This window comes from Mauremys mutica, chromosome 15, assembly GCF_020497125.1.
Source record: "Mauremys mutica isolate MM-2020 ecotype Southern chromosome 15, ASM2049712v1, whole genome shotgun sequence".
Classification (NCBI taxonomy): domain Eukaryota; kingdom Metazoa; phylum Chordata; order Testudines; family Geoemydidae; genus Mauremys; species Mauremys mutica.
Window position 1 is genome coordinate 31,422,531 of NC_059086.1, and position 121,896 is coordinate 31,544,426.

General features: G+C 61.9%; 5 protein-coding genes across 5 annotated transcripts; 1 reads left to right on the forward strand and 4 right to left on the reverse strand.

Annotated features, from left to right (window-relative positions):
* Window positions 1–2,810: 2,810 nt before the first annotated feature.
* On the reverse strand, window positions 2,811–12,316 carry LOC123349741. The gene is made up of 3 exons (XM_044987907.1): window positions 11,999–12,316; window positions 4,534–4,611; window positions 2,811–3,273 (listed from the first exon to the last, which is right to left on the reverse strand). The coding sequence occupies exons 1-3, from the start codon at window positions 12,279–12,281 to the stop codon at window positions 2,951–2,953; spliced, it is 684 nt and encodes a 227-aa protein (XP_044843842.1). The 5' UTR covers window positions 12,282–12,316; the 3' UTR covers window positions 2,811–2,950.
* A 7,235-nt stretch (window positions 12,317–19,551) lies between these two features.
* Window positions 19,552–25,708, reverse strand: LOC123350374. Its single transcript, XM_044988926.1, has 4 exons — window positions 25,632–25,708; window positions 23,685–23,996; window positions 21,621–21,689; window positions 19,552–20,184 (listed from the first exon to the last, which is right to left on the reverse strand). The coding sequence occupies exons 2-4, from the start codon at window positions 23,941–23,943 to the stop codon at window positions 19,799–19,801; spliced, it is 714 nt and encodes a 237-aa protein (XP_044844861.1). The 5' UTR covers window positions 23,944–23,996; window positions 25,632–25,708; the 3' UTR covers window positions 19,552–19,798.
* A 26,489-nt stretch (window positions 25,709–52,197) lies between these two features.
* On the reverse strand, window positions 52,198–53,489 carry LOC123350458 (uncharacterized protein C19orf85-like). Its single transcript, XM_044989078.1, has 2 exons — window positions 53,293–53,489; window positions 52,198–52,996 (listed from the first exon to the last, which is right to left on the reverse strand). The coding sequence occupies exons 1-2, from the start codon at window positions 53,487–53,489 to the stop codon at window positions 52,552–52,554; spliced, it is 642 nt and encodes a 213-aa protein (XP_044845013.1). The 3' UTR covers window positions 52,198–52,551.
* A 4,754-nt stretch (window positions 53,490–58,243) lies between these two features.
* On the forward strand, window positions 58,244–59,311 carry LOC123350457 (urotensin-2 receptor-like). Its single transcript, XM_044989077.1, has one exon. It carries the CDS (start codon window positions 58,352–58,354, stop codon window positions 59,309–59,311), a length of 960 nt encoding a protein of 319 aa, XP_044845012.1. The 5' UTR covers window positions 58,244–58,351.
* Window positions 59,312–65,968: 6,657 nt separating this feature from the next.
* LOC123350267 (myosin-10-like) lies at window positions 65,969–116,903 on the reverse strand. The gene is made up of 42 exons (XM_044988755.1): window positions 116,637–116,903; window positions 109,870–110,235; window positions 106,520–106,676; window positions 105,228–105,255; window positions 104,082–104,184; window positions 103,043–103,063; window positions 102,324–102,416; window positions 102,013–102,076; window positions 101,288–101,386; window positions 100,064–100,207; window positions 99,479–99,574; window positions 99,045–99,163; window positions 98,423–98,575; window positions 98,160–98,333; window positions 96,777–96,950; window positions 95,865–95,979; window positions 93,878–94,071; window positions 92,016–92,137; window positions 90,165–90,234; window positions 89,286–89,446; window positions 87,833–87,941; window positions 87,328–87,459; window positions 86,445–86,651; window positions 85,402–85,539; window positions 83,873–83,996; window positions 83,551–83,722; window positions 81,726–81,938; window positions 81,077–81,221; window positions 79,929–80,135; window positions 79,320–79,424; window positions 78,322–78,474; window positions 76,689–76,937; window positions 76,001–76,213; window positions 75,145–75,357; window positions 74,880–75,041; window positions 74,086–74,214; window positions 72,741–72,829; window positions 72,207–72,330; window positions 70,368–70,576; window positions 69,935–70,043; window positions 69,408–69,580; window positions 65,969–66,504 (listed from the first exon to the last, which is right to left on the reverse strand). The coding sequence occupies exons 2-42, from the start codon at window positions 110,215–110,217 to the stop codon at window positions 66,354–66,356; spliced, it is 5,961 nt and encodes a 1,986-aa protein (XP_044844690.1). The 5' UTR covers window positions 110,218–110,235; window positions 116,637–116,903; the 3' UTR covers window positions 65,969–66,353.
* Between the last annotated feature and the right edge of the window lie 4,993 nt (window positions 116,904–121,896).

A 121,896-nucleotide genomic window follows, 5' to 3' on the forward strand; every position in this document is an offset into this window, starting at 1 on the left:
CCACGTTGTGTCCCAACCCCTCCTGCGTCCACACTGCTGGCTGAGTCACTCCAGATCACGGGAACGGGTGGCGGGGGGGGTGACCGGGCTCCCATTTGGGGTCCGATCCCGGCATGCCGGGAGGGGGGGTGCAGGCTCGGAGGGCCGGTCCCCAGAGGTGGTGTGAAGCCGAGGGGCTGACCCTAGGGAGTGTGACCCACAGGGGGCTGACGTACCACCGGGCTCCTCCCAGGCTCTGCTCCAGAGCCGGGCCAGAGCTGTGGATCCGTGACGGGGGGCTCGGGGAGAGCTTGTGGCAGCCGTGGCCAGCGGCTTCCCCTTGGAGCACGTGGGTGGCTCCGATCCGTGGCCCGGTCGCGGGGGGCGGCCCGGGTCTGCCGCGCTGGCTGGCGCGGCCTCAGCCCATCCGGCCCCGGGGTGTCCCCCAAGGCCACGGGGGGCTCAGCGAGAGGAAGATGCTGTCACCGTAGTCTAGGGCCCGGTCCACGGACGTCCTGGTGGGGCCTGGGGGTGCGTGGCGTGTGAGCGCCCACGTGTGGGGCAGATCCCAGCAGCCCACGGCGTACGCTGTCCCCCACCACACTCTGAGCCAGGGCAGGCAGGAGCGACGCCCTCAGACCCTGCGCCCAGCTCCCGCCGGGGCTGGAGATGGGGCAGAGGGGGCAGCGCGGAGGGGGTGGGGCGGACCGAGCCGTGCCCAGAGGGGGGGCAGAGCGGAGGGGGTGGGGCGGACCGAGCTGTGCCCAGAGGGGGGGCAGAGCGGAGGGGGGGGCAGACCAAGCCGTGCCCAGAGGGGAGGCAGAGCGGAGCGGGGGGGGCAGACCAAGCCGTGCCCAGAGGGGGCAGAGCGGAGGGGGTGGGGCGGACCGAGCTGTGCCCAGAGGGGGGGCAGAGCGGAGGGGGGGGGCAGACCGAGCCGTGCCCAGAGGGGAGGCAGAGCGGAGCGGGGGGGGCAGACCAAGCCGTGCCCAGCGGGGGGGGCAGAGCGGAGGGGGTGGGGCAGACCGAGCCGTGCCCAGATGGGGGGCAGAGCGGAGGGGGTGGGGCGGACCGAGCCGTGCCCAGCGGGGGGGCAGCACGGAGGGGGTGGGGCGGACCAAGCCGCGCCCAGCGGGGGGGCAGCGTGGAGGGGGTGGGGCGGACCGAGCCGTGCCCAGTGGGGGGGCAGAGCGGAGGGGGGGCACCGGAGAGGGGAGCGGAGTTGGGGGGGACCCGATGCCCGGCAGTCTCAGTGGACGTATCGAGCGGCCGAAGGCCCCCTGACCCTGTCCCTTTGCAGCCAGCAGGAGGCAGCGAGCTCACACCCACGCCCCTCGGCCTAACAAATTCTTCATTCCCCTGCATCTGTTTGGTGCTCAGAATAAATTCCTGGCCAGCCCCCAGAGGTGGGACCCGCCTGCGCCCAGCCTCGTAGCAGCTCACCCATTGGGTGTCTCTCCTGTGCTCAGTAGTTCCGCCCCTTTGGTTTTATCCACGTGTTGGTTTATTTACTGCCCCCTGCTGGGGAGAATCAGACCAGTTCTCCCCCCCGCCAACCTCACCCCTGGCTGGGTGCAATTAGAAGCGAGTCCAGAGCTGGAAAACAAGGCCAGGCGCTGCTGAACGGTAGCCGTGAGTTGATGCACCGCTGTGGATAATAACGCCCGTCTCCGTAGGGTGAGCGCTGTTAAAACCAGCCTGGCAGCAGTCAGGTTGCAAGCTGAAGTAGACACAAGGTGCATCGCAACAGACCAGCCTTCTGATGCTGAAAGGCAAACGTTATAAACGGGAGCAAGGACAAGGTACAGTGCCTGGCGCTTCTGGATACAAACGTGGCTTGTTACTGCTTTCAGTAGGTGACATGGACCAGAAGAATCTGTAGTCAGTGGAAGTGTTAAAGCATTCGGAACTCTTGTGACTTTATCACAAGTCTCTTGCTATTTGGTGTTTTGCTAAAAATCCCCACCTCCCGGAGTCATGTTATTTCGTGAGAGTCATAGAGATGTCAGGCAGGAAGGGGCCTTGTGAGTTCATAAGAATAGAAGAACGAACGGCCATACTGGACACCAATGGTCCATCTAGCCCAGTAGCCTGTCTTCCGACAGTGGCCAATGCCAGGTGCTTCAGAGAGAATGAACAGAACAGGGCAAACATCCAGTGACCCAACCCCTATTGTCCAGTCCCGGGTCCTGGCAGTCAGCGGTTTAGGGGCACCCAGAGCATGGGGTTGTGTCCCTGACCATCCTGGCTAATAGCCATTGATGGACCTGTCCTACAGGAACTTACCTAGTTCTCTTTTGAACCCCACTATAGTTTTGACTTTCACAACATCCTCTGGCAAGGAGTTCCACAGGTTGACTGTGTGTTGGGTGAAGAAGAACGTTCTTTTATTTGTTTTTAACCTGCTTCCTGTTAATTTCATTTGGTGACACTTCCTTATCTACTTTCTCCAAACCAGTCATGATTTTATAGACCTCCATCGTATCCCCCCTTAGCCGTCTCTTTTCCAAGCTGAAAAGTCCCAGTCTTATTAATCTCTCCTCACACGGAAGCCATTCCATACCCCTAATCTTTTTTTTCCCCTTTCTGTACCTTTCCCAGTTACAATATATCTTTTTTGAGCTGGGGTGACCATATCTGCGCCCAGTATTCAAGCTGTGGGGGTACCATGGATTTATATAGAGGTAACATATAGATGCAAGCACTGGAATGGGTTCCCTAGGGAGGTGGTGGAATCTCCTTCCTTAGAGGTTTTTAAGGCCTGGCTTGACAGAGCCCTGGCTGGGATGATTTAGTTGGGGATTGGTCCTGCTTTGAGCAGGGGGGTGGACTTGAGGTCTCTTCCAATCCTGATATTCTATGATTCTATGAACATGATATTTTCTGTCCCTTTCTTAATGAGACCCAACGTTCTGTTTGCTTTTTTGACTGCCGCTGCACATTGAGTGGATGTTGACAGATGGGGAGGGGTTCATCCCTCCCCACTCTCCAGTCCCCCAGCGTTTAGCGTTTCAGCACTGCCGAGAAGTTTCCCATTCATCATGGCCGACCGATCCCCACCGCTGGCGTCCTCCGGCTGCGTCAGCTCTGCCAGCTCCTGCATCTCCTGCATGGGGCCTGAGTCGCTAGCCTGCTGGAATGGGGCGGCTCTGGCAGGGAAGTCACGACGGCTGCAGAACAAGTGCATGTAGCGAGCAATATTCTTTATCTGCCATATCAGCAGCGCCACCACCATCATTGCCCCCACCACCGGCACCACCACCTCCGCAATACGGTTGGACCAAGATCCGGGCTCTGCAACCGACAACAGGAATTGCGGCATTAGCGGGAGAATTGGTCAAACCCAGCCTCTCCACCGCGCTCAGCGTTTCACCCCGGTGCCCGCAAAAGGGATTTTCTGATTCAAGACACTCCACAGTCCCCAGCTAATCATGGGTTTGCTGATTTCCCTGGGGCTCCGAGGTGCTACCGTAACATACCTAATCGATAATGTACAGCACCTAGCGCTGTGAGGTGCTGGGCCATGACTGGGGCTGTTCAGCACCATACACTTTAGATTAAGGTTCACTTGATAGCTGGTTTATAAGGCGTTCAAACATGGTGAATATACGGTCTCAGCTTGCTAAAGACACGGGTAACGAGTGTGCTTGTCTACATAGGGCCTCTCAGGAAATATAATCTGACTTTTAAAGTGAATTAGTTAAACAGCATTAAACCCCTGTGTGGACGCTCTCCTTCAAGATTAAAGCAGCCTGAATTCAATTTAGCTTAATTCACTTCCAAAGTGAATCAAATTCAGGCCACTTCAATTCTAAATAAGAGTGTCCACACAGGGGGATCAATGTAGTTTAGCAAATCCACTTTAAATTCAGGGCGAGTCTATACTACAAAATTAACTCGACCTAAGTTACGTCGACGTACAGCCAGGGCAGTAATTAAATCGCTTTTGCATGTCCACACTGCGCTCCTTGTGTCAGCGGCGCGCGTCCTCACCCTGCCAGCGTGGGGCACGGTGGGACAGCATCTGAAAGGCAGCAACAGGCGATGTCATTAGCGCCCTGGCATCGATCTGACTGCATCCACCCAAGCTCTAGGCCTCGCGCGGAGCTGGAGTTATTCTGTCGGTTCAGCGGGTGAGTTCCATGGCTGGGAGCTGCCTTTCAATGTAGACACTGACAGAGTGAGGGTGACGTAAGCTGCCTTATGTCCGCCTAACGCTGTAGCGCAGACCAGAGCCTGCACTTTGACATGATTCAGATTAATTTTCCTGAGCGGCCCTGTGTAGACAAACCCTGCAGCCACCATTCAACCCTTCCTAAATGACTTCTACGTGGACTCTCAATACAAAGTGTCACCCAAGAAATCAAGTCACAGATGGGCACGGACGTGGGGCTGGGAGCCAAGCGGTCAGTGCCCGGAGGCTCTGCCCCACGCACTCTGCTCCATCGGCCAGTTAGGAGCTGGGCAGGACAATCTGCCGGAGAGCCGGGCAGCAGCCAGAATTAGCTGGCGATCCCAGCAGTTCGGCAGCCCATTCCCAGCCCAGTTACTCACCCGCAGCTGCCGTCCCAACGCTGACCAGAGCCACCTGGGAAGCCGGAACTGAGGTTGGCACTGAGGTTGGCGCGGGCTCTGGAATGAGACAATGCAGAGGCGGTTGCAGCGAGCGGATGCAGAGTCCCAGCAGGTCAGAGCGGAGGGGTCCCATCCCCTCCAACCCCTTAAAATCTGCCCCCCAAATGCCACTGCGCAGAGTCAGCGCAGGGTCGGGCCCAGAGGGACCTCGAGGGAGCATCTGACCCAGCCCCCGGCGCTGAGCCCGGACCAGTTACCTTAGATCAGCCCTGGCAGGGGGTTTGTCCAACCTGTCCTTAAAAACCTCCAATAACGGGGATTCGCCAACCTCCCTTGGAAGTTGTTCCAGAGCTTCACCAGCTCTAGAGCGAAAAACCTTTTCCTCCTGCAGAACCGAAACCTCCCTTCCTGCAGATTATCATAGAACCATAGAATATCAGGGTTGGAAGGGACCTCAGAAGGTTCTAATCCAACCCCCTGCTCAAAGCAGGACCAAACCCAACTAAATCATCCCAGCCAGGGCTTTGTCAAGCCTGACCTTAAAAACCTCTAGGGAAGGAGATTCCACCACCTCCCTAGGTAACCCATTCCAGTGCTTCACCACCCTCCTAGTGAAAAAGTGTTTCCTAATATCCAACCTAAACCTCCCCCACTGCAACTTGGGACCATTTCTCCTTGTTCTGTCATCTGCTACCACTGAGAACAGTCTAGATCCATCCTCTCTGGAACCCCCCCTGCAGGTGGTTGAAAGCAGCTATCAAATCCCCCCTCACTCTTCTCTTCTGCAGACTAAATAACCCCAGTTCCCTCAGCCTCTCCTCATAAGTCATGTGCCCCAGCCCCCTAGTCGTTTTTGTTGTCCTCCGCTGGACTCTCTCCAATTTGTCCACAACCTTTCTGTAATGGGGGTCCCAAAACTGGACACAATACTCTAGATGTGGCCTCACCAGTGCCAAATAGAGGGGAACAATCTGCTGCCAATGCTCCTACTAATGCAGCCCAATATGCTATTGACCTTCTTGGCAACAAGGGCACACTGCTGACTCATATCCAGCTTCTCGTCCACTGTAACCCCCAGGTCCTTTTTTGCAGAACTGCTGCTTAGCCAGTCGGTCCCCAGCCTGTAGCGGTGCCTGGGATTCTTCCATTCTAAGTGCAGGACTCTGCACTTGTCCTTGTTGAACCTCATCAGGTTTCTTTTGGCTCAATCCTCTAATTTGTCTAGGTCCCTCTGTATCCTATCCCTACCCTCCAGCGTATCTACCACTCCTCCCAGTTTAGTGTCATCTGCCAACTTGCTGAAGGTGCATCCATCCCATCCTCCAGATCATTAATGAAGATGTTGAACAAAACTGGCCCCAGGGCCCCGCAACATATGCAGCTGCGTAGGGCACCTGAAAATTTGGCGCACCACTGAGTCTTAGTGTCCACCTGTCTGGCTTTCCTATCCCTGTTCCGACCCTTCCTGCAGGCTCCCACAGCTGGCTGCTGCAGCCTGGTGAGTCTTCCTCGGGAGGAGAACGAGTAGTTAAAAGTTAAAAAGCCTCCAGCCTGCCGGACCTATTAGTACAACACTGAACCTGTTAAAGAGCCATTTAACAGGCATTTGCCAACCCCCAGGTATCTACTGTCAGTTTCTGAACAAACACAGTTGTGCATGGCTGTAATATTTACTCAGAACAGAAACTACAGGGCCTTAGTTTAAAATCTGCTTTAAAAATATGTCATTAGTGAGTTGGTGAAGATTATAAAATCACCTCTCTAAAAAATCCTTGCATAGATTTTTAGATGCACAATCAGCTTTAGCCTTAAATGCTTGGATCTTCAGATATATGGTTTTTTTAAATAAATCCTTCAAAAGACCCCCCTTATCTAAAATACACATTTAAAAACCTGCTTCCAAAGTCTTCCTGTCCTTTCTGTTCATCCCTTTCTCCCTTCATCCCCCCTGTTGAAGAGAGCCCTTAAAAGGACAACACCCTTTTCCTTCCAGATAGCTGGACAAAGAGTTTCCCTTTCTTTACTTTGGATTATCTGATGAACTAGTTTTAAGAGAACCCTCCAGCAAAATCAGTACCTAGTAAGAGATAAAATCCTTTGTTATGCCTAAAATCTTTGGAAACATATTTTTTAAAGTTGGTGAAATTTCATAAATGTGTGTACTGTTATGGAGATCACACACGGTAAATTCGTGTTCCCTTTTTCTAAAAGCCAGGAACGTTGTTATGAACACACTAAACCACTGGGAGTGTTTAATTTAAAATAAAGGCTTTGTTCCAGTGAGTTAAATATGTAGTAATCTGGAAGGATGACTTTACGAAGGCTTAAGGGTACATTTAAAATATCAAATCAGCGTAGAAATACTGACGGAGAAAATGTAAAACAGAGAAGAGCTGCATCATGTGTTCCATAATATTTAATGTTGTATTCAGCAAGACAGCTGACTCACCCTTACTACAAAGTCTTTGCAAATAAATGTCCAGGGCCGCCCGGGGGGGAGGGGAGGCAAGTGGGACAATTTGCCCCAGGCCCCGGGCCCCGCAGGGGCCCCCACGAGAATATAGTCATTCTATAGTATTGCAACTTTTTTTTATGGATTCCCCAAAATTGCTTTGCCCCTGGCCCCCTGAATCCTCTGGGTGGCCCTGTAAATTTCTGACAAACTTCAGGGCGTATCAAAAGACCGGTGAGTGACATTTTGTATTGCCAAGTTTAGTGCTTTTAATTAGGTACTTTCTTCATGTCCATTCTGCGTGAGCGAGAGGGCCCGGGGGTCTCTGTGGGGACCTGTGACTCTCCGCCACCGTGAGGGGGGCCGGGCGTCTCGTTATCCTTTGCTGTCTCGTCTCTCCCCCGCTCCCGCCAGGCTGCGAGCTCAGGCTGCCATCAGGCATTGAGGCACCAGTTAATAATACTGCGTCAGGCCCCATAAATCCTAAGGACGGCCCTGCCAGGACCGACCCCTTGGGTCACCGCTTGGTATCGGCTGCCAACTAGACCTGGAGCCGTTGATCACTACCCGTTGAGCCCGACGATCTCGCCAGCTTTCTATCCACCTTACCGTCCATTCCTCCAGCCCAGACTTCTTTAACTTGCCGGCAAGGATACTGTGGGAGACTGTATCAAAAGCTTTGCTAACGTCAAGGTATATATCACATCCACCGCTTAAGCCCGTTACTGCTTGTCCTAGCTTCAGAGGGACTGAGAACAATTGATCCCCGTCCTCTTTATAACAGCCCTGAACATCTCGCAGCCTCTTCTCAGGTCGGCTTTTCTCAAGGCTAAACACGCCCAGTGTGTTTAACCTTCCCCGCTAGGCCAGGGTTTCTAAACCTGTCAGCATTTTTGTTGCTCTTCTCTGGACTCTCTCCAATTTGTCCACAACTTTCCTAAAGCGTCACACCCAGAACTGGCCTCAGTCCTCCAGCTCAGACCTGACCAGTTCCCAGGAGAGCAGGACAATGACCTCCCCTGTCTTACAGACAATGCGCCCGTTAATACAGCCCAGAGTCATATCAGCCCTTTTAGCAACTGCATCACACCGGGGGCTGCTATTCAATTTGTGACCTGCCCTAACCCCCAGCTCCTTTCCAGCCGTGCACCCCCCCGGCCGGTTATTCCCCAGTTTGGAGCTGGGCGTTGGATTTTCCCTTCCTAAGTAACGCACTTTGCACTTGTCTCTACTCAGGGCCAGTGCAACCATTTAGGCGACCTAGGCGGTAGCCTAGGGCACTGGGATTTTGGGGGTGACATTTTCTTCGGCAGCGACCGCGGCGGCCGGATCTTTGGCCGCCCCGGTCGCCACCAACATTTAGGCAGAGGGAGCTGGGGCAGGGGAGTGCGGGGAGGGCCGCCTGCAGCAAGTAACGGGGGGGGTGGCACACAGGGGAACTCCCCGCCCCAGCTCACCCCTGCCCTGCCTCCTCCCTGAGCACGCCGTGGCTGCTTCACTTCTCCCGCCTCCCAGGCTTGCAGCGCCTGAGCTGATTGGTGCCGCAAGCCTGGGAGGCGGGAGAAGTGAAGCAGTCACGGTGTGCTCCGGGAGGAGGCGGAGCAGGGGTGAGCTGCTTCACTTCTCCCACCTTCCAGGCCTGCGGCACCAATCAGCTCAGGGTGCTCGTGCGCAGAGCAGGGGTGAGCTGGGGCGGGGGTGGAGGTGCCTCAGGGTGAAGGGTGGGAGGTGGGGAACTGCTGCGGGGGGCGCCTCAGAGCGGAGGAGGGGAGCTGCTGTGGGGGGGCGCCTCAGAGCGGGAGCTCGGGGATGGTGGAGGGCGCAAGGTGGAAAGTTCGCCTAGGGCGCGAAACATCCTTGCACCCTCGACTACGTTTCATCTGCCTGAACTAGCCCAGTTCTCCAGTTTGTCCAGGTAGCTTGAATTCTCCCCCATCTTCCTCTGTCCCGCAGCTGGAACTCCCCACGCAGCCCCGGCCGGGACCCCGCGGTGACCTTATCTGATTAAAATATGACCATGTGGATCATTGTTGCACCCACTGTTATATATTTGCAACAAATCTTGCACAAAGGTTGCCAAGCGAGGTGTCTATGGAAAGGTGATGATTGGCTGAATACGATTATGCTATCTGTATGCAGGCATCATTTTTGTATTTTACATTATGAGCACTGGCTCTCTCCCTGGATTTCAAAGGTTTGCTCCTGGGGTAACGCCCACAAGGTAGTTAGCCAGCACATCTGTGAGGTGGCGATTCAAATTGTGTGGCCCATCGAAAGAACATTTAACTCATAATGGAAGACGCCCACCTAGCCTGGAGGGACTTTCCTGTGAACGTGCTGTCTGAGGTATAGCTAATGGCTTCTGCTGTGACCAAGCGGAATCATGCATGGACATGTGACTTGCCCATGTGACTCCAAACTCCATCTTGTCACCTGTGAGTTTCCACTACCTGTGCTGAGGGCTTTGTTTGAAACAACAGGTTTCCCGCCACATTGTAGAAGCTAAAAGGCCCTGGAAACATCTAATGGGAGTATTCTAACCAAGGGCCTAACTGGATACAGATTAACACGGCTACCTCCTGATACATTGATTTAATGAAATTGCTTTTAAAGAACCGCTCATCTCTAAGGCGAGTGGTTTTGATGGTGATACAAGAACTGGAATGCCCAAGGAAACTGCTGTTCTGACTTCCTGTTAGCCAGTGGAGTGAAACAGAAGTTTGCTTCTGTTGCTGGTTTGGTGTATCTCATGGGAGAAGAACCTCCAGTTTTGGGGTGTATCTGCCCAAAAGGATTAAAATTCAAAACAATCTGGACAAACTGGAGAAACGGTCTGAAGTCAATAGGATGAGATTCAATAAGAACAAATGCAAAGTGCTCCACTTAGGAAGGAGAAATCAGTTGCACACATGGGAAATGACGGCCTAGGAAGGAGTAGGGAGGAAAGGGATCTGGGGGTCATAGTGGATCACAAGGTAAATATGAGTCAACAGTGTAATGCTGTTGTAAAAAAAGCAAACATCCTTCTGGGATGTATTGGCAGGAGGGTTGTAAGCAAGACGCGAGAAGTAATTCTTCCGCTCTACTCCACGCTGATTAGGCCTCAGCTGGAGCGTTGTGTCCAGTTCTGGGCGCCACATTTCAGGAAAGATGTGGACAAATTGGAGACAGTCCAGAGAAGAGCAACAAAAATGATGAAAGGTCTAGAAAACAGGAGCTGTGAGGGAAGACTGAAAAAATTGGGTTTGTTTAGTCTGGAGAAGAGATGACTGAGAGGGGACGTGATAACAGTTTTCAAGTACATAAAACGTTACTAGGAGCAGGGAGAAAAAAAAATTTCTTAACCTCTGAGGACAGAACAAGAAGCAATGGGCTTAAATTGCAGCAAGGGCGGTTTAGGTTGGACATTAGGAAAAACTTCCTGGAAGGGGGGTTAAGCACTGGAATAAATCGCCCAGGGAGGTTGTGGAATCTCCATCACTGGGGATTTTTAAGAGCAGGTCGGACAAACCCCTGTCAGGGATGGTCTAGATGGTGCTGGGCCTGCCATGAGTGCAGGGGACAGGACTACAGGGCCTCCCAACGTCCCTTCCAGGTCTTTGATTCTATGATTCTATTTCTCAGCAGTTTGTCCTGAATTTGGTATTCTCAGCTGTGCCCCATGGAGACACGGTTACCGCCTCGTGTAAAACAGGGGTTACACGTGAGGGGCGTTTCTCGGGGCAGTGATACAGGCATGGGAGGGCAGGAACCCAAAGGCATCAGCCAAGGGCCACCACTGGTTGCAGACTGGGATCCCGCTGTGCAAAGCAGGCAGCTGACGCTCCATGTTACACCTCAAACGGGTGGAGGAAACTCAGCTCAGGTGGTTCATGTGTTCATGGAGAACAAACATGTCAATCTCTCTCTCAGCCAGAACGGCAGTGCAGCCTGTGAGAGGGAGCATGGGGCTAGGCCTCAGGGGGCCTGGGTTTGATTCCCTGACCCGCCACTGACCTGCTGTGTAACCTTTGGTAAGTCACTTCCGTGCCTCAGTTTCCTCCCTCAGATATTTTGTCTATTTAGATGGTAATTTCTTAGGGGCAGGGACTGATTCATTCTGTGTCTGGGCAGTGTCTGGCCCAATGGGGCCCTGATCTCGGTGACTCTGTGTCTGGGCAGCGCCCGGCCCGACGGGGCCCTGATCTCGGTGACTCTGGGTCTGGGCAGCGCCCGGCCCGACGGGGCCCCGATCTCGGTGACTCTGGGTCTGGGCAGCGCCTGGCCCGACGGGGCCCCGATCTCGGTGACTCTGCGTCTAGGCAGCGCCCGGCCCGACGGGGCCCCGATCTCAGGGACTCTGGGTCTGGGCAGCGCCCGGCCCGACGGGGCCCCGATCTCGGTGACTGTCTGGGACCTGCGAGGAACTTGTAACCGAGAGAACAAACCTGGTTGAGGGGTTTGAAAGTCTGACCCCTACCAGAACCTGAGGTGGGAGCTGGGTCTGATCTCTATTTAGCTCTCAGCAGGCATGTTGGGCAGTTTCTTATTTTCCATGTTTTCTCTGTGCTGCTAGGACTAAATGTGCTTTGCTTTGCGACGGCTGGTTGGTACCTGGTGTACATTGTCGCAGCCCCAGAGAAAAGCGAAGCACGGGGGCTTAGGGTGACCAGACAGCAAGTGTGCAAAATCGGGACAGGGAATGGGGGGTAATAGGCATCTATATAAGACAAAGGCAAAGCCCTGAATATCGGGACTGTCCCTATAAAATCACGACATCCGGTCACCCTACGGCTGCTGGACCACGCTCAGATGTGTTGGGAAACTCACAGCGACGTTCAGAGGCCGTGCAAACCCAAACCCAGACCCCCAGGCTGGTGGGAGACAGACGCAGGCCTCCACCTTAGAGAGGAGGCGGCTGGGAAGCTGGAAACCTGACATCCGTGTCCTCCAGGAGGCCCAGGGGAAATCCACAGTGCGGTTACCCCTGAAACTGTGACCCACGGCACTTACCTGTTACAATCAGACGGATGAAAACCAGACACTTGCTTTTCTTCATCTCAGATTCAATCTTATAAACCCCTGCAATGGCTTTGCCGGCGTTCACCACGGTGAACCATCTGTTGGACACAGAGATGTGCCCAGCGAAGGAGCTGTGCAGCGGGTTTGATTTCCCTGGACGGATGACAGCTATCGGCGCCCATGTCCCAGCCAAGGCATCATACCAGGACAGCTGGGCAAAGTGCTCTGAGAGGTTAAGGGGCTGTTGTGCCTCGCCGCTCTCGGGCACAGACATAGAGATTTCCTGTTGACATTGGCTGAGTCCTGGGAGGAGAAATCAACATTTTGGACCGGTTTTGGTGAAGCCTGGAAGTCGTCAGACCCAGATCCGGCAGGGGAGGGAGGGATGCGTTACGCGGGGGGGGGGGCGCTTCAGATATAAGGCGCTGACCCTGCAAATGCTCAAGCAAGCCTTACGCTGCGGGCGTAGCATCACCCTCAGCTCGCTGCTCGAGGAAGCGTTTACACAGCAGCAAGAGCCCTGCCGCGCCGAATCGCAAAGTGGGTCTACACAGCAGCCAGACAGCCACAGGTGCCCCGTGCCAGCCGACGCCGGCTTGCGGGGCTCGGGCTGCACGGCTGTAAAATTGCTGGGTAGATTTGCGCTCCCAGGTTCCTAGCAGGAAAGCCACGAAATGTCGTTCCTACGCAGGCTCCAACCTGAGCCCCAACAGTTACATGGCTGTCTTTAGCGCGCACGCACACACACACACCGCAAGCCCGAGTCAGCTGAGCCAGCCTCGGTGCTGCCGGGGGGAAGAGGGGCTCGGCAGTGTGGACACCCCCGAGTGTTTGCGGAATCAGAGCCAAAATCACTAACCCGCACCAAGATCTGTGCAGTGCCCGGCACAACAAGGGACTGGGTCTCTACACACACATCCCTCGATGCGCTGTGTTCCACATACCCCTCTTCCCTCTCCAAATGGCCTCCCAGCGCATCCCCCTCTCCGGTTTCTCTTCTGGCCTCTCCCTTTCGGAGCCTTTCGGGGACCCCAGCCCGGCACAGAGCTCCTCGGGTGGCACTTACGGGGGTCAGGTACTGCTTGCCCAGCGCGCCGGAGTAAGACGACAACTTTAAAGGTGATGCTCGCAAAGGCAAAGGGATGGGTGGCAGAGCTGTACCATATCATGGTGCACGGTCTGAGTCTGGCGTCCACATGGTCATCCGGGAACCCCCCAAGCAGGCCCGGCCCTTGATCCTGCCTCTTCCCGCGCAAAGCGTATCAATCCGCACGCTGGCCACCCTGCAAAACTCCGGCGGGGCCCCCTCTATGGAAAAAAAAAAGCCTTCCAAAAAATCCAGACGGCCGTATCCCACCACGAGTGGGATGGCGAGAAATCGATCCGTTACACGTGTCAGCATTTGTACGTCCTATGGCCAGGAACGCCCTCAATCATGGTTACAAGAGGGCAATCTTCGGCACCGTGTTATTTCGAAGAAATAGTATTTATCCGCCATTCCTCCAGTGCTCTGCTTCAGTCACTGTGCGCCTCTCTGCCTCATGCAGGCGCCGGGCCAGCAAAGCACGTTAGTGGGCGCTTTGTTTCAAGCACCTCAAATGTCCCCTGAAAGCAGGGAGCGCATGAAACGCAAGAGGGCTCATTTCTCTGTGATTCTGCAGGGGCGCTTGTGGGAGACTGTGAATACGGCCGCTGCATATTTTTAGACCCGCCTTGCGAGAGTTATGAGCACCTCGGCGTGTCTGACAGCGACTGTCCGAGAGATCCGTTGTTTTCTCCCAGGTTCCTAGCAGGAAAGCCACGAAATGTCGTTCCTACGCAGGCTGTGTATCGTTCTTCTGGGGCTCGGTGTCTTAAACCCGCCTGTGCCATTTGAGTGGTTTGTTCCTATTTCAGCCCAAATAAGGGTGACACCCCCCCCTTTGTCCTCCAGTGTCAAACAGCAAGCGTGGGCGTCTTACCTCCTGCAAAGTGAGTTTCCTCCACATCTTTCCTTCCTCAGGGCTGCCGGCGATTCCCCCCTCTGCGAGAGGCCAACTGATAGAGCAAAAACTGAGCAAGCAGGAAAAGCAGAGCGGAAGTGGCCACATCCTTGTGTCGATGTCAGAGCAAGAGCGAGGAGGCGCTGCCCCACACCACCAGGTTTCACTTCTCAATTTTACGGAAGCGACAGCTGCAGGGACACACAGACAGACAGACACAGGACACAAAGATAGACACAAGAATGCACAGACAGACACAGGAACACATAGAGTATGGCTACACTGGCGAGTTGCAGCGCTGGAAAGCCTCCACCAGCGCTGCAATTAGTAAGTGGCCACACCTGCAGGGCACTTCCAGCGCTGCAACTCCCTGGCTGCAGCGCTGGCCGTACACCTCACTCAGCATGGGGAATAAGGATTCCAGCGCTGGTGCTGCAGCGCTGGTCATCAAGTGTGGCCACACACCAGCGCTGTGATTGGCCTCCAGGGTATAAGGTGTATCCCAGAATGCTTTTATAAATTACTCTCTTTGTTTTGTTATGCAGCCTCTCTTTGTTTTGTTGTGAACGAGCTCCGATCCAAAAATCCCCTCTGTTTCACTCCCTCCCTGCTTGCCTCTCATTTGATTGTTTACAGCCAGGTACAGATGATCACAGCAAACAGGAGCTCTGTTTGTTTTTTAGATAAGCAACGGAGCTCCGGATCGGAGCTCGTTCATAACAAAACAAAGAGAGGCTGCATAAAAAAACAAACAGAGCTCCTGTTTGCTGTGATCATCTGTACCTGGCTGTAAACAATCAAATGGGAGGCAAGCAGGGAGGGAGTGAAACAGCGGGGAGTCGTGTTGGCTGCAGGCTGTTTGCAATTAAGAGTTAAGACTAAGGGGTCAGAAACATGTTCTGATTTTTCAATGCAGGAAGCTAAACACACAGTGTTGGCTCCAAAAATCCCCTCTCTCTTTCCCCCCGCTCCCTGTCACACTAGACCCCACTCCACCCCCCTCTTTTGAAAAGCACGTTGCGGCCACTTGAACGCTGGGATAGCTGCCCATAATGCATCACTCCCAACAGCGCTGCTAATGCTGCAAATGTGGCCACACACCAGCGCTGGTAGCTGTGAGTGTGGCCACACACCAGCGCTGGCCCTGCACAGCTGGATGACCAGCGCTGCAAACTACCAGCGCTGCAAACCGTAAGTGTAGCCATACCCATAGACAGACAGACACAGGGACACAGAGAGTCAAACACAGATGCACAGACAGGACACACAGACAGACATAGGCAGGCAGACAGACACAGGGGTGCACACACAAACACACACAAACAGCGTTTGTCACCTGTGCAAAAAAAAAAAAAGAAAAAAAGCCCTGCCCCGAGGATTCGCGTCTCAGGAGGTTCCTCTGCCAAAATCGCCAGGTTGGCTTAGAAATCAGGAGCTGAATGGGAAACGCCAGGGGCTCTGTCTTTGCCTTCGGGACTTTGAGCCGTGTGGCCTGTTCCCTGCCCCGAGGGCCAGGAGCTTCGATATTTTGTTTTCGATGGAACTTCCTTGAACCCGGGCGCCGTGGTCAAGAGGCGAGGAGCGGGGCAGACCTGGGGTGTGAGGCCATGAACGGGAGCTCGGGAGGGAGGCAGCGCGGCCCAGGGGCAGTGGGGGGGACAGGGGGAGCCTAGGGATTCAGCAGGGGCCAGGGGTGAGGGGGGATGAGGGATCAGGGCAGCAGCAGGGACCAGGGGCAATGTGGGGATGGGGGAGCCGGGGGGGCAGCAGAGTGGGGGATGGGGGGGGATGTGAAACGTAACAAGCAGCACACAGCTGTCGCCAAGCCGTGTCTGTGTCTCTCGCATGTGTGCACACATCCCCACCGGGCGGGGCAGCCAAAAACCAGAGTTATCGGCTCATTCCCCAGCCACGCGGCATCTGCAGCCACGGCCCGGCCTTGGGGGGAGAGCTGTTATTCCTAGAAAGCAGCTGGGGGGTGGGAACTGGAGCCGTCTCCTCTCTCCTCCCATTGGACTGATTCAGGCGAGTTGGAGCCAAAATGATCAGACAAAAGGGGATGATGGGCAGGGAATTGGCCCAGGCTAGCACTGCGGGCAGTGGCACCAGGCGGCTCCGCTCCATGCCAGACAGTGCAAGTTCTTCGACTGAGTGTGGGAGCCGTGAGCTCACTGCAGGCGGGTGGCGCTGGGTGCCCTAGTCTCGCTGTTTGTGACCACCCCTGTTCCAGGCCTGGGGCCAATAATAAAATAGCTTATGCTAGCAAACCAGCTGGAGGCCATGGCTCCCAGTGCTCCAGCAATGGGAAATTAATGTGCCAGGCCTCACATTGCTCCCACTTGGCTTGGGGGCGAACCCTCCCCCCCTAATTCCCCTTTGCTCAGCCCCAGGGAAAAGGCAGCCGAGCCCCACCCGACCCAGCCCCTTGCTAGCTAGTATGTGCCAGCACCTTACAGCACTCAGCTGCTCCAACAGGGACACACAGAGAGCAGGGGGCTGCAGGATTTACACACACACGGCAGGGCCCAGCCCCTCCAGCAGGGGGTGGCAGGGTCTCACTCACACACACACACACACACACACCGCTCCAGCAGGGGACACCAAGGACACACACACATACTGCAGCTCATATTCTTCACAGTGATATGATGATAGGATTATGGCATAATTATGATGCATTTTGTACAAGACCGGTCATGCAAGGTGTCACTGGAAAGGTTATGGTTTACTGAATATGATTATCCTATTTGTGTGCATGTATCATGTTTGTATCTGGAGTTAGGAATATTGACTATGTGTCTGTATTTCAAATGGGCTTACTCTGGGTCACACCCACAAGCAGCCTTTCAGGTACAACAATGAAGCCAGACAGTGCTGATGGGCCATCAGCAAAGACAATGGACCCTGGAAGAACTTAACCTTCCAGACCGTCGGTAAGTTATGGCTGCTATGACTCATGCAAGGTCATGTGACCAGGCCACATGTCTCTGGACTCCATCTTGGAATGTCAGTGTTCTTCCACAGACAGGTCTGGGAACCAAGTTTTCAAACAAAGGCTTCCCGCCTTATGCCAAAGCCGTATAAGGCAGGGAGTGACATCATCTGGGGGTCTTCACCAATGACTCCCCACACAAGTGGACTCCTGAAAACACCCCTGAACCGGGGGACCCCAGTGCTAAAGGGATTTCTAGCCTGCGTGTGAAAACCCTGGGGATGCCAAGCTGCAAAGCCAGCGTAGCTTGTGCCTTAAGAATCTGCAGCCTGCTTGTGCCATCCGTCAGGGTGAGAGATTGTGCATTCAAATCTTATCCTTCTAGTACAGGGGTAGGCAACCTATGGCACGGGTGCCGAACGCGGCGCAGCAGCTGATTTTCAGTGGCACTCACACTGCCTGGGTCCTGGCCACCGGTCCGGGGGGCTCTGCATTTTAATTTAATTTTAAATGAAGCTTCTTAAACATTTTAAAACCCTTATTTACTTTACATACAACAATAGTTTATTTTAGACTTATAGAAAGAGACCTTCTAAAAACGTTAAAATGTATTACTGGCACACGAAACCTTAAATTAGAGTGAATAAATGACGATTCGGCACAGCACTTCTGCAAGGTTGCTGACTCCTGTTCTAGTAGGTTAAGCTTAGTTTGTGTTTTTGTTTATTTGCTAGGTAATCCGCCTTGATGTTTGCTAGCACTTAAAATCTATCTTTTGTAGTTAATACATTTATTTAATGTTTTAATCTGAACCGGTAAGTTTGGTGTGAGGTGCGTGGGAATCTTAGCTCAGGGGGCTGTTGCATTTCCTCTCCACATTGAGTTGGGGGGGGACGAACTCTCTGAGCTTGTGCTACACAGTTCCGTGAGCAGTGCAAGAGGGTATCATTTTGGGTTTATACCCCAGGTTGGGGGATGCGTGCCTGGGGAGCTGGGGGTTATTTTGGCTGGAGCCTCTCTGTTGTTGGTTCCTGCATGTAACTGCAGCTGGGGGTGGCCCTGCCTGTGTGAATGCTGGTGAAAGTGTAGGACCGGGAGCGGGTCTGCAGCTTGTCACAGCAGCACAGTGAGAGAGGGAGCTCCAGCTGGTGGGTCAGAGGGCTCAGTGGTACCCCAGTTCCAGGTGGCACCGTAGGGGGAACCCATCACACAGGGCCCAGCCCCTCCAGCAGGGGGTGACACACACATGGCCTTGGTGCCTATATTACTTTGAAGGCAAGTGGGGGGATCAGGCCAGTGTCTGCGGGGGCGCAGGTGCAGAGGAGAAAAGGGGGCGGGAGGGGGGAGAATTGCTGTGGTACCAGATTCCCGCTGGCAAAGTCCCCCCCCCTCACCTTTTCTTCCCCCTCTGACTCTCACCTTGGCCACAACTCCACCCCAGGGCATCAGTCCCCGGGGGGCACCCACTGGGGCCCACCACCCCATGGCCAGAACAGGGTCATGCTGCACCCAGCCTGCGGCATCACCCTGCACCTCCCCACCTGGGCTCCTCCATCTCCCACCTGTGCCAGGGCCCTGCTCACCCGTGGCACATCCGGCAGGCCCCAGGGCATCTTCCCAGCAGCCAAGCAGGAATTACGGGGCCCCAGGCGCCCCTGCCAGGCAACCGGTGCCACATGTTCCGAGGATGCCTCCGGAGGGGTGGAGGGCGTCCTCCTGGGCAGAGATGTGTGCCCCCCCGGTGTTAGTGTCCCTAGGCCTGAGTGAACCAACTCCATGCTGTGAACTTTAACCAGCCTAAAATGCTAACAAACAGCAAGCAAAAATGTGTAACTGTCAGCTTTTTAGCTCACAGATGCAGTCTAGTTTGAAACAGCAAAAAGCGGTAGTGATACGGGCAGGGGCGGCTCTAGGAATCCCGCCGCCCCAAGCAGGGCGGCGCGCCGCGGGGCGCGCTCTGGCGGTCGCCGGTCCCTCCTGCAGACGTGCCTGCGGAGGTTCCGCTGGTCCCGCGGTTCCGGTGGAGCATCCGCAGGCACGACTGCGGAAGGTCCGCCGGAGCCGCCTGCCGCCCTGCCGGCAAAATGCCGCCCCAAGCGCGCGCTTGGCGCGCTGGGGTCTGGAGCCGGCCCTGGATACGGGGGAGAAAGGGGGGGGGGGAAGAGTCTGCATGCGTCTGTGTCGTGAAGGCCATAGATAAACATGCACATGGGAACTTGCTAATAAGCTACAATCTAATGCTTAGTGTAACTGCTACAAGGGGGAGGGAGAAAGGGAAGAAACAGGGAGAAAACAAAGGCTCGTACAGACAGCTTGAAATATAAAAAGGGAACTTGCAGTATCTCAAATCAAGCGCGCTGGTTACAAGCTTCTCCAAGTGCCTTTTTCAAGATCTTGAATAAACTTGGTTTGCTTCTCCACCCTGGTGTGTTAATTAGTGCGACGCACACCGGGCAACGAACCCCCACTGTTGCCCCCTCGGGCCCTCTGGGCCGGCAACACCGGGAGCTGTGCCCCCAGCCAGAAGGGACAGTTTGGGGCTGCGCGGATGGAAGCGGACGCTGATTAACCCCAGTGCAAATCACCAGGCAACATCTCCAGCCACCTGTCGTTTTCAGGGCCTGGAAAATGAAGTTCTGGTTGTTCATTTGATACAAAATAAAGACATATTAATAAAGGCTTCATAATAATAGTACTTCAATCGAAGTAAAAAGAAACAATTTCATTCTTCAGCTCTACAGCTGTACCTTTTCCAGTTACAAGGCATCTTTTTTGAGATGGGGCGACCGCATCTGCACCCAGTATTCATGACGTGGGGGTGCCAAGGCTTTATGTAGTGGCAACATGATATTTTCTGTCTTATTTTCTGTCCCTTTCTTAATGAGGCCCAACGCTCTGTTCGCTTTTTTGACTGCCGCTGCACATTGACCGGATGTTGAAGGATTGGAGGGGGGGCGGTTCATCACTCTCCAGTCCCCCAGCGTTTAGCATTTCAGCGCTGCCGAGAAGTTCCCCATTCGGCACAGCCGACCGGTCCCCACCGCTGGCGTCCTCCGTCTGCATCAGCTCCTGCATGGGGCCTGCGTCGCCAGCCTGTTGGGACGGGGTGGCTCTGGCAGGGAAGCCAAGATGGCTGCTGAACCAGCGTATGTGGTGAGCAATATTATTTCTCTGCCATAGCCCTAGTGCCAACACCAACACCAGTAAGGCCACCATTGTCCCCACCACCACCGCTACAATATAGCTGGACTGAGATCCCGGCTCTGCAAGCAACGACAGGAGAGCAGCATTAGCGGGAGAGCTGGTCAAAGCAAGCGAAAATTTCCAGCCTCTCTACCATGCTCAGCGTTCCACCCCGGCACGCAAAAGGGATTTTCCGGTTCGAGACGCTCCGCCGTCCCCGGGTAATCATGGGTTTGCCGATTTCCCTGGGACTCCGAAGTGTTACCATAACACACCTAATCGATAATGTACAGCGCCTAGCACTGTGGGGTGCTGGGCCATGACTGGGCCCGCTCGGCACCATACACTTTAGATTAAGGTTCACTCGATAGCTGGTTTATAAGTCATTCGTACGTGGTGGATATACGGCCTCGGCATGCTACAGACACAGGTAACGAGTGTGCTTGTCTACACAGGGCCGCTCAAGAAATCTAGTCTGAATTGACTTTTAAAATGTATTAGTCAAACCAAATTAAACCCGTGTGGACGCTCTCCTTCAAAATTAAGGCAGCCTGAATTGTATTTAGCTTAATTCACTTCCAAAGTGAATTGAATTTAGGCCACTTCAATTCTAAATAAGGAGTGTCCACACAGGGGAGAGGGTCAGTGCAGTTTAAAGAATCCACTTTAAATTCAGGGCAAGTCTATGCTACAAAATTAACTCGACCTAAGTAACGTCAACGTACAGCCAGGGCAGTAATGAAATCGCTTTTGCATGTCCACACTGCGCTCTTTGTGTCAGCGGCACGCGTCCTCACTCTGCCAGCGTGGGGCACGGTGGGACTGCGTCTGAAAGGCAGCAACAGGCGATGTCATTAGCTCCCCGGCATTGATCTAACTGCATCCACCCAAGCGCTAGGCCTCGCGCGGAGCTGGAGTTATTCCGTCGGTTCAGCGGGCGAGTTTCATGGCTGGGAGCTGCCTTTCAGTGTAGACATTGACAGAGTGAGGGTGACGTAAGCTGCCTTATGTCCACCTAACGCTGTAGCGCAGACTAGAGCCTGCACTTTGACTCGATTCAGATTAATTTTCCTGAGCGGCCCTGTGTAGACAAACCCTGCAGCCACCATTCAACCCTTCCTAAATGACTTCTACGTGGAACCTCAATACAAAGTGTCACCCAGGAAATCAAGTCCTAGATGGGCATGGACGTGGGGCTGGGAGCCAAGAGGTCAGTACCCGGCGGTTCTGCCCCACCCATCGGCCAGACGGGCAAGGAGAAGGGATGTAAAGCCATGGACGGCTCTCTCAGCGGGAGATGGAGATCTGACCCTGCTACTCCCAGCCCTGCTGGGACCAGGACGCAGAGACCCTCTCTCCTGACTGCTTCTTGGCCTCTAGCTAACACCGCGCGGTTCCTTGCTGTCTGGCCTGTCCATGCCTGACAGGAGCTGGGTGGGACAATCTGCCGGGGAGCCAGGCAGCAGCCAGAATTAGCTGGCTATCCCAGCAGCCCGTTCCCAGCTCCGTCACTCACCCCCCGCTGCCGTCCTGTTGAGGCGATCGTCCCTGGCCAGGGAGGCCGGAGCTGAGGTTGGCGCGGGCTCTGGAATGAGACAATGCAGAGGCGGTTGCAGCGAGCGTATGCAGAGTCCCAGCAGGTCAGAGCAGAGGGGTCCCATCCCCTCCAACCCCTTAAAATCTGCCCCCCAAATGTCACTGCACAGAGTGAGAGCAGGGTCAGGCCGAGAGGGACTGCGATAGGGAATCTGGGACAGCCCCCTGCGCTGAGCCCAGACCAGTTACCCTGGACTCCAGCCCTGGCAGAGGGTTTGTCCAACCAGTTATTAAAAACCTCCCATGACAGGGACTCCCCAACCACCCTTAGAAGCCTGTGTGGGAGCATGAGCTTTCGTGGGTGAATACCCACTTCGTCGGATGCATCCACAAAAGCTCATGCTCCAATATGTCTGTTAGTCTATAAGGTGCCACAGGACTCTTCGCTGCTTTTACAGATCCAGACTAACACGGCTGCCCCCCCCCTCTGATACTTGACATCAAAGGCTAATGACTATTGCAAAATCCATAAACTCGAATGGGAACTTACAAGTATAAAGCTGGGGTGTTCTGCCATGGGACTCAGGGTTCAGTCCCGCAAAGCCTCGGAGCGTCGGCTTCGCGACGGACAGAGCCCAGCTCCGCACTCGTGTTCAATCTAACTGGCCATTAGATTGACTCGAGCTACGACAGTCCGGTAACCGTTGTGGTACGTAAGGGTTGAGTAAAGACCTGGGTGACCACTACCGTGGTAATAGGGCGTAGGGCACGGGCGAGCACTACTTCTTTTGCTTGACAGAGTGGCCATCCCGTCCCTTCCTTTTTGCTGGTTACGGATAGATAAGCATCGCAGCCGCGTAAGAAATGTGGAATCCCCTCTGGGGGAAGCAGTGTTCTCGCTCCTCTCCCTCCTTTTTCCCAGCTACATCAAATGTGTTCAGGGTCGTGGCCCCCATATGCTGCTGATTAAGGAAATTTGGAACTATAAGGACTGTAACAGCGCCAGCGCGATATGGATAACGGTGTTAACAGTAAACAGGGGTGGGTAGAATTATATTCGGTATATATTGTGGCAAAGTTCCTCCTCTCCTCTAGTAGGTCCTGTGCTTATTGGCGGATTTCCTCCCCTCAGTGGTCTTCCCCTTGGATGAAACCCACAGTCTGGATCACCTCCTCCTATGTCTGATTAGGAGTAGAGAGGCTTGGGGGGGAACCCGGGCCTGCCCTCTACTCCAGGTTCCAGCCCAGGGCCCTGTGAATTGCAGCAGTCTCTATAGTGCTACTTGTAACCGCTGCTTGACCGCTACAGCTCCCTGGGCTACTTCCCCATGGCCTCCTTCAAGCACCTTCTTTATCCTCACCACAGGATCCTCCTGGTGTCTGATACTGCTTGATTGTATGGTGTTTCCTCAATCCTCCAGTAGTACCCCCTCTCAGTTCATAGTTCCTTGTGTCTCTGGCTCCCAGCTCCTCATACGCCCTTCCTTCCTCTGGCTCCTCCTCCTTGACTGGAGTGAGCTCCCCTTTTTATACCAGGTGCCCTGATTAGCCTGCCCTGATTGGCTGCAGGTGCTCCAATCAATGTAGCTCTCTCCGGTGCCTTCTAGAAAGTTCTTAATTGGCCCCAGGTGCCCTGATTAGCCTGCCCTGATTGGCTGCAGGTGCGTTTGAATGCATCTGCTAACTGTTGTATTTTCAATAAACGCGGCGTACTGCCTTTTCCCCTGAAAAAGATCCCGTGTGCTTCTTATAAGCATAACACTAGGACTAAATGTGCTTTGCTTTGTGGCGGCTGGTTGGTACCTGGTGTACATTGTCGCAGCCCCAGAAGGAAAGCAAAGCAATGAGGTTGTATCCTGGGCCCACGTGCAACGTTCAGAGGCCGTGCAAACCTAACCCCCCAGGCTGGAGGGAGACAGACGCAGGCCTCCACCTGTGACAGGGGAGGGCTGGGAAGTTGGAAACTTTATATCCGTGCCCTCCAGGAGGCCCAGGGGAAATCCACAGTGCGGTTACCCCTGAAATTGCAACCCGCGGCGCTTACCTGCTACATTCAGACGGATGGAAGCCAGACACTCCCTTTCATCGATCTCATGCACAATCTTCAAATTCCCTGCAATGGCTTTGCTGGCGTTCGTCACAATGAACCGTCCCTTGGACACGGAGATGTGCCTGGCGAAGGAGCTGTTGTAAGGGTTTGATTTCCCAGAATGGATGACGGCTATCTTCATCCATGTCCCAGCCAAAGCGGGGGACCAGTACAGCGTGGCAAAGCGCTCCGAGATGTTAAGGGGGTGTTGCATGTCACCGCCCTCAGGCACAGAGATAGAGATTTCCTGTTGACATTGGCTGGGGCCTGGGAGAAGAAATCAACATTTCAGGTTGGCTTTGGTGAAGCCTGGAAGACGTCAGCCCCAGATCCGGCGAGGGAGGGAGGGATACGTTATGGAGAGCGCTTCAGATATAAGGCACAGACCCCACAACGGCTCAAGCAAGGCTTGCACCACGGGCGTAGCATCACCCTCAGCTCGCGGGCGTGTCTACACAACAAAACAAGCCCTGCTGCGCCAAATCGCAGGATGGGTCTACACAGCAACCGGAAACCCGCGGGGGCCCCGTGCCAGCCAACTCCGGCTCGTGGAGCTCAGGCTGCAGGGCTGTAAAATAGCAGGTAGGTTTGCGCTCCTGTGAATGGGGAGGGTCTCAGAGCCCAGAGTCCAGGCTGAGCCCCAACGTTTACACGGCTGTCTTTACCACACACACCCCTGCAAACCCAAGTCAGCTGAGCCGGCCTCTGTGCTGTAGGGGAGTGGGGGGGAAGGTGTAGACACCCCTGAGTGTTTGCATAATGTTTGCAGAATCAGAGCCAAAATTACTAAACCGCACCAAGATCCCGGGCAGGGTCTGTGCAGTGCCTGGCACAATGAGAGACTGGGTCTCCACACACACACCCCGCCCCCAAATGGTCTCCCGGTGCATCCCCCCCCTTCCCCCCGTTTCCCATCTGGCCTCTCACTTTTGGAGCCTTTCTGGGAAACCCAGCCCAGCACAGAGCTCCCCAGGCGGCACTTACAGGGGTCCGGTACCATTTGCACAACATATAGAAGTAAGCAAATGACTTTAAGGTGGATTTGTTGTTTCCTCCACATGGCGCCTGAGCCAAAATTAGGCGGTATAACGCTTCTCGCTCCGTCCCGCGGCCGGCGGCCTTCCGGGTAGCAGCCAAGCCGACCCGCCCCTAGCCTTGCATCATCCCCTCGTCCTGCCTCTTCCTGTGCAAAGCGGGAAACGCCTGCAGGGCGTGTCCCTGAAGAAACACCGTCAAAAAAAAATCCAAACGGCCATACCGTGCAGCCAATGGGATCACGAGAAATCCAGGCGTTAAATGTGTCAGAATCTGTATCTCCGATGGAAATGAATGCACCTAAATACACTGTAACGGAGACAATCTTTGTCGATCTAGTATTTTGAAAAAATACTTTTATCCACCATTCCTGCAGCGTTCTGCTTCATTCACTGTGCATCTCTCTGCCTCCTCTAGGCCCCAGACCAGCAAAATACATTAGTACCTACTTCATTTTAAGCCCATTAATCGTCCCCTGGAAGCAGGGATCCCTGGGGACATGAGAGGTCTTGTTTTTCTGGGATTCTTTCTGGGGCGCTGCAGTGGTTTTTGCGGGAGACTGAATATGGCAGCTGTGTATTTTAGCCACGCCCTGCGAGAGTTATGGTGTCTGAGCATCTTGGAGTGTCTAACAGCGACTGTCTGAAAGTTCAGTTGTTTGCTCCGAGGGGCCTAGCAGGAAATGTCGTTCCTGTCTATCGTTCTTCTGGGGCTCGGTGCTTTAAACCCGCCTGGGTCTTTCAGCAGCTTGTTCTGCCTTTGGAAGCGATTTCAGCCCAAATGGGGGTGACATGCCCCCTCCTCTTCGTCCGCCGGTGTCAAACATGCAGTGCAGCAAGCACTGCATCATAGAAAACAGTGTCTTACCTCCTGCAAAGCGAGTTTCCTCCGCATCTTTCCTTCCCCAGGGCTGCCGGCGATTCCCCCTGCTAGAGAGGCCAACACAGCGCAGCAAAAATTGAGCTGGCAGGAAAAGCAGATGGGAAGTGGCCACATACTCGTGACTACGTCAGAGCAAAAGTTAGGAAGAGCTACTCCCCCGCCACCCCTCCTGCCCTCAATTTTACCAAAGCGACAGCAGCAGCCTTGGGCCCGGCGTTTTCGCCTATCAAAAAAAGCTCCCACCCTGAGGATTTGCAAGTCAGGAGGTTCCCCGCTGCCCCCTGCCAACAGAGCGAGGCTGGCTTAGAACTCAGGAGCTGGATGGGAAACGGGGGGGGGGGAGGGGAGGTCCGGCTTCGTCTTCGGGACGGGGAGCAGGTCTGCAGCTTGTCACAGGAGCACAGTGAGACAGGGAGCTGCAGCTGCTGGGTCAGAGGGATCAGGGGTGCCCCAGTTCCAGGTGCCACCCTGGTGACCCGGAGGCCCGGCTCAGGAGTCACAGCCCGTTCTGGCCAGTGGGAGGACAATGGGCTGCGGGGGGAGGACTCCGGTGACCTGACCAGCCGATTCCAGCCAGAGGGGCCAGAGGACAGAAGAGGGGAGAGGAGACCCGGGTGACCCTGTTTTCCCTGGAGAAAAGACAATGGACAGAGAGGGGGTCTTGGGGCCAGTGATATCAGATGCCCAGCTGGGAAGCAGGGGGGCTCTGGGCTGGAGAGGGGGAGCAGGCAGAGCCCACCTGGATGCAGGGAGACTGGGATGTGCTGGGCTGAGGGAGGCCAGGCCTGAGACCCTGAGAGTTTCCTGTGCTGGGGTCAACGCTCAGTAAACCCTCCTGTGTTACGCTGGCTGAGAGTCGCTCCGCGCTAGAGATCAGGGTTGCTTTATTCCCTCTGGGAGTGGAGGCCCCAGGATGGTCCAGAGCGAGTGGACTCCCTGAGGGGGCCCATGGTGAGAGACAGACGTGCTAAGGCTCAGAGAGGTGCGGCTCCAGGAGGTGGAGGGGCTTAAGCCCCCAGAGAGAGTGGACCCCCGAGAAGGGTTGTCACACTGAAGGGGGATCCCCCCGCAGACCGCACAGGGCCACAAGTGGGCACGATCTGTGTGTCCGTGACTACGCGGTAGCAGAGGATGGTTGGCGGATGCACCCTGTAGATGGCTGGCTGTGAGCGCAGGTGCTTGGCAGTGAGTGGCTGCCAGCGAAAAAACGAGGGATTTGAAAGGAACCAGCCTGGCAATGGCCTATAACCGGCTCCGTAAGAGCGACCTGGCACATCTGTGCAGGGGGAGAGGGCTGAATGTGGGGAGGCTCCCTAAGGAGCGGCTGATTGCTCAGGGTGTGGAGACTGACCAGTCTGAGGAAGAGGCTCCAGAACCCAGGAGGGCTGCCGGGGTACCCGGACAGCTGGGGAGCAGCCGTGGGGGCAGTCTGGGTAGCGACCGGGAGTGTATCAGACTTGATTCCCCAGTCAGCATGGGGGGAGCTCAGTCAGGTTCCTCCCTAGAGGAGCTGCGGAGGCTGGAGCTGGAGCTGAAAGCAAAGGAGCTGGAGCAGGAGGAGCGGAGGCTGGTGGATCGTGCAGAACAGCAGAAGCACAAGTTGGAGTTGGAGGAGAGGGGGGCCAAGAGGGCCTGCCAGGGGGTAAGTGGGGAAGGGCCCCAAGACACCAGTTTTGGGGGGAATCTGGACACCAAACTGCTGCCCCAGTTTGTGGAGGGGGGGGAATATTGATACCTACCTCACAGTCTTTGAGAAGGCCTGTGATCTGAACCAGATTGACCCCACAGACAGGCTGCCTGTCTGACCCTCACTGCCATAGAGGCGTTCAGCCAAATGGATGGTGTTGAGACGGGGAACTACGACCTGTTCAAACAGGCTTTGCTGCTGACGTTTGAACTGACCCCCGAGGCGAACAGGAAGTGATTCCGGGGTGTACACAAGACCTCAGGTATCACTTACAAGGAGGTCGCCAACCTGCTGGGGGAATATCTCCGCAAGTGGGGGAAGGGCACAGGGCCACCACCGCAGAGGACGTGTATAACCTGGCGGGGTTGGAGCAACTGTCTGACATCTGCCCCCCGGACCTTAAGATGTGGCTAGTGGACTGGAAGTCCAAAGGTCTGCGGAGTGCAGGGGCCCTGGCAGATGAGTTTGTGGACAGTAGATCGGGGGCAGGAGGGGCCCCGCATCAGGGGCTCAGAAGGGGGGTCACCCTGAGACTTCTCAAAGGTGGGACTCCAGGAAACCCAACTGAGGGATGCCTGGGAATGCCGGGGCGGCCGACCCCCCTCGTGGGACCTGAGGTACCTGAAATGTAATTACTGTGGCCAAAAGGGGCACAAGGTGGCCCAGTGCCTGAAGATGAAGGAAATGGCGGCCAAGCAGAACCCGCGGGGTGTTAACTGGGTGGAAGCCAATCAAGAGGAGGCACCGCCAGTCCCCGGGGCTGCAGTCGAGAGGGTTATGCCAGGGGGAGGCAGGGCCGGCTCCAGACCCCAGCGCGGCAAGCACGCGCGTGGGGCGGCCCTTTCCCGGGGGGGGGCGGCAGGCTGGGCTGGCGGACTTGCCGCAGTCATGCCTGCGGGAGGTCCACCGGAGCCCTGGGACGACCGGACCTGCCGCAGGCATGACTGCGGACGGTTCGCTGGTCCCGCGGCTTGGCTGGACCTCCCGAAGGCATGCCTGCGGCAGCTCAAGCAGAGCCGCCGGACCTGCGAACCGCCCGCAGCTGCGGGAGGTCCAGCCGAGCCGCGCGACCAGCGGACCCTCCGCAGTCATGCCCGCGGGAGGTCCGCTGCTCCCGCGGCTCCGGGGCGCCTCCTGCGCATGACTGCTTGGGGCGGCCAAAAAGGTAGAGCCGCCCCTGGGGGGAGGGGACCACCAGGCCAGGCCAGCAGGGGAAGGCGGGGCCCCAGGTCCAGAGTGGCCATACTCAATCCGTCAGGTGAGCATGGGACAGGCCCCAGGGGACAATCGCAACATCATCCCCATCAAGGTGGGGGGAAGGAGCATCCAGGGGTTCTGGGACACGGGCGCGGAGGTGACGCTGGTGCGGTCCGAGGTGGTGGACCCAGACCAGCTAGTGCCCAATGCCTACATGACCCTAAGGGGAGTGTTCAGGCCTCCCATCAAGGTGCCTGTAGCAAGGATACACCTGAAATGTGGTGCTAAGGAGGGACCCAAAGAGGTCGGAGTGCACGATCACCTGCCTACCGAGGTCCTAATGGGTAATGACTTGGAGAACTGGCCGGATGGCACTTGGAGCGCCCTGGTCCTCCCAAGGGGGGGAACCGAACCACCGAGGGTGGGCTCGACAGGGCTGGGCCAGAGCCTTCATCCCAAGGTGGCAAAACGGCGGCACCGCCAGCCAGGACTGTACCCTGAAACCCAGCAGCTGAATTCCAGATGGACCTGCAGGAGGATCCCTCCTTGGAGAAGCTGAGGGCTCTGGCTGGCCACAACAGTGATTCCTGTACTGGGATTGGGCGGGTTCGGGGCAAACTGAATCTTAGAAAGCCAGGAGGTAGTTGGTGGTTCCCCAGCAGTAACACCACAGACTGTTGTACTTGGCCCACGATATCCCCCTTGCAGGGCATCAGGCGCACCAGGCAGAGGCTGCTGCAGAACTTTTACTGGCCCGGGATCTTTGATGCTGTCCAACAGTATTGCAGATCCTGGGACTCCTGCCAGAGGGTGGGGAAGGCCAAGGATAAGTGTGAAGCAGCTCTGAGACCTTTGCCCATCATAGAGGAGCCTTTCCAGAAAGTGGTGGTGGACATAGTGGGGCCCCTCAGCAGGGCAACTCAGTAGGGAAAAAATACATTCTGGTGGTGGTAGATTTCGCTACACGCTACCCGGAGGCGGTGGCCTTGTCCTCTATTGAGGCAGACACTGTGGCAGATGCACTGCTGACCATTTTCAGCAGACTGGGGTTCCCCAAGGAGGTCCTTACAGACCAGGGGTCTAACTTCATGTCAACCCGTCCCTGCTTCAGTGCTTGTGAGAGAAGTGTGGAGTCCAACATATTTGGGCCTCGGCGCATCACCCTGAGTCCAATGGGCTGGTGGAGAGGTTCAATGGGACCATAAAGAGGATGCTGAAAACCTTTATGGATCAGCACCCACAGGACTGGGGCAAGTCACATACAGGGACGTGCCCCAGGAATCCATAGGGTTTTTCCCGTTCAGGTTGCTGTACGGGAGGAGAGTGAGGGGGGCCCTGGATTTGATACGGGCTGAGTGGGAGGGAAAGGCCTCCCCTGATGGGGAATCAGTGGTGGAGTATGTACTGACCTTTCCGGAAAAGCCCGTGGAGCTCATGGGCTTGGCCAGGGGAAACCGAGCCAGGGCCCAGAAGAAGTAGGTCTGGAACGACTGCTCAGCACGTGCCCGCTCCTATGCTACCGGGGACCAGGTGATGCTCCTCATCCCCGTGAGGAAGAACAAGCCACAAGCTGCTTGGGACGGCCCCTTCAAGGTCATCAGACAGGTAAACGAGGTGAACTATGTGGTGGAACTGTCCAACCAGGCACACAGCCACCGGGTGTATCATGTCAACATGATGAAACCGTACTGGGACAGGGAGACGTTGGTGCTGGATGTGTGTGGGCAGTGGGAGGAGAAGGGAGGGACTCATCCGTGAAGCTGGGGCTAACCCCTTGCTGGAATCAGTTCCCCTCTCTGACCAGCTAACCCCTGCCCAGCAGGCAGAGATCAGAGAGGTGCTGCATTCACACCGACAGCTGTTCTCCAACCGGCCTGGGCTCAATAACCTGGCTGTCCACCAGGTGGAGACAGGAACCAGCCCTCCCATCAGATGTTCCCCATTCAGGGTCACTGGGAAAACAGCCCAGGACCTGGAGAGAGGTCAGAGACATGCTGGCTTTAGGGGTGATCCAGCCACCCTCCAGCCCCTGGGCCTCCCCGGTGGTGCTGATCCCCAAGAAGGACGGATCGATCCGGTTCTGTGTGGACTATTGGAAGCTCAATGGCATCACCGTGTCCGATGCCTACCCCATGCCTAGGACCAATGAGATCCTAGACAAGTTGGAGGGGCACCCAGTACCTCCCTACAATGGATCTTACCAAAGGCTGCTGGCAGGTGCCTTTAGTCTCAGAGGACCGGAAGAATACGTAGTCAGTAGAAATGTTACAGGATTAGGAACTCTTGTGGCTTTATCACAAGTCTCTTGCTATTTGGTGCATTTACTAAAATCCCCACCTCCCAGAGTCATGTTATTTTGTGAGAGTCATAGAGATGTCAGGCAGGAAGGGGCCTTGTGAGTTCACAAAAGAAGAAAGAACGGCAATACTAAACACCAGTGGTCCATCTAGCCCAGTACCCTCTATTCTGACAGTGGCCAATGCCAGGTGCTCCAAAGGGAAAGAACAGAACAGGGCAAACATCCAGTGATCCAACCCCTATTGTCCAGTCCCGGGTCCTGGCAGTCAGAGGTTTAGGGGCACCCAGAGCATGGGGTTGTGTCCCTGACCATCCTGGCTAATAGGAACTTCCCTAATTCTCTTTTGAACCCTGTTATTTTAGCTTTCACAACATCCTCTGGCCAGGAGTTCCACAGGTTGGCTGTGCATTGTGTGAAAACTTCCTTTTGTTTTTAACCTGCTGCCTGTTAATTTCATTTGGTGACCCCTAGTTCTTGTGTTATGAGGAGTAAACAACACTTCCTTATCTACTTTCTCCACACCAGTCATGATTTTATAGGCCTCTATTATATCCCCCCTTAGTCATCTCTTTTACAAACTGAAAAGTCCCAGTCTTAATGTGACGGGTTGGGTCACAGAAACCGCCTTGGAACTGCCACCTGGTGCACTGAGACTAACTCTGAGCGCATTTTTCCTGGCAGCTTGGGACTTCAGATACGCTAGCCAGCTACAAACACAGACCCAGGTCTGAACCACATCCCCCAAAAGCTGCAGGCTTAACTGAAAACAACTTAAGTGCTCCTGTCTCCAGCACCCCCATACCCAGTTCCCAATGGGGTCCAAACCCCAAATAAATCCTTTTTACTCTGTATAAAGCTTAGAAAGGGTAAATCAAACTCTTCATCCTCTATAACACTGGTAGAGAGAGATATGCTCAGCTGTTTGCTCCCCCAGGTATTAATACTTGCTCTGGGTTAATTAATAAGTAAAAAGTGATTTTATTAAATATAAAAAGGTGGATTTAAGTGGTTTCAAGTAATAACGGACAGAACTAAGTAAGTTACCAAATAAAATAAAACACATGAATCTAAGCCTAATACAGTAGGAAACTAAATGTAGGTAAATCTCACCCTCAGAGAGGTTCCAATAACCTTCTTTCACAGACTAGACTCCTTCCTAGTCTGGGTCCAGCAATCACTCACACCCCTGTAGTTACTGTCCTTTGTTCCAGTTTCTTTCAGGCATCTTTTTGAGCCAGCTGAAGACCAAATGGAGGGGGGTTTTAGGGCCTTTTATATTCGCTCTCTCGTGGGAGGAAACCCCTTTGTTCTCCTCTGCAAGATCATAGCCACACGATGTAGCCACCTAGGCAAGTCGCCTGTCTATGAATGATTCAGCTTTTTGAAGGCCGACACCATTGTTTACATGTTAGTCTGAACCTTCCCAGGAAAGCTCAGATGTGGATTGGCATCTCCCAAAGTCCACTGTCAGCTAAGTGTTTCTTGACTGGGCACTTACTGAGAATAGTCCTTTCTCAAGAAGCTGACCAAATGCTTCACTGAAGCTACTTAGAATCAAACACATTGAGATACAAGTACATAGCCAATATTCATAACTTCAACTGCAAAAATGATACACACATACAGAAAGCATCATCATAACCAGCAAACTACAGCCTTCCCAGAGACACCCCATTTGGCCTCTTCTTTACAAGATCTGGTGCAACTATAGGACCCTGGTTGCAACAATGATCTATACCAGTGGTTCTCACACTGCGGTGCATGAACCCCTGGGGGTTCACGAAATGTTACAAGGGGTTCTCAGGAAAAAATTTCCCTAATGGCGGACAGAGCTGTCCCTAGGGACCCTGGGGCCAGCAGCTGGGAGCCCCTGGACTCCCAAGAGCTGAGCATATCAAAGCAAGCATATCTATCACGCTGAGGAGATTTAAACTTCCAGACACCTTATAAGAAATGGAAAGGGAGGTGGATATTTTTTGCTGTTTTTAAAATTAAATAGGCAGCTAGTATTGTTTTTAAAATTCTTACAAAGAACCAGTTTAAGCTTTGTTGTAACGTACATTGTTTGCCTGGACTGCTCAAGACCTGAATGCTTGTGTAGGAGGAACTCTTTGAGTTGGCTTCTTAAATCCCTTCATGCTGTTTCACATCGGCTAATCCTTGATGAAACATAGGAGCCTTGTCTTATAACGGGCTTATTCAAAGTGATACAAGCTACAAAAGTGAGATCTTGGACGAGTGTTGCTGTTTTCGTAATGTAATAAAAATACTGTCATGATAAATGATAATTGATAATAAATAGTGTGTAATACGCATGTCATAAAAACAAATTTTATATTTCCGAGATCACTGTTTTTATAATTCATACTCGGGTAAAGGAGAAAATCCCTGGCAATATTCATTTTTAGGAGGGGTTTGCGAGACTTGTCATTTTAGTCAAAGGGGTTCACAGGGTGTTAAAGTTTGGGAACCACTGCTCTATACGATCACAGTTCCTGTCAATAACAACACATTATTAATCTCTCCTCATACGGCAGCCGTTCCATTCCCCTCATCATTTTTTTGCCCCTTTCTGAACCTTTTCCAGTTACAATGTATCTTTTTTGAGATGGGGCAACCGCATCTGCACACAGTATTCAAGCTGTGGGTGTACCATAGATTTATATAGAGGCAATATATTTTCTATCTTATCTGTCCCTTTCTTAATGGATTCCCAACATTCTGCTGGCTTTTTTGACTGCCGCTGCACATTGAGTGAATGTTGAGGGACGGGGTTCATCACTCTCCAGCCCCGCAACATTTAGCATTTCAGCACTGCTGAGAAGTTTCCCATTCAGCACAGCTGACCGGTCCCCACCGCTGGTGTCCTCCGGCTGCGTGAGCTCTGCCAGCTCCTGGATCTCCTCCATGAGGCCTGCATCGCTGGCCTGCTGAGACAGGGTGGCACTGGCAGGGAAGCCAATATTCTTTTTCTGCAATTTCAGCAGTGCCACCACCAACACTACCAACAGCACCACCACCATCACCACCACGATTGCAATACAGCTGGACCAAGATCTGGGCTCTGCAACCAAAAACAGAAATTTCAGCATTAATGGGAGAGTTGGTCAAACCCAGCTGAAAACTTCCAGCCTTTCCACCATGCTCAGCATTCTACCCTGGCGCGCGCAAAAGGGAATTTCCAGTTCGAGACACTCTGCTGTCCCCGGCTAATCGTGGATTTGCCCATTTCCCCTGGGACTCTGAGGTGCTACCGTAACACATCTAATAGATAATGTACAGCGCCTAGCGCTGTGGAGTGCTGAGTCATGACTGGGGCTGCTAGGCAGCATACACTTCAGATTAAGGTTCACTTGATAGCTGGTTTATAAGGCGTTCGTACGGGGTGGATATACGGTCTCAGCATGCTAAGAACACAGGTAACGAGAGTGCTTGACTACACAGGGCCACTCAGGAAATCTAATCTAACTAATTCACTTTAAAAGTCAAACAGCATAAAACCCCAGTGTGGACACTCTTCTTCAAGATTAAAGCAGCCTGAATTCAATTTAGCTTAATTCACTTCCAAAGTGAATCAAATTCAGGCCACTTCAATTCTAAATAAGAGTGTCCACACGGGTTGGGGGGTGGCGGGGAAGGAGTCAATGTGGTTTAGTGAATCCACTTTAAATTCAGGACAAATCTATACTACAAAATTAAGTCGACCTAAATTACGTTGACATTCAGCCAGAGAAGTACTTAAAACCCCTTTGCATGTCCACACTGCACCCCTTGTGTCGGCGGCATGTGTCCCCACCGTGCCAGTGTGAGCATTGTGGGACAGTGTCTGAAAGGCAACAGGTGATGTCATTAACACCCCGGCATCGATCTAACTGCATCCACCCAAGCGCTAGGCCTCACGCAGAGCTGGAGTTTTTCCGTCGGCTCAGCGGGCGAGTTCCATGGCTGGGAGCTGCCTTTCAATGTAGACACTGACAGAGTGAGGGTGATGTAAGCTGCCTCATGTTGACCTAACGCTGTAGCGCAGACCAGATCCTGCACTTTGACTCGATTTGGATTAATTTTCATGAGTGGCCCTGTGTAGACAAATCCTGCAGCCACCATTCAACCCTTTCTAAATGACTTCTATGTGGAACCTCAATATGGAACCTCAATATAAAGTGTCACCCAAGAAATCAAATCATAGATGGGCATGGGCATGGGGCTGGGAGCCAAGCAGTCAGTACCCGGCGGTTCTGCCCCACCCATCTGCCAGTCGGGCGAGGAGAAGGGATGTAAAGCCATGGACGGCTCTCTCAGCGGGAGATGGAGAACTGACCCTGCTACTCTCAGCCCTGCTGGGACCAGGACGCAGAGACCCTCTCCCCTGGCTGCTTCTTGTCCTCTAGCCAGAGGTGAAAGTAAGCCGCTACGGTCCGGTACGGCATACCGGCAAGAGCCAGTACGCCGTGCCGGACCACATCGACTTCCACTGGGGGATTGAAAGGGCTCTGGACAGTCCGCAGCTGCGGGGAGCCCAGAGTCCTTTAAATCCTGGCTGCAGCTCTGGCGGCCTAGGGCCGGGATTTAAAGGGCTCAGAGCTCCCCGCGGCTGCGGGCAGCCCAGAGCTCTTTGAATCCCTGCCACGGCTCTGGCTGCCGGGCTGGGGCCAGGATTTAAAGGGCTCCAGGCTCCCCTCAGTGGCAGGAGCTCTGGGCCCTTTAAATACCTGCCCCCGCCGCGCAAAGCTCAGGGTTCCCCCTGGCGGCCAGGGCCCCGGACCCTTTAATTTGCCCCTTAGCCCCAGGGGGCTCCCAGCCACCTCTGCAGCTGGGAGCCCCTGGTTGATTTAAAGGCTCTGGGTCTCCCAGTCACAGCTGGTGCCTCAGGGCCTTTAAATCTTGAGACCAAGCCCCTTCCGAGTGAGGCCACGGCCCCCTCAGGACTCCGGCAGCACCAGTAAATCCTGTACGTTACTTCCACCCTGCCTCTAGCTGACACCGTGCTGTTCCTTGCTGTCTGGCCTGGACAATCTGATTGTATCTGGGCAGCGCACTGGACCCCGATCTCGGTGACTCTGTCTGGGCAGCCCCTGTGTAGTAGTAGGATTTATGTTTGTTTGATTTAGAATGAAGGATAAATAATGAGATAATAATGTAGCATGTATTGGTGTATGATTTGCTCATATCCTTTTTGAATAGCAGAAAGGAATGGCTTAATGGGCCATTTAGTAAAGATGCATCAGCCAGAATCTGTGTCTGGGCTGATTTCAAGGCAGTAACAGACGTTTTAAGGTCACTACTTTATTGTAGGCTTAGCATTTTAAAATAAGTAAAAGAATGCCAAGATTGTTTTCTTGTGCATTGCAACTTGATGTTCCTGTTCAAAATGTTCTGTGTAAATTCCGTTGTGTATGTGAATGAGGAACGTGTGTTAAGAGGGAAGCGTGAAGGCCATTGCTGAACCAGATGTCTCTCAGGTTCCTCCCTCGTACAAGGGCAAGAGGAGGCCACAACACGCCCCTCTGGAAATGTCAAAAGGAGGACAGATTGACAACTCTAAAGATGAGATAGGCACCTACCAATGGGGACGAGATAGCTGTGATAAAGAAGGAGAAGGACAATTTAAGATAACAAGCACTCGACAAACAACAATTGATTACAGCATGAGGGTCCAAAACTCTTTGGTCCCAATGAAGGAAAAATCACTATATAAACAGGGCGCCTTGCCATGAAACGTGGGGTTTGTCCTGCCAGGACTTCCCTGGAGCATCGTGTCACAATCAAAGGAACCTGGCTCCTCCCTACCCGTGATCAACCTAGCTGGCCACTAGATTGGTAACTAAAACATCGGACTGGTGGGACAGTGTGTGTGTGTGTGTGTTTGTGTGGGGGGGGGGGGGGGGGGGGGGGGGGGGAGATTGAATGCATATGCTAATTGTATCATCAATAAACGCGGCCTTCTCCCTTGAAAGAGATCCCGTGTGCTTCTTAAAAGCATAACATATTTCGTGGAGAATTGCGAAAGGGGGAAACACATGCACTTGTGATTGTTGAACATATTGCTAAAAGGTATCTGTGACGTTGCAGTCTATATGGTTTTATAAAAATATGCTAATGAGTGAATATAATGTAACTGGAACATGCTTTGTGCAAAAGGTCTCTTGTAAGGTATCATTACAAAGCTTATAATCTACTGAGTGTGATCATCCGATTTGTATAAATGTACCGCTCTTATATTTCATATTTCTGGTTTCAGATACAACTCTGAGGGCCTACTGTAATTATGCAAAGTGAGGGCCATTAATGATGGTTTGGAATCTTGATGGCTCCCATTAACCAGGACAATTGACTGCAGATGGCTCCATTTTACCTGTAAGTCTTCCTGTATACATGTGTGCTGGTAAGTGGGTAATGAAGTCTTGCAGTGACACATGATCATGTCACCTGAACTGGAATCCATCTTTAACCTGGTGTCTTTCCATGGAGGAGGAGGGGGTTGGAACCCATAGAGGGACAAAGGTCAATCTGTCCTCCTTTTGACATTTCCAGAGGGGTGTGTTGCGGCCTCCTCTGGCCCTTTATATATCTTTTCCGCCTTATGGAAAAGATATATAAAGAGGTGGAACAGAACAAAGTGAGGGGAGAGGCCATCATGAAGAATCCCCTAGCTACCACCTGAGCTGGAACAAGAGCTGTACCAGGGGAAAGAATTGTACCCAGGCCTGGAAGGTGTCCAGTCTGAGGGAAAAAAACTAACTGAAGCATATCTGAGGGTGAGCTTATCTGCATTTAGTTTGATTAGACATAGATTTGCACGTTTTATCTTATTTTGCTTGGTGATTGACTTTGTTCTGTCTGTTACTACTTGGAACCACTTAAATCCTACTTTCTGTATTTAATAAAATCACTTTTTACTTATTAATTAACTCAGAGTATGTATTAATACCTGGGGGCGCAAACAGCTGTGCATCTCTCTCTATCAGTATTATAGAGGGTGAACTATTTATGAGTTTACCCTGTATAAGCTTTATACAGGGCAAAGCGGATTTATTTGGGTTTAGACCCCACTGGGAGTTGGGTATCTGAGTTTTAAAGACAGGAACTCTTCTGTTAGCTGCTTTCAGGTAAACCTGCAGCTTTGGGGCAAGTAATTCAGACCCTGGGTCTTTGTTGGAGCAGATGGGAGTGGCTGGCTCAGCAAGACAGGGTGCTGAGGTCCCGAGGTGTGGCATCTCCCAAATGTGGTTCTGCGATTCAACCCGTCAGATCGATCATTCAGGTGTGCACACCCCAGGTCATAGACGTGCCGGGCCATAAGGGGGAGGGTTAGAGTCCTTGCTCCTACCCGTCTGTCGGGGAAAAACTGCATAGGTGAATATATCCTTGGTCATAGCAAGACTGAGCCCAAAAGGTAGGGGGCTTAGCGTTTCCCTCTCCAGCTCCGTCGGGCAGAGTTCTTTTTAGTGAGTATAGACTTCTGTATTTTGTAAATCCCAGCACAACCGTGGGCACAGAAGAGTTATAAAAGTAAAAGAGATTCATAAAGAAATATGTTCAGGCGGTATTTTCTAAGAAATGTTTAAAAGGAAGCAATCCAAAGATAATACTTTGTTCAAGAGATTCCTCCTTTTAAACAGATCTTGCTCTGTTAAGCCAAACTCTGAAGGATATAGGAGTTTGGACAGTGTCATATTTTTTGTGAGTGATATTGTGCTGATTTCACAATTTTGAAAGAAATGTTTAAGCAAAGAGACCAGGGGCTAGTTGATGAGCTCACCCTCCTTGCTAACTAGGTAGTGGAACAAAGCCTGTGTCCATGGGAAGGGGTGGTTCAGCAAGGAAAGCAAGATCGGGCCCAGACAAGCAGGCAGACAACAGATAAAAAAAAATTGGAAAACAGGTTAAAAGTCCTGAGGGCACAGTGTCAAAAAAATTTTAAAAAGTAAGTACAGGCATAAAAAATTCAGATCCCCAAAACAACACTTAAAATGGTAAAATCTAAGTTGATGAAGGTGTCATTTTAAAAAATAAGCAAGTAATTTAAGGAAAAGAGTGAGACATTAACTCTGCAGAGGCTTGGAGGGAATTAAGCAGTTACACGCTGTAAAAAAGTGTTATGGAAAGAGAATTCTTGGTTTTTGTGCAGCCGTTCTTAAAGGAAAACGGGCCCTTCTTCAAAGGAATCTCTGTAAATAAGCCAGGCAAAGAGCCAATCTAATTTAAATTATTTGACTATGACTAGTTTAGTCAAATTTGTTGAAAGAACATAAGGGGTTTCTGCTGGAACGTAACTGCCCCCAAATGTATAGAAACGTAATCTATGCACAGCTGTGTAAAAAGTAAAGCAGTGTAAAAAAACATTATTTACATTTCTTGTGTTTGTTGTAAAACTGAATCATCTATGTTAATTTGTTTTATACACACGTTTTTAACGATGTGTCCTTGCTGCATGGTTTTGTGGTGGTAGGTAGGGGCGAGCACACTTATTTTTGAGGGCCGCATTTTGTACACCCTTGGGTCAATTTTTATTTATTTATTTAGTTTTTTAATCTTACTGATTTATAACCCGGCATAGCCAAAAGGATCCCATGGTCAATTTTGGGAGCGGGCTCACTTTGTATAGTTTTGTTTTTACAGATTGTTGGTGAGCAATTTTAACAATAATTTTATTAAATAACAAATCAGGCTTAACCGTGCTGGAAACATATTGCATTTATTTCTATTCGTAGGTGTTAAACAAGGACCTTTTTTTAGAAGCTGCAAAGAATCCTGTGGCACCTTATAGACTAACAGACGTTTTGCAGCATGAGCTTTCGTGGGTGAATACCCACTTCTTGCATCCGAAGAAGTGGGTATTCACCCACGAAAGCTCATGCTGCAAAACGTCTGTTAGTCTATAAGGTGCCACAGGATTCTTTGCTGCTTCTACAGAACCAGACTAACACGGCTACCCCTCTGATACTTGACCTTTTTTTAGTATTTTAAAAGATTCATTAATACCCAAACATTTTTAAGTATTACCCAAAACATTTTGCGTTCAAGTGATGCTAAACTAAAAATGTTCTGATAGAGGCCATGCCTCTTCTGGTTGAGGTCCCTCCCGCTCCGCAGGACTCTGGAGTACCGGTAAGTCCTTTAAGTTACTTTCACCCCTGGCCATGGGGAATTTTTATATTGCCTTAAAACCTGATAAACTGCGTGGAGCTCGGCATGCTGGGCTGATCCATGGTATAAATGTCCATAAATGACTTCCTGTTCTAAGTTAATGGCAGCGTATTTTACACATCTTTTCCCTTTTACTACCATTGCACTTTTATTAGTAAACTAGATGTGCTTTTTTCGACCCACCGTATTTCATTTTTCCAGTGGCAATCTGCCAAGGCAATTCTTTGCCTCCAGAGTGACTTTTGGATATTCATGTCAGTTCTCTTTTTTTAAAATTTGTAATAGCGTGGTAGCCAAGGCTGTGTTATTAGCCGCCAAACGAATACCAAAAGGCTGTGATTCATCAGGGAAACACAGGGCTGAGGCTGAGAGAGCCTTCTGTTTTACCAGGGTTACAGTGGAGTCCTGCTCTTTTTTTCCAGTTCCGGCGGGGGAGAGGGGAGGTTGTAGCAGTTTTTACAATGGGTGAGTTATTTTAGCATATTTATAAACGTGTGGTCTAAGAAAATTGAATTACCCTAGCAGTACTCTGAAAGAGTGGGCGTGGGTAGGGGCCAGCATTTCTACTAGTCCTTTCTACCACCCTTTTTTGATGTACCTGTCTTTTTGTGCTGCCATTTATAGGCAGTTTTCATGGCCCTGCTGCAGCCATGACTTTGGTCTTTTAAAAAGATATTGAGCTTCTAAAGCATGAAGGTACCTTACGGGCCAAACGCTAAATACCAAAGCCAACCAACCCTAGTTACTTGTTTTGTGTGTGAATAAGAAATGGATGTTGTCATGAATAGTTAGTAAAGGGTTAAAGCATAGTACCTGGTGGGCATCTGACCTGAGGACCAATCAGGGAAGAGAATTTGAAACTCCTAGGAGGGAACTTTTCCCTCTGTTTGGGGGGGTCTTGGTCTTTGGCCGTTTGGAGTTCAAGAGACCAGACGAGTTAATCAAGTCCCTACAAGTTCCACCTTTCTGAACTAATTTCTTCTAGTCAAGATAGTGAGTATTAGAAAGATACTTTGTGTCCTTATCTAATAATCCTATGTTTGCAATTCTGTGTGTTTGTTATTGATTATTCTTAATTCTGCTTGTACTGGTTGTACTGAGAAAGAGAGAGGATTCTCTCCAGAATTTAGCAAGGTTATACCCTATGAGTGCCCAGCTTGGATTCATAGAGATTCTATATTTTCTTTTGTTCTCTTAATAAATTCTTTTCTTTTCTTTGGACTTGGTTAATTCCTTCCCTTGGGGAAATTCAGGGGAAGGGGAGGGGGAAGTGGGCTGCTTCCCTGTGTGTGTGAGATTCAAGGCGTTTGAATCCAGGCACCTCTGTCTCCAGAGCAGGCTGGAGAGAGGGAGGAGGGGGGAGGTTCCTCCTCTGTGAATTGATCTGTGTTCCCAAGGGGGGAAACAGGGGTGTCCCGGCCCACGGAATTGACCGGGTGGTGGCAGCCGAAGGGGAGACCTACCCTAGGATTTTGGGGTGGGGGAAGACATGCGGGTCCTCACTTTGAAACCGCCCAGTTTCAAGTGAGGGTAGACTCCTGACATGGTGGCAGCGGTGTTTCGGACCCAGAGAGAGAGGCTAGGCTTTTCTACCAGAGGCACTCTGAGGCAGTTTCAGGGTTAGAAGTATTTTCAGTTTTTTGCAGGGCTTTCTGTTACAAAGCCTCCTGTGGAGCGGTCCTTGCGTCCATTGTGATATGAGGTACCACTCAGGATTCCTGAGGTGGGGGGAAGTGCTCGCCAAAGTACATTCCCATCCAACAGGAAAAACAGGTTTGGGGGGGGGAAGAGACAAACCCTCCAGCCAGGTTTTTTTTTTTTTTTTTTTTCCTCCCTGTGTCTTTTGAAAGGATCAGAAGACAGGACAACACAAATCCCTGAGGAATAGACCAGATTTTTCTCAGGGGTATTGTTAGCAGCAGCCTTTCAGCTGGGCTGCTGGGTACAGCAACTCAGAGCAGAGGGAGACAGAGAAATTTTTTTTTAACTCTTTCCCTCTTTCTCAGTACAAACCAGTAACATTACACAAACCACAATTTGCTATACAAAGGATTGATTTCTCTTTCTTTACTCAAGTTATCATAGGCAGGGGTAGGGACTGTCAAGCAACACATACGGTTCACTGACTGCAGAGGGGTGTGACCAGCACCTGAAGGCACAGACATGACTGACTCAAAGACCGAACTGGAAATTGCTCAAGTAAATTTAAAAATCCTACAGGCACAAAAAGAGAAGGAGGAAGCTGCCCATCAGAGAGAGATGGAAAAACTAGAAGCTACCCAAAAAGCCAAAGAGGCAGAACACAGGAGGGCGATGGCAGCCAAAGAGGCTGACCGGGAAACCAAAGAGTTAGAGCTACGAATCCAGACACAGGCTTTGGAATTAGAAAAAGCTAAACAGCAAACTCCACCCAATCCAATCCCTCTTCAACCTACTGATCAACCTTCTCGGAGAAAATTTCCCGCCTACAGGGCCGGGGATGATGTTGAGGCCTTTTTAGAAAACTTTGAGAGGGCCTGTATTGGATACCATCTTCCTAAAGATCAATACATGCTGGAGCTGAGGTCACAGCTCAGCGGACAATTATCCCTGGTGGCAGCTGAAATGCCTAGAGACCTGATGGACGACTTTCCACTGTTCCTAACCAAGGCCAGACTCAGAATGGGCATCACCCCTGATCACGCCCGTCAGCGTTTCAGAGCCCAGAAATGGAAACCAGAGATGTCATTTCCAGAGCACGCTGCTTACCTGGAAAAACACTATTTCTCCTGGATATCAGGATCCAAGGTTAAGGAGCTAGACGACCTACACCTCCTGATATTGATGGAACAGTTCCTAGATGGTGTTCCTGAGAACATTAGACGCTACATCCAAGATGGTAAACCAAAAACTCTCACTGAGGCAGGAGAGATTGGAGCCAGATGGATGGCATCGGTAGACAACACGAAAGCTACTGCCAAGGGGAGCGAATCCAACAGGGTACACACCGACACTAAACCCTACCGTCGCGGACCAATCAAACCCACACCTACAACCCACGGACAGTCAGACTCTACCTTTCCTTCTACCTCACCAGTCTCCAGTAGACCAACACAAACCGGTGACCCATCAACTGGGCGATGTTTTCAATGCAATGAATTGGGGCATATCAAAGCCAAATGCCCAAAGAACCTAAACCGAGTGCAACTCCTTGCACCTTCACACCAAGGAAAGCCGGACATAGATGTATCTCAAATACCCTTAGAACATAGGGAAACTTTGAGAGTGGACGAAAAGGAGATCATCGCATGGAGAGACACTGCAGCACATGTGTCAGCTATCCACCGAACCTTCGTGGACCCCAAATTCATCAACCAGAAAACCAAAGTGACAATTCGACCCTTCATGTCAAAACCTGTAACATTACCTACAGTGCATTTACCTGTCCAGTACAAGGGCTGGTCAGGGAAGTGGACTTTTGCTGTCTATGACAACCATCCGATTCCCATGCTACTGGGGAACGACTTGGCCCGACACATTGAACAGAAAAAAACAGAGGGAGTGGTTACACGCAGCCAAGCCAGACGAGCTGCCGGACCCATCCCTGTTCCTGAGCCATCCACCGGGACCCCGTCTGTGTTACCAGGGACCCAGACCGAGGTGGTGGAACCGGATCCCAGGCCAACACCTACAGCAGCCATAGTACATCCAGTCCCAGAACCGGAACTGGAAGAGCAACCAGCGCCAGCACCGGCGCCAGCGCTTGCAACTCCACCGCCAGAGGGCGCCAGCGGGCCTGAACTGGCAGAAGCAGCAAACAACCCTACCCAAGAGGCTCAGCCGGAGCCTGAAATGACACTTTGTGCACCAGCGGGGAGCGGTCCACAGTCAACGGAAACAACCTCATCACCTACATCGCTTCCAGAGGAACTGGTGTCTCCCGCCTCAAGGGAACAGTTCCAGAGAGAGCAGGAAGCCGATGACAGCCTCAAGAAAACATGGGCGGCGGCACGCAGCAACCCACCGCCTCTCAGCTCTACTACCCGATCCCGGTTCGTTGTGGAGAAAGGACTGTTATACAAGGAATTTCTTTCTGGTGGACACCAGGAGGGCTGGCATCCTCAAAAACGGTTGCTCGTTCCGACCAAGTACCGGGAAAAGCTCTTAAGCTTAGCCCATGATCACCCTAGTGGCCATTCTGGGGTGAAACGAAGCAAAGACAGGTTGGGAAGGTCCTTTGACTGGGAGGGGATGGGCAAGGACGTTGTCAAGTATGTCCGGTCTTGTGAGGTATGCCAAAAGGTAGGAAAACCTCAAGACCAGGTCAAGGCCCCTCTCCAACCACTCCCCATAATGGAGGTCCCATTTCAGCGAGTAGCTGTGGATATTATGGGTCCTTTCCCAAAAAAGACCCCCAGAGGAAAACAGTACATACTGACTTTTGTGGACTTTGCTACCAGATGGCCGGAAGCAGTAGCTCTAGGCAACACCAGGGCTAACACTGTGTGCCAGGCCTTAACTGACATTTTTACCAGGGTGGGTTGGCCCTCTGAAATTCTTACAGATTCGGGAACAAATTTCCTATCAGGGACCATGAAAGACCTGTGGGAAACTCATGGGGTGCATCACTTGGTTGCCACCCCGTACCATCACCAAACTAATGGCCTAGTGGAAAGGTTCAATGGAACTTTGGGGGCCATGATCCGCAAATTCGTCAATGAACACTCCAATAATTGGGATCTAGTGTTACAACAGTTGCTGTTTGCCTACAGGGCTGTTCCACATCCGAGTTTAGGATTCTCACCATTCGAGCTGGTGTATGGCCATGAGGTTAAGGGGCCATTACAGCTGGTAAAGCAGCAATGGGAGGGGTTTACACCTCCTCCAGGGACTAACATTCTGGACTTTGTAAGCAACCTTCAAAACACCCTCCGAGACTCTTGGGCCCTTGCTCGAGAGAACTTAAGAGATGCTCAAGCGGAGCAAAAGGTCTGGTATGATCGACATGCCAAGGAGCGGTCCTTCAAGGTAGGAGACCAGGTCATGGTCTTGAAGGCGCACCAGGCCCATAAGATGGAGGCGTCCTGGGAAGGACCATACATGGTCCAGGAGCGCCTGGGAGCTGTTAACTACCTCATAACATTCCCTGATTCCTCTTTAAAGCCTAAAGTGTTTCATGTTAACTCTCTAAAGCCCTTTTATCCCAGAGAATTACAGGTCTGTCACTTTACAGTTCAGGAAGGAGATGACACTGAGTGGCCTGAAGGTGTCTACTACGAAGGTAAAAGAAATGGTGGTGTGGAAGAGGTGACCCTCTCCACAACCCTACAACGTCTACAGCGGCAACAGATCAAGGGACTGTGCACTGACTTCGACCCCTTGTTCTCAGCCATCCCAGGACGGACTGAGCAAACCTACCACTCCATTGACACAGGTAATGCTCACCCGATTAGAACACCACCCTACCGGGTGTCACCTCATGCCAAAGTTGCTATTAAACAGGAGATTGACAACATGTTGGAGATGGGTATCATCCGCCCTTCTACCAGTGCATGGGCATCTCCAGTGGTTCTGGTTCCCAAACCAGATGGGGAAATACGCTTTTGTGTGGACTACCGTAAGCTAAATGCTGTAACTCGTCCAGACAACTACCCAATGCCACGCACTGATGAGCTATTGGAAAAGTTGGGACGTGCCCAGTTCATCTCTACCATTGATTTAACCAAGGGATACTGGCAGGTACCACTAGATGAACCCGCCAGGGAAAAATCTGCCTTCATCACCCATGCAGGGGTGTATGAGTTTACTGTGCTTCCGTTCGGACTGCGGAATGCACCTGCCACCTTCCAAAGGCTGGTGGATGGTCTACTAGCAGGATTGGAAGACTGTGCAGTTGCATACCTCGATGATGTGGCCATTTTTTCTGATTCATGGCCCGAACACCTAGAACATTTGAAAATGGTTTTAGAGCGCATCAGGCAGGCAGGACTAACTGTTAAGGCCAAAAAGTGTCAAATAGGCCACAACAGAGTGACTTACCTAGGACACCAGGTGGGTCAAGGAACCATCAACCCCCTACAGGCCAAGGTGGAGGCTATCCAACAGTGGCCTGTCCCAAGGTCAAAGAAACAGGTCCAATCCTTCTTAGGTTTGGCCGGATATTACAGGCGATTTGTACCACACTACAGCCAAATCGCTGCCCCACTAACTGATCTGACCAGGAAAACCCAGCCAAATGCAGTTAAGTGGACTGATGAGTGTCAGAAAGCCTTTACCCAGCTTAAGGCAATGCTCATGTCGGACCCTGTATTAAGGGCCCCAGACTTTGACAAACCCTTCCTAGTTACCACCGATGCATCTGAACGTGGGGTAGGAGCGGTACTAATGCAGGAAGGACCGGATCACAACTTCCATCCTGTCGTGTTTCTCAGCAAGAAACTGTCTGAGAGGGAAAGCCACTGGTCCATCAGTGAAAAAGAATGTTACGCCATTGTGTATGCCTTGGAAAAGCTACGCCCATACGTTTGGGGCCGGCAGTTCCAGCTACAAACTGACCATGCTGCGCTAAAGTGGCTTCACACCAACAAGGGAAACAACAAGAAACTTCTCCGCTGGAGCTTAGCTCTCCAAGACTTTGACTTTGACATTCAACACATTTCAGGAGCTTCCAACAAAGTTGCTGATGCACTCTCTCGTGAAAGTTTCCCAGAATCAAGTGGCTAAAAACTGTTCTTAATATGTTTTCATGCTTAGTAGTCGATGTAATAGTGCATGTGTTTTCTTACTCTGGTTGTTTTACAGTTCTAGGAGGAAATCGCCGCCAGTGGATCCCACTGTGACGATTTGGGGGGCGTGTCATGAATAGTTAGTAAAGGGTTAAAGCATAGTACCTGGTGGGCATCTGACCTGAGGACCAATCAGGGAAGAGAATTTGAAACTCCTAGGAGGGAACTTTTCCCTCTGTTTGGGGGGGTCTTGGTCTTTGGCCGTTTGGAGTTCAAGAGACCAGACGAGTTAATCAAGTCCCTACAAGTTCCACCTTTCTGAACTAATTTCTTCTAGTCAAGATAGTGAGTATTAGAAAGATACTTTGTGTCCTTATCTAATAATCCTATGTTTGCAATTCTGTGTGTTTGTTATTGATTATTCTTAATTCTGCTTGTACTGGTTGTACTGAGAAAGAGAGAGGATTCTCTCCAGAACTTAGCAAGGTTATACCCTATGAGTGCCCAGCTTGGATTCATAGAGATTCTATATTTTCTTTTGTTCTCTTAATAAATTCTTCTCTTTTCTTTGGACTTGGTTAATTCCTTCCCTTGGGGAAATTCAGGGGAAGGGGAGGGGGAAGTGGGCTGCTTCCCTGTGTGTGTGAGATTCAAGGCGTTTGAATCCAGGCACCTCTGTCTCCAGAGCAGGCTGGAGAGAGGGAGGAGGGGGGAGGTTCCTCCTCTGTGAATTGATCTGTGTTCCCAAGGGGGGAAACAGGGGTGTCCCGGCCCACGGAATTGACCGGGTGGTGGCAGCCGAAGGGGAGACCTACCCTAGGATTTTGGGGTGGGGGAAGACATGCGGGTCCTCACTTTGAAACCGCCCAGTTTCAAGTGAGGGTAGACTCCTGACAGATGTGTAAAAAAATAAGTGTAAAGGCATCGTTGAGCCAAATGTATAAGAGAGAAAAAAAGGAGACAAACGCAAGGGCGCCAGAAGGCTGCAACACACCCGTTAAAATGTAAAAAAATGGCAAATTAACAACTCTAAAAATAAAACAAGCACCTACCAATGGGAATAAAATAGCTATAATAAAAAATAAAAAGTTAAGAAAACAAGCACTCGTCAAACAACAATTAACGACAGCGTGACGGTGCAAAACTCATTGGTCCCAATCAAGGAAAATCACTATAGAAACAGGGGGCCTTGCCATGAAACTTTGGGTTCATCCTGCCAACCTGTGATCAACCTAGCTGGCCACTAGATTGATCCAGACTCTGGACAAGGAACTATAACATCGACTGGTGGGACTGTGTGTGTGACAGCGAGTGTGAATGCATATGCTAATTGCTGTATCTTCAATAAACGCGGCATATTGCCCTTTCCCCTGAAAACGATCCCGTGCGCTTCTTATAAGCATAACACTAGGACTAAATGTGCTTTGCTTTGCGGCGGCTGGTTGGTCCCGGTGTACATTGTTGCAGCCCCAGAAGGAAAGCAAAGCAATGAGGTTGTATCCTGGGCCCACGTGCAACGTTCAGAGGCCGTGCAAATCCAACCCCCCAGGCTGGAGGGAGACAGACGCAGGCCTCCACCTGTGAGAGGGGAGGGCCGGGAAGCTGGAAAATTGACATCCGTGCCCTCCAGGAGGCCCAGGGGAAATCCACGGTGCAGTTACCCTTGAAATTGTGACCCGCGGCACTTACCTGTTACATTCACACGGATGGAAGCCAGACACTCCTTTTCATCAATCTCATGCACAATCTTCAAATTCCCTGCAATGGCTTTGCTGGCGTTCGTCACGATGAACCGTCCGTTGGACACGGAGATGGGCCTGGTGAAGGAGCTGTTGTAAGGGTTTGATTTCCCTGAATGGATGACAGCTATCTTCATTCATGTCCCAGCCAAAGGGGGGGACCAGTACAGCATGACAAAGCGCTCTGAGCAGTTAAGGAGGTGTTGAATGCTGTTGCCCTCGGGCACAGAGATAGAGATTTCCTGTTGACATTGGCTGGGGCCTGGGAGAAGAAATCAACATTTCAGGTTGGCTTTGGTGAAGCCTGGAAGAAGTCAGACCCAGATCCAATGAGGGGAAGAGGGAAGGATACGTTACAGGGAGCGCTTTAGATATAGGGCGCAGACCCCGCAAAGGCTCAAGCAAATGTTGCACCGCGGGCGCAGCCCATGCGAGTCGCCCTCAGCTCGCTGCTCGAGAGAACGTCTATGCAGGAAAACGAGCCCTGCCACGCCGAACCGCAGGGTGGGTCTACACACCAACCAGATACTTGCAGCAGGCCCATGCCGACTGCAGGGCTGACAAATTGCCAGGTAGATTTGCACTCCGTGAACGAGGAGAGTCTCGGAGCCCAAGCTCCTGTCTCAGCCCCAACATTTACACGGCTGTCTTTAGCGCCCTGCAAGCCCAAGTCAGCTGAGCCCGCCTCTGAGCCTGCTGGGAAAAGGGGGGAGAGAGCTTGGCAGTGTAGACGCACCCTGACTCGTGTTTGCGGAATCAGAGCCAAAATCACTAAACCGCACCAAGAGCTGCGCAGTGCCCAGCACAATGAGAGACCAGATCACCCCACACACCCCCCATGGTGTATCCCCACCCTCCCTCTCCAAATTGCCTCCCGGCACCTCCCCCCATTCTGGCCTCTGACTTCTGGAGCCTTTCCAGGGAAGCCTGCCCAGCACAGAGCTCCTTGGACGGCACTTACGGGGGTGCGGCACCGCTTGCCCTGCGCATAGAAATAAAAAAATCACAGGAAGATAGGCATGTTTTTTCCACTTCATAGTGCCTGAGCGAGAATTAGATGTGTTGGCACTACAGATGTCGGAGCTATGACATGAGCAGTAGAGACACTGCTTTTATCGCGCCTGTCACGCCGTCCCCCGTCCCACGGCCTTTCAGCCATCCGCCGCCCTTCCGGTGCGGAAACCCGCCTGCAGGGCGCCTGCGTGAAAAAACGCCTTCCAAACGCAGCCGAACAGCCAATGGGATTACGAGAAAAATCAGCCATTCCCTGCATCAGACCGTGTGTGCCCGATGGCAATAGGGCGACCAGTCAGCAAGCGTGAAAAATCGGGACGAGGGTGGGGAGTAACAGGAGCCTGTATAAGCAAAAGACCCAATAATCAGGACTGTCCCTATAAAATCAGGACATCTGGTCACCCTAAAAAGCAACAAAGAGTCCCGTGGTACCTTACAGACCAACAGATGTACTGGCGCATGAGCTTCCGTGGGTGAATAGCCACTTCGTCGGATGCACTGGTCACCCTAGATGGGAATGAAGGTGCCTAAATACACAGGAAAGGGGGCAATCTGTGTCACGGTGTTATATGGAAGAAATATGTTTTACCCGCCAGCCCTCCAGCGCCCTGCTCCCCTCACTGCGCCCCCCGGCCGCCGGCCCGCAAAGCCCGGTAGCGCCACCTCCGTTTTCAGCCCCCGACTCGCAGGGTGACCCGATGGCCCGATTTTGGGTTTTTGTCTTGTCCAGGCTCCTGTGGCCCCGCCCCCGCCCCGATGTTCCACACGTGCTGGCTGGTCGCCCTACGGCCTCGGCCCGGCGCGCGGCGCCCCGGGAAGGGGGGGGGTCCCCGGTGTGCGCGTGCTTAGCCCCGCCCCGCGCGGGAGTGACGGGGCGGGTCTAACGGGAACTGCCCGAAAGCTCCGCTGCTCGCGCCCAGGGGCCCAGCGGGAAAGGGCGGCCCCGGCCGGGGCCTCCCGGGCTCGGGGCGTTAAACCCGCCCGGGCGCCTTCCGCGGCTTGTTGGGAAGCCACGTCAGCCCCGGGAGGGTGACCCCGCCCCCGTGGCGCGCAGCGAGCGCGGGCGGCTTCACCTACCGCCCGAAACGCGAGTGTCCGCCACATCCTCCCGGCCCCGGCCTGCTCGCGCCCCGCCGCTTCCCGCCCCGCCCTCACGCCAACCGTTCCCCGAAGCCCCGCCCCGCCCCAGCTGCTCCCGAAGCCCCGCCCCTTCCCGCCCTCGCTCCAACTGCTCCCGAAGCCCCGCCCTCACGCCAACCGTTCCCCGAAGCCCCGCCCCGCCCCAGCTGCTCCCGAAGCCCCGCCCCTTCCCGCCCTCGCTCCAACTGCTCCCGAAGCCCCGCCCCCACGCCAACCGTTCCCCGAAGCCCCGCCCCGCCCCAGCTGCTGCCGAAGCCCCGCCCCTTCCCGCCCTCGCTCCAACTGCTCCCGAAGCCCCGCACCTTCCCGCCCCGCCCTCACTCCAACCGTTCCCCGAAGCCCCGCCCCAACTGCTCCCGAAGCCCCGCCCATTTAAGGCCCGCCCTCACGCTAACCGTTCCAGCAGCCCCGCCCCTTCCCACCTCCCCCCGCCTTCAGCTCTGCAGCGGGGGGGAGGGGCAGGTGCAGAGGCGCAGTGGGGGCGGGGAATTGCTGTGGTACCAGGTTCCCGTTGGCAGAACCCCCCCCCCCTCCCCCGCCCGGCTCTCCCCTCGGCCGCGGCTCCGCCCCAGGGCATCGGTCCCCGGGGGGCCCCCACTGGAGCCCTCGCCCCAAGGCCCCCCGGGCCAGGCCCTGCCCAGGGCACCTCCCCGGCCGCTGAGCGGGAATTCCGGGCCCCCCCAGGCCCCCCCGCCAGGCGCGGGGCCACGTGTTCCTGGGGGGCCCAGCCGGGCCGAGCTCAGCCCCCGGGGAGCGGGCGCCAGGCGCGTCCCCACCCGCCGGCCCTCGGGGCTGCTGGGGGCTTCGGCCGGGCAGGGCGACCAGCCCGCAAGTGGGGCGAATCGGGCCGGGGGTGGGGGCACGAGGAGCCCAGAGAAGAGAAAGCCCCAAATATCGGGACTGGCCCTATAAAATCAGGAGTCTGGTCACCGCCCGGCGGGCAGGGGACGTTCCCCAACTCCCGACAGGCCGCTGAGTGGCGCCGGGGGTGGGGGGAGGGGCTGTGATAACTAAACACCCCCCCCCCCAAGCCCCCACGTACCCCGCTCTGTCCGCCCTGCTCTGAACAGGGCTGGGGGCCTGAGAGCTCGGGGGGGGGGGTAGCTAGAGCCGTAACCCAAGGGCTGGGATGGGGGGTGGGGCAAGGGGGCTGGCGTCAGCTAGGCAGACTGCGGGGGGGGGGGCACTGACTCAAAGGGGGGGTCTTTGCCAGCCCCCCCGCACACACACCACCCCCTAGGGCAGGAGCTGGATGGAAATTCGAGCACAACAAACCCTGATTTGCAGGGAACGGCCTCTTGTTTATTAGACACAGACGGGACCGGGGGGGGGGTGGTTATTGGGGGGACTCCCCATCCTTCCTGCTGCTAACCAGGGTGGTGCAGCTTCTGGGGGCGGGTCAAAAAGAGCGGGCCCCTCCCTCACCTTGCAACTATTGGAGTGACATGGGGCACCCCTCAAATCTGTCACTTCAGAGATCCCCCAAACCTGCAGAGCTCTACAGCGCCCCCCCCCCACAGGCAGTGACACCCCAAAACCAGACTGCACCCTGAGATGTGCTCACCTCAGAAGGCGGCCCTTACCCCCGTGCATCGTGGGAATCCCAAATCCAGGAGATGCCCCACTGCTGACACCCAAAAATGTAAGGAGACACCCTCAAAATTCAAGGGGATACCCCAGGTCAGGGTGACACCCCCACATTTAAGGCAACGCACTGAAATTCAAGAGGCTTTCCCCCAGATCAATGTGGCACCCCCAAATTTTAGGAGTTACCCCCAAATTCAAGGGGACCTCCCCAGATCAGGGTATCCTGGCAGTCTCCAAATGCCCCCCCACACACCTGTCAGCTCAGCACCTGGCAGGCTCCTCACTGCATCCACTTGTGGGGTGCCCACCGGGGGGGTCCCTCACTTCCTGCAGAGGGGGAGGGGTGGGGATGGGGGAGGAGCTTGTGGCTGGGGGAACAGGGTTGCCATGGTTACCACCCCCCTGGTGCCACTCCGACAGGGTACTCCGGGGAGAGGGGGGACAGGTAGCCAGGGGGATCTGGGGCCCAGAGGGGGGCGCCGTCCATGCCCGGGGTGGGCAGGGAGTTCCAGGGCAGGGGACACTGGCTAGGACCCAGGGGGTTGTGGGTAATCGGGGCCCAGCTGGGGGGCAGCCCCAGATCTTCTGGGCCGGTGATGGGGTCAAAGAGGTCACTGGGGTCAGGGGTCAGAGAGGCCACACTCAGGCCCCAGCCAGGCCCCGATTCCGGGGCCACGAAGGCCTCGGCCACGCCCAGGAAGGAGCTGGCAGCTGGGGCGGGAGGCTCTGGGCCAGGACGCCGGGGTTCTGCGGGGGGCACGGGGTCCCTTGGGGCCTCCTGGGCCAGGATGGAGGAGGCCAGGCGGTGCGTCGAGGCTTCAATGTCAGCGAATTGCCTGGGGAGAGAAGAGAGGGGCTGTGAGCTTCCTGCAGCAGTGCCCTGAGGGGCTGCGAGCTTCCCCCAGCAGTGCCCTGAGGGGCTGTGAGCTTTCCCCAGCAGTGCCCAAGAGGCTACGATCTTCCCCCAGCCATGCCCTGAGGGGCTGCGAGCTTCCCCCAGCCGTGCCCAAGGGGCTGTGAGCTTCCCCCAGCAGTGCCCTGAGGGGCTGTGAGCTTCCCCCAGCCGTGCCCAAGGGGCTGCGAGCTTCCCCCAGCAGTGCCCAAGGGGCTACGAGCTCCCGAGGGCTCCCACCTGCTGATCTGGTTGTGCAGGAACCGCCGGTGGTTCACCCGCCGCTTGCCAGGGCGGCTATTGCGGGGTCTCTGCAGCGTCCGCATCATGTGGGACGAGGCCACGGTGACAAAGGTGAAGAGATCCCGGCCGCGCCCGTAGAGCGCCACCTGCTGGGGGGGCAGGAAACTCAGGGACAGGCGCCCGCCCCGCTGCATCCCAGCTCCTGGGGCGGGGGCTGCCAGACAGAGCCCCCAGGCTGGGCGAGGCCGGCCCCCAACAGAGCCCTGCAGGAATAAATGACAGTGCTCAGCCCAGCAAGCCTGAGATGCCACAGAACCCCGGGGGGGGGAGGGGGGCGCTGCAGGTCGGGAGTGAGGGGCACCAGCAGAGCTGGGGTGGGGGGGAGCCCAGGGCCGGGCTAGCAGGGGGCTGTGGGTTGGGAGTGAGGGGCACCGGCAGAGCTGGGGTGGGGGGGGAGCCCAGGGCCGGGCTAGCAGGGGCTGCAGGTCGGGAGTGAGGGGCACCGGCAGAGCTGGGGGGAGCCCAGGGCTGGGCTAGCAGGGGCTGCGGGTCGGGAGTGAGGGGCATCGGCAGAGCTGGGGTGGTGGGGAGCCCAGGGCTGGGCTGGGGGGTCTCTGTCTCCAGATAGGGGTCAGCCCCAGCCGCGAGGGGACAGCGCCTCCGGCTGGGCCCCCCAGGACACTTACTTGGTTCGGGGTCCAGGTGTGTGAAGAATCAGCCGCGGCCGCACCCCCAGTGCTGCGTGGGGGGAGGGGGCCGTTCAGTTCTCCCTGGGGGCCGCCCCCTTCTCACCTCCTGCCCCCCCCAGCCCCGACCCTCCCAGCCAGCCCCGGCGCCGGCTCCGGTCTCTGGCCGAGCGCCACTGAGAAGCAAGAAGATGCTCAGAGAGTCACTGGCCGCTCCCCCCACCCCTCTGAGCCCCTCCTTCCTGCTCACCCCCCTCTGCCCCCCAACGCCTGTGGGAATGGGGCACGGGGCCTTAGCCCCCAGGGGGCACCGTCTGCGAGCTGCCCCAGGGTGGGGGGGTGGCTGGCTTGGGGGAGGGGTATGGCTCGGGGCCTCCCCCCTCCGGCAAAATCCCTCGCTGTGCTAGTTGGGGGGCTGAGGGCGACCCCCTTTGACTCTAATAACAGGGGTGTCTTGACGGGGCCCCTCCCCTTATCCGTCTCTTTCCCTCCCTGGACCCCCATCAACCCCCCGAACCCTCCCCACCTCCCCCACCCTCCCCATCATCTCCTGCCCCCCCCCCTTCGGCTCCCCCCCATCTGCCCCCCCGCGCCAGCTGCCCAATTAGGACATTCTTTGCCCTGCGATGCGGCCCTGGCACTTAGCAGCAATTAGGGGCGTCCGGGGGCCGGGGGGAGCCACGTGCCAGCGGCTCCGTGGAGACAGGCTCAATGGGGCGCGCGGGGGCAGGAATCCGGCTGCACAAAGGGCCCCCCCTGACTCCCCCCTGCAGCCGGGCCCGGCCACGCGCAGCGGTTAGAGCAATTGCTGGCAATTGGAGACTTAAGTGTCCACCCCCCCGCCCCCCCCCAGCATCAGCGCCTGGGCCAATCGACCCCCCACTCCCCCCAGCATCAGTGCCTGGGCCCATCTACCCCCCCCCCCACCCCCCCGAGCATCAGCGCCTGGGCCCATCTACCCCAGCGTCCTGCCCCCTGCATCAGCCCTGGGACCAGCCCCTTCCCTGGCCCCCAGATCAGACCCATGGCCCATCTATCCCAGTGATCAGACCCATAGGCCCCTCTTGCCTCCAGCAGAGGGTAGCAGACACCCTTCCCCCCCATCACAGACACAGACACACATCTGCTTCCCCGCAGTTGGCTAAGCCAACCCCCCCGCCCCCCGCCTTGGCAAACACTGCCCCCCCTTCCTGGCTGGGGGAGATCAAAGCTCACCCGCCCCCTTCCCTGGCTCCCCTGCCCTTCGCAAGCAGGCAGCAAAATAAACTCAGGCTGGGAACAATGTCGCCTCTCATGTTAGCAGGGCCTTGCCGGGTGTGTGCACAGGAGGGGGGTCAGGGGGGGCAGCGAAAATCCTCTGAGCAAGGAGGCCAGGATGCCTGGGTTCTTTCCTGGCCCTGGGAGAGGAGTGGTGTCTAGTGGTTAGAGCAGGGGGGCTGGGACCCAGGACTCCTGGGTTCTCTCCTGGCCCTGGAAGGAGAGTGGGGTCTAGTGGTTAGAGCGGGGGGGCTGGGAGCCAGGACTCCTGGGTTCTCTCCTGGCCCAGGGAGGGGAGTGGGGGCTAGTGGTTAGAGCAGGGGGCTATGAGGAGGGGGGAGGGTGTTTGTCTGTCTGTCTGGCCCCTCGCTGGTCTTTGGTGGTTTATTTTTCCACCAGGCTGGAGCCAAGCCGCCGCTGGCAGGGGAGCGCTGGGGCTGGGGCTGGGGCTGGCACCGGGAGGGAACCCCGCTGGCCCCCTGGCCCAGGCCTTAGCCAAGGCGGACATGAGCGGTGCCCAGGAATCGCGCGGCCCGTGGCCGTCACGCCTCAGCAGCAGGGCAAACGGCGCCAGGGCGGGCGAGGGGGGGGAAGAGAGTGAACTGGGGGGGGGGGGGGCGGCCAGATGCAGGGACCAAAAAAGAGCTGAAGTGGAGAGAGCCCCAGAGAAAGGGGGAGGGAGAAGAAACGGGGGGGCCATGGGGCAGGGCAGGCGGCTGGAGCAGGCGACTCTGTGCCCAGGTGAGGCCCAGCCAGCCCCATGGTCGGGAGGAGCCGGAGGCAGCATCCCCAGCCAGGCTCAGACCCTGCTGGGTGCCGTGCCAGGGTCTGCGAGGCAACCGGCTCCACCTGCCGGCCCCCACCCCACTCCCAGAGCTGGGGAGAAAACCCAGGAGTCCTGCCTCCCAGCCCAGCCCCCCTGCTCTAACCACTAGTCCCCACCCCCCTCCCAGAGCCAGGGAGAGAACCCAGGAGTCCTGCCTCCCAGCCCAGCCCCCCTGCTCTAACCACTAGTCCCCACCCCCCTCCCAGAGCCGGGGAGAGAACCAAGGAGTCCTGCCTCCCAGCCCAGCCCCCCTGCTCTAACCACTAGTCCCCACCCCCCTCCCAGAGCCAGGGAGAGAACCCAGGAGTCCGGGTTGGGCTGATATTTCTGTTGTTCATCCCCCTCCCCGGGGGCAGGGAGCAGGTCAGGGGCTAGACAAACCCAGGAGGAACAGGCCTGTTTGCCGGGGGAGCGGGGTCCCCGCTGCCTGCTAAAGCTAAAATTCCAGCATGGGGCAAACTGCCTCAGGGGACGTTCGTGCCCTGTCCCCGGATACCCCCCACGGGAGTCCCTGTCCGTCTCCCCTCCCGCCCCGGCGCACCGCGAGCGCTTCCCAAAATTCCCTGCACCCGCCGGTGGCAACTCCCTGGCCGGGTAGCTCCCCACAGGGAGGGCAGGGTGGACGTGTCCCAGGGCACCAGAACTGGGGGCCATGGCCCCCCACTTTTTACCTGCCGCAAGGGCAAGCGACAGGGGGAGGGGAGGAGAGGAGTCTCGGAGGGGGCGGCGCGGCCCAGGCCCCCCCCCCCCCCAGTTTTAGCACCCGGCCCCTGCTCCTGATGTGCACAGCCGGTTCCGCCGTGCGCCGCCGTGAGCAGGCTCCACTTCATTTTGCAGTGTAGACGCGGCGTTAAACCGGAGCGGTTGCTCCATGCGGACGACTCTGCGGGGCGGCACGAGGGCTGCTCCTGGGGAGAGCCTAGCGTGTTTGCTGAAGGGAGGGATTTACTCACATACCCACAGGCGGCCCTCAGAGCTGGGTGCCCGGCCTGAGCCCCAGCACAAAGGAAGCACTGTGGGGAGGGGCGATGGGCCCGGGGGGGGGGCAGCAGGGGCCAGGGGCATTTTCCCTGAGACCAGCCGGGGGAGGATCTCTGGCTTGTTCCTCTCCCTGCGGTTCGGTTTGTCTCTGCGGGCGCGTCACCGACATTTCGGCAGGAAGTTTTTCCAAGGCAAACGCCCTGGATCCGGGCCTGGCCAGGTCCCTGTACCCAGACGGCTGCCTCAGGGCGGCACTAAGGGGTACGGTGCTGCAGGGAGTGGGGCGGGGTCTCAGCAGGGGTCGCTGGGCTGCGGGGAGCGGGGCGGGGGTCCAATAGGGGGCGCTGTGCGGGGGGGGCCAGCAGGGGGCGCTGGGCTGCAGAGAGCAGGGCGGGGGTCCAATGGGAGGTGCTGGGCTAGGGGTGGCCAGCAGGGGGCGCTCTCCCCCCCCCAGTCAGTGCCAGCCCCGAGGCCCCACGGTGGCAATTTTCCGAACCAACTGGAGATTTCCTGGTGCCAACGTTCCCTGGGTGCCAAGGGACGTTTTCCCTGGCCCAGCAATGGCCACTTTTCACTGGCCCCTCGTTTTCCTGCCTCGCTCTGCGTCTCTGGCCCTGTTTATTTCTCGCGCCCGCGGCTGGCGCTGACCCCAGCAGGGCCGCCTCACCCCGCGTTGCCATCTCGCCTTCCTCCTTGGGGGGTCTTTTCTGCGAGTTCGTTCATCCCTTCTCCCTCCCTCCCGCGTGTTTCAGGGGCTCCCCCGTCCTTCCTTCCCCGACCCCTCTGTCAAGCCGCCCGGCCCGCCCGCCCCGTGGCTGGAAGAACCCGCTCGCTCTCTGCAGCTCACACAGAAGCCAGGAGCACGCGCCCCCCCGCCAGGGGCCGGCCCGGCTCAGCCCCACATACCGACCTAGCAGGGTGCGTGGAATGCGGACAGAGCAGACGGCGCAGGCCAGACACACACACACGCCCGCCCGCCAGCCGCGCATGCACCCGCCCCAGCCAGGGCGCCGCCAGCCGCCGACCCCGCCGGACCCCGGGCGGCAGGGGGCACAAGGGCAGCGACAGGGCGATCGGACCCCCCCACACCAGCCCTTCCGGCACGGCTGGGGGCTTGGAGGGTCGCACGAGAGGCGCACCGGACAAAGCCATGGACTGAGAGAGCGACGGGATAGATCGATCGATAGATCTGGGGACAGACAGGCGGGGGATCTGGAGGCCAGACGACTAGCCAGACCAACTCTGCCGGCCGAGTGACATCTCCTCTCCTGCCGTCGGATCCAGCCCCGCATCCAGGCCCCCAGCCATGGACCCCCCCTCCAACCTGTCGTCCCCCTCCAACGGCTCGCTGCCGGGTGGGCTGCCGGAGGCGGCGGGGCTGAGCCTGCTGGGGGCGGCCGGGGCGGCCGGGAACCTGTACACGCTGGCGGTGGCGCGGGCCGGGGCCGTCCCCTCCCCGCTCCACGTCCACGTCGTCCACCTGGCGCTGGCCGACCTGCTGTACCTCGCCGGGGTGCCCTTAGTCGTGCACAACGGGCTGGCGCGGGACTGGTGCTTCGGCGAGGCCGGCTGCCGGGCCCTGCTCGGCCTGGACCTGCTCACCATGCACGCCAGCATCTTCCTGCTCACCCTGCTGAGCACCGAGCGGTGCCGGGCCGTGCGGCGCCCCTTCCGGGCCGCCCGCCGCTCCCCCGCCCGCCGCCGGGCCCTGGCCGCCGCCGCCTGGGCCGCCGCCTTCGCCCTGGCGCTGCCCATGATGCTGATGGTGCAGCAGGAGGAGCGGGCGGCGGGCGACGGGCGGGTGCGGCGGCTCTGCGTGCCCACCTGGCACGAGGCCCAGTACAAAACCTACCTGACCGTGCTCTTCGGCACCAGCATGGTGGGGCCCGGGCTGGCGCTCGGCTACCTCTACGGGCGGCTGGCGCGGGCCTACTGGCGCTCGCAGACCCGGGGGGTGCTGGGCCCCCGGCGGGAGCCGAAGCAGCGCGTCTTCCTCCTCGTTTTCCTCATCGTCGTGGCCTTCTGGGCCTGCTTCCTGCCCTTCTGGCTCTGGCAGCTGGTGCCCCTCTACAGCCCGGGCACGGCCGCCCGCCTGCCCGTGGCCACCGAGATCTACATCAACCACCTGGTCACCTGCCTGACCTACAGCAACAGCTGCATCAACCCCTTCCTCTACACGCTGCTGACCCGCAGCTACCGCGACTACCGGCGGGCGCGACGGGCCAGGCGCGGGGCGGCGCCGTGGGCACAGGGCGCGGGGCGCTGAGCAGCCAACAGACCTCCACAGGTAGGGGGCAGTGTGGGAGAGGGGCACTGCTGGGGGAAGATCGCAGCATTGGGGAGAGGTGCAGTGGGGCACTGCTGGGGGAAGAAAACAGCATTGGGGAGAAGTGCCGTGGGGCACTGCTGGGGGAAGATCGCAGCACCCGGGGAGAGGTGCCGCGGGACATTGCTGGGGGAAGATCGCAGCACCCGGGGAGAGGTGCTGCGGGGCACTGCTGGGGGAAGATCGCAGCACCAAGGAGAGGTGCCATGGGGCACTGCTGGGGGAAGATCGCAGCACTGTGGAGAGGTGCCACGAGGCACTGCTGGGGGAAGATCGCAGCATTTCTAGGAGGTGCTGCAGAACACTCCTGGGGGAAGATCGCAGCGCTGGGGAGAGGTGCCGTGGGGCACTGCTGGGGGAAGATTGCAGCGCTGGGGAGAGATGCTGTGGGGCACCCCTGGGGAAGATCGCAGCATTGGGGAGAGGTGCAGTGGGGCACTGCTGGGGGAAGATCGCAGCGCTGTGGAGAGGTGCCATGGGGCACTGCTGGGGGAAGATCACAGCACCGGGGAGAGGTGCAGTGGGGCACTGCTGGGGGAAGATCGCAGCGCTGGGGAGAGATGCTGTGGGGCACCCCTGGGGAAGATCGCAGCATTGGGGAGAGGTGCAGTGGGGCACTGCTGGGGGAAGATCGCAGCATTGGGGAGAGGTGCAGTGGGGCACTGCTGGGGGAAGATCGCAGAGCTGTGGAGAGGTGCCGTGGGGCACTGCTGGGGGAAGATCGCAGCACCGGGGAGAGGTGCCGCGGGGCACTGCTGGGGGAAGATCGCAGCACCGGGGAGAGGTGCCGCGGGGCACTGCTGGGGGAAGATCGCAGCACCGGGGAGAGGTGCCGCGGGGCACTGCTGGGGGAAGATCGCAGCACCGGGGAGAGGTGCAGTGGGGCACTGCTGGGGGAAGATCGCAGCACCCGGGGAGAGGTGCCGCGGGACACTGCTGGGGGAAGATCGCAGCACCCGGGGAGAAGTGCTGCGGGGCACTGCTGGGGGAAGATCGCAGCACCAAGGAGAGGTGCCATGGGGCACTGCTGGGGGAAGATCGCAGCACCAAGGAGAGGTGCCACGAGGCACTGCTGGGGGAAGATCGCAGCATTTCTGGGAGGTGCTGCAGGGCACTGCTGGGGGAAGATCGCAGCGCTGGGGAGAGGTGCAGTGGGGCACTGCTGGGGGAAGATCGCAGTGCTGTGGAGAGGTGCCATGGGGCACTGCTGGGGGAAGATCACAGCATTGGGGAGAAGTGCCGTGGGGCACTGCTGGGGGAAGATTGCAGCGCTGGGAAGAGGTGCCGTGGGGCACTGCTGGGGGAAGATCACAGCACCGGGGAGAGGTGCAGTGGGGCACTGCTGGGGGAAGATCGCAGCGCTGGGGAGAGATGCTGTGGGGCACCCCTGGGGAAGATCGCAGCATTGGGGAGAGGTGCAGTGGGGCACTGCTGGGGGAAGATCGCAGCATTGGGGAGAGGTGCCATGGGGCACTGCTGGGGGAAGATCGCAGCGCTGTGGAGAGGTGCCGTGGGGCACTGCTGGGGGAAGATCGTAGCACTGGGGAGAGGTGCAGTGGGGCATTGCTGGGGGAAGATCGCAGCACTGGAGAGAGGTGCCGTGGGGCACTGCTGGGGGAAGATCACAGCGCCGGGGAGACGTGCCGTGAGGCACTGCTAGGGAAGATCGCAGCACTGTGGAGAGGTGCCGCGGGGCACTGCTGGGGGAAGATCGCAGCACCGGGGAGAGGTGCCGCGGGGCACTGCTGGGGGAAGATCGCAGCACCGGGGAGAGGTGCCGCGGGGCACTGCTGGGGGAAGATCGCAGCACCCGGGGAGAGGTGCCGCGGGACACTGCTGGGGGAAGATCGCAGCACCGGGGAGAGGTGCCGCGGGGCACTGCTGGGGGAAGATCGCAGCACCAAGGAGAGGTGCCATGGGGCACTGCTGGGGGAAGATCGCAGCACTGTGGAGAGGTGCCACGAGGCACTGCTGGGGGAAGATCGCAGCGCTGGGGAGAGGTGCCGTGGGGCACTGCTGGGGGAAGATTGCAGCGCTGGGGAGAGATGCTGTGGGGCACCCCTGGGGAAGATCGCAGCATTGGGGAGAGGTGCAGTTGGGCACTGCTGGAGGAAGATCGCAGCGCTGTGGAGAGGTGCCATGGGGCACTGCTGGGGGAAGATCGTAGCACTGGGGAGAGGTGCAGTGGGGCACTGCTGGGGGAAGATCACAGCATTGGGGAGAAGTGCCGTGGGGCACTGCTGGGGGAAGATTGCAGCGCTGGGAAGAGGTGCCGTGGGGCACTGCTGGGGGAAGATCACAGCACCGGGGAGAGGTGCAGTGGGGCACTGCTGGGGGAAGATTGCAGCGCTGGGGAGAGATGCTGTGGGGCACCCCTGGGGAAGATCGCAGCATTGGGGAGAGGTGCAGTGGGGCACTGCTGGGGGAAGATCGCAGCACTGGGGAGAGGTGCAGTGGGGCACTGCTGGGGGAAGATCGCAGCACTGGAGAGAGGTGCCGTGGGGCACTGCTGGGGGAAGATCACAGCGCCGGGGAGACGTGCCGTGAGGCACTGCTAGGGAAGATCGCAGCACTGTGGAGAGGTGCCACGGGGCACTGCTGGGGGAAGATCGCAGCACCGGGGAGAGGTGCCGCGGGGCACTGCTGGGGGAAGATCACAGCACCGGGGAGAGGTGCAGTGGGGCACTGCTGGGGGAAGATCGCAGCACCCGGGGAGAGGTGCCGCGGGACACTGCTGGGGGAAGATCGCAGCACCCGGGGAGAGGTGCTGCGGGGCACTGCTGGGGGAAGATCGCAGCACCGGGGAGAGGTGCAGTGGGGCACTGCTGGGGGAAGATCGCAGCACCCGGGGAGAGGTGCCGCGGGACACTGCTGGGGGAAGATCGCAGCACCCGGGGAGAGGTGCTGCGGGGCACTGCTGGGGGAAGATCGCAGCACCAAGGAGAGGTGCCATGGGGCACTGCTGGGGGAAGATCGCAGCACTGGAGAGAGGTGCCGTGGGGCACTGCTGGGGGAAGATCACAGCACCGGGGAGAGGTGCAGTGGGGCACTGCTGGGGGAAGATCGCAGCGCTGGGGAGAGATGCTGTGGGGCACCCCTGGGGAAGATCGCAGCATTGGGGAGAGGTGCAGTGGGGCACCCCTGGGGAAGATCGCAGCATTGGGGAGAGGTGCAGTGGGGCACTGCTGGGGGAAGATCGCAGCGCTGGGGAGAGATGCTGTGGGGCACCCCTGGGGAAGATCGCAGCATTGGGAGAGGTGCAGTGGGGCACCCCTGGGGAAGATCGCAGCATTGGGGAGAGGTGCAGTGGGGCACTGCTGGGGGAAGATCGCAGCGCTGGGGAGAGGTGCCGTGGGGCACTGCTGGGGGAAGATCGAAGCACCGGAGAGAGTTGCAGTGGGGCACTGCTGGGGGAAGATCGCAGCACTGGAGAGAGGTGCCGTGGGGCACTGCTGGGGGAAGATCACAGCGCCGGGGAGACGTGCCGTGAGGCACTGCTAGGGAAGATCGCAGCACTGTGGAGAGGTGCCGCGGGGCACTGCTGGGGGAAGATCGCAGCACCGGGGAGAGGTGCCGCGGGGCACTGCTGGGGGAAGATCGCAGCACCGGGGAGAGGTGCCGCGGGGCACTGTTGGGGGAAGATCGCAGCACCGGGGAGAGGTGCAGTGGGGCACTGCTGGGGGAAGATCGCAGCACCCGGGGAGAGGTGCCGCGGGACACTGCTGGGGGAAGATCGCAGCACCCGGGGAGAGGTGCTGCGGGGCACTGCTGGGGGAAGATCGCAGCACCAAGGAGAGGTGCCGTGGGGCACTGCTGGGGGAAGATCACAGCGCCGGGGAGACGTGCCGTGAGGCACTGCTAGGGAAGATCGCAGCACTGTGGAGAGGTGCCACGGGGCACTGCTGGGGGAAGATCGCAGCACCGGGGAGAGGTGCCGCGGGGCACTGCTGGGGGAAGATCGCAGCACCGGGGAGAGGTGCAGTGGGGCACTGCTGGGGGAAGATCGCAGCACCCGGGGAGAGGTGCCGCGGGACACTGCTGGGGGAAGATCGCAGCACCCGGGGAGAGGTACTGCGGGGCACTGCTGGGGGAAGATCGCAGCACCAAGGAGAGGTGCCATGGGGCACTGCTGGGGGAAGATTGCAGCGCTGTGGAGAGGTGCTGCGGGGCACTGCTGGGGGAAGATGGCAGCATTTCTGGGAGGTGCTGTAGGGCACTGCTGGGGGAAGCTCGCAGCTGTGGAATCCCCAGCTCTTGTCCAGCCCTAAGCCAGGGGGGCGGGAATGGAATGGGGCACGAGGTTTCCCCTCTAGGGGGCGCCAGCCCCCTTAGCAGCCATATGTCTCCCCCACACTGCCAGAGCTGGACCTTGGGTCGGGGGGAGGGGAGCTGCTGGCATGGCCCCCCCCCCCAGTGCCCTCACACATGCGGCTGGCTCTGAGCCCCCTTCTCTCTGCACCCCTAGGAGCGGCGCCCCCTGCAGCCGGGCCCTGGACACGGCCCCACCTCGCCTGCTGCCCCATGAGGATGATGCATCAGCCCCCAGCGACCCCTCGACCCCACGCAGCCGGGACTGGAGGAAAAAGGAACAGGCCCAGCGAGAAACAAGGCGCCAGGACTCCTGGGTTCTCCGCAGCCAGCTGCGCTGGGAGGGAAGGGACGGGGGGCAGGACTCCTGGGTTCAGCTGCGCTGGGAGGGAAGGGGGTGGGGGGCTGGACTCCTGGGTTCTCTCCCCAGCTCTGGGAGGTGTTGGACCCCCCTGCGGTACCTTTGGGGACCCCTGTATGAAATGGACGTGTGGGGGGTTCTATGCCGGGGGGAGGTAACCAGAGCCCCTCAGGCACTACCACAGTGGGGGGTCCATGCACCCTGTGCCCAGCTCCAGGGACGTGCTGCCCGCGAGGGAGGTGGCACAAGCTGGCACCACGTCTGCCCTTGTGGTCAGCAAAGAGAGACACCCCCCAGGTCCCTCCCCCAGCTGTGCCAGCCCCGCCCTGGGCCTGAGGAGCTGGGCACGAGCCCCGCAGTGCCCAGGGGCTCCAGCAGCTTCTCCCTTGGCCTTGCCAGGCTGGTCCTGCGCTGCCGGGCGACGGGCAGCGGCTGGCACCAGCCTCCTACCAGACAGCAAAACCCAGGCACCAGCACAAGGGGGGGGGGGGTTGTGAGCCAGGACTCCTGGGTTCTATCTCTGGCTCTGGGAACAGACGGGGACTGGGAGCCAGGACTCCTGGGTTCTCTCCTAGGAGGGGAGTGGGATCTAGTGGTTAGAGCGGGGTGGGGAGGGCAGAGCTGGGAGCCAGGACTCCTGGGTTCTCCCCCTGGCTCCTCCCCTGCAGAAACACCCTGTGCTAAGATTGTAGCTTTGGTCTCTGCCTCCGGCTGCTGCGGTGGGGCCCAGGCCGGGTGCCGGGGTCCTGTCCGAACTCAGCTCCCCTGGAAACGCTGTGAGGGGCAGGCCCCAGCTTTTAACCCCCCACCCCCCACACTCCGAGCTGGGGGTGTCAATAAACCGCCCCCGTCTCTCCGCATCTGCTGCGTGCGTCTCGCCCCCCGTCCGGCCCCACCAGGCAGCCACGCGCGGCGAATCCGAGATGAACTTTAATAGAAGACACAAACCGGGGGGTAAAACGAAAAGCAAACAGAGCCCCCCCGAGCCCCCCACGTCCTCACCCAGCCAGCGCCTGCCCCGGCCCCAGCCCTGCCCGCCCAGGGGGGCAAACCCCCCCCAACGGCTCCAGCCCCAGCCACCTTAGGAGCCCCCCTGCCCCAAATCACAGTGCAGAGAGAATAGCACGGGGCGGGGGAGGATCCAACCCGGGAGAGGGGGCGACCCCCCCCCAGCCAAAGGCCAAGAGACGCTAGGAAAAGGGAGTCGGGGGGGGGGTGTTTGGTGACCCAGCGTTTGCTGAAGTGGGGGGGGTGAGGGCTTAGCAAAGAGTTTCCATCTCTCTTCAGGGTGGGGGGGGTCCCGCCGTGTGTAACCCCAGGGGGGCCCACTAGGGTTTACACTGAGCTGCTGAAATGTGGGGAAACTCAGAGGACCCGATCCTGGGGTGTGGGGAGGAGGTGGGGCTAGACGGGCCTGGGGTCTGGTCTGAGGGACAGGGAGGGGGCGGGACACCGGGGTAGATGGGCCTGGTGGGGGGGGCTCTGGAGGGCAGGGAGGGGGCTGATGCCAATGAGGCCCCGGGGTGCCCCTGATGGCCGGGGCAGAGGCCGGGGTGCCCCAGACGGGGGCAGGACCCAGCGGCCGGGGGTGACACTGGCACCAGGTGAGGGGTCTCGCCGTGGGGCCTGGGACCGGATCTGAGTTGGGGGGGTTCAGCCCCAGGGAACCCATTAACCCTTCAGTGCCTGCTTCTTCCAGAGTGTAGGGTGGGGGGGCCCCCAGCCAGCGCCACCCCCCAGGGGAGCACAACGGAGGGAAGTGGGGGAAGGGGCCCAGGCAGCCCCTCTAGTCCTGGGACTGAACAGGCAGGGGGTGGGGGGGTAGCTGGGTCGGGATCCCAGGTTGGGGGGTGCTGGGTCATAGGGGGATCCCAGGCTGGGGGGTGCTGGGTTGGGGGGGGCAGGAGATCCCAGGTTGGGGGGTGCTGGGTCAGGGGGGCAGATCCCAGGCAGGGGGTGCTGGGTTGGAGGGGATCCCTGGTTGGGGGGTGTTGGGTCGGGGGGGCCGGAGATCCCAGGTTGGGGAGTGCTGGGTCGGGGGGCCGGAGATCCCAGGTTGGGGGGTGCTGGGTCAGGGGGGATCCCAGTGGGGGGGGCCGTCGCTGTGCCCCCTTGCGGTCAGACCCTGGTGGGGGGCAGGGGGTTATTCCATAGGGGATCCAGTTAGGCTGCAGCCCCCCCGCCCCCCAGGACTCCCGCTCTAAAGTGCTGCCTGATCTGTGACCAGCCCCCAGCGTGGGGCCGGGATGGGGCCCACGGCCCAGTGCTGGGCCGGCTTCATCGCTGCACCGGGGGGCCCGGGCCCGGGGCCCCTCACGGGGCAGGGGGCTCGGCCGGGGGGGGCTGCGGCTGCTGGTCGGGGGCCGGGGTCTCCGCGTCGGGCCCGTCGGCCTCATCGTCTGAGACGCCCTCCAGCCGGAAGACCTGACGCACCGTGCGGGTGGTGAACGTCAGGGGGGCTCGCCTGGGGGGGAAAAGAGGGGTCAGAACAGGCCATGGGCCCCCCACCTGCTCCCACCGTGGGCCCCAAGTCAGGGCCCCTGCCACGGCCCCTAGGTCTCCTCCCATCACCCCACCTGACCCCCATGGCGCCCCCCTGCTCCCACAACCAAGGCCCCCACCCCTATCAGCCCATGGGGCCCCCCACAGCCAGCACCCCACATTCAACAGCGCCCCCCTGGTCCCACAGGGTCCCCCACAGCCAGCCCTGTTGCCCCCTGGCCCCCCGCCAGCTCCCCTGCTCCCACCCCCCTGTGCCCCCACCACAGCACCCCCACCTTGCTCCCCACGGTGCCCCCAGGTCCCCCCACAACTGGCAACGCCCTCCTTGGAGGCCCCACACCCCCACAGCACCCCCGCCTCGCCCTGCGCCCCTTGCCAGAAGAGGCTAGAAATGACACGTTCGGCCCCACACGCCCCCCAAGCTGAGCGCAGCAGCAGCGTCACACAGCAGAGCCTGGGGATCCGGGACACGAGTGACCCCCGACGCCGGTAACTGCCCCCCACCAGCCGGCGCCTGGGGGGGGGCTGTGTGGGGGAAGAGAACTGGGGGGAGGGGGATCCCACAGCTCAGGGGTGTGACGAAGTGGGAATGAGTGCTGGGTGGGTGCCTCAGTTTCCCCTACGCAGTTCTCGAGTGTCTGGGGGGGGGGTTGCAGAGCCCTGGGGGGCCGGTGCGAATGGCCGACACCGTCTCCTGGCAACCGACGGCCTGGCCCCTCCGCTGCAAGGTGCCGGCTGGCGAACGAGGGGATCAGGCGGCCATGGGGCAGAGGAGGGGCTGGGGCGTCTCAGTGTGGAGCTGGCTGGGGAAAGGGAGGGGAGCCCCGATGGGGCTCTGGCCTCCCTGGGGCCCCCCAAGAGGGACCCGGCTGGGGGGTCCTGTCGTCTGCACCTGCAGGCCCTGTCTGGGACTGTGCTCCTGTCGCCTAATAAACCTTCTGTTTCGCTGGCTGGCTGAGAGTCGCGGGGGTGCAGGGCCTGGGCTCCCCCAAACCCTGTGATGGGGGGGGGGGGGTTCCTGAGCTCAGAGGGGCTGGCAGAGGGGGAGCTCGGACGGGGGGACCCCAGAAGGGGGCTGAGGGAGCTCGGCAGGGGGTAACCGCTGGTAGGGGGAGGGGAGTTTGGGGGGACCCCAGAAGGGGGCAGAGGGAGCTCAGGGGGGGGACCACAGGGTGGAGGAAGGGAGTTTGGATGGGGGGGACCCCAGGAGGGACCAGAGGGAGCTCGGGGGGGGCGCTGGTAGGGGGAGGGGATTTTGGGATGGGGGACCCCAGAAGGGGCCAGAGGGAGCTCGGGGGAGACTGCTGGTGGGGGGAGGGGAGTTTGGATGGTGGGACCCCAGGAGGGGGGGAGGGGAGTTTGGATGGGGGGACCCCAGGAGGGGGCAGAGGGAGCTCGGGGGGATCCCTGTCCCAGTCAATGGCTCAGCCCCTTCCCCCCCCCCAACACACACACAAGCAGCCCCTCCCCCGCAGGGCACCGGGAGCGGGCACTGCCCCACAGCACACAGGGCTGGCACGTCGGGGGACAGCAGGAGCCGTGGGGGGGGCACGTACTTGCGCTGGAGACGCTCCAACTTGCTGGGGGGTCGGAAGAGAGAGAAGGAAACAGGAGAGACAGAGAAAGTGAGAGAGAGAGACAGAGACCACCCCAGCCACGGAGAGGAGGGGGCTAGTGGACACAGCAGGCTGGAGGGGAGGGGAGGAGGGAGCTGGGAGCCCGGACTCCTGGGTTCTCTTCATGGCTATTCTGCGGATCCCACCCCCGTCCCTGTGCCTCAGTTTCCCCTCCTGTGCTGAACTATTGCGCTGCGCATAGATGCCTTTCACCTGAGCCCTGGTGGTGCTGCCCGGCTGACACCCTCCTCCAGCGTCAGCTGGCCCCAAGCAGCACACGCCCCCCACCCCGCCCCCGAGAGCCGGACCGACCCCCATCCCTGGGGGGGGCTGACTTGGGCACGGCGGGAAGAGCTCTGGGGTCAGACGTGTGGGGCAGGACTTAGATGGGTGCCCAGGCGGGGAGAGCAGGGTTCGAACCCCCCCCAGCCCCACGAGGAGAGACAGGTTCCACACACCCCCCCAGCCCTGCGGGGAGAGCCGGGTTGAAACCCCGCCAAGCCCCATGAGGAGAGCCGGGTTCCCCCCCCCCAGCCCCACGGGGAGAGCCGGGTTCCACCCCCCCCAGCCCCACGGGGAGAGCCGGGTTCCCCCCCCCCAGCCCCACGGGGAGAGCCGGGTTCCACCCCCCCAGCCGCCCGGGGAGAGCCGGGTTCCCCCCCCCCGCCCCACGAGGAGAGCCGGGTTCCACCCCCCAGCCCCACGAGGAGAGCCGGGTTCCACCCCCCCCAGCCCCGCGGGGAGAGCCGGGTTCCACCCCCCAGCCCCATGAGGAGAGCCGGGGTCCACCCCCTCCCAGCCCCACGTGGAGAGCCGGGTTCCACCCCCCCCCAGCCCCAGGAGGAGAGCCGGGTTCCACCCCCCCCACCCCCACGGGGTGAGCCGGGTTCCACCCCCCCCCCCAGCCCCACGGGGAGAGCCGGGTTCCACCCCCCAGCCCCACGAGGAGAGCCGGGTTCCACCCACCCCCCAGCACCACGGGGAGAGCCGGGTTCCACCCCCCCCCAGCCCCACGGGGAGAGCCGGGTTCCACCCCCCCCCCAGCCCCACGGGGAGAGCCGGGTTCTGCCCCCCCACACACACCCCTCATAGGACCCAGGCTCCCTGGAGCAGCCAGGTTCAAAGTCCCTCCCCCCCGGCCCCTCGAGGGCTCGTCCTTCAGTCCACAGCAACCCCCAGGTGCCCAGTGCTCCACCTACAGCGTGGTGCCCCTGCCCCCCCCTCCGGTGCCCAGCGCCCCCCCGGTCACCTGAGCCGGTTGCGCAGCGTGGTGACCTCGCGGTTCATGGACTCGGCCGACTCGGTGACCTCGTCCAGCTCCCGCTGCATCCGGCGCCGGCTGGAGTTCGCCCGCGACGCCTCCTCCTCCGCCTCCTCCAGCTGCCGCTTCAGCTGCTTCAGCCGGATGTGACCCTTCTCCACCTGCCGGCACGGAGCGGGCGGCTCAGCGAGGGCGCTGGGGGGCACCTGCTGCAGGGGATGCAGGGCGCTGGCCCACCCATGCCGGGGCAGGGAGGTTTGGCAGGGGACAGGCAGCCAGGGGGCGCCGTGTCGCGAGGAGCCAAGCAGGCCATGGGGCTGGCAGGGGGCGCCGTGGGGCAGGGGGCACTGTGGGGCTGGCCAGGGCAGAGGGTCAGTGGGGGGTGCCATGCTGCGGGGTACTGGTGTCGGCAGGGGGGCGCCATGCGACAAGGGACCGAGCAGGCCATGGGGTTGGCAGGGGGCACTGTGGGGCAGGGCAGGGCAGGGGGGGGATGCCGTGGGGTAGGCCCATACCTGGTCCTTGAACTGGTCGGCGCTCCGGCGCTCCTCATCCACCTGCAGCACCACCTCCTTCAGCCGCTTCTCCGCCCGGCGCACCAGCTTCCCCGACAGGATCCGCTCCCTGAGCCGGGGGGGACGGTGGGGGAGGTCAGCCCCGGCTCATGGGGGGGGTGCACCATACCCAGAATCCCCCGGGGCAGCCACATCCCTTCCCTGACCCCCAGAGGATTCTGGGTAGACAAACGCCAAGCCCCCCCCCCCGCCTGCTCTGGCCATGGTTCTGACCCTGGAGCATTCTGGGTAGTCAGGCCCCCTGGTCCCCCAGCAGTGGGTTATACCCCAGGGGATACAGCCCCAGAGCATGCTGGGAACTGGTTCAAAGGCTCTGCCCCTCCACCCCCACCCTGCTGTCCAGCCCCAGGGCATGCTGGGTAACCCCCCCTACCTGGACTCCTGCTCCAGCTGCTCCTCCAGCTGGGCCACCTTGGCCTCCAGGGTGGCGATGGTCAGCTTGTACTTGGCCTTGACGGAGGAGTCCAGCTCGCCCAGCTTGGCCCGCAGCTCCTTGTTCTGCCGCTCCATCTGCTGCCGGGCGTTCTCCGCCTTCTGCGAGAAGCTGCGCTCGGCCCCCAGCTCCGTCGTCAGCGTCTCCACCTGCGGGGGCGCGGGGGCTGCTCAGGCGACGCCTGGGACCCCCTGCCCCACCAGGCGCTTCCCCACACGCTCAGTGCTGGCCCCGAAGGTGGCAAAAAGGGGGCGCTGGGCTGTGGGGAGCGTGGCGGGGGCAGGGGGCGGGGCAGGGGGTGCTGGGCTGTGGGGAGCGGGATGGGGGCAGGGGGCGGAGCAGGGGCTCGGCAGGCTGTGGGGAGCGTGGGGGGGCTGGGGGCTGAGCAGGGGCTTGGCAGGGGGGTGGGGTGCTGGGCTGCGGGGAGCGTGGCGGGGGCAGGGGTGCTGGGCTGCGGGGAGCGTGGCGGGGGCAGGGGTGCTGGTCTGTGGGGAGAGGGATGGGGGCAGGGGGCGGGGCAGGGGCTTGGCAGGGGGTGCTGGGCTGCGGGGAGCGGGGCGGGGGCAGGGGGTGCTGGGCTACGGGGAGCGGGGCGGGGGCAGGGGGTGGGGGCAGGGGGTGCTGGGCTGCGGGGAGCGGGGCGGGGGCAGGGGGCGGGGCAGGGGGTGCTGGGCTGCGGGGAGCCGGGCGGGGGCAGGGGGCGGGGCAGGGGGTGCTGGGCGGCGGGGAGCGTGGCGGGGGCAGGGGTGCTGGTCTGTGGGGAGTGGGATGGGGGCAGGGGGCGGGGCAGGGGCTTGGCAGGGGGTGCTGGGCTGCGGGGAGCGGGGCGGGGGCAGGGGGTGATGGGCTACGGGGAGCGGGGCGGGGGCAGGGGGGGGGGGCAGGGGGTGCTGGGCTGCGGGGAGCGGGGCGGGGGCAGGGGGCGGGGAAGGGGGTGCTGGGCTGCGGGGAGCGGGGCGGGGGCAGGGGGCGGGGCAGGGGGTGCTGGGCTGCGGGGAGCAGGGCGGGGGCGGGGCAGGGGGTGCTGGGCTGCGGGGAGCGTGGCGGGGGCAGGGGTGCTGGGCTGTGGGGAGAGGTATGGGGGCAGGGGGCGGGGCAGGGGCTTGGCAGGGGGTGCTGGGCTGCGGGGAGCGGGCGGGGGCCGGGGGTGCTGGGGTGGGGGGGGCGGGGGGGGGGCAGGGGGCGGGGCAGGGGGTGCTGGGCTGCGGGGAGCAGGGCGGGGGCAGGGGGCGGGGCAGGGGGAGCTGGGCTGCGGGGAGCGGGGCTGGGGCAGGGGGCGGAGCCGGGGGTGCTGGGCTGCGGGGAGCGGGGCGGGGCAGGGGGCGGGGCAGGAGGTGCTGGGCTGCGGGGAGCAGGGCGGGGGCAGGGGGCGGGGCCGGCGGTGCTGGGCTGCGGGGAGCGGGGCGGGGGCAGGGAGTGGGGTGCACTGGGCTGTGGGGAGTGGGGCGGTGGCTCAGCAGGGGGAGCAGGGCAGGAGCAGGGTGTGGGGCGGGGGCTCGGCAGGGGGCGCTGGGCCGTGGGGGCTCGGCAGGGGGCGCTGGGCTGTGGGGAGCAGGGCAGGAGCAGGGTGTGGGGCAGGGGCTCGGCAGGGGGAGCAGGGCAGGAGCAGGGTGTGGGGCGGGGGCTCGGCAGGGGGAGCAGGGCAGGAGCAGGGTGTGGGGCGGGGGCTCGGCAGGGGGAGCAGGGCAGGAGCAGGGTGTGGGGCGGGGGCTCGGCAGGGGGCGCTGGGCCGTGGGGGCTCAGCAGGGGGCGCTGCAGGGTTCTCGACCCCCCCCCCACCTGCAGGCTCAGCTTGCGGTAACGGTCGTTCAGCAGCTCCGCGTTGCTCTGCTCCTCGTCCAGCTCCTCCTCCAGCTGCCCGATCCGGGCCTCCAGGTGCCGCTTCTCATCCAGCAGCGCCGACCTGCGGGGAGGGGGGGCCTGGGCTGAGGGGGGCTGGGAGCCCGGGGCAGGGGCATCTCCGGGGCCAGCAGCTCCTGCCCCGTGCCCAGGATACGGATGGTGGCAGCAGCGGCTGGGGGCAGGGTGTTCACAAGGGAGTGTGGGGGGCAAATGAAAAGATGGGGTGGGTCATGGACATGGGGTGGGACATGGGTGGGGCGGGCATGGCAGTGGGCGGGGCAGGCAGAGGGGGCGGAGCTCATGGCAGCAGGGGGTGGAGCTCACAACAAGCCAGAGGCAGGGGAGGGGCGGGGCCCACCGTGGGCGGGGGGGGCGGGCTTTGTGCAGCGGGCAGGGCCCAGGGCACTCGTCATTGGCAGGGGCAGAGCCTATGGCAGTGGGTGGGCCCTATGCAGTGGGCGGGGCACTCACTTGCCGCTGACGCCATTGGCCAGCTCGTCGGCCAGGTCGTCGCGCTCCTGCTGCGCCTGCCGCTTGGCTCGCTCGGCCGCCGCCAGCTCCTGGAACGGGTGGGGCAGGGGTCAGAGGCGGGGGGGTCTTGGCTGCACTCGTGGGGCACTGACAGCCCCCCACAGCACGTACCTGCACCCACCACAATAGCCCCACCTCCTTGTAGAGAAATCTCTGTATTAACTATCTCTATAAATCTTTATGACGTTGCATTGTGTTATTTTGTATTAAGTATCTTTATGACATTGCATCTTGCATGATGTTATTTTGTATTTCATACGACTTGGCATTGTGCCTCTGTATTTTACTTGGCATTGTGCCTCTCTATTTTCATACAACTTTGTATTAGATCCTTATATAGAAAATTGGTAGAAAACTTTGTATCAAATGTTATAGCCCCTAAGGATAGTATAGTTAAAGTAAAAGAAACATGTGCCTTTTTGCTAGAAGTAGAATAAGATCCCCCCCCCCCCACTCTGTAATCAATTGCCCTATTGACTGAATGAGGTGTGAATGAGTGAGGCTTGGAAGACACCCACCTCCAGACAACTACAACAGTTGCAGAGGGAATGGGAGCCAGAGCAAAGGACAATACAACTTGTCAAGTGGACCCAATAAAGAGGAGCAGACATATTGACGGCCTCAGGGATTAGAAGCCAGCACCTGCTTTAGAAAACACCCTCTTTGAGCAGCACTGGGACAACACCCAGAGAAAAGCAGCGCAAAGACCAACGGACACAGACCAACGGACACAGACCCAGATTTTGAATCTGGTCTAGATTTGCATAAGTGGGAAGCTGCTATAAATGGGAGGTGTCTTGCAGAAGGACCCCGGGTCTCGTCTTGTCACCATGCGGAGCATCGATCCGGATCGGCAGAAGCCCGGCTCCACCCCCTCCCCCATCTAACTCACCTGGCCAGTGCAGTTCAGGGGAGCAACTCGTTGGTAACAACAGCAAGACGGAGTGTGCTTGTGTGTGTGTGTGTGCGTGTGCCTGTGTGTGTGTGTGTGAATGCAGGACTGTGAGATATCTCTCATATGCATATCACAGAGTATTAACTGATACCTGTATTACTAATAAATGTGGCGTTTTGCCTTAATCCCCCTGAAAAGATCCTGTATAGTACTTTGAGTACAACACCCTCACCTCATGTCACTGCATTAGCCCAGCCCCCAAATGAAAGAGCCCCACCCCCTCACCTCCTGCAGCTGAAGTAGCTCCGCCCCCAAATGAAAGAGCCCCACCCCCCTCACCTCCTGCAGCTGAAGTAGCTCCGCCCCCAAATGAGAGGCTCACCCCCTCACCTCCTGCAGCTGCAGTAGCTCCGCCTCCAAGTTTTTCAGTTTCTTCTCGTTCTCCCTGGACTGGATGAAGATCTCCTCGCGGGACGTGCGCGACTCCTCCACCTCCCGCCACAGCTCCTTCATCTGGGCCTGCGGGGGATGGGTTGAGAGCAAGCGAGAGGGATCCCGTAAGGCAGGGTAAGCCCCATCCCTGGGGCGCCCAGACGCCAGGGTCCAGTAATGCACGGTAAGCCCTGCCCCTGGGGGCCCGGACACCAGGGTCCTGTAATGCACGGTAAGCCCTGCCCCTGGGGCGCCCGGACACCAGGGTCCTGTAATGCACGGTAAGCCCCATCCCTGGGGCGCCCGGACACCGGGGTCCCATAACGCAGGGTAAGCCCCGCCCCGGACACAGGATAAGCCCCGCCCTTGGGGCGCCTGGATGCCGGGGTCCCATAATGCAGAGTAAGCCCCGCCCTGGATGCAGGATAAGCCCCGCCCCTTTGGTGCCTGGATGTCGGGGTCCCATAACGCAGGGTAAGCCCCACCCCTGGATGCAGGATAAGCCCCGCCCCTTTGGCGCCTGGATGCCAGGGTCCCATAATGCAAGGTAAGCCCCACCCCAGAGCACCCGGATGCCGGGGTCCCATAACGTAGGAGGAGGAGGAACAAGATACTCCAGCTCCCAGCATGCACTGCTCCCCTTCTGGCTTCCCCTGTGGCCCAGCTGGGTGCCTGATGCTCCTCCCTGAGCCCCTCAGGCTCCTCCTCCTGCCCCCAGGCCCCTCCCCCTGGCCCCAAGCCACGCCCCCCACCTGCAGTTTGCGGAGCTGCTTGACGGCCTCTTCGCGCCCCTTGTTGGCGGCGTCGATCTGCCCCAGCACCTCCTGCAGGTCCAGCTCCAGCTTCTTCCGCGCCGCCACCGCCTGGGCCCGCTGCTTCCGCTCGCCATCCAGCTCCTGCTCCAGGTCCCGCACCTGGTGGGGGGGAAAGGGGTCACCCACGGCCAGCGCCCGCCCTGCAGCCAGTGGGCACCAGCCTGCCGCCGGCCCAGCCCCGGCACCCCCCGGCCGCCCCCACCTGCTTGGCGAGCAGCTTCTTCTTGTCATCGTCGGTGTTGTCGCGGCTCTGCAGCTCCCGCTCATGCTGCGTCTTCATGGCCTGCAGGGTCACCTCCAGCCGCAGCTTCCCGTCCTCCGTGGCCTGCAGCTCGTCCTCCAGCTCCTCCAGCTGCGCCCGCATCTCCTGCACCTGCTGCTCCAGCGCCCGCTTCGACCGCTCCAGCTCGTGCACCTGCGGGAGGGCACAGGCCAGGGTTCCCAGCGTGCACTGAGCCGGCATCACCTGCAGGCACCGTGCCGCCGTCTCCAGCATGCACAGCACCACCGCCCTCCCGGGGGCACGGCCCAGGGCTCCCAGCATGCACTACACCCGGGTTCCCAGCATGCACTGCACCATGGCCCTCCCAGGGCATGGGCCAGGGCTCCCGACGTGCACCGCACCAGGGCTCCCAGCATGCACCGCGCCATGGCCCTCCCAGGGGATGGGCCAGGGCTCCCGACGTGCACCGCACCAGGGCTCCCAGCATGCACCGCACCAGGGCTCCCAGCATGCACCGCGCCATGGCCCTCCCAGGGCATGGGCCAGGGCTCCCGACGTGCACCGCACCAGGGCTCCCAGCATGCACCGCGCCATGGCCCTACCAGGGCATGGGTCAGGGCTCCCGGTGTGCACTGCACCAGGGCTCCCAGCATGCACCACACCAGGGCTCCCAGCATGCACCGCGCCACGGCCCTCCCAGGCACACACAGCTGTGTTTGACCCCACCCCCTCCCAGAGCTGGGGAGAGAACCCAGGACTCCTGGCTCCCAGCCCAGGCCCCCCTCCCCATGCCGATCCGGGGGCGGAACCCAGGCGTCCGGGCGGGGCTCCTTACGTTCTTGCCGACGTCGTCCTTGGAGCTGACCAGGTCGTCCAGCTCGGCCCGGAGCTGCTTGTTCTGCCGGTCCAGCTCCTCCCGCAGCTCCAGCGACTCCTCCAGCGCCCGGGTCAGCGACAGCACCTTGGTCTCCTTCTCCCGGGCCTCGGCCTCGGCCCGGTCCCGCTCCTCGGCGTGGCGCGCCGACACCAGCTTCTCCTCCGCCAGCATCTGCCGGGGGCCAGCGTGTCAGGGGGGCCCCGGCCAGGCTGGGGGTGGGGAAGGGGGGCCCCGGCCGGGCTGGGGGTGGGGAAGGGGGGCCCCGGCCGGGCTGGGGGGTGGGGGTGGGGGTGGGGAGCCCCGGCCAGGCTGGGGGCCGGAGCGGGGGACAGGGGAGGGGTGAGTAGGATTTAGGAGGCTCAGTAGCAGTGGAGGGTTCGTGGGTGGGGTTGGTGGGACATGGGGAGGGGGGAGTCAGTGGCTGTTGGATGGGGAGGTCGGTGGATGGAGGGGTCAGCGGCTGTGGGGGAAGGGAGCAGGGAGGGAAGAGAAGGGGGGAGGAGGGCAATGGGGGGAAGCGGGGGAGGGGAGCAGTGGAGGATGGGGGGAGCAGGGGGGGAGCAGAAGGAGATGCGGCAGCGGGGGGTGGGAGCAGCGGGGGATGAGGAGCAGTGTGGGGGGCAGGGGACAGGGGCCGAGTCCTCACCTGGTCGAACTTCTTCTGCCGACGCTCCAGGTTGGCCACCGCCTGGCGCTGCTGGCCCAGCTCCAGGCTGGCATCGTCCAGCTCCTGCTGCAGCCGCGCCCGGCTCTTCTCCAGCTTCTCGGCCGCCTGCGCCTTCTCCTCCCAGCGCTGCCCCAGCAGCTCCAGCTCCCGGGCCGCCCGCCGCCGCGCCTCCTCCAGCGCCTCCGCCGCGCCCGCGTCCTCCTCCAGCTTCCGCCGCGCCTCCACCACCTGCCGGCAGCCGGGTCAGCCGGGGAGCGGGACCCCCGCACGCCCCCACGGCCCCCACCCCGGAGCCAGCCGGCCCCACGCGCCCCCACGGCCCCCCACCCCTAAGCCGGCCAGTCCCAGAACATGCTCCCCAGCCCAGCCAGCAAATGGCCCCTCCCTTGGGAGATGCTGGGACACGAGCAGGGATGGAACAAAGAGGGGGCCAGGACAGGAAACACTGCACCTGCCGTGCCAAGCACACTGCGCCAGTGCTCTGCACCCACTGCGTCCCCTTCACTGCACCCCTGGCACCCCTCACATAACACCCACTGTGCCCCTCACACTGCACCCCTGCACCAGTGCTCTGCACCCACTGCGTCCCCTTCACTGCATCCCCACACTGCACCCCTGGCACCCCTCACATAGCACCCCTGCACCAGTGCTCTTCACCCGCTGCGTCCCCTTCACTGCATCCCTGGCACCCCTCACATAGCACTCACTGTGTCCCTCACACTGCACCCCTGTGCCAATGCTCTGCACCCACTGCGTCCCCTTCACTGCATCCCCACACTGCACCCCTGGCACCCCTCACATAGCACCCACTGTGCCCCTCACACTGCACCCCTGCACCAGTGCTCTGCACCCGCTGCGTCCCCTTCACTGCACCCCTGGCACCCCTTACATAACACCCACTGTGCCCCTCACACTGCACCCCTGCACCAGTGCTCTGCACCCACTGCGTCCCCTTCACTGCATCCCCACACTGAACCCCTGGCACTCCTCACATAGCACCCACTGTGCCCCTCATACTGCACCCCTGTGCCAGTGCTCTGCACCCACTGCGTCCCCTTCACTGCATCCCCACACTGCACCCCTGGCACCCCTCACATAGCACCCCTGCACCAGTGCTCTTCACCCGCTGCGTCCCCTTCACTGCATCCCTGGCACCCCTCACATAGCACTCACTGTGTCCCTCACACTGCACCCCTGTGCCAGTGCTCTGCACCCACTGCGTCCCCTTCACTGCATCCCCACACTGCACCCCTGGCACCCCTCACATAGCACCCACTGTGCCCCTCACACTGCACCCCTGCACCAGTGCTCTGCACCCGCTGCGTCCCCTTCACTGCATCCCTGGCACCCCTCACATAGCACTCACTGTGTCCCTCACACTGCACCCCTGTGCCAGTGCTCTGCACCCACTGCGTCCCCTTCACTGCATCCCCACACTGCACCCCTGGCACCTCTCACATAGCACCCACTGTGCCCCTCACACTGCACCAGCGCTTGGCACCCACTGCATCCCCGGCACCCTCACACTGCACCCGCGGCACCACCCACTGCTGTGCACACTGAGCCAGCTCCGTGCTGGCTGCACCCCCCTGCGGCGCCGGGCCAGGCCCACCTGCTGCTGCAGGGCCTGGGTCTGGCGGTTCAGATTGGCCTTCACAGCCTCCTCCTCCTCCAGCTGCTCCAGCACGGCGCCCTTCTCCTCCTCCAGCTGCCGCACCCGCGAGCCCAGCGCCAGCTTCTGCCGCGTCTCCTCCTGCAGCAGCTCCTAGAGGGGGGGGGGCATCCCGGGTTAGAGACCCTGCCGCAGGCCCCGCCCCCCCGACCCTGGGGCAGAGACCCCAACGCAGACCCTTCCCCCCCAACCTCGGGTTAGAGACCCTGCCGCAGACCCCACCCCCCAACCTCGGGTTAGAGACCCTGCCGCAGACCCCACCCCCTGGAGACCCTGCCGCAGACCCCACCCCCCGGAGACCCTGCCGCAGACCCTGACCCCCGACCCCAGGCAGAGACCCCACTGCAGGCTCCTCCCCCTGACTCCGGGTTAGAGACCCTGCCGCAGGCCCCGCCCCCCCCCGCCCCCGGGGGAGAGACCCCACCACAGGCCCCTCCCTCTGCCCCCAGGTTAGAGACCCCACCGCAGACCCTGACCCCCGACCCTGGGGCAGAGACCCTGCCGCAGACCCCGTCCCCTGACCCCAGGGAGAGACCCCAACCCCGGGGCAGAGACCCCACCGCAGGCCCTGCCCCCAGGGCACAGGCCCCGCACCCAGGAGCCAGGTCAGAGACCCCAACCCCCAGCAGAGACCCCGACCCTGGGGCAGAGACCCCACCACAGCCCCCTGCCAGACCCCCAGGCCCAGGGGCAGAGCCGCCTTGTGCCTACCGGACACCACCCTGCCCACACTAGCCACGCCCACTTCCCTGGCCCCACCCCACCTAGCTCCCCCCACTCAGGCCCCATTCCCAGCCCCCCCTTCAGAAACTGCTCCATCCCCTCCCCCCTGCATTAACCCCGTGCTGCCCAGAGCCCGTCCCCCCCGCCCCGAACCACTGCCCCCAACCCGGCACCTGCTGGGCTCAGCCCCGCGTCCCCCGGGGGGGCCCCCCTACCTGGGCATCCTGCAGGTGGGACTCCGCGGCAGCCAGCTCCTTGGCGAGCTTGGTCGTCTTCGACTCCGTGGTGCCCAGGGCCCCTGAGACGCCGTCCAGCTCACTCTGCCCGGGGGAGATGGGGGTGGGGGCTCAGCAACCCTGCTCCATGGCCCCCATCATCCCACAGAGGTGATCCGCGGGGCGGGGGGCAGGGAGGGGGCAGGATACCGGGGTAGATGGGCTCGGAGGGGTGATGGAGGGGCAGGATATCTGGGTAGATGGGCCCAGGGGGGCAGGGAGGGGGCAGGATGCCAGGGTAGATGGGCTCGGAGGGGTGATGGAGGGGGCGGGATATCTGGGTAGATGGGCCCAGGGGGGCAGGGAGGGGGCAGGATGCCGGGGTAGATGGGCTCGGAGGGGTGATGGAGGGGCGGGATATCTGGGTAGATGGGCCCAGGGGGGCAGGGAGGGGGCAGGATGCCGGGGTAGATGGGCTCGGAGGGGTGATGGAGGGGGCGGGATATCTGGGTAGATGGGCCCAGGGGGGCAGGGAGGGGGCAGGATACCGGGGTGGATGGAGGGGGCAGGATCCATGGGTACGATCCAGGGGGCAAGGGAGGGTCTCACCTGCAGCTTGGCCACGCGGTCGGCGAGCTCGGCCTTGGCTCGCTCGGCCTCGCTGGCCCGGATCTGCAGCTCCTGCACCTGCCCCTCCAGCTTCTTGCGGCGCTGGTCTGAGTCCAGCCGGGCGGCCTGCAGCCCCTTCACCTCCTGCACCAGCTCCGCCTTCTCCCCCTCTAGCGTCTGCTTCACCTTCTCCAGGGTCCCTTTCACCTGGGGGGGCCGAACACCACCTCACACAGAGCTAACACCCCACAGCAGAGCCCGAGAGAACCCAGGAGTCCGGACTGCCAGCCCCCGCCCCCCTGCTCTCACCACTAGACCCAAATCCCCTCCCAGAGCCAGGGAGAGAACCCAGGAGTCCGGGCTGCCAACCCCTGCCCCCCTGCTCTCACCACTAGACCCCACTCTCCTCCCAGAGCCGGGGAGAGAACCCAGGAGTCCGGGCTGCCAGTCCCAGCCCCCCTGCTCTCACCACTAGACCCCGCTCCCCTCCCAGAGCCGGGGAGAGAACCCAGGAGTCCGGGCTGCCAGTCCCAGCCCCCCTGCTCTCACCACTAGACCCCGCTCCCCTCCCAGAGCCGGGGAGAGAACCCAGGAGTCCGGGCTGCCAGTCCCAGCCCCCCTGCTCTCACCACTAGACCCCGCTCCCCTCCCAGAGCCGGGGAGAGAACCCAGGAGTCCGGGCTGCCAGTCCCAGCCCCCCTGCTCTCACCACTAGACCCCGCTCCCCTCCCAGAGCCGGGGAGAGAACCCAGGAGTCCGGGCTGCCAGTCCCAGCCCCCCTGCTCTCACCACTAGACCCCGCTCCCCTCCCAGAGCCGGGGAGAGAACCCAGGAGTCCGGGCTGCCAGTCCCAGCCCCCCTGCTCTCACCACTAGACCCCGCTCCCCTCCCAGAGCCGGGGAGAGAACCCAGGAGTCCGGGCTGCCAGTCCCAGCCCCCCTGCTCTCACCACTAGACCCCGCTCCCCTCCCAGAGCCAGGGAGAGAACCCAGGAGTCCGGGCTGCCAGCCCCTGCCCGTGCTGACCCCACTGAGCTCCCCCCAGGCAGCACTGGGGGGAGATGGAAGCGGGGAAGGCTGGGGGAGCCCGGCACAACAGAGATCCAGGCACAGGAGAGCAGGGGGGACCCTTCCCCTCCCGGCCCATACCCGGCGCGACTGCTCCAGCTGCTCGGACAGCTCCTCCAGGGCGTGGGCGTGCCGCTGGCGCATCTCCAGCACCTGGGCCTCGTGCGCCTTCACCTCGTCCTCGATCCCCTTCTTCAGCTCCGCCACCTCCTGCTCCCGCTTCGACCTGCGGGGGGCAGCAGTGAGCCACGGGCTGGGGGCGCGCAGGGGCTACTGCTCCAGGGACCCCTCGCCCTGTGCTGAGACGTGGGGCGGGCTGGGTGCACGGGGACTTTGCCGGCTCCGGGTGGGTGCACAGGGATGTGGCTGGCCCTGGGGGGAGGCGGACTAGGTGCGTGGGAATGCGGCTGGCTCTGGAGTGAGGTGGGCCAGCCCCAGGGGTAGGCAGGCCAGGCACACAGGGATGCGGGTGGCTCTGGGGGGAGGCGAGCCAGGCCCATGGATGTGGGCGGCTCTGGGGAAGGTGTGCGGAGATGCGGCTGGCTCTGGGGGGAGGCGAGCCAGGCCCATGGATGTGGGCGGCTCTGGGGAAGGTGTGCGGAGATGCGGCTGGCTCTGGGGGGAGGCGAGCCAGGCCCGGGGACGTGGGCGGCTCTGGGGAAGGTGCGCCGAGATGCGGCTGGCTCTGGGGGGAGGCGAGCCAGGCCCGGGGACGCGGGTGGCACCGCACCGGAGCTCCTGCTGGGCGGCGGTGGAGTCCAGCGTATCCTCCAGCTCGGTTTTCAGGGCCTCCAGCTCCTCGCCCTGGTCCCGTCGCTGCTTCTCGGCCTTGGCCCGAGCCGCCCGCTCCGTCTCCAGGTCCTCCTGCAGCTCTGTCAGCTGGGCCTGCAGCTCTCGCAGGGCCTTCAGCACCTGGTTCTTCTGGGCCGACTCCTCCTCCAGCCTGCGGGGCAGAGAGCAGGTCAGCACCGCCGGGGGGGAGGGGAGAGAGCGGGTCAGCACTGCGGGGGGGGAGTGAGCGGGTCAGCACCGCCGGGGGGGGGGAGTGAGTGGGTCCGCGCCGCGGGGGGGGAGGGGAGTGTGCGGGTCAGCACGGCGGGGGGCGAGGGGGAGTGAGCGGGTCAGCACCGCCGGGCGGGGGAGTGAGTGGGTCAGCACCGCGGGGGGGGGAGTGAGCGGGTCAGCACTGCGGGGGGGGGGGGAGAGAGCGGGTCAGCACCGCGGGGGGGAGGGGAGAGAGCGGGTCAGCACCGCCGGGGAGTGGGGAGTGAGCGGGTCAGCACCGCCAGGGGGGGAGGGGAGTGAGCGGGTCAGCACCGCCGGGGGGGAGGGGAGTGAGCGGGGCAGCACCGCCGGGGGGGGAGGGGAGTGAGCGGGTCAGCACCGCGGGGGGGGAGGGGAGTGAGCGGGTCAGCACCGCGGGGGGGGGAGTGACTGGGTCAGCACCGCAGGGGGGGGTGAGTGAGTGGTCAGCACCGCCAGGGGGGGAGGGGAGAGAGCGGGTCAGCACCGCCAGGGGGGGAGGGGAGTGAGCGGGTCAGCACCGCGGGGGGGGGAGTGAGTGGGTCAGCACCGCAGGGGGGAGGGGAGAGAGCGGGTCAGCACCGCCGGGGGGGAGGGGAGAGAGCGGGTCAGCACCGCCGGGGGGGGGAGGGGAGTGAGCGGGTCAGCACCTCGGGGGGGGAGGGGAGAGAGCGGGTCAGCACCGCCAGGGGGGGAGGGGAGTGAGCGGGTCAGCACCGCCGGGGGGGGAGGGGAGTGAGCGGGTCAGCACGGCGGGGGGGGAGGGGAGTGAGCGGGTCACCACCGCGGGGGGGGGAGTGAGTGGGTCAGCACCCCCCGGGGGGGAGGGGAGAGAGCGGGTCAGCACCGCCGGGGGGGGAGGGGAGTGAGCGGGTCAGCACCGCGGGGGGGGGAGTGAGTGGGTCAGCACCGCGGGGGGGAGGGGAGTGAGCGGGTCAGCACCGCGGGGGGGGGAGGGGTGTGAGCGGGTCAGCACTGCGGGGGGGGAGGGGAGTGAGCGGGTCAGCACCGCGGGGGGGGGAGTGAGTGGGTCAGCACCGCCAGGGGGGGAGGGGAGAGAGCGGGTCAGCACTGCGGGGGGGGAGGGGAGTGAGCGGGTCAGCACTGCGGGGGGAGAGGGGAGTGAGCGGGTCAGCACCGCGGGGGGGGGAGTGAGTGGGTCAGCACCGCCGGGAGGGGAGTGAGCGGGTTAGCGCCCGGGAGGGGGCAGCCAGCGGGGGGGGGGGGCCAGCAGGGGGTCGGTGGCTATAGGGGTGGCAGGGGGTCGGGCAGCAGGTACCTGGCAGGGGGACCCCAGTGGGGTGGGGGCACGGGGCAGGGGGGGATCCAGTGGGGAGGGCAGGGCAGGGGGATCCTGGTGGGGGGGGCAGAGCGGGGGTCCCTGACCATGGGAGGACGCAGCAGGGATCCTAGGGGAGGGGTCTGGGGGGCCCCAGGCAGGAGTCGGGAGCAGATCTCTGGGGAGACCTGGCCGGGGGATGGGGGAAACGGGGGGGGGGCGGATGAGGAATAGGGGGGATCGGGGGGGGCACCTGGCCAGGGCGGCCTGCAGCTCGGCCTCCTTGCGGGCCAGCTGGGCCCGGAGCTCCTCCAGCTGCTGCTGCAGCTCCAGCAGCTGCTCCTGCAGGTCGCTCGTCTCCCCGTCCAGCCGCCGTCGCTGCTTCTCCAGCTCCTGGCGCCCCTTCTCCTCCTTCTTCAGCCGCTCTGCGGGGGGGCGGGGGGGTCAGCCCCTGGGGAATCCCTGCCCCCCAACAGCACCCCCCATCTCCCCATCCCCCGTGCCGGCCAGGGCTGCTAGGGCCTCCCCCACCCGGACGCCGGGGTCCCCCAGGGGCCCATTCCCCCCCCCCTCACCTTCCATGTCGGCCAGGACGGCCTCGTATTTGTTGCGCAGCTTGGAAAGGCTCTTCACCTTCTCCTCCTCCTCCGTCATGTGCGAGGTGAACTCCGCCAGGCGCTCCTCCATCAGCTTCCGCTCCTGGGGGGCGCGGGGCGGAGGTGAGGCCGTGCCGGGGACCCACCCGCTCCCACCCACCCTCCCCGCTGGGAAAGGAACGGGGGATGGACTCCAGCTAGGGCGCGGGCGGGTTCGGGGGGACGCTTCGCGGCTGGATCCGGATTCAGATCCGAACGGGTACGGAAACACCGATTCTGACCGCGACTTAGATCACAGCACAGAGCCGGCTTCAGCTCTGGGTCACACCCCAGCTGGCGAGGTCCTGATCTGGATCACGGTTCAGCTCAACCATCCCGGATTTGGGTTCAGAACTGGACTTCAAATCGGTTGAGAGTTTGGGCTCTAATTCCGATTTGTATCCAGATTAGGGGTCAGATGGGGATTTGTAAAATCCCCATCCAGGCTTGGATTCAGATTCAGTTGCATTCGCATCTTGCACCTACATGAGATCTGGATCCAGATTCGGATCAAAACCAGTGCCAGATCAGGATCAGAAAATTAGATTTAGATTCAAATTCAGATACAGACCCTGTTCTGGATCTTAAATCAGATTTAAGTGTGGACTATAATTCAGATTAGGATCAAAACTGCAATTAAGGGTCAGATTAAGATTAAAATCCAGATTCAAGAGTGCACTGTGATTCAGATCAAGATCCAGGTTTAAAGTGAAATTAAGATCCAGATCTGCATTAAGATCCAGTGTATATTTGGATTCAAATTCAGATCAAGAGTCAGATTCAGTGTGAAATTAAGAGCCAGATTTAAGGGGCAATTAAAATGTGGACTCAAATTTAGATTAAGATTAATATACAGGTTTGAATTAAAATTCAGATTTGGAATGAGATTAAGATCCAAATTCAGATTAAGATTTAGTGTACGTCTGGATTCAAATTCAGATCCAGAGTCAAATTAATATCCAGATTCAAAGTGAGATTAAAATCCAGATCCAGAATAATATGATCTGGATTCAAATCTAGATTAGGATTCAAATGTAGGTTTAGATTAAAATTCAGATCCAGATTAACAATTGGCGAATATTTGGATTAAAATTCAGATCCAGAGTCAGATCTGGATTCCAATTCAGCAGGAGATTAAGAGCCAGAGTCCGAACCAGATTCAGACTCCATTCTAGGTGTCACGAAAAACTCAGCTCCCAATTAAGATCCAGAGTCACATCTGGATCACAATTCAGATCTCAGTTTGGGCTCAAACCCACATTCCGATCCAGAGCGAGAACAGGATCCAAACTGAGGCTAAGACACACAGACCCGGGAGCATCTCCTCTCACCCCCATGAAGAACCCAACCACGGGGGTTGGCAAGGGGGCACAGAGCCCCACAGGGAGGGGGCGCAAAGGGTGGACTGGGCAGCGGGGACCGGACTCCCCTCCCCAGCATGCGGGGCACACAGCCCGGGGCTCCCTCACCTTGTGCAGCTTGGAGTTCTGGTCCTCCAGCAGGAGCAAATCCTCCTCCATCTTCTTCATCTTGGACTCCGTGGTCACCTTCTCCAGCTGCAGCTTCTGCCGAGCCGCCTCCTCTTCCTCCAGCTGCTCCTCCATGTCCTGGGGGGCAGCGGGATGTCAGCGGGCTTGGGGCTGGCCGTCGGTGGGGCTCAGGGCATGGGCAGTGGCAGAGGACGGGGGGCGCGGGGCTCAGGGGGGTGGGCACCCGTGGAGGGCTGTGGGGTGCGGGGCTGGCTGGCAGTAGGGGCAGCCGGGGCAGCTCCCTCCCAAGACAGCCCGGGGACAGAGGCGCCAGTCGCAGGACAACCTCACAAGACGGGTGGGAGAGGGCCCCCTTCCCGATCCCGGCTCTGGGATGGGAGTGGGGCCTTGTGGTTAGAGCAGGGGTGGGGGCTGGGAACTAGGACTCCTGGGTTCCATTCCGAGTTCTGGGATGGGGGAATTGGGTTCAGTGGTTAGAGCGGGGGGGATTGGGAGCCAGGACTCCGGGTTTCAATCCCTGGCTCCGGGAGGGAAGTGGGTCCTAGTGGTTAGAGCAGGGGTGGGGGCTGGGAACTAGGACTCCTGGGTTCCTTTCCAAGCTCTGGGATGGGGGAATTGGGTTCAGTGGTTAGAGAGGGGGGGATTGGGAGCCAGGACTCCGGGTTTCAATCCCTGGCTCCGGGAGGGAAGTGGGTCCTAGTGGTTAGAGCAGGGGTGGGGGCTGGGAACTAGGACTCCTGGGTTCCATTCCAAGCTCTGGCATGGGGGAATTGGGTTCAGTGGTTAGAGAGGGGGGGATTGGGTGCCAGGACTCCGGGTTTCAATCCCTGGCTCCGGGAGGGAAGAGGGGCCTAGTGGTTAGAGCAGGGGGGATTGGGAGCCAGGACTCCTGAGTTCTCTCCTGGCTCTGGGAGAAGACGTGGGATGCCAGCCGAGCCCCATGGGGTGGCCCAGACATGCCAGCTGGGCTGTGCCCCTCGGGCCGCGGCACCATCAGGGGTCCCCCCCCCGTCCCCTGGTACCTGAATGTGCTGCTGCATCTTCTTCTTGTCGTTGTGCAGCTGCTGGCAGCGCTCCTCCTCCTCCTCCACCCGCCCCTCCAGCTCGTGCAGGATCTCCTCCAGCTCCTGCTTCTTGGTGGCCAGGCGCGCCCGCAGCTCCTCCGCCTCGGCGAACAGCTCCGTCTCCGCCTGCAGCTGCTCCGCCAGGATCGCCTTCTCCTCCGCCAGCTGCGGGGCACGGCGGGCTAGTGCGCTGGGAGCCAGGACTCCTGGGTTCTCGCCCCGGCTCCCAGAGGGGAGGGGGGGCTAGTGCTTAGAGCATGGGGGCAGGGAGCCAGGACTCCTGGGTTCTCGCCCCGGCTCCCAGAGGGGAGGGGGGGCTAGTGCTTAGAGCAGGGGGGCTGGGAGCCGGGACTCCTGGGTTCTCTCCCCGGCTCTGGGAGGGGAGGGGGGGTCTAGTGGTTAGAGCAGGGGGGCTGGGAGCCAGGACTCCTGGGCTCTATCCCCAGCTCCCAGAGGGGAGGGGGGGTCTAGTGCTTAGTGCACAGGGGCAGGGAGCCAGGACTCCTGGGTTCTCGCCCAGCTCCCAGAGGGGAGGCGGGGGGCTGGGAGGCAGGACTCCTGGGTTCCATTCTCAACTCCTAGAGGGAAGTGGGGGGTAGTGCTTAGAGCGGGGGGGAGGAGGGAGGCTTGGAGCCAGGACTCCTGGGTTCTATCCCCAGCTCCTGGGGTGTGGGGGGCTAGTGGACTGGGGGGGTTGGGACCCAGGACTCCTGGGTTCTAACCTCAGGTCCCAGAGGGGAGTGAGGTTGAATGGTCTCCTGGGTTCTCTCCCCGGCTCTGGGAGGGGAGTGGGGGGCAGGAGTCGGGCCCCTTCCCGGTCCCTCGCTCCCCCACACCTCACCTGCTGGTACTTGCTCTCCAGCTCCCTGAGCTCGCTCTCGGTTTTCACGTGTTGATCCTGCACCTTCTGCAGCTCCACGGCCTTGGCCTGCATCACCTCGTCCTGCCGCGTCACCTGCAGCAGCGGCTTCACCTGCGGGGAGGGGTCAATGGGGGGTGAGTCCAGACCCCCCCACGCACACACCCTGACCCCCGGCCTTGGATCCCGGCTCCCCACCCCCACCGCTGCCCCCAGCCTGGCTCCGGACCCCCATGCCGACGTCCCCAGCCCCGCCCCCCTGGGGCCTGCACCCTCCCACCCCCACATCCCCACCCCCCCTTCCCCAGGGCCTGTGCCCCACCCACACATCCCCACCCTCCCTCCCCGGGGCCTGCACCCCCCTCCCAATATCCCCACCCCCATCTCCCCGGGGCCTGTGCCCCCACAGCCAATACAAACTCAGGGCCCCTCCCACACCCATTATCCCCCCCGCCCCTCCCAGCGCTCAGCCCCGCCCAGCCCCCACCTTGGTGAAGAGGCGCCACCACTGCCAGTGGCGCAGCTTGAGGTAGGCGGCGCAGTTCCGCTGCATCACCCGGAGGGCGCTCAGCTGCTGCTGCTTCTTCATGAACGCCCTGCGGGGGGGGGGGGGGCAGCCCGTCAGCCCGGACGCCTGGGTTCTCGCCTCGCTCCGGGAGGGGAGTGGGGGCTAGTGGTTGGGGGGGGGGGCTGGGCGCCAGGACTCCTGGGTTCTCTCCCCGGCTCTGGGAGGGGAGCGGGGTCTAGTGGTTAGAGCAGGGAACTGGGAGCCAGGACTCCTGGGTTCTCCCCCTGGCTCTGGGAGGGGAGTGGGGGCTAGTGGGGTGAGGGGCTGGGAGCCAGGACTCCTGGGTTCTTTCCCTGGCTCTGGAAGGGGAGTGGGGTCTAGTGGCCAGAGCAGGGGAGCTGGGAGCCAGGACTCCTGGGTTCTCTCCCTGGCTCTGGGAGGGGAGTGAGGTCTAGTGGTTAGAGAGGGGGGGCTGGGATCCAGGACTCCTGGGTTCTCTCCCTGGCTCTGGGAGGGGAGTGATGTCTAGTGGTTAGAGCGGGGGAGGGGCTGGGAGCCAGGACTCCTGGGTTCTCTCCCCGGCTCTGGGAGGGGAGTGGAGGCTAGTGGTTAGAGCGGGGGAGGGGCTGGGATCCAGGACTCCTGGGTTCTCTCCCTGCTCCGGGAGGGGAGTAGGCTCTAGTGGCCAGAGCAGGGGAGCTGGGAGCCAGGACTCCTGGGTTCTCTCCCTGGCTCTGGGAGGGGAGTGAGGTCTAGTGGTTAGAGAGGGGGGCTGGGATCCAGGACTCCTGGGTTCTCTCCCCGGCTCTGGGAGGGGAGTGGAGGCTAGTGGTTAGAGCGGGGGAGGGGCTGGGAGCCAGGACTCCTGGGTTCTCTCCCCGGCTCTGGGAGGGGAGTGGGGTCTAGTGGTTAGAGCAGGGAACTGGGAGCCAGGACTCCTGGGTTCTCTCCCTGGCTCTGGGAGGGGAGTGGGGTCTAGTGGTTAGAGCAGGGAACTGGGAGCCAGGACTCCTGGGTTCTCTCCCTGCTCCGGGAGGGGACTAGGCTCTAGTGGCCAGAGCAGGGGAGCTGGGAGCCAGGACTCCTGGGTTCTCTCCCTGGCTCTGGGAGGGGAGTGAGGTCTAGTGGTTAGAGAGGGGGGGCCTGGGATCCAGGACTCCTGGGTTCTCTCCCCGGCTCTGGGAGGGGAGTGGAGGCTAGTGGTTAGAGCGGGGGAGGGGCTGGGAGCCAGGACTCCTGGGTTCTCTCCCCGGCTCTGGGAGGGGAGCAGAGGAGCTGGGAGCCAGGACCTTTCCCTTCACAGCCCTGGGAAGTGGGGCCCTGCCCACCCACCAGCCCCCCGACCCCTGTTCGCTCCCAGCGGTGGGTATTGCCCTGGCCCCGCGCTCCCCCCCAGAGCTGCACACATCCCCCCCCCCCCCCCGGCACTCACTTGCGGGCCAGGTACCCGCGCGCGGCGGCCTGGAAGGAGACGATGATGTCGGTGATCTTGAGGTCCCGCTCCTCCTCCAGGTGGGCCAGCACCCCCGCCCGGAAGAAAATCTTGCTCTGGCCGATGCGGTACAAGTTGGCGTCAAGCTCCAGGGCCTTGATCTGGGGCAGGGGGAGAGAGGGGGGGTGAGCGGGGGAGGGGGAGCCGGGGTCCTCCCCAGGCAGCAGCCGCCCAGCAGGGCAAAGTCCTCCGGCGGGGAGGGCGGTTTGGGGGGGACGAAGGGGATGGAGCAATGGACGGGTGGAGGGGGGTGGAGGGGGATAGGGAGGCAGGGATGGGGGGGGCTGAGGGGGTGGGTGTGATGGGGCGGGGGTGTGATGGGGGTCTGAGGGGGGATGCCTGGTTGGTGGATTGGGGGTGGCTGGAAGGTGGGGGGAGGAGGGGGGATGGCTGGGGAGGGGGGATGGGGAGGTGGATGGGGGAGTGGGAGGAGGGACGGGTGGGGGGTGGCTGGAAGGTGGGGGGAGAGGTGGATGGGGGATGGGGAGATGGATGGGGGGATGGCGATGAGGGGGATGGGTGGGGGGATGCCTGGTTGGTGGATTGGGGGTGGCTGGAAAGTGGGGGGAGGGGGATGGGGGGATGGCTGGGGAGTGGGGGGCGGTGGCAATGAGGGGGGTGGGGTGAGGGACCCCCCCGGAGCAGGTGCTGGGGGCAGAAGACTCGAGGTTGGGGGTCCCAGCCCCACTGCCTCCCACTGCTGACCCCACCCTGAGTCCAGGTTGCTCCCAGTGTGGGGGCCAATCCCCAGGGTGGGTGGGGTCTGGCTCTCAGAGCCCCTCCCCCTGGACAGGCCCCGCCCCCTGCCCCACCCCATACCATGCGCTCGCAGGCCTGTTTCCCGTCCATGAAGCCCTTGGGGATGGCGTTGGAGGTCAGGATCTCGTACCTGCAGGGGGGAGGGGAGAACAGGGGTCAGAGGTCACACAGCCCCTTCCCCCCATGCCCGTCCAGACCAGCCACTGGCGGGATACCGGGGTAGATGGGCCCAGGGGCCAGGGGAGGCGGGATACCGGGGTAGATGGGACCGGGAGCCGGATGGGGAAGAGGGATACCGGGGTAGATGGGCCCGGGAGCCGGGGAGGCAGGATACCGGGGTAGATGGGCCCGGAGGCCAGACAGGGGAGGTGGGATACTGGGGTAGATGGGCCTGGGGGAGTCGGGATACCGGGGTAGATGGGCCCGGGGTGGATGGGGGAGGCGGGATACCGGGGTAGATGGGCCCGGGGTGGATGGGGGAGGCGAGATACCGGGGTAGAGGGGCCCGGGGTGGATGGGGGAGGCGGGATACAGGGGTAGATGGGCCCGGGGGAGGCGGGATACAGGGGTAGATGGGCCCGGGGGAGGCGGGATACCGGGGTAGTTGGGCCCGGGGGAGGCGGGATACCAGGGGTAGATGGGCCCGGGGTGGATGGGGGAGGCAGGATACCAGGGGTAGATGGGCCCGGGGTGGAGGGGGGAGGCGGGATACCAGGGTAGATGGGCCCAGGGTGGATGGGGGAGGCGGGATACCAGGGGTATATGGGCCCGGGGGAGGCGGGATACCGGGGTAGATGGGCCCGGGGGAGGCGGGATACCGGGGTAGATGGGCCCGGGGGAGGCGGGATACCGGGGGTAGATGGGCCCGGGGGAGGCGGGATACCGGGGGTAGATGGGCCCGGGGGAGGCGGGATACCAGGGGTAGATGGGCCCAGGGGAGGCGGGATACCGGGGTAGATGGGCCCGGGGGAGGCGGGATACCGGGGTAGATGGGCCCGGGGGAGGCGGGATACCAGGGGTAGATGGGCCCGGGGGAGGTGGGATACCAGGGGTAGATGGGCCCAGGGGAGGTGGGATACCAGGGGTAGATGGGCCCAGGGTGGATGGGGGAGGCAGGATACCAGGGTAGATGGGCCCGGGGGAGGCGGGATACCAGGGTAGATGGGCCCGGGGTGGATGGGGGAGGCGGGATACAAGGGTAGATGGGCCCGGGGGAGTCGGGATACCGGGGTAGATGGGCCCGGGAGAGGTGGGATACCAGGGTAGATGGGCTCAGGGTGGATGGGGGAGGCGGGATACCGGGGTAGATGGGCCCGGGAGAGGTGGGATACCAGGGTAGATGGGCTCAGGGTGCAGGGGGGAGGCGGGATACCAGGGTAGATGGGCCCGGGGTGGATGGGGGAGGCGGGATACCAGGGTAGATGGGCCCGGGGTGGAAGGGGGAGGCGGAATACCAGGGTAGATGGGCTCAAGGTGGATGAGGGAGTCGGGATACCAGGGTAGATGGGCCCGGGGTGGATGGGGGAGGCGGGATACCAGGGTAGATGGGCCCGGGGTGGATGAGGGAGGCGGGATACCAGGGTAGATGGGCCCGGGGTGGATGGGGGAGGCGGGATACCAGGGTAGATGGGCCCGGGGTGGATGGGGGAGGCGGGATACCAGGGTAGATGGGCCCGGGTGGATGGGGGAGGCGGGATACCAGGGTAGATGGGCCCGGGGTGGATGGGGGAGGCGGGATACCAGGGTAGATGGGCCCGGGGTGGATGGGGGAGGCAGGATACCAGGGTAGATGGGCCCGGGGGAGGCGGGATACCAGGGTAGATGGGCCCGGGGTGGATGGGGGAGGCGGGATACCAGGGTAGATGGGCCCGGGGGAGGCGGGATACCAGGGTAGATGGGCCCGGGGGGTACCTCTGGCGGAACTCCTGGAAGATGATGCGGTTGGGGAAGCCCTGGCGGCAGATGCGGATGCCCTCCAGCACCCCGTTGCAGCGCAGCTGGTCCAGCACCAGGTGGGGCTCCAGCTTCCCGGCCTGCAGGAGGGAACGTCAGAGCCCAGGGAAGCGGGGGGGGGGGCACTCGTGCGGCGCACCAGGGCTGGCACGCCACAGCTCCCGGCCCCTCGCACCCCAGGGGCACCGCGCCAACGCAGGCTGCAGCCGTGCACACGAAGCAGGGCAGCTGCCCGCCCCAGGCTGGCACCACGAGCCCTCGGCAATGCTCACGCTCGCTGCTCCTTGTCCCTTCACACTTCCACACACACCCACGGCACACTGGTGCCAGCCCTGCAGAAGCCCCTTCGCCAGCTCACCCTCGCATGCCCTCCCTTGTGCACAACGGCTGACACCGGCTCCCACGGGGACACATGCTCCTTCACTCGTGTGTGTGTGTGTGTGTGTGTGCAGGTGAGGATACATGGGGAGTGGTGCACACCCAGCAAGGGCACGAACACCTTCATATGTGTGCACACGCACTCGCTCTCACCGCAACACACACATCCTCGGAGGCTGATGGAGCTTGCACAGTTTTGCACTCACACTTTATATCACACAGCAGTTCACACTTCTCCCCATATTGAAAGCACTTGCACAATTTTGCACACTCAATTGCTTTTGCACAGCTGTTCACAATTCCATGTATGAGCAATGGTGCTTGCACTGTTTTGCACACACATTCTCACCTGGCTGTTCACACTTCTGCATACGCTGATGGTGTCCACAAAGCTTTGCACACTCACACTTGCTCTTGCATGGCAAGTCACACTGCCCAGCAAGGACGATGTCACAGAGGTTCACATTTCCCTGCACACACAATGGCACTTGCACAATTGTGCATGCACTCTTGCTCTTGCACAGCCATTCACCTTCCCCTGCAGGTGAACAAATATAAATGGAGCTCACCCAGTTTTGCACACTTGCTCTCACATGATGGTTCACAATTCTCCACATGCTGACAGTGCTTGCATAGTTTTGCACACTCACACTCAGTCTTGCACACTAGTTTGCACTGCCGCACATGAACAATGCAACAACACACACATTAGCGCTCTCACCACAGTTCACATTTCCTCACAGGCACAATGGCGACTGCATGATTTTGTGCTCACACTCACTCTCACACAGCCAGTCACACTCCGTGCATGAAATTGGCACTCACAACATTTTTCACACTCACACCCGCACAGCCATTCACATGCCCCTGCATGAACAATGACACACTGTTTTGCACATACACACTTGCTCTTCCATGGCAGGTCACACTGCGCCCTCTATGAACGATGCCACATGTGCACACTCACATTCGCTCTTGTGGGGGGGGAAATGTGAACCCCTGTGCACTATGACACTTGCACAATTTTGTGCTCACACGGCCATTCAGTCTCACCTGCCGGGACAATGGTGCTCACCCAGCTTTGCACACACAGACCGCACTCTCACACTCAGTTCACACATCCCCACACACTGACTGCTCTTGCACGGTTTTGCACACTCACTGTCACACAGCTGGTCCCATTTCCCCACATGCACGATGCCCCTTGCACAATTGTGCGCATTCCCACTCACTCTTGCACAGCCATTCCCACTCCCCTGCACGAACAATGCCGCTCACGAGCTTTGCACACTCCCCCTTGCTCTTGCACGGCAGGTCCCCTGCCCCCGCTTGCCCGATTCGGCCCCCTTGCTCCCACTGCCGTTCCCGCTTCCCCACAAGTGCCACGCCCCACCCCTTGTGCCCCCTCGCACGCCCGGCTGGCACCAGGCCCGACGGCTCACCCGCTTCTCGTGGTTGGGGATGATGCAGCGCACGAAGTTGGGGTTGGTGTTGCGCAGGGTGGCCATGAGCTTGGCCAGCGACTCCTTGTAGAGCTGCCCCACGGTGCGGAACATCCCCTTCCTGGTCTTGTAGGAGGCCCCGAAAGCCACGTCCCCCATGCCGCTCACCTGGTCCAGGCCCACGATCCGGTCCACTGCGGGCGAGGGGGCGGGGTCAGCCGGGAACACCCCCCCCAAGTCAGCGCCCCACAGCGCCCCCCGCTGGGAGAGTGGGGAGACCCCCAAGAGCCAGACCCCACAGCGCCCCCCGCTGGGAGAGTGGGGAGACCCCCCCAAGAGCCAGACCCCACAGCGCCCCCCGCTGGGAGAGTGGGGAGACCCCCAAGAGCCAGACCCCACAGCGCCCCCCGCTGGGAGAGTGGGGAGACCCCCCCCAAGCCAGCGCCCCACAGCGCCCCCCACTGGGAGAGTGGGGAGACCCCCCCAAGAGCCAGACCCCACAGTGCCCCCTGCTGGGAGAGTGGGGAGACCCCCAAGAGCCAGACCCCACAGTGCCCCCTGCTGGGAGAGGTGGGGCTGGGGTAGTGGGGAGACCCCCCAACAGCCAGTGCCCCACAGTGCCCCCCGCTGGGAGAGTGGGGAGACCCCCAACAGCCAGCGCCCCACAGCGCCCCCCGCTGGGAGAATGGGGAGACCCCCCCAAGAGCCAGACCCCACAGCGCCCCCCGCTGGGAGAGGTGGGGCTGGGGTAGCGGGGAGCCCCCCCTCCCCAGCCAGCGCCCGACAGCACCCCCCGCTGTAGCGGGCAGAGGGCCCTGAATGGATGGAGGATGCAGACAGATGAGCCAAGGGGTGACAGAGGAACGGTCCTTCTCCTGCCCCACCCCCCGCTGACCTGACAAAGGGCCGGCGGGGGGGCCGCTGCCTGGTGGGAGAGGGGGTCTGGCTAGACGGGCCCCTGATCCCCCTCCCTGGGGCTCAGCCATGGCGGCGAGGCGGGGATCTTAGCGGGGGGAGGGCAGCCCAGGCTGGGGGGGTGATGTGAGCGGGGGGGGCGATGTGAGGGGGGGGTGAGGGGGGGGAACGTGGACGTACTTTCACCTTGGCCTGGGGACACCCCGGCGTAGCTGTCAAAGAAATAAACCTTCTGGATGTTCCCGATCTCTGGAGAGGCCGACGCGGGGGGGGGGGGGGGAGGAAGGGGGGGGGGTCAGACAGACAGACAGAGAGATCAAGGACAGACGGACGGACAGAGAGATCAAGGACAGAGGGGGCCAGGCCCGCAGGGCAGAGAACACAGCAGAACAGCGAGAGGCAGTTAGTTACAGCACCGAAGGGGTTAATGGCGGGGGGGGGGGAGAAATCATCGTGTGGGGGGAGCGGAGGTAAGTGGGGGAACCATCCCAGCAGCCCCCCAGGCCCTGAGGCCAGAATGCCGGGGGGGTGGAGGAGAGGTCACGAATTAGTGGATGTTACTGGGGGGGTCACAGAGGTCACGGGAGGAGGGGGTCAGTGCCAGGGGGTGCTAGTGACCCCCCCCCCGTTATTTACAGTGGGCTTTGCTTTGAGTCACCTGATTCCTGGGGAGTGAGTGTGGGGGGACAGGTGGGGGCCAGTGGCTGGCGGCTGGCGGGGTGGGGGCACAAGGGCCAGTGGCTGGGGCTGTCTGTGGGGGCCGGGGGGTGCACAGAGGTGCTGTGCCTGGGGGGGGGCGGGGGTGCACAGAGGTGCTGTGCCGGGGGGGCAGTGGGGGCCAATGGCTGGTGCTGTCTGTGGGGGGCCGGGGGTGCACAGAGGTGCTGTGCCGGGGGGTCTGTGGGGGGCATTGCCTGGGGCTGCCCGTGGGGGGCCGGGGGGGGCAGGGAGCTGTGGTGTCTGAGGCAGTAGACGAAGGGAGCAGACAGTGGCTCCGTGGGGAGAGTGAGGGTTTTCCGCCTCCAACCCCATCTCCAGCCCCCCCCGGCCCGGCACCGCCCCCCCACCGTACCGTCCTTCCAGAGCTCGGCGGTGAAGCGCTCTGTGCTCTGGTGCAGCAGGGTGGCCACATTGTCGTTCAGCGGGTCCATGTTCTTCATCAGCCACTCGTCCGCCTTGTAATCCACCTGCCGGGGGGGGGCATGGGTCAGGGGGCTGGGGGGGCACCCCAGCCCCCACAGCTGGGGCCTGTGGGACTCCCTGCCACTTGACAACCTGGAGGGTTTAAAACCACAGCGGGGGGACGACACAGGACTGGGAGAGTAAACTGAGCGGGAGGACACACAGCGAATGGGAGCCAGGACGCCTGGGTTCTCTCCCCAGCCCTGAGAGGGGAGGGGCGTCTGGTGGGTAGAGCAGGGGAAGGGGAGCTGGGAGCCAGGACACCTGGGTTCTCTCCCCGGCCCTGGGAGGGGAGGGGGCAGCATGACACCGAGCTAGCCTGGGGCCATCTGAGTGAATTGGGTTATTATGGGAAAACTAGGTCTGCCACTGAACTTAAGGGACTGTCCACTAGAGGGCAACACACACACACACACACACAGCAGGGCCCGATCCCCCCCAGCAGTGACACACACACACACACACACACACAGCAGGGCCCGATCCCCCCCAGCAGTGACACACACACACATACACACACAGAGCAGGGACCAGCCCCTCCAGCAGGGGGTCTCACACACACACACACACACACACACAAAGGCCTGGGTCCCCAAACAGAGACACACACACACACAAAGCAGGGACCAGCCCCTCCAGCAGGGGGCGACACACACACACACACACACACACACACACACACACAAAGGCCTGGGTCCCCAAACAGAGACACACACACACACAGAGCAGGGACCAGCCCCTCCAGCAGGGGGTCTCTCTCACTCACACACACACACACACACACACACACACACACACACACCTTGCCGGCGTAGTGCAGGATGCAGAAGTCGGCCTTGTCGCGCAGCTGCCGGGGTTTCTGGAACTTGGGGTGCCCCCCCTGCTCCTGGATCACCTTCTCCACGAAGCTCTTGTCGGTGGCTTTGGGGAACCAGCACTCCTCGTCCAGCAGGGCCAGCACCCCCGGGGGGTTCACCTGGGGGGGGGGGACCGTCACCCCACTGCCCCCTGCCCTGCCCCCCACCACACACAGCACTTCTCCCCCAGCCCTGCCCCCACACCCTGCCCTGTGCCACGGAGCCCCCCACCCAGCCCCCCACCACACACAGCACTTCGCCCCCTGCCCGGACACCCCACCCCGAGACACAGTGACCCCTACTGAGCTCCCCCCTGCAGGAGCCCCCTGCCCAGCCCTCCCCGCAGCCAGGCCTCCCTGCCCTGCCCAGCCTGCTGCCTGCCCCACCCCCTGCAGCACGGTGCCCCCTGCCAGGCCTCCCCACCCTGCCCCGTGGCACAGAGCCCCCTGCCCAGCCCCCCAGCAGCACGGCGCCCCCTGCCCCACCCTGCCCCGTGGCACAGAGCCCCCCGCCCAGCCCCCCAGCAGCACGGCGCCCCCTGCCCCACCCGGCCCCGTGGCACAGAGTCCCCCGCCCAGCCCCCCAGCAGCACGGTGCCCCTGCCCCACCCTGCCCCGTGGCACAGAGTCCCCCGCCCAGCCCCCCAGCAGCACGGCGCCCCCTGCCCCACCCTGCCCCGTGGCACAGAGCCCCCCGCCCAGCCCCCCAGCAGCATGGTGCCCCCTGCCCCACCCTGCCCCGTGGCACAGAGCCCCCCGCCCAGCCCCCCAGCAGCACGGCGCCCCCTGCCCCACCCTGCCCCGTGGCACTTAGTCCCCCGCCCAGCCCCCCAGCAGCACGGTGCCCCTGCCCCACCCTGCCCCGTGGCACAGAGTCCCCCGCCCAGCCCCCCAGCAGCACGGTGCCCCTGCCCCACCCTGCCCCGTGGCACAGAGCCCCCCGCCCAGCCCCCCAGCAGCACGGCGCCCCCTGCCCCACCCTGCCCCGTGGCACAGAGCCCCCCGCCCAGCCCCCCAGCAGCACGGCGCCCCCTGCCCCACCCTGCCCCGTGGCACAGAGCCCCCCGCCCAGCCCCCCAGCAGCACGGCGCCCCCTGCCCCACCCTGCCCCGTGGCACAGAGCCCCCCCCCCACCCCCCCACCAGCACGGCGCCCCCTGCCCCGTGGCACAGAGCCCCCCCCCCAGCCCCCCCGCAGCACGGCGCCCCCTGCCCCGCGGGACAGAGTCCCCCGCCCAGCCCCCCAGCAGCACGGCGCCCCCTGCCCCACCCTGCCCCGTGGCACAGAGCCCCCCGCCCAGCCCCCCAGCAGCACGGCGCCCCCGCTGACCGGGCGCTCGATGAGGTCGATGCAGGGCTGCAGGTCGAGGCCGAAGTCGATGAAGTCCCAGGCGATGCCCTCGCGCTGATACTCCTCCTGCTCCAGCACGAACATGGTGTGGTTGAAGAGCTGCTGCAGCTTCTCGTTGGTGTAGTTGATGCAGAGCTGCTCGAAGGAGTTCAGCTGCGGGGGGGGGGGTCGGCAGGTCAGGGGGCGCTGGGGGAGGTTCGGGGGTGCAGGGGGGGTCCTGGGGGGGCTCGGCGCCGGCTCACCTGGAAGATCTCGAAGCCGGCGATGTCGAGGATGCCGATGAAGGAGGCTCCCTGGCGCTTGGTGCGGTCCAGGGCCCGGTTGATGCGATGGACGAGCCAGCGGAACAGGCGCTCGTAGGTCGCCTTGGCCAGCGCCTCGATGGCGAAATCCGCCTGGGGGGGGGCAGAGAGTCACCCCCTGCCTGGCCCGGCGGCACCCCCCCGTGCTCCTCCCCCGCCACGCCCCCTGCCCCTCCCCACCCTGCCTTGCCCTGCCCCTCTGCCCCACACCCACTGCGCCCTGCTCCTTCTCCGCCCCACGCCTCGCCCCTGCCGCGCCCCCTGTCCCACCCCCGCCGTACCCCATCCTACCCCTCCCCCACCATGCCCTGCTCCTGCTACACCCCCTGCCCCTCCCCCCATGCCCCACCCTGCCCCTCCCCCACCACACCACGCCCAGCCCCCACGTCGCCTTCCCCTCGCCCGCCATGCCCCTGCCCCTCCCACACATCCCCCTGCCCTACCCCTGCCCCAGCCCTGCCCCACCCCCACCACACCCCCTGCCCCCCTAGGGTTCCAGCTCCACGTTTCCTGGCATCTCTCCCCCCCCCATCCCCCACAGGACTCAGCCCCCCAGCCCCACCTGCTCCTTGGTCTGGGCCTTCTGCACGTAGTCGCGCCCGACCTTGATGCGCGGCATGAGGATGGCGCGGGAGAACTCGGTCACGTTCAGCCCCAGCAGGTGGCAGAGCTTCTGGGCGGCTGGGGGGCAGGGAGAGCTCAGCCCGGGGGGCGGGAGGGGGGCAGGCTCCCTCTCCCCCCCGACAACCTCCCCACAACCCCTCCCCTCCCCCTCCCACCCCCCACCAAGGCCCCCTCCTCCCACTCCCCACCCACAGCCCCCCTCTTCCCTCCTCCCACGCCCCCACACAGCCCCCCATGAGTCACCCCCTCCCACACAGTGCCCCCCCCGATGGAGCCCCCTACAGGGGAAAGGCCCCGTGTCCCATTCCCTGCCATGGGGCTGGATCGGGGCCAGCCCCCCCAGGAGGGGAAGGGCCCCGGGCTGCCCCGTACCGGTGTTGTCCGGCATGGAGGCCTGGTCCGTGTTTCGTTCCTTGCGGAAGACGATGTTCCCGAACTGCAGCACGGCCGACACCATCCGCAGCATGCCTGGGGGGCGGGGAGCCGGTGAGGGGGGCAGGGAGCTGGCACCCCCGGCCTGCGGAGCCCTCCCCATGGCCCCCCATCCCACTCCTCGGGCTTCCCCCCCGCCACCCCACACCCAATCCTACCTGATCCCCCAGATCCTACCCCCCAACCTATCCTCTGCAGGTCCCCCAGATCCTGCCCCCCAACCTCAGGGTTCCCCCCATCCCCCCTCCACTAGATCGACCCTCTGCAGGCCTCCCCAGATCCTGCCCCCCAACCCCAGGGTCCCCCATCCCCCCTCCACTAGATCAACCCCACACAGGCTGCCAGTTCCTGGCCCACCACCCCTCCCATACCCTGCCCCAGACACGTATCGACCCTCCTCTCCTAAGTCCTCATCTACATCGGCTTCCCCACCTCTCAGGTTTCCACCACCATAATCCCTTCCTGGTACCAGCTGAGCCCCCGCCCGGGGTGGGGATCTGCCCCCGAACGGGGAGGGCGACTCACTGTGGATCTCCTCGGGGGAGAAGCCCATGATGCGCATGGACTCCATGGTCTCCTGGAAGATCTCCTTGTCCTGCTGGCCCGGGATGGGCAGGAACCCATTGGACAGGAACCGGTACTGGTTGAACGGCTCCAGCAGCAGCTCAGCTGGGGGGGGGGGAGAAGACAGGGACAGGGTCAGCACCACGTCCGACCGGCCGCCTCCCCCCAGGACCAGCAGGGACGGGGTCAGCACCACGTCCGACCGGCCTCCCCCTGGCCAGGACCGGCAGGGACGGGGTCAGCACCACGTCCGACCAGCCGCCTCCCCCCAGGACCGGCAGGGACGGGGTCAGCACCACGTCCGACCGGCCGCCTCCCCCCAGGACCAGCGGGGACGGGGTCAGCACCACGTCCGACCGGCCGCCTCCCCCCAGGACCAGCGGGGACGGAGTCAGCACCACATCCGACCGGCCACCTCCCCCCAGGACCAGCGGGGACGGGGTCAGCACCACGTCCGACCGGCCGCCTCCCCCCAGGACCAGCGGGGACGGGGTCAGCACCACGTCCGACCAGCCGCCTCCCCCCAGGACCAGCGGGGACGGGGTCAGCACCACGTCCGACCGGCCGCCTCCTGCCAGGACCAGCAGGGACGGGGTCAGCACCACATCCGACCGGCCACCTCCTGCCAGGACCAGCAGGGACAGGGTCAGCACCACGTCCGACCGGCCACCTCCCGTCAGGACCAGCAGGGACGGGGTCAGCACCACATCCGACCGGCCACCTCCTGCCAGGACCAGCAGGGACAGGGTCAGCACCACGTCCGACCGGCCACCTCCCGTCAGGACCAGCAGGGACGGGGTCAGCACCACGTCCGACCGGCCGCCTCCCCCCAGGACCAGCAGGGACGGGGTCAGCACCACGTCCGACCAGCCGCCTCCCCCCAGGACCAGCAGGGACGGGGTCAGCACCACGTCCAACCGGCCACCTCCCCCCAGGACCAGCAGGGACGGGGTCAGCACCACGTCCGACCGGCCGCCTCCCCCCGGGACCAGCAGGGACGGGGTCAGCACCACGTCCGACCGGCCTCCCCCAAGGAGCCCCACACAGGACTGCTGTACTGTCTCAGGCCCCAGAGAGTGTGTCAGGGAGATAGTGGGGTCCGGGGGGGGGGGGGGCTGGGAGCCAGGACTCCTGGGTTCTCCCCAGGTCTGGGCGGGCCGTGGGGCTCGCAGGGAGGCTCCGTACCCTTTGTGTTCTCGCCTGCCCCCACCAGGAGCTGGTAGAAGATGTGGAAGGTTCGCTCGTCCTTGGCCTGCCGGATGGCGCGAGATTTCTCCAGCAGGTCTGAGCCGGGGCTAAGGAAAGGGACGCGGCCTTGGGACCCACCCCCCTCCCACAGAGCCCCCCCCCATGCCTCAGGGAGGGGGAATCACCCCCACACGCAGCCCCAGAACCCCCCCCATCCCTCAGGGAGGGGGAATCACCCCCACACACAGCCCCAGAGCCCCCCCCATCCCTCAGGGAGGGGGAATCACCCCCACACACAGCCCCAGAGCCCCCCCCATCCCTCAGGGAGGGGGAATCACCCCCACACGCAGCCCCAGAGCCCCCCCATACCTCAGGGAGGGGGAATCACCCCCACACGCAGCCCCAGAGCCCCCCCCCATACCTCAGGGAGGGGGAATCAGCCCCACACGCAGCCCCAGAGCCCCCCAACCCTCAGGGAGGGGGAATCAGCCCCACACGCAGCCCCAGAGCCCCCCATCCCTCAGGGAGGGGGAATCACCCCCACACGCAGCCCCAGATCCCCCCCATACCTCAGGGAGGGGAAATCACCCCCATACACAGCCCCAGAGCCCCCCCCATACCTCAGGGAGGGGGAATCACACCCCCTCAGCTCCCCCCACTTTGCTAGGGGCCATGTGCCCTGCCCACCCCCCTCCCATCCTGCCCCCCAGCCCAGAGGATACAGGTCTCTATATTGGCTCCAACAATGTAGCCGGCCACATCAAAATTGATCCGGATGAATTTACCCTGGTGGGGGAGAGAGGGTGCAATGGAATTGATGTGGGGGGTGGAAGGACTCCTCTGCCCCCCCCAGGACCTCCAAACCCCCACCTGCCTCTTCCCCCAGGACCCTCACGCCCCCGCCTGCCCCTCCCCCCAGGGCCCCCACGCCCCTGCCTGCCCTTTCCCCCGGGGCCCCCACACCCCTGCCTGCCCCTTCCCCTCATTCCTCCCCCCCCCAGCCCTGCCGCCCCCCACCCCCCCACACACTCACGAATCGGGAGGAATTGTCGTTTTTCACGGTCTTGGCGTTGCCGAAGGCCTCCAGGATGGGGTTGGCCTGAAGCAGCTGCCGCTCCAGCTCGCCCTGCAGGGAGAGGGCTGGGGTCACACCGGGGGGGGGCGCTGGGGGGCAGGGAGCTCCCGACTGCCCCGGCCCCCACCTCTCCCAGCAGGGGGCGCTGGGGGGCAGGGAGCTCCCGACTGCCCCAGCCCCCACCTCTCCCAGCAGGGGGTGCTGGGGGCAGGGAGCTCCCAGCCGCCCCAGGCCCCACCTCCCCCAGCAGGGGGCGCTGTGGGGCTCAGGGAGCTCCTGGCTGCCCCGGCCCCCACCTCTCCCAGCAGGGGGCGCTGGGGGGCAGGGAGCTCCTGACTGCCCCAGGCCCCACCTCTCCCAGCAGGGGGCGCTGTGGGGCTCAGGGAGCTCCCGACTGCCCCGGCCCCCACCTCTCCCAGCAGGGGGCGCTGGGGGGCAGGGAGCTCCCAGCCGCCCCAGGCCCCACCTCCCCCAGCAGGGGGCGCTGGGGGGCAGGGAGCTCCCAGCTGCCCCAGGCCCCACCTCCCCCAGCAGGGGGCGCTGTGGGGTGCAGGGAGCTCCTGGCTGCCCCGGCCCCCACCTCTCCCAGCAGGGGGCGCTATTATACAGGTGACCCTCCCCCCACTCCCAGGGATTTGGGGGTTACCACAGGAACCGCGGGGCTGGGCGCTACTCACGTAGGAGACGGGGCCGGAGCTCTGTGGAGGGGTCACACGCACACGAGATGGGGGGGGGGAGGGGCAAAAGACAAACAGAACCGGAGGGTTAGTCGGGGCGGCGACGAGGGGGGCGACCGAACAGGACACAACGAGGCGACAGCGACACAAACCAGGAATCAACTCCCCCGCTCTAACCACCGGCCCCCACCGCCCTCCCCGAGCGGGGGAGAGAACCCAGGAGTCCTGGCTCCTGGCACTGGGGCAGATGCAACAAAAAAGCCTTTGCCAAAGACAGGCCAAAAAAATATAACAAAGCCGGGCGAAGCAGCAATGAACCGCGCGCCAAGGGGGCGGGGCTATGGGTAGCCAATCAAAGGGCAGGAATGGCTGCGGGCGGGTGGCACACGACGCGTCCACTTGCCGGGTGCCTGGCCGGGTTCGGTGACTCCAGCTGGGGGCAGCAAGACGGGGGAGAGGGGAGGTTACTGCTGGAGGACGCGGGTATCCCACCGCACCCACCAACGGCCCCCTCCAGCCACGCTGCCAACAGTCAGAACACGGCCGCCTCCAGGGCGCTAGGGCTGGTTATACGGGAACCCCTCACCCGGCGCTGGGAGGTAGCCCCTCTGGAGTGGGTCACGGGGCCTGGCTATATGGGGACACCTCACCAGCACTGGGATGCGGCCTCTCTGGGGTGGAACCCAGACGTCCTGACACCCACCCCCCACCCTCTCAGCACTGGATAGCCCTAACCCTCTCACTACAGCCCCAGATCCACCTTCCCAATTGCTCCAGGGACTCTGGGGTAACACACAGGGCACGGACACAGCTTGGGGGGGCACATCAGGGTGCGGGGGAGCTGGCAAGGCCTAGACACAGGTGTTGGGGGGGAGTGGTGGGTTTATATGGGCAGCTGCGGGGGAGGAAGGGACCCCGAACTGGCCAGGTGAGCTGGCACAGGTGCTGAGGCCCAGTAGTACCCGCCCGACCCCACAGGGAGCACCCACCCCAGCACCCATGGGTGCCCAGTGCCAGGCCGGCGCAGCTGGACTCTCACCGGGATGCTCTGCTCCTTGCGGGCCTTGTGGGAGGAGGCCACGTGGGCCAGGTACTGGATCACCTTCTTGGTGTTCTCCGTCTTCCCGGCGCCCGACTCGCCCCTGCAACAGCACCAGGGCTGTGGTGACGGGTACATGGGGCAGCACCACACACAGAGCCCAGCAGGAGGCAGCGCTGGCCGCACACACACACACACACACACACACAAAGCCCAGCAGGGGGCAGCGCTGGCCACACACACACCCCAGCAGGAGGCAGCGCTGGCCGCACACACAGCTCAGCAGGAGGCAGCGCTGGCCGCACACACAGCCCAGCAGGAGGCAGCACTGGGTGCACACACACACACACACCAGCAGGAGGCAGCGCTGGCCGCACACACAGCTCAGCAGGAGGCAGCGCTGGGTGCACACACACACACACACACACACACAGGGTACGTCCAGACTACCTGCCGTATCGGCGGGTAGCAATCGATTTTTCGGGGATCGCTATATCGCGTCTCATCTAGATGCGATATAGCGATCCCCGAACGCGCTCCCGTCGACTCCGGCACTCCACCGGAGCGAGCGGCGGTAGCGGAGTCGACGGGGGAGCCGCAGCCGTCGATCCCGCACCGTGAGGACCCGAGGGAAATCGATCTAAGATACTTCGACTTCAGCTACTCTATTCACGCAGCTGAAGTTGCGTATCTTAGATCGATACCCGCCCCCAGTGTAGACCAGCCCCCACACACACACACATACACAGCCCAGCAGGGGGCAGCACGGGGCAAGCACACACACACACACACACTCACCAGCAGGGGGCAGCGCTGGGTGCATGTGCGCAAACACACACACACATATACACACACATCCCAGCAGGGGGCAGTGCTGGGCACGCGCACGCGCACACACACATACGCACACACACACACGCACACCAGCAGGGGGCAGCGCTGGGCACGTATATATATATATACACACACACATACACACACATGCCACCAGGGAGCAGTGCTGGGCACATAAACACCCCCCCAGCAGGGGGCAGCATCGCTCTCTCTCTTGCACACACTCCCTCATCCCCCCAGCAGGGAGCAGTGCTGTGCGCACACACACACACATACACACACACACACTCACTCAGAGTTTGTGACACTTACGTGCACAGGATGGATTGATCCTCTCGGTCTGTTGGAAGAGACAGGAGGTGAGTGTGGTGCTGCGCACACCACCCAGCAGTGTTACCCCCCCACCCGCAGCCCCCTCCTGAATATGGGGGGGTGCGTCACCCGGCTGGATGTAGCAGCCCCCACCCTTGCTGCCCCAGAGCCCCCATTTCCCCAGCCCACACAACCCCCAGCATGGACATACACACACACACACACACTGAGCAGGGCCCAGCCCCCAGCAGGGGTCACACACACACACACACACACACACACACACACACACAGAGCAGGGCCCAGCCCCCAGCAGGGGTGACACACACACACACACACACACACACGAGGCGGGGCAGGGCTGGACACACACACACACACTGTGACAAACTAGGAATGTTCTTAATGTTTTCTCTGAATAATGTGTCGGTGCCTCAGTTTCCCCTGTGCAGTTCTTAAGTATCTAGCAGAGCAAAGGGCCAGTGCACCGAAATGCCCGACCCTCTGTCTCCAGGCAACTGATGGCCTGGGCCCCTCCCCTGCAAGGTGCCAGCTGAAGGTGTTGGAGACAAAGAGGTCAGGTGACCTCCTGGCCCAGAAAGGGGCTGAGCAGAGAGGAGGGGCTGGAGGGGGTGTCAGTCTGGAGCTAGCTGGGGACGAGGAGTGAAGTGCAGACGTGGGGGTCTGGCTCACTGCCCCCCAGAATGGACCCGGCCGAGGGGTCTGGTTCTCTGTACCGACAAGCTCTGTTTTAGACCCTGTTCCTGTCATCAAATAAACCTCTGTGTTACTGGCTGGCTGAGAGTCACGTCTGACTGCGAAGTGGGGGTGCAGGACCCGGTGGCTGCCCCAGGACCCCGCTGGGGCGGGCTCGCTGGGGGAAGCGCACGGAGGGGCAGAGGATGCTGAATGCTCCAAGGAGAGACCCAGGAGGCGAAGCCGTGTGAGCTTCTTGCCCTGAACAAGTCTGCTCCAAGGGAGAGGAGGCTCCCCAAAGTCCTGCCTGGCTTGGTGGGGAGCAGTTCCAGAGCATCGCCCGGGGACTCTGTGACACACACACACACACACACACACACAGCAGGGCCCAGCCCCCAGCAGGGGCGACACACACATACGCACAGGGGGCAGGGCTGGACACACACACACAGCAGGGCCCACCCAGCAGGGGCCACACACACACACACACACCCCGACACACAGCAGGGGTGCCACACACACACACACACAGAGCAGGGGCCACACACACACACACACACCCCGACACACAGCAGGGCCCAGACACACACACACACCCTGCAGCATGCTGCGGTAGGCAGCCTCCGAGATGGCGTAGATGTGGGGCGGCATCTCATGGCGCTTCTTGCCCCGATACATCTCGACAATCTGCTCCGTGTAGATGGGCAGGTTCTTGTAGGGATTGATGACCACACAGAACAGCCCTGAGTACGTCTGGGGGGGGGCAGAGAGAGGGGGGTGATCAACGGGGGAGGGGCAGGGAGCCCGGACTCCTGGGTTCTCCCCGCAGCACCACTACAACAGGGAAACTGATTCCTAGTAGTTAATTCCCAAGCAGGGCCGGGCGTTCGGGGCCAACCCAGAGGAAAGGGGTCGTGCCAGAGCGAGGGCCGCGGGTGCCCCCGTTCGGTCCAGCTGGCCAGAGCCCCCTGGGGGGTGTCGGGGGGTAGGACCCTCTGCAAGGCCAGGACGATGGAGACACGTCTGGGTTTTCCTTTGACCACAACCAGCGCCCTAACGGGTGCATGGAAAGCGGGGGAAGGGGAGATGGGGGATCTGACGGGGGTTTGTATCCCCACTTCCCTCCCAGAGCTGGGGAGAGAACCCAGGGGTCCTGGCTCCCAGCCCCCCTGCTCTAACCACTAGCCCCCACTCCCCTCCCAGAGCCGGGGAGAGAACCCAGGAGTCCTGGCTCCCAGCCACCCCCTGCTCTAACCACTAGACCCCACTCCCCTCCCAGAGCCATAGAGAGAACCCAGGAGTCCTGGCTCCCAGCCCTAACATCTCACGGCCTCCCGTGGCAGCTGGGCTCAGGGTCTGTAATTACAGGCGGGGCCACCCACCAATTAAATCCCAGCTAATTACAGAGCCGAGGGGCACTGGCCGGGCATGTCCCTGCCCCAGGCTGGGCGAGGTGCCCAAGCCAACGCAGCAGGGTGGGGGCAGATCCAAGCCCACCCGGGGGCACCATGGGAGACCTCCGGCCACTCAAGAACTGACATGGTCTAAGCCCAGCGCTGGGAGCCAGGACTCCTGGGTTCCATCCCTGGCTCTGGGAGGGGAGTGGGGGCTAGTGGTTAGAGCAGGGGGGCTAGGAGCCAGGACGCCTGGGTTCCATGTCTGGGAGGGGAGTGGGGGCTAGTGGTTGGCGGGGGGGGCTGGGAGCCAGGACTCCTGGGTTCAATCCCTGGCTCTGGGAGGGGAGTGGGGGCTAGTGGTTAGAGCGGGGGGGCTAGGAGCCAGGACGCCTGGGTTCCATGTCTGGGAGTGGAGTGGGGGCTAGTGGTTGGCGGGGGGGGCTGGGAGCCAGGACTCCTGGGTTCTCTCCCTGGCTCTGGGAGGGGAGTGGGGTCTAGTGGTTAGAGCGGGGGGGGGCTGGTAGCCGGGACGCCTGGGTTCCATCCCTGGCTCTGGGAGGGGAGTAGGGGCTAGTGGTTGGGGGGGGGGGCTGGGAGCCAGGACTCCTGGGTTCCGCAGGGGATGGAGCGTTTTTCTCCCTGTAGTACTGGGGTTGGGGCCGTGACCAGCTCCGGACCCATCCGTGGGGCCCAGCAGCAGGTGACCAGCCCCAAATCCCCATGGATGGAAGAGGGGGGCTGGACCCAGGTCAGGGGGCATCGCTCCCGGGGGGAGGGGGCCAAGCTGCCACCCCGTGCCCCCATCTCCTGCTAAGCAAGGCCAGGCACGTCCTGAGCAGGGAAGGGTGAGGGGCTGGGGTGAGGCCCGGGGGGGCTCAGTGGGGCACAGGGCGGGGGCACCTCCCTCGGTGCCAGCCCCCCCTCCCCCGCAGGGCAGGACTCACACCTGGCGCTGCCACCCGCCCGGGTTCTCATCAAACAAGTCAGGCCTGTCCTAGCCCTGGCACCACGCCAGCCTGCCCCACACCCAGCCCGGCCGGGGGGGGGCAGGGATCCAAGGCAGCCTGCCCCGCCCCCCACCTCGGCTGCTGTGTCCTCTGCCCCCCGCCTCACCCAACCCCGTCTGCCCCCCGCACTGCCCAGCGCCCCGCCCACGGGCACGGCCCTGTCGGGGCATCGGGGAAGCCCTGACGGCTAGTGGAGAGCGACCCCTGCTGGGACCCCCGCCCTAAAGCCCAGAGCCCCCAGCTGAGCCCCCCCCAGGACAGCACCCCCTGCTGAGCCCCCGGCCCCACAGCCCAGCACCCCCTGCCCCATAGCACAGCGCCCCCTGCTGAACCCCCCACCCCACAGCCCAGCGCCCTCTGCCCCATAGCACAGCGCCCCCTGCTGAGCCCCCCACCCCACAGCACAGGCCTCCTGCCCCACAGCACAGCGCCCCCTGCTGAGCCCCCCGCCCCACAGCACAGCACCCCCCTGCTGAGCCCTCCGCCCCATAGCACAGGCCCCCTAGTGCCGCCCTGGGGCACCGGGGCGAGTGCTGGGCCCACGGTTCCCACGGGGCAGGGCTGACCTAACGGGTTCCCTGCCAAGCCCTCGGCTGTGCTCCACCCCCCCGGCCCGTGAGCCAGCCCCATGGAATCCACCTGCCCCGCCCCTCACCCCGGCCCAGCCCTCCCTGCCTGGGGCAAAGTACAGGCCGCTCCCTGCCTCCCCCAGCCCAGAGACGCGCCCAGCCCCACACCTGCCGGGACAGGCCATGGACGGGGTGGGGCGACCCCTAGTGGGGACATCGGGCAGCGCAGGCCGGGGCAGCCCCCAGCAGGCTCCAGGCGGGGCCCCTCTAGATGTCACCGCCCGGCCCTGCGGCTTCCCCCACCCCCCATGACAACAGGCAGAGGGGGGCACATTCGGGACTCTTGGCTGCATCGGGGGGAGGGGGACAAGTGGCCTTTTCATATCGGGGGTGCTGGGAATCCTTGGTTTGGGGCGGGGCGTCTAGTGGGTTACAGCAGGGGGGCTGGGAGCCAGGACTCCTGGGTTCTCTCCCCAGCTCTGGGAGGGGAGTGAGGCCTAATGGTCAGAGCAGGGGGGCTGGGAGCCAGGACTCCTGGGTTCTCTCCCCAGCTCTGGGAGGGAGTGGGGCCTAATGGTCAGAGCAGGGGGGCTGGGAGCCAGGACTCCTGGCTTCTCTCCCCGGCTCTGGGAGGGGAGTGGAGTCTAGTGGTCAGAGCAGAGAGGCTGGGAGCCAGGACTCCTGGGTTCTCTCCCCAGCTCTGGGAGGGGAGTGAGGCCTAATGGTCAGAGCAGGGGGGCTGGGAGCCAGGACTCCTGGGTTCTCTCCCCAGCTCTGGGAGGGGAGTGAGGCCTAATGGTTAGAGCAGGGGGGCTGGGAGCCAGGACTCCTGGGTTCTCTCCCCAGTTCTGGGAGGGAGTGGGGCCTAATGGTTAGAGCAGGGGAGCTGGGAGCCAGGACTCCTGGGTTCTCTCCCCGGCTCTGGGAGGGGCGTGGGGGGTTGGGCTCCCGGACGCCGGGGTCCCGCACTCACGTAGATGAGGCCAGAGTAGTAGCGGTCCTTGAGGTTGTGCAGCACAGAGGCCTCGTTGAGGCAGGTCAGCTCGGCCATGTCCTCCACCTTGGAGAACTTCGGGGGGTTCATCTTCTGCACCTCGTGCTTGGGCACCAGCACCTGGCGCCCGTTCTCCGCCAGCTCCACCAGCACCTCGTCGCCCCGCTCCTCCCGCACGCCGGCCGCCTCGAAGCCGTGCCGCTCCGAGGGCACCCACACCAGCCGCTTGGCCGTCCAGTCCGCCTGCGTGGCCGGGTTCCCCACCGAGTCCCGGTCCACGAAGAGGTAGCGCTCGGCGGCGTCCCGCTGAGCCACCCGCGCCGCCATGGCTGCGACGGGGGGAGCCTGGGGGGAGAGGGGTGGGGTCAGTGCCGCAGGGAGACCCTCCGAGAACAAGCCGGGCCACGCCGCCCCCGGATTAACCCTACAATAACAAACCAGCCCCAAGAGACAACACCACACCGGACCACGCCACCCCCGAGCGACCCTACAATAACAAACCAGCCCCAAGAGACCCTACAATAACAAACCAGCCCCAAGAGACCCTACAATAACATACTAGACCCGGGAGACCCTACAATAACACATCAGACCACGCCACCCCTGAGAGACCCTACAATAACAAACCAGCCCCGAGAGACCCTACAATAACACACCGGACCACGCCACCCCCCGAGAGACCCTACAATAACACACCGGACCACGCCACCCCCCGAGAGACCCTACAATAACACACCAGCCCCGAGAGACCCTACAATAATACACCAGAGCACACCACAGCAGGAAGACCTACAATAACAAACCCGAGAAGCCACAGAGTGACCCTACAATAACAAACCAGCCTGTGCAGGCCTGAGAGACAGAGAGGCTCTGAGGGTGCCCCTCACTCCCGATGCGCAGCCCTCCTTGTACTGCAAGCGGCGAGGCCGGGCTGTGATGGGGGAAGCTGAGCTCTGGCCACTACAGCTGAGACCAGCCAACTCACGGCATCCACCAGCCCGATTCCGGCCCCATGGCAACCAGACCCAGTGATTCCCCCTCCCGCCGCCCACCTGCCCTTCCCTCAGGCCATTTGGGGGCCCAGATGGGGAGGGGCAGGCCCCTGGGTCCCCTCCTCCTCATCCCATCACACACACACACACACTCACACGCTCTCCAGCTCCACAGTTAACCCTAGCCTGGCACTAGGGGCATCCCTGCCCCCCCCCCGGGCGGGAATAAGCACCCATGAGTCTGGGAATTTAAAACTCTTGGGTGGGGGGGGGGGGGATTTTCTCACTGTGATCTGTCCAGAACTGTCTGTTATTGTAGGGTCTCTCTGCCGGGGGGGGAAGGCACATGGTTTGTCACTGTAGGGATTCTGGGGAGCACTGGGGAGCACAGACACAGGGTTTGTTATTGTAGGGTCTCTCAGGATGGCTGGGGCTGAGTACGCTGGGTTGTTATTGAGCTTGAGTAGCTGTGGAGTGGGGGTGAACCCAGGGCTGGGCTGGCAGGGGCTGCGGGTCAGGAGTGAGGGGCACCGGCAGAGCTGGGGGGGAGCCCAGGGCTGGGCTACCAGGGGCTGCGGATCGGGACTGAGGGGCACCGGCAGAGCTGGGGGGAGCCCAGGGCTGGGCTAGCAGGGGGCTGTGGGTTGGGACTGAGGGGCACTGGCGGAGCTGGGGGTGGAGAGACCAGGGCTGGGCTGGCAGGGGCTGCGGGTCGGGACTGAGGGGCACCGGCAGAGCTGGGCGGTGAGTGGGGGCTGAATCAAGACTCCTGGGTTCTCTCCCTGGCTCCGGGAGGGGAGTGGGGGCTAGCGGTTACAGCAGGGGGGCTGGGAGCCAGGACTCCTGGGTTCTCTCCCGGCTCTGTTAATTTTCCTGTCCCTCAGTTGCTTCGCTGGGGGGCAGCAGGGTCGGCCGGGGGTGGGGTCAAGCTGCATTTCCCCATTCCCGCAGCCGGGAAAATCCTGCCCCCCCCCCCCCCCCCCCCCCCCGCAGGACAAGCCCCAGCCTGCCCTCTCCCTGCAGGTGTTTCGCTCGCCGGGTGCACACGGGGGGGGGTGGGCCCTGGCTCCAACCCCTGAAACCGGCCCTTCCGCTGGGGGGGGGGGTTCACCCCAGCCACCCCTGCCCCAGAGGGGGGGGACCTCAGAGCACAACCCAGGCTCTAACCCACCCCCCACCCCCGGATGCGCCCCTCACCTGGCCCGGCCCAGGCAAGGGTCAATCCCGGCTTCTCAGGCAGCAGCGCCCGGGAACTGCCAGGCCGCGTCACTGAGGCAGGGAGGAGACAGGAGGGAACTGCCAACCCCAGCGGCTGGCATGGGGCAGCTCCTGGCACTGGGGAGGGGACAGACCCAGCCCCGCCCCCGCTCTGCCCCACGAGACCCCACCCTCCTCCCCGAGCGGGGCGGGGCGGCGGGGAGAGAACCCAGGAGTCCTGGCTCCCAGCGGGAGGCCTGAATACTCTTGACTGATTCAGAGCCCATCACCACCAGAAACTGAAAATCCAGCTGGGGGGGAGCCCAGGGCTGGGCTGGCAGGGGCTGTGGGTCCGGAGTGAGGGGCACCGGCAGAGCTGGGGGGAGCCCAGGGCCGGGCTAGCAGGGGCTGCGGGTCAGGAGTGAGGGGCACCGGCAGAGCTGTGGGGAGCCCAGGGCTGGGCTAGCAGGGGCTGTGGGTCCGGAGTGAGGGGCACCGGCAGAGCTGGGGGGAGCCCAGGGCCGGGCTAACAGGGCTGCGGGTCGGGAGTGAGGGGCACCGGCAGAGCTTGGGGGGAGCCCAGGGCCGGGCTAGCAGGGGCTGCGGGTCTGGAGTGAGGGGCACCGGCAGAGCTGGGGGGAGCCCAGGGCTGGGCTGGCAGGGGCTGTGGGTCTGGAGTGAGGGGCACCGGCAGAGCTGGGGGGAGCCCAGGGCCGGGCTAGCAGGGGCTGTGGGTCTGGAGTGAGGGGCACCGGCAGAGCTGGGGGGAGCCCAGGGCTGGGCTGGCAGGGGCTGTGGGTCTGGAGTGAGGGGCACCGGCAGAGCTGGGGGGAGCCCAGGGCCGGGCTAGCAGGGGGCTGCGGGTCCGGAGGTAGGGGCACCGGCAGAGCTGGGGCGGGGGGGTCACTTGCCCCACTGCTTGGATTTGCCAATACTTTGTATGTTGGCTGGTGTGTCATCCCCCTGCCCCTCCCCCGGGCAGGGCTCGGCTCGGCTCAGCTCATTCCCTAACAAGGAGCGAAGAGGCAGGTATGACCCCTCCCCGCCCGCCCGCCCTTTGGCCCAGACCCAAGGCAGGTGGATCGGGCGGCTCGGCAGGGCAGGGTGCAAATTCCAGAATCACCTGCTCCAACCGCATCCGCCCAGGGCTGGGGAGAGAACCCAGGAGTCCTGGCTCCCAACCCCCTGATCTAACCGCTAGACCCCACTCTCCTCCCAGGCCAGGGAGAGAACCCAGGAGTCCTGGCTCCCAGCCCCCCTGCGCTCTAACCACTACATGCCACTCCCCTCCCACAGCCGGGGAGAAACCCCCGACCCCAGCGATTGGCTGCGTTCCAGCCGACGCCCCGGCCCTGGAGGGTCGGGAACCCAGCCCAGCCCCCCCTCTCCTGCCAGTTGTGCCCAGCCAGCCCGTTAATTAGCTCATCAATCAGCGCACGGAGCGGGCATTGCCGGGCGTGCCGGGGATGAGCCAGGGGCCCCGAGGGGCCTGCGACACCTGGGGAACCCCCTGCCACTGCGCCGCTGCCAAGTGCGGAAGCTGGCGAAGCGGGTTCTGGCCAGGTCAGCACGTGGAGGAGAGACGACACGGCTGGACCCACCGCACTGCCCGGGGATGGATCAGCAGGGGGCGCTCTCCGCGGCCAGGCAGTGCAGGCCCCATGCCATAGGGCAGCACTAGGGGGCGCTGGGCTGCAGGGAGCGGGGGGCTCAGCAGGGGGCTCTCCCCAGGCAGGTAAGACGGGCCCCGATGGCTCAGGGGGGAATAACCCCTAGGAGACACAAGCAGGTTTTGGCCATCATGACTGGTTCTCTCCCCAGCTCTGGGAGGGGAGTGGGGACTAGTGGTTAGAGCAGGGGGGCTGGGAGCCAGGACTCCTGGGTTCTCCCCCCAGCTCTGGCAGGGTCAGGGCTCAGAGCCAGGCCCATCGCGCCAGGGGTGAGGGGAGGGTGCTCTCAGCATAATTGTGGTCTGTGCTGTGGAATGCCAGGAATGCCTCTGAGACCCACAGGCCAGGCTGCGTCACCCCCGCCCCCCCGCCGGCCCCTCGTGAATCGTCTGGCCGGGCGTCCCCCCCACCCCAGCTCAGCGGGCACCAGGCAGGGAGTCTGCCAAAGCCAGGGGAGATGGGCTGGTGGGCAGAGAGGCGGCGGGATATCGAGACAGATGGGACTGGGGGGGGTGGGAATCCATCTCCCTGTCCTGTCCTGCCCTCAACCTCCCTCTACAGGGGCAGTTATTGCCTAGGGGGGTTGATGGAGATGGGAAGGGAGTAAGGTCTAGTGCTCAGAGCAGGACTCCTGGGTTCTCTCCCCAGCTCTGGGAGGAGAGTGGTGCCTAGTGGTTAGAGCAGGGGGGCTGGGAGCCAGGACTCCTGGGTTCTCTCCCCAGCTCGGGGGGGGGGGGAGGGAGGGGAGAGTGGTGCCTAGTGGTTAGAGCAGGGGGGCTGGGAGCCAGGACTCCTGGGTTCTCTCCCCAGCTCGGGGGGGAGGGGAGAGTGGTGCCTAGTGGTTAGAGCAGGGGGGGCTGGGAGCCAGGACTCCTGGGTTCTCTCCCCATCTCTGGAAGGGGAGTGGGGGTTAGTGGTTAGAGCCATGGGACCAGCTCGGAGGGAAACATCCCCACATCCCATTTCCCGCCCCTGCCAATCTGAAAGATCAAAGTACCCTAAGGAAAGGCCCAGCCCCAAAATGCCCAGTGGCCTCTTCTCTTCCTTCCTTCCCCCCCAACCCTGCACTGTCACTGAAGGGGGGGGAATCACGCCAGGCCGGCCCTGCAGGTGCCCGCCCATCTCCCGCTCCCCCCCGCCTCCCCGATCCTGACGCGCCAGCTAATTGGTCTGGCAGCCTCCCCTCGGGCTCACGGCTCCTGCCAAGAACACGAGGGCCGGCCGCCTATTTTCGGTGCAAAAGGAGCCGGCCCAGATTCTCAGCACGGGGATATAAATACAGCCGGCCCAGCGCCCGGGCACCCTCCCTCCCAGAGACGGGACCCTCCCATCCCCACCCTCGTCCCTCTCAACGGGACGGGGGCCACCGCTCCACCCCCCGCCAGTTCGAATCAGCTGCTGGCTGCGATTCCCGTCCCCACCACGGCCCGGTGCCGCTCAGAGCCTAACCCAGTCCTTACGGCCGCAGCTCCAGCCTGAGCCTGACCGATTGGTGCCGGAAAAATAGTGCAGGGGAGAGATTTGATACGGTGCAATTCTCTCTGGGGTGCCGGGCCGTTCTGCTGGGGAGAGGGGCCTGCAAAATCGAGAAGCGTGGGGCCTTCCCTCCCGGTATGAAAAGGGGCCGTACCCTGGGGGAGTTTATTCCAGCAGCCAGGCCCGCGCCAGCCCGGTATAACCGCCCCCACGCTCAGTTGGGCTGAACCGGCAGAGCCAGCAGGAGTTTGGTGCGCCGAGCAACGCGGGTATCCGAAGCCACGGAAAAACCCCGCGAGAACTCGGGTCCCACGTAAACCTCTGGGCACAAGCCGCTGCGTTTGCCGGGGCCGACCCGCCGCGGCTAGAAACCAGCCCCTCTCCGGGGACGCGGGGCCCACAGCCCAGCTGAACAAGGCCAGATGCCAGTCGCCAGCGTCGCTCAGCACGCGAGGGGGTGGGGAGGGCAGAGCCGCCGTCTCAGGGACTTGGCTCCTATGGAAAGCTAAGAATTCGGGCGTCTTTTCCCCCCGGCACAAACCCACCTCAGTCCCCCCCCGTGGAGCGGCACCGAAAAGTCTTCCCCGGCCTACGTGCCAACACGGGGATCTCCTCCCGTGCCAGGGGAATTTCATGCCACGTTCTGAGCCGCTCTGCCCAGCATAAGCCACAGAAAAATTCTGGCCTCTCTCGCCCTAAACAGACCCCGCTTTGGGGGGTGAAGGAGCCTGCCCGGCCTGGTTCCTCTCTCTTTGCCCCGGCGTGCGAGCGAGACACGGACCCGCCGGACAGCAGGTTCCGTTCCCCACCCCACCCGCCAGGCCTCGGCAGAGGATCTCGCCCGGGAAAGGGAATCGTGTCATGTCACTGCACAGCCCCCTGCAAAGAAACAAACCGAACTCGGGGTCGGACCCCCAGGCTGGCACCCTGCTGAGCATAAGGGGACCCCAGGAGCCAGATAAGGGGACCCCCCCACTGCAGATAACGGGACCTCCGGGCCAGTCCCCTGCTGCAGATAACGGGACCCCTGGGAACAGATAATGAGACCCCCAGGCCAGACCCCCGGGCTAGCCCCCTGTTGCAGATAACAGGACCCCCGGACCAGCTCCCTGCTGCAGATAACGGGACCCCTGGGACCAAATAACGGGACCCACGGGCTGGCCCTCGGGTGAAGATAACGGGACCCCTGGGACCAGGTAACAGGACCCCCGGGCCAGCCCCCTGCTGCAGATAATGGGACCCCGGGCTGGCCACATGGTGCAGATAACGGGACCCCCAGGCCAGCCCCCTGCTGCAGATAACGGGACCCCCAGGCCAGCCCCCTGCTGGGGCTAACGGGCCCCCCGGACCGGATCGCGGCCCCCCCTTGCTATCACGGGCCGGTACCGGCGCCCGCCTGCGCTGGGGTTACCTGAGCAGGGCCGGAGGAAGGTGTCCGGGCCGGGGACGTGTTGGCCGCGGAGGGGGCGCAGCTCTCACGGGCTATTGACAAGGCCGAGCCGTGCTCACTGGCCCGGAGAGGCAGCCGGGTGATTATGCAAATTTATGTAAATTTATGCAATTAGATTATTGCATTTTTGGACGCATCCAGGCCCAAAGGGCCCCCCCGCCAGCCGGGTGCCCCCCCAGGAGAGTGGGGGAGGGGACAAAGCCAGGCCCCCCCGGTTCCCCCACATCAGCCTAGGTGCTGCCGGTCCAGCGGCCAAGGAGCTACTGAGCTGCCCTGGGCTGGGGGGAGGTGTCCCGGTGCTCTGGCCCCGCCCCCTCCGGAGGCAGCCCACCAATGGCAGGGCGGTGGGACCCCACAGACGCCCTGGGATAGGTTGGTGGGGGGAGGAAGGCCACGCCCACTACGGCGTGGGCGGGAAGTGAGGGTGAGTGGCAGGGGCTCTAACCAATCGGCCGAGGGGAAATGCTGGCGGGGGTGGGGCGAGTGAAAGCTGAATGGGGCGCTTTGTGTGAAGCTTGCGGGGGGACGGGGGATGGAGGGATCAATGGGGCCCATTGTCTGGGGCCCCGCGGGGGGGCAGATAGTCATTGGACCAGCAGAGCGCCCCCTCCCACCGCAGGCACGGAACCCAGGAGTCCTGGCTCCCAGCCCCCGCCCTCCACACACACACTCACTGCCCCTGCGCTAACCACTAGACCCCACTCCCTTCCCATAGCTGGGAGCAGGACCCCAATCTCCCCTGCAGAGGTCCCAAGCGGCTGCCAGGCTCGTCCTCTGTCCGAATTCCCTGTGCATGGAGCCTCGGGCCGGCTCGCTCACCCCCCCACTGCCCAGCCCCCCGGGCCGGCTCGCTCACCCCCCACTGCCCAGCCCCCCGGGCCGGCGCGCTCACCCCCCCACTGCCCAGCCCCCCGGCCCAGCACGCTCACCCCCACTGCCCAGCCCCCCGGGCCGGCGCGCTCACCCCCCACTGCCCAGCCCCCCGGCCCGGCTCGCTCACCCCCCCACTGCCCAGCCCCCCGGCCCAGCACGCTCACCCCCACTGCCCAGCCCCCCGGGCCGGCGCGCTCACCCCCCCACTGCCCAGCCCCCCGGGCCGGCACGCTCACCCCCACTGCCCAGCCCCCCGGGCCGGCGCGCTCACCCCCCCACTGCCCAGCCCCCCCTGGCTGGCGCGCTCACCCCCCACTGCCCAGCCCCCATGGCCGACGCGCTCACCCCCCCCCACTGCCCAGCCCCCCGGCCCGGCACACTCACCCCCCACTACCCAGCCCCCACAGCCGGGGTGCGCCCCCCCCCCTACCCAGCCCCCCAGCCCGGCTCGCTCACCCCCCACTGCCCAGCCCCCTGGGCCCGGCACGCTCACCCGCCACTACCCAGCCCCCACGGCCGACGCGCTCACCCCCCCCACTGCCCAGCCCCCCGGGCCGACGCGCTCACCCCCCCCACTGCCCAGCCCCCCCGGCCAGCACACACACACCCCACGTCCGGCGCGCTCACCCCCCACTGCCCAGCCCCCCGGGCCGGCTCGCTCACCCCCCACACCCTGCCCCGCCCAGCAGCTCTAGGTTGCCGTGACCTCTTGTGGCTTGAGCCGCCAGAGGCTGGAACTGGGTGCTGCCAGGCTGGGGGGGTTCCTCCGCCCGCCCCGGCCGTGGACCCTGCCTGCAATGACACAGCACCAGCTGCCGGGCCGCGGGAGAGCGAGCCTTCCGGAGCCCAGCACCAAGCCTGGGGATTCAGTGGATCTGGCTGGCAGGAGGAGCCAGCCTGGCACCCCCCACACTCCCGGCCCAGGCACTCTGTGCCACCCCCACAGCCCCCTGCTGTCACCCACACTCGACCCCCAGCCCGGGCACCAAGCAGTATCGGGAGTGGGGTCTTCCCATCCCACCAAGAGGGGACACACCCGGCCGCCAGGCTCAGGGGGGGCACGGCAAAGCGGGGGCTACGTTATACTTCCCCTCCCACCCGTTGTCCAGTTAGACTGGGCGATTGTTGGGACAGGGAATCTCTCTTGCTCTGTGTCTGCCCGGAGCAGCGCCCAGCCCAACGGGGCCCTGAGCTCAGTGACTCTGTGTCTGGGCAGCGCCCGGCCCAACGGGGCCCTGATCTTGGTGACTCTGTCTGGGCAGCGCCCGGCCCGACGGGGCCCCGATCTCAGCGACTCTGTGTCTGGGCGGCGCCCAGCGCGACTCTACCCACACACTCCTCTGCCCACACCGTACCCACAATCCCACACTGCATTGTGAGGTCACCCTCGCCCCGAGGATTCTCCCTGGTGCCTGGCGGGGCTGAGGACGGGCAGAACTCGTCCCACCGGGTTGCGCCATGGCGCTCCTGGCTCCCCTCGTGCTGGGGGCCTGGCTGGCGGCGGGGGCCGGGGGCTGCCTGCAGTGCGACCGGCAGATCCGCAGCACCCTGGAATCGCTCCGCACCGGCCTGGTGCCCCGGCAGATCCGCGACAGCCGCCTGCGGGCGCGAGCCCAGGCCCTGCTGCGAGGCATGGAGGGCGGGTTCTTCCGCCACTACGCCACCAGCCAGTTTGCGGGCACGGCCGGTAGGGGGCACGGCCCGGGGACCTCTGTGGGTCACAACTGGGGGTATCCAGTGGGCACAGCCTGAGGACACTGCATGGGGTGGGGGAGCCATAGGGCAGAAAGGGTGAGGTCTGAATCCACCAACACTCCACTGTCCCCTCTGTACCCAACCCCCCAAGCCCCCGCCTGCCCTGGCACTCAGGGCTGGCCCCAGGGCAGCACTAGGGGGCGCTGTGCTGCAGGGGGCGGGATGGGGGGTGGGCATCACAGTCCACCTGGGACCAATGTTTTCTCCCCCCTTCCAGCTCTGAGCAGCATCAACGCCCTGATCCACCGCGTGAGGCTGACGGCAGCTGGCCTGGAACGAAGCGCCCTAACAGGTGACAGCCCCACAGTGCCCCACAGCACCACCAGTGCCCCACAGCGCTCCCCAGTCCCGCACCCACAGAGCCCCCAGCATCCCACAGCACCACCAGCACCGCGCAGCACCCCTCAGCGCCCCACAGCCCCACCAGCACGCCACAGTCCCACACCCCACAGCGCCCCCAGCATCCTACAGTGCCCAACAGTCCCGTGCCCCACAGCACCAGCAGCACCCCACAGTGCCCCACAGCCCTGCACCCTACAGTCCCACTCTCCACAGCCCCACCCCCCACAGTCCAGCACCCCACAGCGTGCCACAGTCCCATGGCCCCGGCACCCTACCATGCCGCACAGCCCCACACCCCACGCCCCCCTTCTCCCAGCACCTCCCAGTGCCCCACAGCCCTGCGCCCCACAGCACCCCCCGCACCGGAGTCACTCCCCCATCTGTCCGCAGACCAGGCCCTGCTGGACGCGCTGGTCGCTTACAGGCGCAGAACAACCATGGAGCTGAAATCGGCTCTGAAGGAGCATCAGGCAAAAGGTACCAGCTCCCGGGGAGGGGGGCGGGGCTGCCCCTGAGCCCCTCCCCCAGTTCTGGGGGGCCCTTCAGTCACAGTCTGGGGCTACGATCGGTTTTTCTCTCTCTCTCTCTCTCCAGCTTGTAACCCCCAAACCTGTGGTAAGTCGACTTTCCATCGCTGCTCGGGGAATGGGGCAGGGGGCGTGTCCCCCTAGGGGGCGCCGGCCCTGATCTGGCCCCGGGGGGAGGAACTGGCTGGTTCGGGGGGCAGGGAATGGGGCAGGGGGCTTGTCCCCCTAGGGGGCGCCGGCCCTGATCTGGCCCCGGGGGGAGGAACTGGCTGGGTCGGGGGGCCGGGCATGGGGCAGGGGGCTTGTCCCCCTAGGGGGCGCCGGACCCGCACTGGCCCCGGGGGGAGGAACCTGCTGGCTCAGGGGGGGGCCGGGAATGGGGCAGGGGGCCTGTCCCCCTAGGGGGCGCCGGTCCCGATCTGGCCCCGGGGGGAGGAACCGGCTGGCTCAGGGGGGGGCAGGGAATGGGGCAGGGGGCTTGTCCCCCTAGGGGGCGCCGGTCCCGATCTGGCCCCGGGGGGAGGACCTGGCTGGCTCAGGGGGGCAGGGAATGGGGCAGGGGGCCTGTCCCCCTAGGGGGCGCCGGTCCCGATCTGGCCCCGGGGGGAGGACCTGGCTGGCTCGGGGGGGCAGGGAATGGGGCAGGGGGCCTGTCCCCCTAGGGGGCGCCGGTCCCGATCTGGCCCCGGGGGGAGGACCTGGCTGGCTCAGGGGGGCAGGGAATGGGGCAGGGGGCTTGTCCCCCTAGGGGGCGCCGGTCCCGATCTGGCCCCGGGGGGAGGACCTGGCTGGCTCAGGGGGGCAGGGAATGGGGCAGGGGGCCTGTCCCCCTAGGGGGCGCCGGCCCCGATCTGGCCCCGGGGGAGGAACTGGCTGGTTCCGAGGGCAGGAAATGGGGCACAGGATGGCGGGGGCTGGATGGGGGTCCGGGGGTTTCACGCTTTCCCCCTTCCCAGGCTGGCTCTACTACGACGTCTTCGACTGCACCAGCTGCAGGAAGGCCAAAGCCGCGTGTCTGAAGAAGCACCACTGCCTTGGTTGGGGGGGAGCTGGGGGGCAGAGGGGTGGGGGGCAGGGAGAGGTCGGGTGGGCATGGGCAGATGAGCGTGACGTCCAGCGGGGCGTGGGGTGCAGGGTCGGGGGGATACGGGGGCTCCAGCAGGGCCGTGGGGCAGGGAGGGGCACGGAGCTGATGCCCGGGGATATCCCTGACCCCAGCCCCCCACGTGGGGGGTGTCGTGGTTGGGTCAGCGCTGAGGGGGGCAGACAGCAGGTGGGGGGGATGCTCGGGAGGGGCCTTCAGCTCTGTCAGCTCCTAACCCCCCTCCCCATCACAGTGGACTCCCAGGCCCGGCTCTCCCTGCGGTACCGGCCCCCGGCCCCCGGCCCGGCCATCGCCCGGACCGGCGTCCTCCGTGGTGCTGAGCATGGGAGCCCTGCTCTTCCTGGTGCTGAGCGCCGCGTGAGTGAGAGAAACCGCGCCCCAAGCCGGCCGCATCCTCCGTGCCCCACCAGAGCCGGCTGCACCCTCCGTGCCCCCCCCCGAGCCGGCTGCATCCTCCGTGCCCCCCCCCAGAGCCGGCTGCCTCCGTGCCCCCCCCAGAGCCGGCTGCACCCCCTGAGACCCCCCCGAGCCGGCTGCACCCCCTGAGACCCCCCCGAGCCGGCTGCATCCTCCGTACCCCCCCCCGAGCCGGCTGCATCCTCCGGGCCCCCCCCAGAGC

Excerpts from the sequence above, each read along its gene's own strand:
- LOC123349741 (XM_044987907.1), bottom strand. The coding sequence starts at position 12,281 with ATGTCTGTGCCCGAGAGCGGCGAGGCACAACAGCCCCTTAACCTCTCA. Across the intron at positions 4,612-11,998 it reads CATCCGTCTGATTGTAACAG|AGCCCGCGCCAACCTCAGTG; the intron begins GTAAGTGCCGTG and ends GTCTCATTCCAG. Across the intron at positions 3,274-4,533 it reads CGTTGGGACGGCAGCTGCGG|AGCCCGGATCTTGGTCCAAC; the intron begins GTGAGTAACTGG and ends TGTCGGTTGCAG.
- LOC123350374 (XM_044988926.1), bottom strand. The coding sequence starts at position 23,943 with ATGCAACACCCCCTTAACATCTCGGAGCGCTTTGCCACGCTGTACTGG. Across the intron at positions 21,690-23,684 it reads CATCCGTCTGAATGTAGCAG|AGCCCGCGCCAACCTCAGCT; the intron begins GTAAGCGCCGCG and ends GTCTCATTCCAG. Across the intron at positions 20,185-21,620 it reads CAACAGGACGGCAGCGGGGG|AGCCGGGATCTCAGTCCAGC; the intron begins GTGAGTGACGGA and ends CGTTGCTTGCAG.
- LOC123350458 (XM_044989078.1), bottom strand. The coding sequence starts at position 53,489 with ATGCAGCGGGGCGGGCGCCTGTCCCTGAGTTTCCTGCCCCCCCAGCAG. Across the intron at positions 52,997-53,292 it reads CTGCACAACCAGATCAGCAG|GCAATTCGCTGACATTGAAG; the intron begins GTGGGAGCCCTC and ends TTCTCTCCCCAG.
- LOC123350457 (XM_044989077.1), top strand. The coding sequence starts at position 58,352 with ATGGACCCCCCCTCCAACCTGTCGTCCCCCTCCAACGGCTCGCTGCCG.
- LOC123350267 (XM_044988755.1), bottom strand. The coding sequence starts at position 110,217 with ATGGCGGCGCGGGTGGCTCAGCGGGACGCCGCCGAGCGCTACCTCTTC. Across the intron at positions 98,334-98,422 it reads CCGGCTTCGAGATCTTCCAG|CTGAACTCCTTCGAGCAGCT; the intron begins GTGAGCCGGCGC and ends CCCCCCCCGCAG. Across the intron at positions 94,072-95,864 it reads CGCCGAGCTCTGGAAGGACG|TGGACCGGATCGTGGGCCTG; the intron begins GTACGGTGGGGG and ends CCTCGCCCGCAG.